At 43.5% G+C, this 144,179-nt stretch overlaps 3 protein-coding genes across 54 annotated transcripts in view; 1 reads left to right on the top strand and 2 right to left on the bottom strand.

Annotated features, from left to right (window-relative positions):
• The window catches only part of LOC110501872 (protein mono-ADP-ribosyltransferase PARP14), a 41,430-nt gene extending 1,959 nt beyond the window's left edge, over nucleotides 1–39,471 (top strand). The window contains exons 2-26 of one of the 2 annotated variants that reach the window (XM_090216224.1): nucleotides 232–428; nucleotides 543–564; nucleotides 784–951; nucleotides 1,450–1,689; nucleotides 2,831–3,073; nucleotides 20,546–22,617; nucleotides 22,835–22,952; nucleotides 23,073–23,177; nucleotides 24,079–24,141; nucleotides 24,232–24,408; nucleotides 24,538–24,722; nucleotides 24,816–24,858; nucleotides 24,986–25,090; nucleotides 25,246–25,308; nucleotides 25,882–26,058; nucleotides 26,279–26,454; nucleotides 26,538–26,646; nucleotides 26,735–26,854; nucleotides 26,969–27,031; nucleotides 32,450–32,626; nucleotides 32,789–32,971; nucleotides 33,286–33,927; nucleotides 34,129–34,292; nucleotides 36,435–36,609; nucleotides 36,802–39,471. In XM_090216224.1, the coding sequence (XP_090072350.1) occupies nucleotides 232–428; nucleotides 543–564; nucleotides 784–951; nucleotides 1,450–1,689; nucleotides 2,831–3,073; nucleotides 20,546–22,617; nucleotides 22,835–22,952; nucleotides 23,073–23,177; nucleotides 24,079–24,141; nucleotides 24,232–24,408; nucleotides 24,538–24,722; nucleotides 24,816–24,858; nucleotides 24,986–25,090; nucleotides 25,246–25,308; nucleotides 25,882–26,058; nucleotides 26,279–26,454; nucleotides 26,538–26,646; nucleotides 26,735–26,854; nucleotides 26,969–27,031; nucleotides 32,450–32,626; nucleotides 32,789–32,971; nucleotides 33,286–33,927; nucleotides 34,129–34,292; nucleotides 36,435–36,609; nucleotides 36,802–37,097 (6,083 nt within the window). In that variant the 3' untranslated portion in view covers nucleotides 37,098–39,471. Of the gene's footprint in view, nucleotides 1–231; nucleotides 429–542; nucleotides 565–783; nucleotides 952–1,449; nucleotides 1,690–2,830; nucleotides 3,074–20,545; nucleotides 22,618–22,834; nucleotides 22,968–23,072; nucleotides 23,178–24,078; nucleotides 24,142–24,231; nucleotides 24,409–24,537; nucleotides 24,723–24,815; nucleotides 24,859–24,985; nucleotides 25,091–25,245; nucleotides 25,309–25,881; nucleotides 26,059–26,278; nucleotides 26,455–26,537; nucleotides 26,647–26,734; nucleotides 26,855–26,968; nucleotides 27,032–32,449; nucleotides 32,627–32,788; nucleotides 32,972–33,285; nucleotides 33,928–34,128; nucleotides 34,293–36,434; nucleotides 36,610–36,801 lie in introns of both variants that reach the window. The other variant, XM_036959321.2, reaches the window with a different exon arrangement.
• A 99-nt stretch (nucleotides 39,472–39,570) lies between these two features.
• On the bottom strand, nucleotides 39,571–48,295 carry ubxn4 (UBX domain protein 4). Of its 2 annotated transcripts, XM_021579720.3 has the most exons (13): nucleotides 48,042–48,295; nucleotides 47,473–47,575; nucleotides 47,330–47,358; nucleotides 46,982–47,100; nucleotides 46,721–46,886; nucleotides 45,026–45,164; nucleotides 44,899–44,947; nucleotides 42,547–42,708; nucleotides 42,196–42,323; nucleotides 41,490–41,592; nucleotides 41,232–41,363; nucleotides 40,572–40,792; nucleotides 39,571–40,241 (listed from the first exon to the last, which is right to left on the bottom strand). In XM_021579720.3, the coding sequence occupies exons 1-13, from the start codon at nucleotides 48,121–48,123 to the stop codon at nucleotides 40,103–40,105; spliced, it is 1,572 nt and encodes a 523-aa protein (XP_021435395.3). In that variant the 5' UTR covers nucleotides 48,124–48,295; the 3' UTR covers nucleotides 39,571–40,102. The 2 variants fall into 2 exon arrangements, with proteins under 2 accessions (XP_021435395.3, XP_090072351.1); XM_090216225.1 differs by lacking the exon at nucleotides 47,330–47,358 and having other exon boundaries at nucleotides 48,042–48,245.
• Nucleotides 48,296–71,531: 23,236 nt separating this feature from the next.
• Nucleotides 71,532–131,571, bottom strand: LOC110501870 (R3H domain-containing protein 1). Of its 50 annotated transcripts, none has more exons than XR_005038837.2 (27): nucleotides 109,490–109,898; nucleotides 103,365–103,630; nucleotides 102,218–102,424; nucleotides 100,646–100,681; nucleotides 100,063–100,155; nucleotides 98,284–98,428; nucleotides 97,861–97,939; nucleotides 97,548–97,607; nucleotides 96,947–97,087; nucleotides 96,413–96,521; nucleotides 95,865–95,960; nucleotides 95,680–95,762; nucleotides 95,311–95,528; nucleotides 90,619–90,903; nucleotides 87,766–87,932; nucleotides 86,267–86,368; nucleotides 84,845–85,060; nucleotides 84,358–84,481; nucleotides 80,233–80,426; nucleotides 79,857–80,002; nucleotides 78,822–78,931; nucleotides 76,248–76,399; nucleotides 75,846–75,990; nucleotides 75,482–75,579; nucleotides 75,127–75,207; nucleotides 73,042–73,113; nucleotides 71,532–72,865 (listed from the first exon to the last, which is right to left on the bottom strand). XR_005038837.2 is itself a non-coding variant. In XM_090216191.1 (27 exons), exons 2-26 carry the CDS (start codon nucleotides 103,554–103,556, stop codon nucleotides 73,086–73,088), a joined length of 3,324 nt encoding a protein of 1,107 aa, XP_090072317.1. In that variant the 5' UTR covers nucleotides 103,557–103,630; nucleotides 131,021–131,539; the 3' UTR covers nucleotides 71,532–72,865; nucleotides 73,042–73,085. The 50 variants fall into 50 exon arrangements, 41 of the variants coding, with proteins under 41 accessions (XP_090072317.1, XP_036815202.1, XP_036815213.1 ...); XM_090216191.1 differs by lacking the exon at nucleotides 109,490–109,898 and adding an exon at nucleotides 131,021–131,539 and having other exon boundaries at nucleotides 73,042–73,117; nucleotides 75,114–75,207; XM_036959307.2 differs by lacking the exon at nucleotides 109,490–109,898 and adding an exon at nucleotides 131,021–131,539 and having other exon boundaries at nucleotides 75,114–75,207.
• Between the last annotated feature and the right edge of the window lie 12,608 nt (nucleotides 131,572–144,179).

The raw sequence follows: 144,179 nt of genomic DNA, 5'->3' as shown, positions 1-144,179 counted from the left end.
ACGAACTATCCCACTGGGCACACACTGGTTGAATCCATGTTGTTTCCACGTCATTTCAGTGGTGTTACGTTGAACCAACGTGAAATAGACGTTGAATTGACATATGTACCCAGTGGGTATAGAGCTCCAAATACCAAATTAATTTAGTTCAGTAATGTAACCTGTGTCTTAGGAGCCACATAAGTCTTTGTAAGATAAGTATGTAATGATGGTCTGTCAATTCCTCCTCAGCTCTGCAGAAAGTGTTGGATAGAAAATGCCATAAAATTGATTTCAAAATCCCTTTTGGGGTGGTTGAGCTTCGAGTGAAACTGAAGGAAGATGGCTGTGAAACAGAAGTGAAGAAAGTTAAACCACCAGTCTTCCCTCGCCCTACAAAAGACAAACTGACTTCTCTAGGAAAGTCTTCACCTAAAGTTGAAGAGAAGGTAATTCTTTATGTGTTGCTTATATTGTATCAAGTTAGAGTTGGCAATATACAGCATTACAGCATTTAGACCTACTAATGTGTTTTCTCTCTGTCTTTGTCTGTGATGTATCAGCCAGTATCAGAGAGTCTAGCGGGTAAGACTCATATTCATAAATATACTTAAAGTTGCACTATGCAGAATTCGCTCCGCAATTTCCTGGTTGCTAAAACTCTAATCGTTTTTCTAATTTCAGTTTATGTGACAAAATAAACTAGCATAAAATCTAAAGGTTAAATATTGACACTTTAATAAGATATTAAATCAATAGGGAAATCACAGTAATGTTCATTCTGTGTGTCTGTTTATTATTCAGATTCAGTGACGGAAAATGACATAAAATTACTACTTGTCAGAACAACCAAGGAATGTGAAAAGGAGGTCCTTAACTTGTATTTTGAGCAGTTTGCCTCAGAGGAAGGAGAGGTCAGCATTACAAGACATGGAAAGAATAGATGGGTCCTTAAACTGTCCTGTCAGTCAGGTAAGGAGTGTTTTCCCATAGACTCATCTAATTCAAATGTTCTTTCTTCAAATGGATATTATATTGTGGATTTACTGTATGTGGGAGTTGTTAACCACTTGTATTGCTTTCAGTGGACAGTTCAACTTTGTACCTGTCAGGATAAGCACTAATTAGATCAACTATGACACTTGTGTATCATTCAGAGGTTACGTTCCTTTGACTGTAAAATACCATTAGTCATCTCAGCTGGGAATAGGGCTCATAAGGAAATGATTCCTTCTCGGTCACTAGAACACAATGGCTGCTATTTGAAACAAGTATATGTTGATTTTTTTCCCGTGAGTCTTTGTATCTCAGATAATTTACCTTGTTACATGTGATGACATTGACATTGTGACACATTGTGACGTGTCATCTACTTATATCATCAAGTGAACATTTACATGAGTGAATTTCTTGATTCTGCTTGATCATTCATGCCCACCAATAAATACTGTTCCTACTACCTTCTGTCAGATGCAGAGAAAGTCCTTGCCAAGAAGGAGCATCAGTATGGCATTTCTGTGGAGGTGTACAATGAGACAGCTGTTGAAGGGAAACTGGACAAAAGACGCTTCATCCTGACTGGGTTCAACGAGACCTGCAAGTGCGACATTGTCTCTCTATACATCGGCAGCTGCAGCCAAGGGGCTGAACATGTCTGGGAGACCCTTGACGATGGAGAAAGAGTAGTGGTCACCTTCAAACAGGACATTGGTAGGTCCACAGATACATCATAAATATGTATACACCATATCACTATTACATCATATCACTATTACACCATATCACTATTACACCATATCACTATTACACCATATCACTATTACACCATATCACTATTACACCACTATTACACCATATCACTATTACACCATATCACTATTACACCACTATTACACCACTATTACACCATATCACTATTACACCATATCACTATTACACCGTATCACTATTACACCATATCACTATTACACCATATCACTATTACATCATATCACTATTACACCATATCACTATTACACCATATCACTATTACACCATATCACTATTACACCATATCACTATTACACCATATCACTATTACACCATATCACTATTACACCACTATTACACCATATCACTATTACACCATATCACTATTACACCGTATCACTATTACACCATATCACTATTACACCATATCACTATTACATCATATCACTATTACACCATATCACTATTACACCATATCACTATTACACCATATCACTATTACACCATATCACTATTACACCACTATTACACCATATCACTATTACACCATATCACTATTACACCACTATTACACCATATCACTATTACATTATATCACTATTACACCATATCACTATTACACCATATCACTATTACACCACTATTACACCACTATTACACCATATCACTATTACACCATATCACTATTACACCACTATTACACCATATCACTATTACACCATATCACTATTACACTATATCACTATTACACCACTATTACACCATATCACTATTACATCATATCACTATTACATCATATCACTATTACACCATATCACTATTACACCATATCACTATTACACCATATCACTATTACACCATATCACTATTACATCATATCACTATTACACCACTATTACACCATATCACTATTACACCATATCACTATTACACCACTATTACACCATATCACTATTACATTATATCACTATTACATCATATCACTATTACACCATATCACTATTACATCATATCACTATTACACCATTCAATTAAGTTGCATGACCAAACAGCGAAATACAACACTAATCTAACTATCAATCTAACTATCCATGTTCCGCAGACATCAAGTCCTTCCTCAGGAAATGCTTGTCAAAGAAGTTCCAGGGCATGGAGATTGGGGTGTGCCGTTTAGAGCTGACAGACTCTGTCCTTGTCCAGGGGGACATGAACCAATTCAAAGGAGAGGTGGAGGAGGCCCTGAATCTCTACTTCTCCAGCAGGAGGAGCAAAGGAGGGGCTATCAGGTCCCAGATTTGGGTTACACATGGCAAGAGCATGGTCATCACCTTTGAAGACTGTCATGGTAGGGCCCTTTTCAATGACATTATGCTCTAGAAATGATGTTGTGTGTAGGCCTACAGTTGCATCAATAGTTGTACATGCACATTGTATATTGTGCATTTCAAAGCGTAATGCATGACCTCCATGTGCTATCCTGGTATTTCCAAACAGTTACAATTGATGATCTTGGAAATACAATATAGTGTTCAAGACCTCCTCCGGTCTCATTTTCACCTAATGTAAACACCTGATTTACTTAAAGGGCTCCTTTTTTTTCTCAATTTCCGCCTGACTGACGTGCCCAGAGTAAACTGCCTGTTGCTTAGGCCCAGAAGCTAAGATATGCATACAATTGGTACCATTGGAAATAAAATACTTTGACGTTTGTAGAAATGTTCAAATAATATAGGAGACTATAACACAATAGATATGGTAGGAGAAAATCCAAAGAAAAACCAACCAGAATTTTTTTTTGTTGAGAGCCCATGCTCTTACAATGGAAAGTATAGGGGCATACTGAATTCTAGCTCCCAGGATGCAATTCCTATGGCATCCACAGGGTGTCAGCCATCTATGTTCAAGGTTTCAGGCTTGTAACTTCCAAAACAAATAAGGAATATGAGTTTTAGTAGAGGGAAATTTGTGTTTGGGCCCGCGATGAAGACAAGAAGCACCTGCTGTTGTTGAAACAAAGTTTAGCGGTATATTTTCGGATTCCTTTCTCTGCACGTTGAACAAGTGGATTACTCAGATCGATGACGCCAACTAAACAGACCTTTTAGGATATAAAGAAGGATTTTATCTAACAAAATGACACCACATGTTATAGCTGGGACCCTTTGGATGACAAATAGGAGGAAGATTTTCAAAAAGTAAGTGAATATTTAAATCGCTATTTGTGAATTAATGAAACCTGTGCCGGTGGAAAAATATTTTGATGTGGGGCGCCGTCCTCAAACAATCGCATGGCATGATTTTGCTGTAATGACTACTGTAAATTGCGCCGTGCAGTTAGATTAACAAGAATTTAAGCTTTCAACCGATATAAGACACGTGTATGCACCTAAATGTTTAATATCCATAATTTTTATGATTATTTATTTGAATTGCTTGCCCTCCAGTTTCACCGGAAGTTGTCCCGCTAGGTGGTCACAGTATGACATGAAATGGCACAAGTGAGGGAGGAGGACTTTCTTCTGTTCTTCTATTGCTCCTATTTTATTTATTTTATTTAACCAGGAAGGGCTCATTGAGATTAAAATCTCTTTTTCAAGAGCGTCCTGGCCAAGATAGGCAGCACCAAGTCATTACAAAAAATTACAGACAGACAACATGAAAAACTACAAGTAATCTAGTAAAAATCATTGAATTCACAAGAGTAACAAAATAAAATAAAAAAACAGCTACTACTACTATTGTTCCTCAAGCGAGGAGGGAGACTGATGACATGACATCTGACCATCAGACCTACTCCTTGAAGATGGAAGTTGTCTTAAAAAAACACAATTTTGCTCAAAACAAATAGAATACCAGTCAAACGTTTGAACACACCTACTCTTTCCAGGGTTTTTCTTTATTTTTACTATTTTCTACAATGTAGAATAATAGTGAAGACGTCAGAGCTATGAAATAACACATACAGTTGATGTCGGAAGTTTACATACACCTTAGCCAAATACATTTAAACTCAGTTATTCACAATTCCTGATATTTAATGCAAGTAAAAATTCCCTGTCTTAGGTCAGTTAGGATCACCACTTTATTTTAGAATGTGAAATGTTAGAGTAATAGTACATACATTAATTTCAGCTTTTATTTCTTTCATCACATTCCCAGTGGGTCAGAAGTTTACATACTCAATTATTATTTGGTAGCATTGCCTTTAAATTGTTTAACTTGGGTCAAACGTTTTGGTTTGCCTTCCACAAGCTTCCCACAATAAGTTGGGTGAATTTTGTCCCATTTCTCCTGACAGAGCTGGTGTAACTGAGTCAGGTTTTGTAGGCCTCCTTGCTCGCACACGCTTTTACAGTTATGCCCACACATTTTCTATATGATTGAGGTCAGGGCTTTGTGATGGCCACTGCCAACACCTTGACTTTGTTGTCCTTAAGCCATTTTGCCACAACTTTGAAAGTATGCTTGGGGTCATTGTCCATTTGGAAGACCCATTTGCGACCAAGCTTTAATTTCCTGACTGATGTCTTGAGATGTTGCTTCAATATATCCACATCATTTCTCTACCTCATGATGCCATCTATTATGTGAAATGCACCAGCCCCCACAACATGATGCTGCCACCCACGTGCTTCATGGTTGGGATGGTGTTCTTCAGCTTGCAAGCCTCCCCCTTTTTCCTCCTAACATAATGATGGTCATTATGGCCAAACAGTTCTATTTTTGTTTAATCAGACCAGAGGACATTTCTCCAAAAAGTACGATATTTGTCCCCCCCCCCCCCATCCATGTGCAGTTGCAAACCATAGTCTGTTTTTTTTATGGCGGTTTTGGAGCAGTGGCTTCTTCCTTGCTGAGCGGCCTTTCAAGTTATGTCGATATATGACTCATTTTACTGTGGATATAGATACTTTTGTACCCGTTTCCTCCAGCATCTTCACAAGGTCCTTTGCTGTTGTTCTGGGATTGATTTACACTTTTCGCACCAAAGTACGTTCATCTCTAGGATACAGAACGTGTCTCCTTCCTGAGCAGTATGACGTGGTCCCATGGTGTTGATACTTGCGTACTATTGTTTGTACAGATGAACGTGGTACCGTCAGGCGTTTGGAAATTGCTCCCAGGGATGAACCAGACTTGTGGAGGTGTACAATTTTTTTTCTGAGGTCTTGGCTGATTTCTTTTGAATTTCCCATGATGTCAAGCTCTGGCATTGAGTTTGAAGGTAGGCCTTGAAATACATCCACAGGTACACCTCAAATTGACTCAAATGATGTCAATTAGCCTATCAGAAGTTTCTAAAGCCATGACATCATTTTCTGGAATTTTCCAAGCTGTTAAAAGGCACAGTCAACTTAGTGTATGTAAACTTCTGACCCACTGGAATTTTGATACAGTGAATTACAAGTGAAATAATCTGTCTGTAAACAATTGTTGGAGTTTTCATGACTCCAACCTAAGTGAATGTAAGCTTCCGACTTCAACTGTATGAAATCATGTAGTAACCAAAAAAGTGTTAAACAAATCAAAACATATTTTATAGTTGAGATTCTTCAAAGTAGCCACCCTTTGCCTTGATGACAGCTTTGCACTATCTTGGCATTCTCTCAACCAGCTTCATGAGGTAGTCACCTGGAATGCATTTCAATTAAGAGATGTGCCTTGTTAATTTGTGAAATTTCTTTCACTCTTAATGTGTTTGAGTCGTGTTGTGACAAGGTAAGGGTGGTATACAGAAGATAGCCCTATTTGGTAAAAGATAAAGTCCATATTATGGCATGTACAGCTCAAATAAGCAAAGACAAATGACAGTAATAACTAAGTAATTCACAGAAATGCATAAACAAACAGTAAATATGGTTACATGAAATGATAGAATGTGCCCTAGTGGGCTGAACCGGCAGGCATGGCAGCTTGTTAGACAAAGGGGCAATGGGGTAGTCGACTAAGAAGTCACTACAGAGTTAATAATTATAAAAATTTAAATGCTAATCCTTACACATGAACGCTCACTCAGTCAGGAACAATTGCACTCAATATATATATTTACGCTCAGTGTGTCGTCTTGATCGCTGGTGAAAAGTCTTTCTTTTGTAGGATTGTCCGTCTCTCTCCCTCTGTCTCTCGGTTGTGGTTAGAGGGGATTGTTCAGAGTGACATTCATTATAGATGGATGTTTCGGCGGTTGTCGTTCTTCGCGTTCAATGATGCCGAATTCCTGGCTGCAGACTAGTAATTAGTATCAAAGACTTGTTCTCATTCTGTCGGTATCGATAGTCTAAGAGTTTAACCACGTGGTATGGTTGAAAGATTCAGCAATGGTCTGCAATCTTTAGTCCCCCTCCTAATGGAGAAAAACATGGTCTACTGATAATTTCTCAAAGTGGGGTTTTATTCAGAATGGCAGAAGAGGGCTGTCTCAGGATGTCTGGCCCTAACTGGGCTCAGGGGCGATCTTCTGATTTAGTTCAAATCAAAAGGGAATTGTATTTTTCTTCATTAAACAGTCCACAATCATATTACACCATTATACAAACAGTATCATCCTCACTCATTCATCTTATACAACCATTAGATGTAAACCTCATATCTGATTATATAAACAGCGGTATAGTAATGTGGCCACACCGTCTTCACCGATCATCTTATACAACAATTAGATGTAAACCTCATATCTGAGGCTATTATATAAACAGCGGTATGGTAATGTGGCCACACCGTCTTCACCGATCTTTTACACTTTCTCTGGAACATGAAATTTGTTTGTACCTCAAGTTCTGTGAGGTGGAAGGATTTCCTTTGTCTCCATGAAAAACGACTCCCTATAACTGTGTCCATGAGGCAGCGTCTTCCTTAGGAATTTACGACCTCACCCTGCCCACAGCAGTCTGGTTGTAGAAGCAGAGAGCGGGGGATGGTGCTCGCTGTACTCAAAGTGTGCAACATCATGACATACCCCCCTGGTGGTTTGGATCTTGTTTGTCCTGCAAGTTACAAATCAACATAAAATCATGAACACGTGATGTCCTGTTTGTAGATCATCGTTGCAGTCACCTCTGGTGGTTGAACTTGGTAGGCTTCTCTGAAAGCGGAGCAGTCCACCACAAGGATGGCAGTGGATGTCCGGTCGGTGATCGCCGTTGCGGTCCCTTCTAGTGATGTACCTTGGTAGGTTACCTGGAAGCTGCAAAGTACCCCCGGGAGGGCCAGGGGATGTCCTGGTTGGCGATCGCCGTTGCGGTCCCCCCCCCCTCTGGTGGTTTACCTTGGTAGGCTCTCTGATGAAGGGGCAAGGATGGGCCGTGGGTGTCTGGATTTGGGGTCACCGTTCCGGACCCGTAGTCTGGTCGTTGTCCAGACTGGAAGATCTGGGCAGTAATTTAGGCAGATGTTAACAACGCACGCACACACACTCATGAAATACAGTGCCTTGCGAAAGTATTCGGCCCCCTTGAACTTTGCGACCTTTTGCCACATTTCAGGCTTCAAACATAAAGATATAAAACTGTATTTTTTTGTGAAGAATCAACAACAAGTGGGACACAATCATGAAGTGGAACGACATTTATTGGATATTTCAAACTTTTTTAATAAATCAAAAACTGAAAAATTGGGCGTGCAAAATTATTCAGCCCCCTTAAGTTAATACTTTGTAGTGCCACTTTTTGCTGCGATTACAGCTGTAAGTCGCTTGGGGTATGTCTCTATCAGTTTTGCACATCGAGAGACTGAAATTTATTCCCATTCCTCCTTGCAAAACAGCTCGAGCTCAGTGAGGTTGGATGGAGAGCATTTGTGAACAGCAGTTTTCAGTTCTTTCCACAGATTCTCGATTGGATTCAGGTCTGGACTTTGACTTGGCCATTCTAACACCTGGATATGTTTATTTTTTAACCATTCCATTGTAGATTTTGCTTTATGTTTTGGATCATTGTCTTGTTGGAAGACAAATCTCCGTCCCAGTCTCAGGTCTTTTGCAGACTCCATCAGGTTTTCTTCCAGAATGGTCCTGTATTTGGCTCCATCCATCTTCCCATCAATTTTAACCATCTTCCATGTCCCTGCTGAAGAAAAGCAGGCCCAAACCATGATGCTGCCACCACCATGTTTGACAGTGGGGATGGTGTGTTGCTTTTACGCCAAACATAACGTTTTGCATTGTTGCCAAAAAGTTCAATTTTGGTTTCATCTGACCAGAGCACCTTCTTCCACATGTTTGGTGTGTCTCCCAGGTGGCTCGTGGCAAACTTTAAACAACACTTTTTATGGATATCTTTAAGAAATGGCTTTCTTCTTGCCACTCTTCCATAAAGGCCAGATTTGTGCAATATACGACTGATTGTTGTCCTATGGACAGAGTCTCCCACCTCAGCTGTATATCTCTGCAGTTCATCCAGAGTGATCATGGGCCTCTTGGCTGCATCTCTGATCATTCTTCTCCTTGTATGAGCTGAAAGTTTAGAGGGACGGCCAGGTCTTGGTAGATTTGCAGTGGTCTGATACTCCTTCCATTTCAATATTATCGCTTGCACAGTGCTCCTTGGGATGTTTAAAGCTTGGGAAATCTTTTTGAATCCAAATCCGGTTTTAAACTTCTTCACAACAGTATCTTGGACCTGCCTGGTGTGTTCCTTGTTCTTCATGATGCTTTCTGCGCTTTTAACGGACCTCTGAGACTATCACAGTGCAGGTGCATTTATACGGAGACTTGATTACACACAGGTGGATTGTATTTATCATCATTAGTCATTTAGGTCAACATTGGATCATTCAGAGATCCTCACTGAACTTCTGGAGAGAGTTTGCTGCGCTGAAAGTAAAGGGGCTGAATAATTTTGCACGCCCAATTTTTCAGTTTTTGATTTGTTAAAAAAGTTTGAAATATCCAATAAATGTCGTTCCACTTCATGATTGTGTCCCACTTGTTGTTGATTATTCACAAAAAAATACAGTTTTATATCTTTATGTTTGAAGCCTGAAATGTGGCAAAAGCTCGCAAAGTTCAAGGGGGCCGAATACTTTCGCAAGGCACTGTATAGATAATTACATTCATTCTCCAATGAGCGGCGTTGTGGCACTAAGTGATGGTTGTATGGGGACTTTGTTTATGGCTCTATCACTTCCTAAGTGTCAAAAGAACTGAACCGAAAAGGAATGAAAGCATAAACAAAAGATTTACCAAATATGGTTCTCACACAAAAAAATGATCTAATTGGACTGTATTCTATATACGTCCAATGTTCTGGCAAAATGACTATCATGGCATTGTCTCTATCGCCATATCTAGGGTTTTCCTACTTGGTGTGTTGCTTAGGAACTATCCTAAGTTGATAACTATATCATAAGTTTACAGCTGTAAGGCACTAGTTTTGGCAGTCTACATGGATGACCTATGGACTTCTGGGATGAAAAGACCTAGCAGTAAATGTTCAACTTTACTAAGGCTGGTATTTTGCTTGGACCCTTAAGTGATCCTAGCATAAATTCTAATTGGATGTTCCGTTGTCCATGTGTGTTTATGCTTACACAAGCGTGCATGTCAAGGGAAGAAAACCAAGTATCCTGGCAGATTACAACTTGTTCAGAATGAGTCTGACGTAGTCAGGTAATTTTCAAGTCAATGCCTGGAGGTCAGTCAGAATTGGTGTCGAGGGAGTCTGTAGTAGTTTTTACTTCAAGTCACTGTGTCTTCCACTATTGTAGTGGTGATGGGTATGAAGTCTATTTCATAGCTATGTTATCCACGGAGGAGCTAACCTCATGACGGAAGTACTCTTTAAGTAGTGTGCCAGTCGTACGTGGTGTGATCGTGGTTAATGATTCTAATAATTTTCCTCCTGAATGAAGGATTCTATTTATTAGTGACGTGTGTTAACCATTGAAATAGTGCACTGAAGATTCCCTTCCACGTGTTGCACTCTGAGTGACTCCTATGTCGCTATTGTCAAGGGTAATTTGATTGGTTAGGTCTCTAACCTTCTTACTGATTGTAGCTAGACTGACTGTCGATGGTATTGGTACTGGTGCTCGAAGGGACCAGTTATCCTACCGATTTATTCTGAAATATTATACTACCGGAACACATGATTAGAGCATTTTACTAGTTGTATTGTAGTTGAACCTACACATGGCAAGGAATGATTATTGTTGCCATTTGTTTTGGAGGTGGACAAGTCCACTGGACTTCCTTTACGATCAGTGTGATACACCTCAGTACTATCTTAGATGTGTTCTAAGATAATCCCCGTCTAGGGGCCTGTCTGTCCTCACTGTTCTCATTGGGGAGTTTACTTACAACTAGATTTAATTTATGCTCTGGCGGCCTCGTACGGTGTTGTCCGTAGTCTCTACCCCCCCACCGGCCTCGATGAGGCTCGTCATGGGTCTGGGCTACTATGCCCCCCCTTTGTGTCTCGGGACCCCTCCACCAGCGGGTGGTGTTGGTGTCTGAGGCGCAAACGAAAAGGTCGGACCCTATGTACGAGTTGTCAGCGACCGCGTTGTTATGAGAATGGCTGTAACCATTCAAACAATTCTCCTGGTGTTTGTGCTTCAAAACGCTTAGTGGCTGTAGAGGCATGTCAGTCACTATCGCGTCCGCGTGTGGCAACCTCTTCAGAACCTGCGAACTGAGACAAGGATATCGGTCTGTGATATCGCAAAGTGTTTCACTAGTGGGAGTCATCAGGTCAGTTGCTGGACTGACGCCATTAGTGACATTGTAAGGGGTGACAGTCCCCAACAAAGCGGAAGGTGTGTCATCGGAAGCAGAGTATACTCTGCGCATCAATGTTTTTCTTGCTGAGACAGCCACAGTGCTTGCGGAAGTGTCCGAAGGGCAAGAGGAGTTAATCTCAACTACCGTATTGCACGACTGCAAGGAGGAGGGAAGTTGCTTATTCACAGAGACAGATGGCTCGAAATCATGAAAAGAATGGTCAATCAAGTTGGCTGATGGAATGTGTCGAGATATCGTAATATCTCCTTGGATAGAATTCTGCCCCAAGAGGTTTTTAAACATCTTTTTCCCAAGGGGTGCTTTCGACAGGTACCCCTCGTGAATGACTGCTTTGCAGCTAGCGTTAGGGGAAGCCAGTGTGGTCAGTGGAGGAGGCACGGTGGCCTGTGACCATACCTGGTTGGTTTTCCAATCCATCAATGGAAGTAACCGATCCATCAAGTCTGCTCCAAGTAGCAGGGTTACAGTTTCGAGGCTGGTAACATACACAGGGTGGACGAGCGATACGTCATTGAAGTGTAGTTTCAGCATGACTCTCAATGTAAGAGACGAGGTAGTCTGAGTGACCCCTCGAAGTGTAGTGTCGCATCGTTCCACTTTTAACCAACGTTTAGTTGGCTTCAAAGCCTTTTTGAGATCATCAAACAATGTTTGAGAGATGAGTGATATTGTCACACCCAAATCAATTAGCGCATGACAAGTTTCCAGGTATGGCCGTTTAGATTCGTGGTTAGTGGACATATTCCCCACAAAGTGGAGTGGTCGTTCGCAACGACGTGATGTGCCATTTCTGTTCAAGGTGGAAGCAGATTGACTTTTCCGATTTTGAGTGGGCTTGGCTTTAACGAAACGTTTTACCTTTTTCTTCGCAACCTTTGTATCAGAGTCTATAGATAAAGCCCGGGGGCTTGTTTCTTGATCAAGCGGGCTCTGGATAGGGTCGGGAGAAATTTGAACTTTAACGTCCTTGCTATGGGTGTTAATTCCTGCGGACCTGGTGTCCGGTAGTTCCCCGTCTAGTTCTTGTGACTTATCTTTTACCCTTTTCTCAAATCGTTCTCTCTTTAGTTCTTCCCGTAGTGGAACTTCTGGAGAACATTGGTCTACGTTTTGATCGTCCTTCAACCCTTTGTTACCCTTGTGCTCTGACACTTTTTGGGGGTTGGGTGCAGGAACGTAGCGAACAGGTCGATTGTGGCGGTAGTCATGCTGATGGCGACGTAATTTACAGTTATTTCGACCGCGGAGGTTATTGTAATCATGGTTTTGTGGTGGAAACTGTTGTTGTGCGTCATCTCTTAACGCTCCAATACCTGATAATGCACCCTCTAACTGGAGGGAGTGCTCCTGGTCAAACTTCAAAACCGAGTGGTCAGGGCTCTTAGCGTTGTGAACTTTTGATGCCTCAAAAGTTGTGCTTGCAAGCTCTCTGAGTTGTAAGATAGGCAAGCCAACGTGGGCGGCAGGGCCCAAGTAGGTAATGAAGGTAGGATACATGTTCAACAGGAACATTTGTTTAAAAAGTAACAGGTCTTCCATGCTTGTTTCAGTGAGTAGGTCAAAGTAAGCTGAACGGAGCCTATGATAGTAAGCTTGTGGGTTTTCGTTCCGAGCTTGTTTGACGGTGTTAGCCAGTGAGCTATCGTGTTTGCAAGTCGCAGAACCACTGAATTCTAATTTCAAAGCTGTGGCAAGTTTAGCGTTGTCATTTAGCACGTGTTGCTGTTGTAGGCAAATGAACATTGTCACGTGTCTATTCGATGTTCGCTTCAACAGGTAAACCCTGTCAGAAACCGTAGCGTTCGGGTAGCCGTCCAACGCGTCCTCTATGTCAGCTAGGAATGTCTCAGTATCGTTTGGCTGACCTGGAACGGGGTCAAAGGTGGGGAAATTGATGAGTTTGTCAAGTTATTCCGCTCCAAGCGGGCGGAGAGGGTTGGCTTCATCCTGTGGAGAGATTGGGGCCGAAAGGCCAAGAGGAGAAGCCAAACCTTGTTGTTGGCCAAGAGGTGCAATATTACTCAGTGCAGAATAGCCAATAGGAGGAGACTGAGGAACACATGAAGGAGGCAAGGTCTGAAACCTATCGTCTTTACTCCTGTGAGTACAGGGCTCCGGTTGCTTGGATTGGTAGTCACGCTGTAGAGCATGACCATTCTGGACTTCCTCCAGATGGTACCTAAGGGTGGTATTCTGCTGCATTGCAGTGTCCACTTGAGCGCTTAGAGTACTGATTTTGGACACGTGAGTGTCACACTTGCTCCTTTCGGCCTCAAACTTATCTGTCATGGTTTGCAGATAGAGGTCTTGAGCACGGAGCGAGAGATTCAGTGATGATTTCCTCCGCTTGCTTAGAAATCAATATTTCCATCTTCATCACCTGAGTTCCCTCATCATTCATTTGGTCAGCGACTTCAATGAGTTCTGCTGATTTGTCATCCAACTTTGTCATTGTGTTCATTAACTGATCGTCTTTGGTCGCAGCTTTTTGAGTAGAACCGTGTTACTTTGAGTAACGTTCAACAAAACTGCATGCATGTTATCAAGCTGAGCGCTCCTGTTTGTAGATAACTCTTCAGATTTATCTAGTTTGGCGTGAACGTCATCGTATTTAGTTTTGGCTAAATTGAGTTGTTCCTGTAGCATATGATTTTGTTCCTGTAGAAGATGATTTTGTTGAGTTGCTTGTGCTTGTTCATCGTCATACGTTTTTGCAATTACATTTAATTGTTCAGTTTTCAAGCGCAGTTCCATAGCTAGCAGAATTTTTCCCTTTTCTGCATTTGTCATTGGTTTCTCGGTTCTCTCCCTCTGTCCCTTTATGTCCCCCATTACCTGCTCGTGCTTCAGCTGTGCACTGCGGTATTGGACAGATGACAATCTTGGGTGGCAAGACATCAGGGCTAGACTGGATAGAACCTTTACGAGGCCTGCGCCCGATGGTTGATTTTGGAAAGCGTTGTTGTCTGCTTTTCCACTAATGGCATAATTAGGGTTGGTATCGCTGCTGAGGTCAGAGATCAATCCATTTGTGGGTGGAGGTTCACTAATTAGCGGGCGAGTGGGGACTACCCCCTCTGATAGCGAGAGGGGACTACCCCCTCTGATAGCGAGAGGGGACTACCCCCTCTGATAGCGAGTGGGGACTACCCCCTCTGATAGCTTGCACATTAGTAGAACATTTTGAAAGGAAAAATGTTTTTCCTAATTTTCCAAAGTTTTGGTTATGGAATATATTGGGAGCTGCAAAGACGATTTTTTTTATTTTTCTTTTTTTTCTTTTTCTGTTTCAAATATTTTTATTAAACACACACAAGAATGGTGTATAGGTATACAAGACAGGTATACAATTCTTATCTAAACATAAAAGAGCATATAGGAACAACAAGACCCAGAGTTCTGGGTGCAGAACAAATAATACAAAACACGACATACAAAACAAGGACACGTAGAAAGAAAGAGGGAAGATGTCCCCCCTATCCCCCCCCCCCCCCTTATTCCCCCCCCCCCCCCTCCCAACTGCTCGGGTGGCAGGGCCATCACATGCTGCCCAAAGGTAGATTAAAATATTACAATTGAGAGTGCGTTAATAAGTACAAATTCACAGCGCCGACTCATCCAAGTAGGAGAGGAAAGGCTGCCAGATTTGATCAAATGTTGATAATTTATTGTTCAGAATATATCTAATTATTTCTAAGTGTACAGTGTTTGCCAATTCACTGAGCCATAATTTGGTAGAGGGCGCTTCCCTCCTCTTCCAAAACAACAATATTCGTTTTTTTGCTGAGATGAGACCGTACGAGATTAGTTGTTTTTGGGGGTTGGTTAATCCGTTTACTCCCAGGATTATCAGAAGCGGGTCTGGATCTATTGAAGTCTCCAAAACTTCAGAGAGGATCCCAAAAATTCCACTCCAATAACCATGCAAGCTAGAGCATAGGGCAAAGCAGTGGAGTAGTGTACCCTCCGTAGCCTGACATTTATCACATGTAGGGGATGTGTCAGGAAATATCCTATGCAGTTTAGTTTTGGAATAGTGTAATCTGTGTAATACCTTGAATTGTATGAGACGATGTCTGGAATTAATGGAGCATGTGTAGATATACTCCAAGCTCTCTTCCCAGTCTGCCACCGAGATGTCAGTCCCTAGTTCTTTCTCCCATTTTGCCTTGATGGCATCAGTGGAAGGTGTGCTAACAGATTGAAAAGCATCATATAGACGCGATATCAGTTTATCGGAGGTGGGGCATATTTTTATGCATCCGTCAAACATGGAAGGTTTAGCATTCCCAAATGTTGGGAGGTGTTTTCTAACGTAGTCTCTAATTTGTGCAAAGACGATTTAAAACTATTTATAGACGTTAATGAACCATCAGTACTGGACAGTACTGTGGAAGTTGGACGTGAATGAATTTGCAAAAGCAAATTGAATTAACCAATGATAATGATTAATCCTACCTGGATAGGATATCTGGGAATTAAACTTTAAATTAACCTGGGAAGTTGGTTCATCTAGGTTACTATTTCAAAGTTTAAAGTGTCTCATTTTACTGGAAGAACCTAGAAAGGTATGTTCGACAATTTAAATAAATAAATTGAATGAGACAATAATACCCAAGCAATTGAGATTGCTGGATTATTTCAGCGTGATCCACGTTTAGAATTCCAAAACTTAAAAAAAAAGAGATGTACTTCACCACCAGTGATGCTGAATGCTGAAATCAAACGTAAATACAAAGAGCGGGACTTCCGTCGCGCAAGGCGGAGGAATTTAAGCTGAACACAGGAAGTGAAAAATGTTCCCTCTGTTAGCCTAGCCTCTCTTGCCAGCTAACCCTACGTTGTTCAGAAATATCACGTTCTAAGCACAAAATAGGGTCCCTTTCACCATGGAAAGGGTGGGTTTACTAGTGACGTCTCACATTAAACCTTTCGGCATACTTTGCTAGCGTTATGTTGACCAGAGCGGCACGGTACATAATACGATATGCCTGTAGTCAGTCCACACTGTCCACACTGTGCGGTAGGCAGCTAAATACTCCGGCTCGGTCACCGAACGAATATCTTCTAATTTCTAACCTTTCTGGCTCTAGAAGTTAATATTGACCGACAGAAATAGTACCATTTGGCCTAATGGACTAAAATCTGGAATTTATCACTCAGTGCTCTGACGCTAAAAACCACTACCGGAGGCTCTGTATCCTCTTCGAATGGGAACACGCACACAACCGATTTGAATGAAAACAAAGCAGTCTGTTTCTACAATTCTGTTTGCACAATTGATATATAGAATTCCACAGCAAAGTCTAATTCTATCTTAGATTACTCGCACGACCCAAACGTACATCCTAATTTGAAAGTCCTCACATGGGGCACCATAAATGTTGTGTCTTTACTATCATTAAATTGAAGACATAGTTTTATCAAAGATTCCCTGTAATTAGTATAACGCGATCAAAGTAATTAATCGTGTAACTGTAATTAACTAGGAAATAGGGGCACCAAGGAAAGTATTCAGATTACAAAGTTATAATTTCCTAATATAACCTTTCAGATATTTTCATATCTGATCAATAGTCTTCTGATTAATTATTTATTTATTTTACCTCACGTTAGTCTCATTCCAAACGTCGTAAATTGTTGGTTATCTGCACGAATCCAGTCTTCACTATGAGTCATGCATACGTCTATTGTCTTAAATAATTTATTTATTACTAACTAAGTAATTCACAGAAATGCATAAACAAACAGTAAATATGGCTACATGAAATTATAGAATGTGCCCTAGTGGGCTGAACCGGCAGGCATGGCAGCTTGTTAGACAAAGGGGCAATGGGGTAGTCGACTAAGAAGTCACTACAGAGTTAATAATTCTAACAATTGAAATGCTAATCCTTACACATGAACGCACACTCAGTCGGGAACAATTGCAATCAATATATATATTTACGCTCAGTGTGTCGTCTTGATAGCTGGTGAAAAATCTTTATTTTGTATGATTGTCCGTCTCTCTCCCTCTCTCTCTCGGTTGTGGTTAGAGGGGATTGTTCAGAGTGACATTCATTATAGATGGATGTTTCGGCGGTTGTCGTTCTTCGCGTTCAATGATGCCGAATTCCTGGCTGCAGACTAGTAATTAGTATCAAAGACTTGTTCTCATTCTGTCGGTATCGATAGTCTAAGAGTTTAACCACGTGGTATGGTTGAAAGATTCAGCAATGGTCTGCAATCTTTAGTCCCCCTCCTAATGTAGAAAAACATGGCCTACTGATAATTTCTCAAAGTGGGGTTTTATTCAGAATGGCAGAAGTGGGCTCAGGGGCGATCTTCTGATTTAGTTCAAATCAAAAGGGAATTGTATTTTTCTTCATTAAACAGTCCACAATCATATTACACCATTATTCAAACAGGATCATCCTCACTCATTCATCTTATACAACAATTAGATGTATAATTAGATGACCCTTGCCGCCGACCCTGACCTGGGAACCCTAATAAATAGGCCCACAGGACTGAGGGACACCTCTGAACATAACAAATTCCTCTGGACTGTGGTGCAGCTCAGGACTGAAGGGTAGCTCAGGACTGAGGGGTAGCTCAGGACTGAGAGGTAGCTCAGGACTGAGGGGTAGCTCAGGACTGAGGGGTAGCTCAGGACTGAGGGGTAGCTCAGGACTGAGAGGTAGCTCAGGACTGAGAGGTAGCTCAGGACTGAGAAGTAGCTCAGGACTGAGAGATAGCTCAGACTGGTTGACGACTCTGGCAGCTTCTGGCTGACTGACGGCTCTGGCAGCTCCTGGCTGACTGACGGCTCTGGCAGCTCCTGGCTGGCTGACGGCTCTGGCAGCTCCTGGCTGGCTGACGGCTCTGGCAGCTCCTGGCTGGCTGACGGCTCTGGCGGCTCCTGGCTGGCTGACGGATCTGGCGGCTCCTGGCTGACTGGCGGCTCCTGGCTGGCTGGCGGCTCCTGGCTGACTGGCGGCTCCATGCTGACTGGCGGCTCTAGCGGCTCCATGCTGACTGGCGGCTCTGGCGGCTCAGGACAGACTGGCGGTTCTGGCGGCTCAGGACAGATGGGAGACTCTAGCAGCTCTGGACAGGCGGGAGACTCTAGCAGCTCTGGACAGGCGGGAGACTCTAGCAGCTCTGGACAGGCGGGAGACTCTAGCAGCTCTGGACAGGCGGGAGACTCTAGCAGCTCTGAACAGGCGGGAGACTAGCAGCTCTGGACAGGCGAGAGACTCTAGCAGCTCTGGACAGGCGGGAGACTCTAGCAGCTCTGGACAGGCAGGAGACTCTAGCAGCTCTGGACAGGTGGGAGACTCTAGCAGCTCTGGACAGGCGGGAGACTCTAGCAGCGCTGGACAGACGGGAGACTCTAGCAGCGCTGGACAGACGGGAGACTCTAGCAGCTCTGGAGAGACGGGAGAATCTGGCGGCGCTGGAGAGGAGGAAGGTTCTAGCAGCGCTGGACAGGCGGGAGCAGATGTAGACAAAGGATGAAGAGACAGCCTGGTGCGGGGGGCTGCCACCAGAGGGCTGGTGCGTGGAGATGGCACTGGATGGACCGGACCGTGAAGGCATACTGGAGATCTTGAGAGCAGGGCTGGCACCATCCGCCTTGGCTGGATCTTCACCCTAGCCCGGCAGATGTGGGGAGCCGGGATGTAGCGCACCGGGCTAAGCACTCGTACTGGGGACACCGTGCGTTCCACCAACATAACACGGTACCTGACCAGTACAACGCCCGCCACGGTTAGCACGGCTAGAAGCACTGTAGCGCTGAGCTGGCACAGGACGTGCAGGGCTAGGAAGGTGCACAGGAGGCCTGGTGCGTGAGGCTGGCACAGTCTTCACCAGACGACTAGCACGCACCTCAGGACGAATGCCGTGCATACTGCGCCAAACCAACAGCTCTCTCTCCTCACTCTCCTCCAATTTCATCAACATCTCCTCGAATGTCTCATAATCTCCCCTCCGTTCACTCTCCTCCAATCCAATTTCCTCCTTAGCTTCTTACGGAAAACAGGGGGAGTTGGCTCAGGTCTGACTCCTGACTCTGCCACACTCTCCCTGTGCCCCCTCCCCCCCCCAATACATTTTTGGGGCTGCCTCTCGGGCTTCCAGCCGCGCTGCCGCGCCAGCTCCTCGTAATGCCGCCTCTCTGCTTTTGCTGCCTCCAGCTCTGCTTTGGGGCGGCGATATTCCCCTGGCTCTGCCCAGGGTCCTTTTCCGTCCAACTCGTCCTCCCATGTCCATTCCTCCTTCTTGCGCTGCTCCTGCTGCCACTGCCTGTTACCACGCCGTTTGGTCCTTGTTTGGTGGGTGGTTCTGTAAAGGTTTTCCTCCTCCTCTTCTGAGGATGTGCAGCGTGGTAAGTGTCCATATCGTTTAATAAAACATAAACTGAACACTCAATGAATACAAAACAATAAACGTGAACAAAGCCGAAACAGTACCGTGTGGCGAACAAACACAGACACGGAAACAATCACCCACCGCACAACAGTGAAACCCAGGCTACCTAAGTATGATTCTCAATCAGAGACAACTAACGACACCTGCCTCTGAGAACCATACTAGGCCGAACACAGAAAACCAACCTAGAAACACAAAACATAGAATGCCCACCCAACTCACGTCCTGACCAACTAAAACAAACAAATAACACAAGGACTAGGGTCAGAACGTGACAGTCTGGTTGTAGAAGCAGAGAGCGGGGGATGGTGCTCGCTGTACTCAAAGAGGGTAACATCATGACACTATTTTGAAGAGTATAAAATATTTGTTTAACACTTTTTTGGTTACTACATCATTCCATATGTGTTATTTCATAGTTTTGATATCTTGACTATAATTCTACAATGTAGAAAATAGTACAAATATTTTAAAAACCTTGAATAAGTAGGTTAGTCCAAACTTTTGACTGACACTGTATATTTTTTTTGCTTTAGTGTGTGTACTTTACTGTATTACTGTATTTCTACTTGGGATATCACTTTTCAACAGGAGAAATATATGATGTCTTTAAGTCAATTCAGTAGTAATTCATTCTGTCCCCTGTTCTTCTTGTTCCAGTTGCCCATCAGGTGGCAGAACACAAGCATCATTTTGGTGGGGTCGACCTCATAGCTCAGCTGTTCTACTCCAGCCTGCAGAAGGCTTTGACGGGACAAACAGCCCTCCTCCCAGACATCCCCACTGAAGTGACCCTTCCACTCAGTGTGGAACTCCTTGACTTCATTAACCGTGACGAGACCCGCAAGCAGGAAATTACAACTGTACTCCTTAGGGTCCATGCTAGAGTTTCCTTCAACATGAGTACAGAACCCCCTCAGATGGAACTGAACATGACCATGGAGAATGAGTCTTTGGGCATGCTCAGATTGTTCCCTACATGGGAGAGGAAAGCCCGGAGAGAGGCTCTGGCCTTGCTAAATAAATATAAAGAGGTTCAGCTGCCCATAGAGGTGGAGGTCTGGGAAAGGATTGAGAGCGGTTGCCTTGGCCTCAAATCCCCTGGCGCTAGCATCTCTTACAGGAGCACCAGTGCTGAGATAGTGGTGGTGTGTGTGCAGAATGAAGCGAAGACCCTAGTGGAAAAGATTGAGCAAATGGTGAAAAATGCTAGTGATGAGTTTGAGAGGGAGAGGAACACGGTATTAAGAAAAATCCCACTGGACTCTAAGGAAAAGCTTGATTTCATTTGTGATCTCGTCTCTGGTAAACTAGTGGACGTAGGGTTTTCTAAAGATGAAGAAAGCTTTATCATCTGCCTAAAGGGTTTGGAGAACCAGGTGAGCACAGCAGAAGGTGCCGTGAAAGAGGCCCTGGGGAAAGTTGAAGCCAAACTCCTTGAGATATCAATGCCTCTGGTGGAGTTCCTAAAGTCTGTGGACCTGAAGAAGATTGAGAAGAACCACTTTGCCCAGAACAACATATCGTCTGTGTTCCTCCTTGGTAATGATTCCATCCAGATCCTGGCAGATAGAACTGACATCCAGAGAGCTGAAGACAAACTACACGAGGTCATCAAAGAGGAAGTCATCAAACTCACACCAGACCAAACCCACGTGACAAAGGGCGAACAATGGCTGCAATTCTTTGCCGGACTCGACGGGGAGCTCAAATCCACTAAGAACAACCACAATGTCATCATCTCAGTTTCACAGGAGAAGATCGGTGTCTGTGGATTCTCCAATGTTGTAGCAGATGTGTCAGGGAAGTTAAGGGGATACCTGGATAACAAGAAGCCAGAAACAGTGGACGTCCCTCTCAAATCAGTGCAGGAAGTACAGTATGTGGCCTCTTGTATGAAACTCTCAGAGGTCCCTGAAATTAAGGCCCTTGGCGTGACTATACTGCCATGCAAAACACAAGGATCCCCTTGCCTGAAGATCACTGCAGCGAGGGATAAAATCAAAGAGGCCTTAGATGCAGTGAAACAGCAGGTCAGTACAATAACGACAGAGAAATATACATACTCCGAAGCCGGCAAGTCCAAAGTCCTGGAGAAGAACCAAGTTGCTCTGCAGGCTAAGGCCAAGGATTTAGGGTGTAAGCTCTACCTATCACCATTGATTACCCACTGCCAGAAATACAGCTACGACATAGAAGGGTGCGTCACTTTAACCGTGGGTCAGGGTAACATCTCCCAACATGCTGCAGATGCTCTGGTCTGCCCTCTGAGCAGCAGCCTGGCCTTCGATACTCAGATCGCCAAGCAATTCCTTCAGATGGGTGGGCCTGAGATCAGGAAGTGGTGTGACAAGTTCCTGAAGGAAAGGCAAACTCTACAGGCGGGAGATGTGGTCTTGTCCAACCCAGGAACCCTTGGAACTAAACACCTCATCTATGCAGGCATTCCTGTATTGGGGAAGGCTTCCACACCTCTCAACATTGTCTATCTGCAGTCTGCTGTCAGGGACAGTTTATTGGGAGCAGAAAAAATGAAGTGTGTCTCCATAGGCATGCCAGTGATGGGGTATGGCACCTTTGGTTTTTCTGTCAAAGAAAGCTGTGTAGCAGTTATCAAGGGAATCCTAGATTTCATCAACGCTGATCAGAAACCCCCCCAACTGAGGAGCATATTTGTGATCGACTCTGATGCCAAGCTAGTGGGGGAGTTCCAATCAGCTATTGAAGAAAAGGTAATTCTGCTTCTCCACACAACATTCCATGTTGATCTAGTTGGACAGGTTTTTTTGTTTATAATGCCACCCGGCTCTACCTTAGATTTAACATAACAAGTCAAACCACGGTACATTATTGTGTGTGATTGAAGAGGAAATGTACAGTGGCATTTGTAAATGTGGTCAAGTATTCCTGTTGAAAGTGAAACCTCTTTTGTCCTGCTTAATTTAACAGGGTTATCGTCGTCAACAAAAAAACAGCAAACCAGCAAAAGGCACAACTCCAACTTCTCCCCCTGCAGCCAACGCCTCACATAACACACCTCCACCACCACCCCTAGCGGCTAAACCAGGTTCAGACATCAAAGGTTATTTCCTTCAACCATACATTTTTGTGTTAACATAAAGATAAATACTGCAGGAAACCTATAGCATGCCGTGTCCTCACTCAGACTTCTCTCCTCTATTAACAGTGATTATAGGTGGCGTGTCAGTGATCCTGAAGAAGGGCGACATCACCAAAGAGACAGTGGATGTCATAGTGAATTCCAACAACCAAAATCTGGATCTGAACTCTGGTAAGTGTCAGTTTCAATGTTTAAATTATCTAAATTTAGACTTTTAGGTTTTAGTTCAGGTTAGTCACAAGTCTTTAGAGGGTTGCTGAACTTACTGATTTAGCCTCGGTTTCAATCTTCCTCATTAGGAAACGCACCTGAGAAAGAGATTTGGGTCTTGGAGCCTTGCTTTGATGTGGGTGTCTCTTGTATGTGTTCGCACATGGGAAGAGTTTCTACATTCACCCTGACAAAAACAGTACACAGTTACAATCAATCACCCTTCTAGATAACGTAAAACCAGGTCTTGTGTCTGGAAGTAGCCTAGGTTAGCTAGCAAACTTCTTTTGCCAATTAACTTCAGCCAGCCGGTGCACGACTTTGGCAAAGTTGGTTTGACTTTGGATAGCCTATCTGTGGGGCTAGTCAATATATTACACAATATAAATGGGAGTATACTTTCATGTTACACACACCTTTTTAGTTTTTTCATTAAATTATTTCAATATTTGTATATTAATTAATTAATTAATGTCATTGCAATTTGGACCTATTGAAATGTACAAATATTGTCCAATGTACAGTTGAAGTCGGAAGTTTACATACACTTAGCTTGGAGTCATTAAAACTAGTTTTGCAACCACCACAAATTTATTGTTACTTAACAAACTATAGTTTTGGCAAGTCGGTTAGGACATCTACTGTGTGCATGACACAAGTAAAAATGTCCAACTATTGTTTACAGACAGATTATTTCACTTGTAATTCACTGTATCACAATTGCATTGGGTCAGAAGTTTACGTACACTAAGTTGACTGAAAAAATACTGAATAAATGTTTCCACAAAGGCCATTTTCAACCAGAAAAGTTGTTTTTTTGATTGTCGCTCTTTAACATATCTCATACTCATTGACTTGACAGGGGTTTCTGGAGCCATCCTGCAAGCGGCTGGGACATCTGTAGCAGATGAATGCAAAATAATTGGTGGAGTATTATTTTATTAAGTCTTTATTTGTCCAGAAATGAAAGTGCATTGAGGTTTGTAGAATTTACGTTGTGTCCCAATTTCCCCAGGTATGCTGAAGGCCGATGGTGTTGTGCTCACTTGTGGTGGGAACCTAAACTGTAAAAACATAGCTCAGATGGTTGGGCCCAAGAATTCTGCAGGTATCATCACCTCCATAGAGAAGGTCCTTCAGCTGTGTGAGAGCCAGAATGCAGCCACAGTGTCCATCCCTACTATTGGCACAGGTGATTCAACTGAACTGTAGTGTAAAACTAAAAGATCCATTCCTGTGTCACTTGTATTGATTAATCATTATATTTATTGGTTTCAAATGATCTATTTATCACTTTGGAATCTGATGTCTTATGCTTTAGGGAAAGGTGGCATTGAACCCAAAGATTGCATCAAGGCCATTCTAAAAGGACTGGAGAGCCACACGTCACAGATGACCTCATCCAGCATCAAAATCATTTTCATAGTGGCCTTTGAGCAGAAGATCTTTGACTCCTTGAGAAATTACTTTAACAAAAGGAACCTGCCCCCACACAAAATCAAGCAGGTAGATTTAGTGTGACTAAGGCTCAGTTGGACATGTTCTGTGGTTTTGTTTGGTTGATGCGTGTAATAACTTAAGGTTATGGGTTTTATCTAGGCTGCAGCCACACCTTCTCAGTCCAGTCTTCCCCCAAATCACGGTTGGATTTTGATACATCTTTGTTTACATTTTACATGAATTTGCGCTGTTCTATTTCAACATTTGCGTTGGTTGTCATCATCACAATAATGATTGTCGCTGAAATGTTTACCTTTTCCGACCCCTAGTTAAGATCCATGGTGTCAGAATTGAATTGAGGAAAGGCAACATTACTCAAGAAACTGTCAGAGGCATTGTGAATAGCACCAACGCTGATATCAGCTTCACAGGAGGTCTGTATATGGAAAAAACAAACATAAAATGGTACATTGTTAGCACACTACAGAAAATACAGTAGTAGCTATTCTGTGAATATAACTTTCTCCATACAGTCTTTTTTCAAATTGATTTTAAGGATATGACCTCATTTTAAACACGTTATTTCCAGGAGTTAGTGCGGCGATCATCAAAGCAGCTGGGAGCGCAGTTGAACAGGAGTGCAAAACCATTTGTGAGTGTCTCCGATCTCCCATAGCAATTCACCTGTGGTGGCTCACAGCCATTCAGTCTGACTCTCACTCTCTCTCACTCAATTCAATTCAATTTAAGGGCTTTATTGGCATGGGAAACATGTGTTAACATTGCCAAAGGAAGTGAGGTAGATAATATATAAAGTGAAATAAACAATAAAAATTAACAGTAAACATTACACATACAGAAGTTTCAAAACAATAAAGACATTACAAATGTCATATTATATATATATACAGTGTTTTAACAATGTACAAATGGTTAAAGGACACAAGATAAAATAAATAAGCATAAATATGGGTTGTATTTACAATGGTGTGTGTTCTTCACTGGTTACCCTTTTCTTGTAGCAACAGGTCATAAATCTTGCTGCTGTGATGGCACACTGTGGAATTTCACCCAGTAGATATGGGAGTTTATCAAAATTGGATTTGTTTTCAAATTCTTTGTGGATCTGTGTAATCTGAGCACTCTCTGTGCACTCTCTCTCTCTCTCTTGCTCGCTCTCTCTCTCGCCTGCTCGCTCTCTGTGTGTGACATCTGCTTTATCCAGGCCCTCTGAGGGCTGATGCAGCAGGGGTGACCAGTGGCGGGGCCCTTCAGTGTGACTTCATCATCCACATACTGGGGCCCCACTCTGTGGCTGAAGCTACACAACGAGTCACCAAGGTCCTGGAGTGCTGTGAGGACAAACAGATCACCACTGTGTCCTTCCCTGCTCTTGGCACTGGTGGGCAATGGTTTATTAGTCATTCAGCGTTGTTACAGGTTCTTAAAAGAAACTGTTGTTATTAAAAACTCTGAATTACCCCATCAAATCATTTTTTTAGGCTACCACCATGCTGCTATTTTTAATTGTCACATTCAAAATCTAGTCATCCATTGGTTCTTGTTGTCCTATTTTTTCAGCTCCACCTAATGCAGGTCATTTTGTATGATTCCCATTGTAGGTGGTGGTGGCCTTAGCGGCACAGACTCTATTGGTGCCACCCTCCAGGGCATCCAGGATCATCTATCACTGTGCTCCTCCTCTACCATCATTAAACTGATCTGCATCGTCATCTATGAGGACAAGATCCTGCAGGAGTTTCAGCTGGGGCTCAACCAGTGGAAGACAGACCAGACGGTACAGCATGTTGAGGAAATACAAATCTGATGTACTAACCTTTCCTGACCAACTAAATGCAAACATTGTGATTCCAAAACCAGGTTGAAGACAACAGTGACTATGATCTTGAGGATGATCTTTATGGTGATAAAGATGACAGTGATATATGGAACACCAACTCTGAGGAAAATGACACCAGTGTTCAGACAGGTTCGTACAATTCCAGTCTGTTGCTAAATGTTGTTCTACTGCTAAATGCCTGCTACTTACACCTTTCTATGTGAATCCCTTCATCCAGGACACACAATTGAAGCAATAATTGGGCCAGTGAAGGTCAAGGTAGTGTGCGGTGACATCACTAAGGAGAAAACGGACGCCATCGTCAGCAGTACAAACACGAGCCTCGATCTGAACTGTGGTAAGATCCCCCTCCCCCAATTTCAACTTTCGAATCAGCCAAACATACCTGATATTATTGCATCATACAGGTCTTCAGCTGAGGATTATACTCATGTCCTATCTCACTCTGCAGGTGTATCAGGAGCCATTCTAAAAGCGGCTGGACAGACAGTCGTGGACGAGTGCAAAGCCTTAGGTATGAGTCTTGATGTACATTAAGGATGGAACGGATTTATCGATATGCATCGGTCCCCAGTTCAATTGTTTGAGATATGAGTGCATCAGTCTGTGGAAGCCCAAACCAATCCAAATTCAGCCTGTAACGCAACAAAATGTGGAAAAAGTCAAGAGGCGTGAATACTTTGAAGGCACTGTACATTTTCAACCTCATACAGAGATAAACCAGGTGACGTCACTTCCTGTTGAGTGAGGGAGTGCTCTGTTTGTTGTTTTGAAAGTCTCTGAAAAAGTGTTATATTGAAAACGTTTAGTTACTAGCTAGCCACCTTTTGAGTTTGGATATCGCAACGCGGTTGGCATCACTTGCTGGGATTGCTAATATCTGTCCAGGGATCCTGCCGACCAAGGCTGGGTCTGGGGAGCTGTTTGACCTAGCAGCTAGGTGGAGCGTGTCCACAGGCTTGGAAAACCCAGCACAGGCCCAGATGACAGGTCCAGGCCGATAGTGGTCAAGTTCCTGAGGTTCAAGGTCAAGGTAGCTGTTCTGGAAACAAACACTAGTAACAGGATCATCCAAATGTATTGATCACATTTTCTACTAATACTGTAGAACTTTGTTCTAAAGCTGTATCCGTACCCATTGGATGAAGTGATTACATTATAGTGGCTATATCCAGAAAAGCCCAAGCTCCAAAAGCTGGGCCTAAAATAATGTAAAAGAGATCATACAAAATATTTTGCTTTGACTCCTATGTGGATGAGGTTAAACATATTTGTTGGTCTGATGTGATTAATAAGGTGCATCCAAACGCGGCACTTGATGAATTAATAAAATTGCTTCTTCCAATTATTCATAAACATGCACCAGTTAAGAAACTGACTGCTAGAACTGTTAAGGCTCCATGGATTGATGACTAATTGAAAAACTGCATGGTTGAAAGAGATGGGGCAAAGGAGTGGCTAATAAGTCTGGCTGCACTTCTGACTTTGTGTGACTAAACTCAACAAGAAGAAGAAGAAACTGTATTATGAAGCCAAGATCAATGATATAAAGTATGATTGAAAAAACTTTGGAGTACATTAAATGACAATCTGGGCAGAAAGACATTCAACTCCATCTTTCATCGACTCAGATGGCTTATACATCACAAAACCATTTAATGTTGCCGATTATTTTAATGATCACTTCATTGGCAAAGTGGGCAAACGTAGGCAAGAAAAAATGCCAACAACGAACAGTGAGCCTTCGTATTCAGGCATAAAAAAAACTAATAATGAAAGAAAAGCATTGTACATTTTAATTTTCTAAAGTTAGTGTGGGAGAGGTGGAAAAATTGTTATCAATCAATAATGACAAACCTCCTGGCAATTGACAACTTCAAATCAAATGTTATTGATCACATAGACATTTTTAGCGGATGTTATTGCAGGTGTAGTGAAATGCTTGTGTTTCTAGCTCCAACAGTGCAGTAGTATCTAACAATTCACACATCTAAAAGTAAAAGAATGGATTTCAAATGTATATAAATATTAGGACGAGCAATGTTGGAATGGCATTGACTACAATAAAGTAGAATAGAATATAGTATATACATATGATATGAGTAAAGCAGTATATAAAAATTATTTAAGTGACGAGTGTTCCATTATTAAACTGGCCAGTGATTCCATGTCTATGTATATAGGGCAGCAGCCTCTAAGGTGCAGGGTTGAGTAGCCTGGTGGTAGCTGGCTAGTGATGGCCATTTAACAGTCTGATGGCCTTGAGATAGAAACTGTTTTTCAGTTTCTCGGTCCCAGCTTTGATGAGCCTGTTCATCCAATGGGTACGGATACAGCTTTAGAACAAAGTTCTACAGTATTAGTAGAAAATGTGATCAATACATTTGGTTGATCCTGTTACCTCACCTTCTGGATGATAGTGGGGTGAACAGGTCGTGGCTCGGGTGGTTGATGTCCTTGATGATCTTTTTGGTCTTCATGTGACATCGGGTGCTGTAGGTGTCCTGGAGGGCAGGAAGTGTGCCCCCGGTGATGCGTTGTGCAGACCACACCACCCTCTGGAGAGCCCTGTGGTTGCGGGTGGTGTAGTTGCCATACCAGGCAGTGATACAGCCCGACAGGATGCTCTCAATTGTGCATCTGTAAAAGTTTGTGAGGGCCTTAGGGGCCAAGCCAAATTTCTTCAGCCTCCGGAGGTTGAAGAGGCGCTGTTGCTCCTTCTTCACCACACTGTCTGTTTGAGTGAACCATTTCAGATTGTCAGTGATGTGTACGCCAAGGAACTTGAAGCTTTCCACCTTCTCCACTGTGGTCCCATCGATGTGGATAGGTCCGGGCTCCTTTTGCTGTTTCCTGAACTCCACGATCAGCTCCTTTGTTTTGGGAGAGGTTATTTTCCTGGCATCACTCCACCGGGGCCCTCACCTCCTCCCTGTAGGCTTTTTCATCATTGTTGGTAATCAGGCCTACTACAGTTGTGTCATGATTGAGTTGGAGGTGTGCATGGCCATGCAGTCATGGGTGAACAGGGAGTACAGGAGGGAGCTGAGCATGCACCCTTGTGGGGCCCCAGTGTTGAGGATCATCGAAGTGGAGGTGTTGTTTCCTACCTTCACCACCTGGGTGCAGCCCGTCAGGAAGTACAGGACCCAGTTGCACAGGGCAGGGTCGAGACCCAGGGTCTCAAGCTTAATGATAAGCTTTGAGGGTACTATGGTGTTGAAGGCTGCTATAGTCAATGAACAGCATTCTTACGTACAGTTTAAGTCAGAAGTTTACATACACCTTAGCCAAATGCATTTAAACTCAGTTTTTCACAATTCCTGACATTTAATCCTAGTGGAATTTCCCTGTTTTAGGTCAGTTAGGATCACCACTTCATTTTAAGAATGTGAAATGTAAGAATAATAGTAGAGAGATTTATTTCAGCTTTTATTTCTTTCATCACATTCCCAGGGGGTCAGAAGTTTACATATACTCAATTAGTATTTGGTAGCATTGCCTTTAAATTGTTTAACTTGGGTCAAACATTTTGGTTTGCCTTCCACAAGCTTCCCACAGTAAGTTGGGTGAATTTTGTCCCATTTCTCCTGACAGAGCTGGTGTAACTGAGTCAGGTTTGTAGGCCTCCTTGCTCGCACACGCTTTTTCAGTTCTGCCCACACATTTTCTATCGGATTGAGGTCAGAGCTTTGTAATGGCCCCTGCCAACACCTTGACTTTGTTGTCCTTAAGCCATTTTGCCACAACTTTGGAAATATGCTTGGGGTCATTGTCCATTTGGAAGACCCATTTGCGACCAATCTTTAACTTCCGGACTGTTTTGAGACGTTGCTTCAATATATCCACATGTAAAGCCTTCCTCTTTTTCCTCCAAACATAACAATGGTCATTATGGCCAAACAGTTATATTTTTGTTTCATCAGACCAGAGGACATTTCTCCAAAAAGTATGATCTTTGTCCCCATGTGCAGTTGCAAACCGTAGTCTGTTTTTATGGCGGTGTTGGAGCAGTGGCTTCTTCCTTGCTGAGCGGCCTTTCAGGTTATGTCGATATAGGACTTGTTTTACTGTGGATATAGATACTTTTGTACCTGTTTCCTCCATCTTCACAAGGTCCTTTGCTGTTGTTCTGGGATTGATTTGCACACGACAGACCATAATGACAAAGCAAAAACAGGTTTTTAGAAATGTTTGCTCGTTTATTAAAAATTTAAAACGGAAATATAACATTTACGTAAGTATTCAGACCCTTTACTTTGTTGAATCACCATTGTCAGCGATTACAGCCTCGAGTCTTCTTGGGTATGACACTACAAGCTTGGCACACCTGCATTTGGGGAGTTTCTCCCATTCTTCTCTGCAGATCCTCTCAAGTTCTGTCAGGTTGGATGGGGAGCGTTGTTGCACAACTATTTTCAGGTCTCTTCAGAGATGTTCGATCGGGTTCAAGCCCGGGCTCTGGCTGGTCCCCCAAGGACATTCAGAGACTTGTCCCGAAGTCACTCCTGCGTTGTCCTGTTGGAAGGTTGAACCTTCGCCCAGAGTTTTCATCAGAGCAGAGAATATTGTTTCTTATGGTCTGAGTTTTTTTAAGGTGCCTTTTGACAAACTCCAAGCGGGCTGTCAAGTGCCTTTTACTGAAGAGTGGCTTCCATCTGGCCACTCTACCATAAAGGCCTGATTGGTGGAGTACTGTAGAGATGGTTGTCCTTCTGGAAGGTTCTCCCATCTCCATAGAGGCTACAGAAATGGTTTGGTACCCTTCCCCAGATCTGTGCCTCGACACAATCCTGCCTCGTAGCTCTACAGACATTTCCTTCGACCTCATGGCTTGGTTTTTGCTCTGACATGCACTGTCAACTGTGGGACCTTTTATATAGATAGGTGTGTGCCTTTCCAAATCACCTCCAATCAATTGCATTTACCACAGGTGTACTCCAATCAAGTTGTAGAAACATCTTAAGGATGATCGATGGAAACAAGATGCACCTGAGCTCAATGTCGAGTCTCATAGCAAAGGGTCTGAATACTGATGTAAATAAGGTATATCTGTTTTTTGTTTGCAATAAATTTGCAAACATTTCCAAAAATACTTTTCACTGTGTCATTATTGGTTTATTGTATGTAGATTTGCTGAGGATTTGTATTGTATTTAATCCATTTTAGAATAGGACTAACATAAATGTTAAATAAAAAGTCAAGAGATCTGAATACTTTCCGAAGGCACTGTATAAAAGATAGGAATATGTATAAAGCCATTATTGCATGGCACTCCCATCTCATATTGCTCAAATGAACAGCAAACCTGCTTTTAAAAAACAACAACAGATAAAGCAACACCTCACGGCACAACGCCTCTCCCCTCTTTAACCTAGATATTTGTGTGTATGTATTGATACGTAGGCTACGAGTGCCGTTTTCAAATGTATGTAGTTCTGTCCTTGAGCTGTTCTTGTCTATTAATGTTCGGTATTATTTCATGTTTTGTGTTGGACCCCAGGAAGAGTAGCTGCTGCTTTCGCAACAGCTCATGGGGATCCTAATAAAATACCAAATATTCTAATCTGATAGTGGGGTGGGACATGTTCACTTAGTCTGACCAATGGCTCAGCTTAGTTGCCTATATACATCATTGACAGACACTAACAGAGGGCCACTCAGAGATGTCAGCTCAGAGAGGCCCAGTTCCTGAGCTCCCATCAGCAGCAGATTTGAATTTAAAATGGAAAATGAATGTGTTCATGCAACAATAACGTGAGTTAAATTGAAACCAACGCACGTCAATTCGTTCCCCTAATCAAACAAATCTATTCCTGTATTGTATCGGAGCTAACAGATACGTATCGAATCGTAAACATCCCTAATATACATTCATTCTAACACAGTAAAAAACAACTTGCTAATCCTTTTTTTCCCGTTCTGATCCCAGGGACCCAACCCAGTGATGGTGTTGTCATGACCAAGCCTGGGAATCTCAAGACCAAGCACATCATCCACATGGTGGGACAGACCAAGGAGAAGGAGATCACCAGCTCCATGCTGAAAGTGTTAAAGATGTGTGAAGACGAGAAAATACAATCGGTCTCTTTCCCAGCGCTCGGAACAGGTAGGCATGATAACAATCTAGTATTATTGTTGAAAACCTTACAGTGACGTGTATTATTTGCTGTCCATGTACTGTATGAAGATATGACAAATAAATACACTGGACACTAAAGACACAAGTGTCTGTTCTAACAGATGTGGTATTGTTTGTGCCCTTGTACAGGTGCTGGTAACTTGGGAGCAGTGCAGGTCGGGAATGCAATGATAGCCGCAATAGCTGATTTACTGATAAGCGTCAGAACTCCGTCAGTTACAACGATTCACATTGTTATCTTCCAAAACAAGATGATAAAGGACTTTGAGGAGGTCATGAAAAAGTTCAAGAAGGTGATCCCCAAGGCTGCAGGTAGGTGACAGGGTTTTAAGACCAGAGTTGAAGCTGCAACCTTTAACTTAAAGTCCCACAGTAAAGTAAACACACTTAAGGGCACAAAAATATGTGCCTTTTGTTAAGTCAATCCGGTGGATAAATAAGGTTCTAAGGAGGTGGGAGTGGGACTTTAATCATCAATATACCTTTAAGAATTTGGCTGTATACAGAATTAGATCATGTTCTTTTTCTGCTTCATTAATACAAAACCAAAGGATACAATGTTGTTATTTTTGAAAGTCTTGTAAAGTTCCTCACAGCACTCTTTGTTTTTTAATTCATTCCCATAGCCAAAACGTCATCAAAAACTGCCAAAACAACCAGACCAACCCAGCCCATCCCTACCAAACCAGCCCTGTTTTTGGCCAGTGCCACAGCAGCCGTGGTCTTCCCCAGTATGGAGGCTGTGGTGTATGGGCCCTCCCCTGCCAGCCTGACCAAGGTGAAGAAACTCCTGGACGAGCTGATCTCTGAGGAGTGCATTAGCCAGGACCTTCTCTCCAGCCACCTGCCCTTGCTCCTGGAGGCCCAGAAGGAGGCCATCGTGGCCCTGAGCCAGAAGAACCAGGTCCATGTGCTGGTGGCGTCCCCAGACAAGATGACCATCTCTGGGAAGAAAGACGACGTTCTCTCCGCCGTCCTCCATATTAAGGACTATCTGCAGGGGGCAAGGGACAGGGAGAGCCGGGAGGGAGAGGAGAAGAGGCTGAGGGAGACAGTGCGCTGGGAGGCGGGGGAGGGAGAGACCTGGGGAGAGCTGGACTGTAGTCTAAGCTATGATCTGGAGCTGGCCTTCCACAAGAAAGAGAAGCTTTTTAAATATAACCACCAGGGGGAGACATTCACTGTGGACCTGAAGGACATGCAGCAGACTGACAGCAAAGGGACCATCACCAGGGTCAAAAGGAGCCTTGTGGCGGACTCTGAAACAGGTAATGCCTCGGTTTTAATGTTTAGGAAAATGTTTTATATGAAAGTATAGTTTTTAGTTCATACAAATGTATAGTTTTATACAGTGTCCAATACAGAATATTAAGAGAATATTCCTGTCAAATTTCGGGGGTTAACGCTCATGGTCGTGTTTTTACATTGATGATCTGTTCAATTATTCCCACTGTGCGTCTGTTTTTCAGCCGTCATTCAGTTCCCACAGAGCTGGACTAGAATGGAGGGCAAGGATCTGGAGATCGTCACACTGGCTCCCCATTCAGGAGAGTACCAGAGAATTGAGAAGGAGTTCATTGCAACCAGCAAGGACCCAAATACTAATACGCAGCCAACCATTCAAATTATCCAGGTAAATCAAATCAAATTTTATTGGTCACATACACATGGTTAGCAGATTTTAATGCGAGTGTAGCGAAATGCTTGTGCTTCTAGTTCCGACCATGCAGTAATATCTAACAAGTAATCTAACAATTTCACATCAACTACCTTATATACACAAATCTAAAGGGATGAATGAGAATATGTACATATAAGTATATGGATGAGCGATGGCCGAGCGGTATAGGCAAGGTGCAATAGACGGTATAAAATACAGTATGTACATGTGATATGAGTAATGTAAGATATGTAAACATTATAAAAGTGGTATTATTTAGAGTGCCATTGTATAAAGTGACTAGTGACCCATTTCTTAAAGTAGCCAGTGTTTGGGTCTCAATGTAGGCAGCAGCCTCTGAGTTAATGATTGAGATCGAAGCTGTTTTTCAGTCTCTCCGTCCCAGCTTTGATGCACCTGTACTGACCTCGCCTTCTGGATGGTAACAGTGTGAACAGGCAGTGGCTCGGGTGGTTGATGTCCATGATTATCTTTTTGGCCTTCCTGTGACATCAGGTGCTGTATGTGTCATGGATGGCAGGTAGTTTGCCCCCGGTGATGCGTTGTGCAGACCGCACAAACCTCTGGAGAGCCTTGTGGTTGTGGGCGGAGCAGTTGCCATACCAGGCGGTGATACAGCCCGACAGGATGCTCTCGATTGTGCATCTGTAAAAGTTTGTGAGTGCTTTTGGTGACAAGCCAAATTTCTTCAGCCTCCGGAGGTTGAAGAGGCGCTGTTATGCCTTCTTCACCTGTGTGGGTGGACCATTTCAGTTTGTCCGTGATGTGTACGCCGAGGAACTTAAAACTTTCCACCTTCTCCACTACTGTCCCATCGATGTGGATAGGGGGATGCTCCCTCTGCTGTTTCCTGAAGTCCACGATCATCTCCTTTGTTTAGTTGACATTGAGTGTGAGGTTATGTTCCTGACACCACACTCCGGGGGCCCTCACCTCCTCCCTGTAGGCCATCTCATCATTGTTGGTAATCAAGCCTACCACTGTAGTGTCCTCTGCAAACATGATGATTGAGTTGGAGGCGTGCATGGCCATGCAGTCATGGGTGAACAGGGAGTACAGGAGAGGGCTGAGAACACACCCTTGTGGGGCCCCAGTGTTGAGGATCAGCTGGGTGGAGATGTTGTTTCCTACCCTCACCACCTGGGGGCGGCCCGTCAGGAAGTCCAGGGCCCAGTTGCGCAAGGCGAGGTCGAGACCCAGGGTCTCGAGCTTAATGATGAGTTTGGAGGGTACTATGGTGTTGAATGCTGAGCTGTTATCGATAAACAGCATTCTTATATAGGTATTCCTCTTGTCCAGATGGGATAGGGCAGTGTGTTCGTGATTGCGTCATCTGTGGACCTATTGGGGCGTAAGCAAATTGGAGTGGATCTAGGGTGTCAGGTAGGGTGGAGGTGATATGATCCTTGACTAGTCTCTCAAAGCACTTCATGATGACGGAGGTGAGTGCTACTGGGCGATAGTCATTTCACTCAGTTACCTTGGCTGTCTTGGGAACTGGAACAATGGTGGCCCTCTTGAAGCATGTGGGCACAGCAGACTGGGATAAGGATAGATTGAATATGTCCGTAAACACACCAGCCAGCTGGTCTGCGCATGCTCTGAGGACGCAGCTAGGGATGCCGTCTGGGCCGGCAGCCTTGCGAGGGTTAACACATTTAAATGCTCTACTCACGTTGGCTGCGGTGAAGGAGAGCCCACAGGTTCTGGTAGCGGGCCATGTCGGTGACACTGTAATGTCCTCAAAGCGAGCCAAGTTGTTTAGTTTGTCTGGGAGCAAGACATCGTGGTCCGCGACGGGGCTGATTTTCTTTTTGTAGTCCGTGATTGACTGTAGACCCTGCCACATACCTCTCGTGTCTGAGCTGTTGAATTGCGACTCTACTTTGTCTCTATACTGACGCTTAGCTTGTTTGATTGCCTTGCGGAGGGAATAGCTACACTGTTTGTATTCGGTCATGTTTCCGGTCGCCTTGCCCTGATTAAAAGCAGTGGTTTGCGCTTTCAGTGAGGTGTTACTGCTGTGATATATAGATTACATATATAACCAGAAGAAAAAATGTGGTTTTCTCTATTATCACTGACCACTGACAGATCCAGAGGATTCAGAGCAAAGACCAGTGGCAGCGGTACGCAGTGAAAAAACAGGCGATGGATAAGAAGTATCCCAAAAACAAGAACGAGCTGCACCTTTACCACGGAACAACCAAAGATATCTGTCAGAAAATCAACACCTGTGGTTTCAACAGGAGCTTCTGTGGGAGAAACGGTACGGAACAATCTATATCCTCGTTACTGCTCTCTTCAGGTAGATACTGACAGTGCTCTTAGGAGGAGCTTAATCAAAGATTTAAGTTCTTATCACAGCAAAAACAGTCTTGTGGTTTGACTAGATTCCTGAAGATGAAGCCCTCCATTTTCATTCAGTGTTTAATTAACCTTGAGTCTGTTTTCCTTTTAGCTACTGCATACGGCGACGGGACTTACTTTGCCAAAGAGATGTGGTACTCGTGCCACGATGCATACTCCAAACCAGATGCCAATGGGCTGAAGTACATGTACCGTGCCAGGGCGCTGGTGGGTTCACCCTGCCTGGGGGTGCATGGCATGAAGGAGCCGAACCCCCTGAACCCCGCTGACCTCCGCCAGGGGCTACATGACTGTGCCGTCAATGATCTGCAGAATCCATTTATCTATGTGGTGTTCTGTGATGCAGGTGCCTATCCAGACTACCTCATCAGCTTCAAGACCATCTGAGAGATGGGAATATTATTTTAAGGGCTGCACTGAAACAATAAAAAAATTGTCAAGTACTTAGGAGGCAAGTAGACCTAATGCCTTAAATCTCTTTAATCAGGTCGATGCTGTGACATGTTTAGTTTATTAGAATGTTTAGTTTATTAGAATCCCCATTAGCTACTGCACATGCAGCAGCTACTCTACCTGGGATCCACATAACACATACAAATACATGACAAAGTACAGATAAGAACATAAGTTATAGTTGAAGTCGCTAGTTTACATACACCTTAGCCAAATACATTTAAACTCAGTTTTTCACAATTCCTGACATTTAATCCTAGTAAAAATTCTGTGTTTTAGGACAGTTAGGATCACCCCTTTATTTTAAGAATTTGAAATGTCAGAATAATAGCAGATAATTATTTATTTCATCACATTCCCAGGGGGTCAGAAGTTTACATACACTCAATTAGTATTCGGTAGCATAGCCTTTAAATTGCTTAACTTGGGTCAAACGTTTTGGGTAACCTTCCACAAGCTTCCCACAATAAGTTGGGTGAATTTTGGCCCATTCCTCCTAACAGAGCTGGTGTAACTGAGTCAGGTTTGTAGGCCTCCTTGCTTTCTATGGGGTTGAGGTCAAGGCTTTGTGATGGCCACTCCAATACCTTGACTTTGTTGTTCTAAAGCCATTTTGCGCAACTTCGGAAGTATGCTTGGTGTCATTGTCCATTTGGATGACCCATTTGCGACCAAACTTTAACTTCCAGACTGATGTCTTGAGATGTTGCTTCAATATATCTACATGATTTTCATTCGTCATGATGTCATCTATTTTGTGAAGTGCACCAGTCCATTCTGCAGCAAAGCACCCCCACAAGATAATGCTGCCACACCCGTGCTTCACGGGTTGGGATGGTTTTCTTCGGCTTGCAAGCCTCCCCCTTTTTCCTCCAAACATAGCGATGGTCATTATGGCCAAACAGTTCTATTTTTATTTCATTAAACCAGAGGACATTTCTCCAAAAAGTACAATCTTTGTCCCCATGTGCAGTTGCAAACCGTAGTCTGGCTTTTATGGCGGTTTTGAAGCAGTGGCTTCTTCCTTGCTGAGCAGCCTTTCAGGTAATGTCGATATAGGACTCGTTTTACTGTGGATATAGATACTTTTGTACCTGTTTCCTCCAGCATCTTCACAACGTCCTTTGCTGTTGTTCTGGGATTGATTTGAACATTTCGCCCCGAAGTACTTTCATCTCTAGGAGACAGAACTTGAGCAGTATGACGGCTGCGTGGTCCCATGGTGTTGATACAGATGAACGTGGTACCTTCAGGTGTTTCGAAATTGTTCCCAAGGATGAACCAGACCTGTGGAGGTCTAAAAAACAAAAAAAAAACAATTTGGAGGTCTTTGCGGATTTCTGATTTTCCCGTGATGTCAAGCAAAGAGGCACTGAGTTTGAAGGTAGGCCTTGAAATACATCCACAGGTACACCTCCAATTGACTCAAATTATGTCAATTAGCCTATGAGAAGCTTCTTAAGCCATGACTGAATTTTCCAAGCTGTTTAAAGGCACAGTCAATTTAGTGTATGTAAACTTCTGACCCACTGGAATTGTGAAATAATCTGTAAACAATTGTTGGGACAATTGTGTCATGAAAAAAGTAGATGTCCTAACCGTCTTGCCAAAACTATAGTTTAACAAGAAATGTGGAGTGGTTGAAAAATGAGTTTTAAAGACTCCAACTGTATATATAGAAAAGACACAGTTATACACAGTTGTATACAGCCTCAATGGCTATGTGTAGTTTGTTTTTGAAATTATCATGACAATGTTAGCTGGGTCGTTCCACCAATTCAGTGCCTTTTGAGAAGTGTAACTTCACCTAATTTTAACATGATCATAAGAGCACATGCATGTTCAAGAAGAGTTGTTTTCCCCATTTCAAGGGGTTAAATGAAATACTGTAGTAATCTTGAATCAGCCATGAAAATAGAAGCTTGTTGTCGTGTGCAACGGAGGGGCAATTGAATGCAAGCTTACATCTTGTATAACATTTCTAGCCAGTCTATGGGGAACAGGGTTGATGTGTATCGCTCGACCTACTCAGTTTTCTACCACAAAACACTAGCAAATGAACAGTAGAACCAGCTCACCTGCTTTTACACTGATTTGACTGTTTGTTTCTTTTCTAAAGAAATAGTTTGACCATATTAAAACGAGAGTTCACCTAACAGGGTGACCTTAAAATTAGGGACAGATGTAAATTAATCAGTATCCTGTGCTATATATATATATATTTATTATAAAGCACTGCTGCGAAAGCAAGAATCTCAAATCAATTGTATTTTGCACATCTGAACCAATAAAGATCTGATTGAGTCACTGATGTTATTCACGGCTCATTAGATGACATTGCAAACAAACCAACAAAAAGTATTATGGTAAGGCTTGATTTAACAAAATTATAGAGCCAGCCAAATGATTGTTTATTGGAAAACATTTTTATTCCCATAGTTAAATGAGAGCAGTACAGTGGTTTCCCATGTTCAACTAGTAGTAGAAACACATTCTACTGCCGAGGGAGGTAGTCTATACCAAGGGGTCACAGCCTTGATTAAATACTGCTACACACACAGGCCTCATATCATACAGCATTAAACACCATTTTATCTGGCTATTGAATGTTAAATTAAACACGAAAGTTCTCATTTAGACAAGGCCATCAATCAACACCTGTCTCAGCCCTTCATCACATAGTAGACATGTCAGGATACTGACGGTCCCCCCCCCCCCCCCCCCGGGCTGGTTGTATTCTGTAAGAGGCTGAATGAATCAAGTAACAATTTCAACACAAAGGGGGTCTTCTCTGTTCAAGCCCAACGGTCGGGAGGTAAACTTGATTACATCTATCCATGCAGAGGAGGAGCAGAGTACAGGCTTAGACAAGATAAACATAAAACAAACAGCCCTAATATTAGCAGGAGGGAGGGAAGGGGGGACACAGTGTTATTGCACTACATCTGCTGGGTAGAGTTGCCGTTCCAAGTGTTATTTTCATCCTCACTGTCCTGGTGATTCCGTAGCCTGTGGATTTTACCGTCTCGTTTGAAGTCTACTGGTTGCTTCTCCAGTGTGCGTTTGCGAAGGGTTTCTCTGAAAAAAGTTAAAAATGGATGTCAAACAAACCAATTAGGCTTTAGAACACCCAATCTTACACAACCACACTATTCAATCAAACCCCTAGATCCATTCTCAGAATTATTTGCCCTCTGGCTACAACAACAATGCATGTTTCTGTTATGAAACCTGATAATGATTAACCCCGACGAACGTAACCATTCAATTTCAATGTAATTGTACATTGTAACAAATCGGGCAAAGTCTTGTCAACTGAACTCCTAACCATAATGTACCATCACAACAATCTCAGCTACTCCTAAACATAGGAGTGTATATCGAAGAGCCTGCTGGATGGGGCCTTACCTCTTCGGTTCAGCAGATGAGGAGGAGGAACCAGAGCCTGAGGTAGTGTTGGGCTGCTGGGCTGGGCCTCTGGGGCCTGCTGCTCCAGGGGTGGCGGGGCTGGTGAAGAGGAAGCCACTCAGGAACCTCCACACAGCCAGCAAGGGGTAGAGGATGGTACCCAACACAGCCCAGATACCCCCTCCAGACTGCACCACCGTGTTATTGGGCCGTCCTGTTTGCTGGAAGCGGTTAGGAAGGATATAAAACACATTATACTCAGTGTTGTCATTTTACCAGGGAAAACAAGCAAAAAGTCCCTAAAAAAACAAACATGGGAAGCAAGACCAATGCAGTTCAGCTTCCGTCCCTCTCCTCGCCCCTACCTGGGCTTGGACCAGGGACCCACTGCACACATCGACAATCGACACCCATGAAGCATCGTTACCCATCGCACCACAAAAGCCGCGGCCCTTGCAGAGCAAGGGGAACAACTACTTCAGGTCTCAGAGGAAGTGACGTCACCTGATTGAAACGCTAACTAGCTAGCCATTTCATATCGGTTAAACACGCATGTACAAGGACTAAATCTAAACGTGCAGTGATATGACACGGTCTTGTTGTGAATTCACAAATGACAAAGTGGAAAATGGGAGTTGTATTTGGTTTCCAGTCACTCACAGGCAGCAGGACTATGGAGGCACCGGGAGCCAGCTCCAACTCCAGTAGAGTCTTACCCAGGTCGTCAGCCGTAAACTCCCTGCGAGGGAACATAGTCGCCAGGGAGAAGTTGCCATAGCGATTTCCCACTTCCTGAAAGGAGAAATATCAACTCTTTAGTGACAGTCGGCATTATGATATTTAATATCATATTCCACCAGAGAGAATGAACATGTTGTTAATGTTCACTTGTCTAACTTGAGTTGGAAAAAGTCTTACATTGACAGCAAACTGCCGAGCCTCATTCAGTCTGGCCTCTGAGGAGAACTGCCTGGTGAAGAAAGAACCATCTGGGAGACGGAACTGTATTCTTGCTATGGCGCTGGAGGAAAATAATGTTTTTTTTTATGTTATTCTATGATTACATTAGTGGTGACATCAAATCAAATCAAATGTTTTATTTGTCACATACACATGGTTAGCAGATGTAAATGCGAGTGTAGCGAAATGCTTGTGCTTCTAGTTCCAACAATGCAGTAATAACAAGTAATCTAACTAACAATTCCAAAACTACTGTCTTGTACACAGTGTAAGGGGATAAAGAATATGTACATAAGGATATATGAATGAGTGATGGTACAGAGCAGCATAGGCAAGATACAGTAGATGGTATCGAGTACAGTATGTACAAATGAGATGAGTATGTAAACAAAGTGGCATAGTATAAAGTGGCTAGTGATACATGTATTACATAAGGATACCGTCGATGATATAGAGTACAGTATATACGTATGCATATGAGATGAATAATGTAGGGTAAGTAACATTTATATAAGGTAGCATTGTTTAAAGTGGCTAGTGATATATTTACATCATTTCCCATCAATTCCCATTATTAAAGTGAACTTAATAACTTCATGGGTGTAAAAAAAAAACTGTTTAAAGTGAACCTACATTTTCTCCTGTGACTAAAGTAGCTCCATACCTCCTCTCCCTGTGTACGATCTCCTTCTTGGCTTCCGCCTCTGCTTGTCTGGCCTGCAGTGCTGCCAGCCGGGCTGCCTCCACCTCCTCCTGGTTATTGGCATAGCGGGCAGCTCTGTCAGCACGGTCCTGTGGGACAAACTTGCATCAGCCAGCCTCTATACTCATTCCACACCACCACAACAACAAACATTGTCTATTTCATCACCAAACCCTGTAGTGTTCACTCAGGCCACTAGAGGGAGTTATGAGTAAAAGTTTAATCAGAGAAGCCCAACAAGGGATTATTATTTTAGTTCAAAGTCTTTTGGGTTTTGAACCTGAGGGGTGAGAGTTTGATGCATTTGTTTACCAGGGCGATCTGTGCTTTGACACGCTCCCTGGCAGCCTTCTCCTCTGCCTTCTCTCTGCTCCTCTCATCCATAATGCGCTTGGTCTTCTCATCCTCGTTCTTCCTCTTGAAGTCCAGCATCTCCTTCCCCATCTTCCTTCTCTCCATCTCCTTTATTTCACCCTGACCATCACACAGAAATAGATACAGGCGCACACAAGTATGAATAGGCCATCCATACTATGTATACACATTTAGATTAGCCATAATGTGCATTATATAGTAATAAAAGAGCCGTATGGGCCACCGGCGAGGTGTCAGTATGGGCGGTGTCAGTATGGGAGGTGTCAGTATGGGAGGTGTCAGAAGGGGACACCGTTGAAGTGTCGTCAGTAGGGGAGGTGTCGTCAGTAGGGGAGGTGTCAGTAGGGGACAGTAGGGGAGGTGTCAGTAGCGGAGGGGTCAGCAGGGGACACCAGTGGAGGGGTCAGCAGGGGAGGTGTCAGTAGGGGACACCAGCGAGGTGTCAGTAGGGGAGGTGTCAGTAGGGGACACCAGCGAGGTGTCAGTAGGGGAGGTGTCAGTAGGGGACACCAGCGAGGTGTCAGTAGGGGAGGTGTCAGTAGGGGACACCAGTAAGGTGTCAGTAGGGGAGGTGTCAGTAGGGGACATCAGTAAGGTGTCAGTAGGGGAGGTGTCAGTAGGGGACATCAGTAAGGTGTCAGTAGGGGAAGTGTCAGTAGGGGACACCAGCGAGGTGTCAGTAGGGGAGGTGTCAGTAGGGGACATCAGTAAGGTGTCAGTAGGGGAAGTGTCAGTAGGGGACACCAGCGAGGTGTCAGTAGGGGAGGTGTCAGTAGGGGACATCAGTAAGGTGTCAGTAGGGGAAGTGTCAGTAGGGGACACCAGCGAGGTGTCAGTAGGGGAGGTGTCAGTAGGGGACATCAGTAAGGTGTCAGTAGGGGAGGTGTCAGTAGGGGACATCAGTAAGGTGTCAGTAGGGGAGGTGTCAGTAGGGGACATCAGTAAGGTGTCAGTAGGGGAAGTGTCAGTAGGGGACACCAGCGAGGTGTCAGTAGGGGAGGTGTCAGTAGGGGACATCAGTAAGGTGTCAGTAGGGGAGGTGTCAGTAGGGGACATCAGTAAGGTGTCAGTAGGGGAGGTGTCAGTAGGGGACATCAGTAAGGTGTCAGTAGGGGAGGTGTCAGTAGGGGACATCAGTAAGGTGTCAGTAGGGGAAGTGTCAGTAGGGGACACCAGCGAGGTGTCAGTAGGGGAGGTGTCAGTAGGGGACATCAGTAAGGTGTCAGTAGGGGAAGTGTCAGTAGGGGACACCAGCGAGGTGTCAGTAGGGGACATCAGTAAGGTGTCAGTAGGGGAGGTGTCAGTAGGGGACATCAGTAAGGTGTCAGTAGGGGAGGTGTCAGTAGGGGACATCAGTAAGGTGTCAGTAGGGGAGGTGTCAGTAGGGGACATCAGTAAGGTGTCAGTAGGGGAAGTGTCAGTAGGGGACACCAGCGAGGTGTCAGTAGGGGAAGTGTCAGTAGGGGACATCAGTAAGGTGTCAGTAGGGGAAGTGTCAGTAGGGGACACCAGCGAGGTGTCAGTAGGGGAAGTGTCAGTAGGGGACATCAGTAAGGTGTCAGTAGGGGAAGTGTCAGTAGGGGACATCAGTAAGGTGTCAGTAGGGGAAGTGTCAGTAGGGGACATCAGTAAGGTGTCAGTAGGGGAAGTGTCAGTAGGGGACATCAGTAAGGTGTCAGTAGGGGAAGTGTCAGTAGGGGACACCAGCGAGGTGTCAGTAGGGGAAGTGTCAGTAGGGGACATCAGTAAGGTGTCAGTAGGGGAGGTGTCAGTAGGGGACATCAGTAAGGTGTCAGTAGGGGAGGTGTCAGTAGGGGACATCAGTAAGGTGTCAGTAGGGGAAGTGTCAGTAGGGGACACCAGCGAGGTGTCAGTAGGGGAAGTGTCAGTAGGGGACATCAGTAAGGTGTCAGTAGGGGAAGTGTCAGTAGGGGACACCAGCGAGGTGTCAGTAGGGGAAGTGTCAGTAGGGGACATCAGTAAGGTGTCAGTAGGGGAAGTGTCAGTAGGGGACATCAGTAAGGTGTCAGTAGGGGAAGTGTCAGTAGGGGACATCAGTAAGGTGTCAGTAGGGGAAGTGTCAGTAGGGGACATCAGTAAGGTGTCAGTAGGGGAAGTGTCAGTAGGGGACACCAGCGAGGTGTCAGTAGGGGAAGTGTCAGTAGGGGACATCAGTAAGGTGTCAGTAGGGGAAGTGTCAGTAGGGGACATCAGTAAGGTGTCAGTAGGGGAAGTGTCAGTAGGGGACATCAGTAAGGTGTCAGTAGGGGAAGTGTCAGTATTCTTTACCTCCTCTTTCTTTTTCTGATCCCGTCTCTCCTCCAGTTTCTTTGTTAACCTACAGAAGGGAAAGTTTCAGAAGATAAAGCCTATTTCAACCCTCCATCCCTGTTCCTCCGTTGTGTGTCGTTCCTACCTCTCCACCTTAGAATCAAGGCCCCTGTCAGGCTGAGAGCTGGTTGATGCGTCGTCAGACGATGCGCTCCCGTCTTCCCCGGGGGTGACGACCACTGAGGCTGATGCTCCGCCTTCCTCTGCTGGCCTGGACAGGGATTCTGAGCAGAACCACAAGCGGATTACAGAAATCATTATCAGTGCGTGTTTCTCAATATGCATACTGCCGTGCTCCATGCTCCGCGTGCATTCCTCGACAACGTTCTCGAGTATGGTTATTGTGAGGACGAGTGTGGAGAAAAAAAATATATATATATATATATTTTTTTACATGGTTGTTTCATATTTCTGTGCACACTTTCACTTGTTCATATCAACAGGACACTATATACAAAGGTATGGGGACACCCCTTCAAATGAGTGGATTCAGCCACACCCCATGCTGACAGGTGTATAAAATCGAGCACACAGCCATGCCATCTCCATAGACAAACATTGGCAGTAGAATGGTCTCATTGAAGAGCTCAGTGACTTTCAACATGGCACGGTCATAGGAGGCCACTTTCCAACAAGTCAGTTCATCAAATTTCTGCCCTGCTAGAGCTGCCCCGGTCACCTCTAAGTGGTGTTATTATGAAGTAGAAACGTCTAGGAGCAACAACAGCTCAACCGCGAAGTGGTAGGCCACACAAGCTCACAGAACAGGACCGCCGAGTACTGAAGCACGTAGCATGTAAAAATCATCTGTCCTCAGTTGCAACACTCACTACCAAGTTCCAACTGCCTCTGGAAGCAACGTCAGCACAAGTTTTCCTCAGGAGCTTCATGAAATGGGTTTCCATGGCCAAGCAGCTGAACACAAGCCTAAGATCATCATGTGCAAGGCCAAGCCTCAGCTGGAGTGGTGTAAAACTCACCGCCATTGGACTCTGGAGCAGTGAAAATGCACTCTCTGGATTGATGAATCACGTTTCCTCATCTGGCAGTCCGACAGAAGAATCTGGGTTTGGCGGATGCCAGGAGAATACTACCTGCCCCAATGCATAGTGCCAACTGTAAAGTTTGGTGGAGGAGGAATAATGGTCTGGGGCTGTTTTTCATGGTTCAGGCCACGCCCCTTAGTTCCAGTGAAGGGGAATCTTAATGCTACAGCATACAATTACATTCCAGACAATTCTGTGCTTCCAACATTTTGGCAAGAGTTTGGGGAAGGCCTTTTCCTGTTTCAGCATGACAATGTCCCCTGCACAAAGCGAGGTCCATACAGCAATGGTTTGTCGAGATCGGTGTGGAAGAACTTGACTGGCCTGCACAGAGGCCTGACCTCAACCCCATCAAAAACCTTCGGTATGAATTGTTACGCCGACTGCGAGGCAGTCTTAATCGCCCAACATCAGTGCCCGACCTCACGAATACTTGTGGCTGAATGGAAGCTAGTCCCTGCAGCAATGTTCCATCATATAGTGGAAGAGTGGAGGCTGTTAAGAGCAGCAAAGGGGGGGCCCAACTCCATATTAATGCCTATGATTTTGGAATGAAATGTTCGACGAGCAGCTGTCCTCATAATTTTAGTCATGTAGCATATCTAGTAACACACACCGAACGACATTTCTGTATAGCGCAACTGCTCGTATTTTGTTGCATTGTTATGCAGCAAAACTCCTGTGGTGAACCATCATTAATCAGCATCGTCCAGTGGTCTGACACACAAACATACCTTTAGATGTGGCTGGCGCTGCAGGTGGTGCGTGGCTGGGCTGGAGCTCCAGTGGGGGTGAGGGGGGCTGTGCTGGGGCTGGCTCTGAGGCTACTACAACTGGTGGGCAAGCCTCCACGGGAGTCCCTGCTTCCGCTCCCTCGCTTGCTATCTGCTGGGCGTGCATCTGTAAGGCACAAGAGATGCATGTTCAGTGCGACACCCTCAGCGCTATTGAAAACAAGTTACTGTTATCGTTTCTCTTTTCTATTTAAGTCTTACCTGTTTGACTTTGTCGATTCTTTTCATGAGTTCCTCTGCAGAGACACTCCCGGCAACAACTTCCAGGGGGATTCCATTCTCTCCAATAAAGAAACTGGACGGGATGCACACCACCGGGTCTTCAAGGGGAAGTTAAGGGCAAACCAAAGTGTACAACATAATAATAACAATAATAAAAGGGATTGGACTTGATTACATAGTCTAGAATATGTCTGAAAGAATATGGTTGGTGAATAATCACAGGTATTAGAAGAGATGGAACATCTTCTACACAAAATTATGACTGAGGGATCAGAAACAACAGTCCAAATATAGGGGTAATAAAAACCCTTTGGAGGAGAAGGATACAGATTTGAGAGAACTGAGAGCATGTCTCGCTGGAAGAAAAAAACATAACATTTATGTTGGTATTACTAACGTCATTTGAAAAATAAGGTAAGGAAGCAGTGTGTATCATATCCACACAAGTGTAGGATTGCATTATAGGCTACCTCTTGGCATCCACCTTGATTGCGACACAGCAGTTATGGGAGACCTCGGCCACTCTGTCGTCCTCCCAACTGGACATCATTTGTGCTGACACCTCATCGTCGCCTGGTAGAAGACAAGAATGTCAGAAGTGTGAATAATTCGCTTCACACGCACAGCCCACAAGACAAGTATGTTGGTGGTGACAGTCGCTGGTTCTACTGAAATTAGGCTAGGAACGAACGGTGAATAATGACAAACGCTATGTTTCTGTTGTATGTAACGTAAAAAATAAAAAAAAATCTAGCCAGACATGTTGGTTGTCATTAGCGGCTAGAACTAACCAGTTAGCTAACAATTAACTAAACTAGCTAAATCGTATTATTTAACGTTAGCTGATATTTGACAGCTGTCATTTATTTCTGTTACGACCCGTTGGCTAACGTTTCGTCATGTTGTTGTTATTCATAGCTAGTTTACTGACAATGACAGAGCTCGTTTGGTCTCAGTGTTCTAGCTACATTAGCGAATCATTCAACTGGTTTGCTAGCAAATCTGCGCTGGCTAGCTACCGTAATCTACAAAACAATACCTGTTATTACGACCACGAAGATGGAGCTCTGTTCTTTGGCTGAGATGATGGCTGCTGGAATAGAGCCTCCAAACCAAAGCATTTTAATAAAATGTGTTGGCTTTTTCTGTTTTGTAATGCTGTCCAGTCGTTTCTATTCTGAAAGTATTAGAAACTGTGCTAGAACGTTCAATCTCATCGCTGAACTAAATTAGCATGATGGGTGTAGTAGTCCGTAGGCATTAACGCTTCCTTATGGGACTTGTAGTCCACACAATTGTCAACCGATTAACAGCAGATAGCGCTGTGGTACTGATTAAATATTTGTTGCCGATAACTAGAAAGAGTTGTGAATGTGATTAACGAGGCCCTTTGAAAAAACAACGGGTGTGGTAACTAAGAAAGCATAATACATATATGTTATGAGAATTAGAACATTGCATTTGATTAACGTGCTAATACATCAGCCTCCACTACATTACTTTGTAATGTCAAATTAAAATATAATCTGTAGCCTCAAGGGTTGAAATACTATTTGTATTCTAGCCCTTTATGGAAGTAGTTTTATTTCACAAGGCAAATAGCCACGTCTATCTTAGCATGTCAAACATCCCAGTGCTTTTTATATAGATTATTTCCCCTCACTCTAATAGTACTCTTAACTAGAGCCCCGATAGCGATACAATGCAGTCGGAAAGTATTTAGAACCCGCAACTATTTCCATTTATTTACTTTACAGCCCTATTCTAAAATCCTCATCAATCTACACACGATACACCCCTTCATGACAACACGAAAACAGTTTTTGTAGAGCGGCCAGACGGAAGCCACTCCTCAGTAAAAGGCACGACAGCCGGCTTGGAGTGACTCAGACCATGAGAAACAAGATTCTCTGGTCTGATGAAACCAAGATTGAACTCTTTGGCCTGAATGCCAAACGTCACGTCTGGAAGAAACCTGGCACCATCCCTAGGGTGAAGCATGGTGCTGGCAGCATTATGCTCTGGGAATGTTTTTCAGCGGCAGGAAATGGGAGACTAGTCATGATCGACGGAAAGATGAAAGAGAGCAAAGAGAGATCCTTGATGAAAACCTGTTCCAGAGTGCTCAGGACCTCAGACTGGGGGCGAAGGTTCACCTTCCAACAGGACAATGACCCTAAGCACACAGCCAAGACAACACAGGAGTGGCTTCGGGACAAGTCTCTGCATGTCCTTGAGTGGCCCAGGCCAAGCCTGGACTTGAACCCGATCGAACATCTCTGTAGAGACTTGAAAATAGCTCTGCAGTAAGGAATGGGAGAAAATCCCCAAATACAGGTGTGCTAAATTTGTAGCGTCATAGCCTAGAAGATTCAAGGCTGTAATCGCTGCCTAAGGTGCTTCAACAAAGTTTTGAGTAAAGAGTCTGAATATGTAAATGTGATATTGCAGTTGAAGTCAGAAGTTTACATACTTAGATTGGAGTCATTAAAACTCCTTTTTTCAACCACTCCACAAATTCCTTGTTAAACTATAGATTTGGCAAGTCAGTTAGGACACTACTTTGTGCATGACACAAGTAATTGTTCTAACAATTGTTTAGACAGATTTCACTTAATCACAATTGGTCAGAAGTTTACATACTTTTTTTTATACATTTTTATTTCACCTTTATTTAACCAGGTTGGCCAGTTGAGAACAAGTTCTCATTTACAACTGCGACCGGGCCAAGATAAAGCAAAGCAGTGCAACAAAAAACAACACAGAGTTACCCATAGGATAAACAAAAGTACAGTCAATAACACATTAGAAAAATATATATACCGTGTGTGCAAATGGAGTAAGGAGGTGAAGCAATTACAAATTAGCAAATTTGATAGATGTACAGATGATGTGCAAGTAGAAATACTGGTCTGCAAAAAAGTAAATAAAAACAATATGGGGATGAGGTAGGTAGTTGGGTGGGCTGTGGACAGCTGCAGCGATCAATAAGCTGCTCAGATAGCTGATAAGTCTCCAACTTCAGCGATTTTTGCAATTTGTCCAGTCACTGGCAGCAGGCAACTGGAAGGAAAGGCGGCCAAAGTGGGTGTTGGCTTTGGGGATGACCAGTGAGATATACCTGCTGGAGCGCGTGTTACGGGTGGGTGTTGTTATGGTGGCCAGTGAGCTGAGATAAGGTGGAGCGTTACCTAGCAAAGACTTATAGATGACCTGGAGCCAGTGGGCCTGGCGATGAATATGTAGCAAGGGCCAGCCGACGAGAGCAAAAATGTCGCAGTGGTGGGGCTTTGGTGACAAAACGGATGGCACTGATAGACTGCTTCCAGTTTGCGGAGTAGAGTGTTGGAGGCTATTTTGTAAATTACATCGCCGAAGTCGAGGATCGGTAGTATAGTCAGTTTTACAAGGGTGTTTTAGAGGTCGACTGATTAATCGGAATGGCCGTTTAATTAGGGCCGATTTCAATTTTTCATAACAATTGGAAAATCGTTCAATTTAATTAATCTTAATTTATTTCATCTTTATTTAACTAGGCAAGTCAGTTAAGAACACCTTATTTTCAATGACGGCCTAGGAACGGTGGGTTAATTGCCTCGTTCAGGGGCAGAACGACAGATTTTCACCTTGTCAGCTCAGGGGATCCAATCTTGCAAACGTACAGTTAACTAGTCCAATGCAATAACAACCGTTGCACTCCACAAGGAGACTGACTACCTGTTATGCGAATGCAGAAAGCCAAGGTAAGTTGCTAACTAGCATTAAATTTACTTTATAAAAAACAATCAATCATAATCACTAGTTAACTACACATGGTTGATGATATTACTAGATATTATCTAGCGTGTCCTGTGTTGCGTATAATCTGACTGAGCATACAAGTATCTGACTGAGCGGTGTTAGGCCGAAGCAGGCGCGTAAACATTCGTTCAAACAGCACTTTCGTGCACTTTGCCAGCAGTTCTTAGTTGTACGTCAAGCATTGCGCTGTTTTTGACTTCAAGCCTATCAACTCCCGAGATGAGGCTGGTGTAACCGAAGTGAAATGGCTGGCTAGTTAGCGCACGCTAATAGCGTTTCAAACGTCACTTGCTCTGAGCCTTGGGGTGGTTGTTTCCCTTGCTCTGCATGGGTAACGCTGCTTCGAGGGTGGCTTTTGTCGTTGTGTTCCTGGTTCGAGCCCAGGGAAGAGCGAGGAGAGGGACGGAAGCTATACTGTTACACTGGCAATACCAAGGTGCCTATAAGAACATCCAATAGTCAAAGGTTAATGAAATACAAATGGTATAGAGGGAAATAGTCCTATAATTCCTCTAATAACTACAACCTAAAACTTCTTACCTGGGAATATTGAAGACTCATGTTAAAAGGAACCACCAGCTTTCATATGTTCTCATGTTCTGAGCAAGGAACTTAAACGTTAGCTTTCTTACATGGCACATATGGCACTTTTACTTTCTTCTCCAACACTTTGTTTCATTATTTATTTGAGGCTAAATTGATTTTATTTATGCATTATATTAAGTTAAAATAATTGTTGTCATTGTCATTATTACAAATACATTTTTTTTATTATAAAAAAATAAAATAAATAAATAAATAATAATAATAATAATAATAATAATAATAATAATAAAATAATAATTCGGCCGATTATTCGGTATAGGCTTTTTTGGTCCTCCAATAATCGGTATCGGCATTGAAAAATCATAATCGGTCGACCTCTAGTATGTTTGGGAGCGTGAGTGAAGGAGGCTTTGTTGCAAAATAGGAAGCCAATTCTAGATTTAATTTTGGATTGGAGATGCTTAATATGAATCTGGAAGGAGAGTTTACAGTCTTGCCAGACACCTAGCTATTTGAAGTTGTCCACATATTCTATGTCAGAACCGTCCAGAGTAGTATGGTCGGGCTGGGTGGGTGCGGGAAGCGATCGGTTGAAGAGCATGCATTTAGTTTTACTAGCATTTAAGAGCAGTTGGAGGCCACGGAAGGAGTGTTGTATGGCATTGAAGCTCGTATGGAGGTTTGTTAACACAGTGTCCAAAGAAGGGACAGATGTATACAGAATGGTGTCGTCTGCGTAGATGTGAATCAAGGAATCACCTGCAGCAAGAGGACATCATTGATATATACAGAGAAAAGAGTCATCCCAATAATTGAACCCTGTGGTACCCCCATAGAGACTGCCAGAGGTCCGGACAACAGGCCCTCCAATTTGACACACTGAACTCTGAGAAGTAGTTGATGAACCCGGCGAGGCAGTCATTTGAGAAACCAAGGCTGATGAATCTGCCGATAAGAATACGGTGATTGACAGAGTCAAAAGCCTTGGCCAGGTAGATGAAGACGGCTGCACAGTACTGTCTTTTATTGATGGCGGTTATGATATTGTTTAGGACCTTGAGCATGGCTGAGGTGCACCCGTGACCAGCTCAGAAACCAGATTGCACAGCGGAGAAGGTATGTGGGATTCGAAATGGTCAGTGATCTGTTTGTTAACTTGGCTTTCAAAGACTTTAGAAAGGCAGGGCATGATGGATATAGGTCTGTAACAGTTTGGGTCGAGAGTGTATCCCTCTTTGAAGGGGGGGATGACCGCGGCAACTTTCCAATCTTTAGGAATCTTGGACGATAAGAAAGAGAGGTTGAACAGACAAGTAATAGGGGTTGCAACAATCATGGCGAATAATTTTAGAAAGCGAGGGCCAGATTGTCTAGCCCAGACTGTTTTGCAGCTCTTTCAGAACATCTGCTATCTGAATTTGGGTGAAGGAGAAGCTGGGAGGCTTGGGCAAGTAGCTGTGGGGGGTGTGGAGCTGTTGGCCGGGGTTGGGGTAGCCAGGAGGAAAGCATGGCCAGCCATAGAGAAATGCTTATTGAAATTCTTGATCATCGTGGATTTATTGGTGGTGACAGTGTTCCCTAGCCTCAGTGCAGTGGGCAGCTGGGAGGAGGTGCTCTTATTCTCCATGGACTTTACAGTATCCCAGAACGTTTTGGAATTAGAGCTACAGGAAGCAAATTTCTGTTTGAGAAAGCTAGCCTTTGCTTTCCTAACTGACTGTGTGTATTGGTTCCTGACTTCCCTGAAAAGTTGCATATCGCAGCGACTATTCGATACTAGTGCAGTCCGCCACAGGTTGTTTTTGTGCTGGTCAAGGGCAGTCAGATCTGGAGTGAACCAAGGGCTATATATGTTCTTAGTTCTACATTTTTTGAAAGGGGCATGCTTATTTAAGATGGTGAGGAAATTACTTTTTAAGAACAACCAGGCATCTTCAACTGACGGGATGAGGTCAATATCGTTCCAGGAAACCCGGGCCAGGTCGATTAGAAAGGCCTGCTCGCAGAAGTGTTTTAGGGAGCTTTTGACAGTGATGAGGGGTGGTCGTTTGACCGCGGACCCATAACGGATGCAGGCAATGAGGCAGTGATCGCTGAGATCCTAATTGAAAACAGCATAAATGTATTTGGGGGTCAAGTTGGTCAGGATAATATCTATGAGGGTACCAATGTTTATGGATTTAGGGTGGTACCTGGTGGGTTCCTTGATGATTTGTGTGAGATTGAGGGCATCTAGCTTAGATTGTAGGACGGCCGGGGTGTTAAGCATATCCCAGTTTAGGTCACCACACTAAGTTGACTGTGCCTTTAAACAACTTGGAAAATTCCAGAAAATGATGTCATGGCTTTAGAAGCTTCTGATAGGTGAATTGACATAATTTGAGTCAATTGGAGGTGTACCTGTGCCTTCAACCTCAGTGCCTCTTTGCTTGACATGGGAAAATCAAAAGAAATCAGCCAAGACCTCAAATACAATAATTGTAGACCTCCACAAGTCTGGTTCATCCTTGGGAGCAATTTCCAAACGCCTGAAGGTACCATGTTCATCTGTACAAACAACAGTACGCAAGTATCAACACCATGGGACCACACAGCCATCATGCTGCTCAGGAAGGAGACTCGTTCTGTCTCCTAGAAATGAATGTACTTTGGTGTGCAAATCAATCCCAGAACAAAAGCAAAAGGACCTTGTGAAGATGCTGGAGGACACGGGTACAAAAGTGTCTATATCCACAGTAAAACAAGTCCTATATCGACATAACCTGAAAGGCCGCTCAGCAAGGAAGAAGCCACTGCTCCAAAACCGCCATAAAAAATACAGACTACAGTTTGCAACTGCACATGGGGACAAGGACCATACTTTTGGGAGAAATGTCCTCTGGTCTGATGAAACAAAAATAGAACTGTTTGGCCATAATGACCATCGTTATGTTTGGAGGAAAAAGGGGGAGGCTTGCATGCCGAAGAACACCATCCCAACCGTGAAGCACGGGGGTAGCAGCATCATGTTGTGGGGATGCTTTGCTGCAGTAGGGACTGGTGCACTTCACAAAATAGATGGCCTCATGAGGGAGGAAAATTATGTGGATATATTGAAGCAACATCTCAAGACATCCGTCAGGAAGTTAAACCTTGGTTGCAAATGGGTCTTCCAAACGGACAATGACCCCAAGCATACTTCCAAATTTGTGCCAAAATGGCTTAAGGACAGCAACGTCAAGATATTGGAGTGCCATCACAAAGCCCTGACCTCAATCCTATAGAAAATGTGTGGGCAGAACTGAAAAGGTGTGTGTGAGCAAGGAGGCCTACAAACCTGACTCAGTTACACCAGCTCTGTCAGGAGAAATGGGCCAAAATTCACCCAAATTATTGTGGGAAGCTTGTGGAAGGCTACCCGAAATGTTTGACCCAAGTTAAACAATTTAAAGGCAATGCTACCAAATACTAATTGAGTGTATGTAAACTTCTGACCCACTGGGAATGGGATGAAAGAAATAAAAGCTGAAATATATAATTCTCTACTATTATTCTGACATTTCACATTCTTAAAATAAAGTGGTGATCCTAATTGACCTAAGACAGGGAATTTTTACTAGGATTAAATGTCAGGAATTGTGAAAAACTGAGTTAAATGTATTTGGCTAAGGCAGTGGTTCTTAACCTGGGTTCGATCGAACCCCAGGGGTTCGGTGAATCAGTCTCAGGGGTTCGGCAGAGGTCAAGACACACATCCGACTCATATGATTCGTGATGACACGCCCTGCTTGGCCATTATTGGCTGCAGGTGATCACGCTACATCGCTTGGCCTATCTGTGCTGCAGTGAATTTGGTGTGCTCAGTAGTTGACTTGTGACTGTCGTGATGGAACGTCTTGTGATTTTTTTCTTAATATTCTAATCCCTTCATACTTACTATGTCGAGCAAAAAAAGAAAGTGGTCGGACGAATATGTACAATATGGATTCACATGTATAACGGAACGTGATGGGAGTCAGCGTCCTAACTGCATGATTTGCAATGTCAAGTTGAGCAATTCTAGTCTAGCACCGGCAAAACTAAGAGAACACTTCCTTAAGCTGCATGGAGATGGAAAATACAAGAACACAACGCTCGCTGAATTCAAGGTGAAGAGAGCCAGATTAGATGAAAAGGCTACTCTGCCTGTTCTCGGCTTTGTACCCATCAACAAACCGATCCTCACAGCATCGTACGAAGTTGCTTACCTGATCGCAAAGCAGGGCAAACCACACACCATTGGTGAAACACTCATAAAACCATCTGTGTTGAAGATGGCGAATATCATGCTGGGAGAAGAGGCTGAAGTTAAGTTCTACCAAATTCCTCTTTCAAATGACACCATCAGCGACAGAATAGAGGGCATGAGCAAAGGCTTCAAGCCCGGCAAAATTCAGCCTTCAACTCGACGAGACCACAGACGTTTCCAATCTAAGCCAGCTTGCTGTATTCGTGCGCTATGTGAAAGACGACGTGATAAAGGAAGATGTTTTATTTTGTAAGCCTCTTACAACAACGACTAAGGCAGCCGATGTGAAGAAACTTGTGGATGACTTCTTCAAAGACAACAATCTTTCGTGGGATATGGTTTCTGCAGTTTGTTCGGACGGAGCTCCAGTCATGCTGGGAAGAAAGTCTGGTTTTGGTGCGTTAGTGAAAGCTGATGCACCACACATCATTGTTACGCATTGTATTCTGCACAGGCATGCGTTGGCAACAAAAACCTTGCCTCCAAAACTGGCAGAAGTATTAAAAATTGTAGTGGAATGCGTGAACTATGTGCGAACTAGTGCTCTGAGGCACCGCATCTTCAGAGAGCTGTGTAAAGAAATGGGCTCTGAATTCGAGGTACTTCTGTACCATTCTAATGTCCGGTGGTTATCCCGGGGACAGTTGCTGAATCGTGTTTTTCGGGTGCGTGTGGAATTAGCCCTGTTTTTGCAAGAACACCAACATTGTCATGCAGATTGCTTCAACAATTCTGAGTTCATTCTCATTTTAGCGTACATGGCTGATATCTTCGCAGCTCTCAATCATCTCAATCAAAAGATGCAGGGTGGTGGAGTCAACATCATCGAAGCGGAGGAAAACCTGAAGGCTTTTCAAAAAAAGCTACCGTTATGGAAACGACGAACAGAGAACGATAACTTCGCAAACTTTCCCCTGCTGGACGACTGTGTAAGTAAGATCGAAGATGTATCTGGAATTGGAGACATTTCTGTACCCGCGGAACTGAAGCAAGCAATTGCCACGCACTTAGATGAGCTTGCAAAGTCTCTCGACGGATACTTCCCTACAAGAGAGTCATAACCAGCATGGGTGAGACAGCCGTTCACGTTTAGTGTTGAGACAACAGATGTCAATGATGAATACCTCGATGAAATCATTGAAATTCAGCAGAGCCAGGTTCAACAGCAACTCTTCAGAACAACAACGCTTTCAACGTTTTGGTGTCAACAAATGGTAACGTACCCTGTTATTGCTAAGAAAGCCCTGGAGATTTTCATACCGTTTGTTACAACATATCTTTGCGAGCAATCCTTTTCGAGGATGCTGGACATAAAAATGAAGAAAAGGAACAGACTTTGTTGCGAAAATGACATGAGAGTGGCACTTGCCAAGGTGAAGCCGCGCATTTCTGAACTGGTCTCTGAAAGGCAACAGCAGTTCGGGTGGCGCTCGGTGGTCGTCGTCGCCGGCCTACTAGCTGCCACTGATTCTTTCCTCCCCCTCCTTATGTGTTTATTGAGTACACCTGTTTTGAGTTGGGTATAATTAGTGAGGCTTTATTAGTCAGCCGGCCCGCCTGGTTCTTTGTGCGGGATTGATTATTGTGACCTTCTGTTTTGTATGTAGAGGAACGCGTTTGTTCCTGGTCGTATATTTTGGTTGTGAGCACCCTGTGTTGCGTTTTTGGGCATTAAAGAGCACAGCATCGCACTCTCTGTTTCCTGCGTCTGACTCCACACCCACGACACCCGGAGCGTTACAAGAAGTCACACTGATTTGCAGTAAATATTTATTATTATGTTTTTGTTTTTGTGTGAAAATCATGTTTTGATGATTTTGTTCTTTGAACACAGTGATGTTGATGCACGGTTCATTTTGTGCACCAGTAAAATATATACCTATGTTTTGAATTTGAAAAAAATCATATTTTATTTTTCCAATTAAGAAGGGTTCGGTGAATGCGCATATGAAACTGGTGGGGTTCAGTACCTCCAACAAGGTTAAGAACCACTGGGCTAAGGTGTATGTAATCTTCCTACTTAAAAAAATAATAAAATAAAATACGTTTTTGCTTTGTCATTATGGGGTATTGTGTGTAGATTGTTATTATGTGTGTTTTGTTCTATATTTTTTAATCCCAGCCCCCGTCCCCGCAGGAGGCTGTTTTGCCTTTTGGTAGGCTGTCATTGTAAATAAGAATTTGTTCTTAACTGACTTGCCTAGTTAAGGTAAGGTAAACATTTTTTTTAATTGATAAGAGGATTTAATTTTTGGATTAAGGATATAATTATTCTCAAATTAATAATTAGAATACAGGAGATCTATCACCTTATGGTGAGGATAACCAAATCTTTAGGCAAGGGCAATTTAAGTGTAGGAAAAGATTATACAGCGTCTGTTCCACCAGTAAATACAGGTAGTTGTGTTAATCCCCCTGCACAGTTGCCGCAGATGTTCTCCTAGTTTCTGGGGGGAAAAAATGCGTTCAGCATCCTCAACCGGTGTCTCTCATTGAGCCGATAGAAACTTTTAACCGGTTCTCCCCACTAAGAAACTAGTCACAGTCAGAGCCCAAGCCTTCTCTGGTCTTCTCTTCCACCCATTACGGGGTCTTAGCCGTCAAAGCCTCCCACCATTAGCTCTGACAAATTGGAAACCCTAGTAATTCGCGACTCCATTACCCGGGTTATTAGATTTAAAATGAATTATCCAGCGGTCATACATTGTTTACAAGGAGACAGAGCTACTGACATAAAGGCTAATCTGAAGATGGTGCTGGCTGAGACTAAAATTGGCGAGTGTAGATGGTATAGCACCAACGATGTTAGGATGAAACAGTCAGAGGTCACCAAGCGCAACATACCTTCAGTGTGTAATTTAGCTAGAAAGATGTGTTGGCATCGAATAATTGTCTCTGGCCCACTCGCTGTTAGGGGGAGTGATAGCTCTACAGCAGTCTCACAACTCAATTGCTGGATGAAAACTGTTTTCTGGCCCTCCCAAAAGATAGAATTTGAAGATAACTGACCCTCTTTCTGGGACTCCACACACAAAGGACCAAGCCTGGCCTGCTGAGGAGTGGCGGACTCCATCCAAGCTGGAGGCGTGCTGTCATTTTATCTATCAACATAGAACCCTGTCTAGCTCCACAATGAGATAGGGTGCAGGCCAGGCAGCAGGCTGTGAAGCCAGCCTGCCAGCTTAATGGAGGCTGCCACTAGCAGTCAGTGTGGTCAGCTCAGCTATCCCCATTGAGACGTGTCCGTGCCTCAATCTAGGACAGGCAAAACTAAACATGGCGGTGTTTGTGTTAGCAATCTCACTGGAATAAAGACCTCCTCCATTCCTGTCATTATTGACAGAGATTGGGAAAATATCTCACATCTCAAAATAGGACAAGTTAATGTTAGATCCCTCACTTCCAGGCAGTTATGGTCAATGAACAAATCACTGATCATAAACTTGATGAGATTGGCCTGACAAACGTGTTAAATGAGGCCTCTCCTCGTGGTTACTCTAGTGACCTTGCCCCCCAGCGCATCCTGGAAAGGCAGAGGTGTTGCTAACATTTACGACAGAAATGTTGTATTTACCCCCTCAAAATTGTGTTTTCATCTTTTGAGCTTCTAGTCATGAAATCTATGCAGCCTACTCAATCACTTTTTATAGCTACTGTTTGCAGGCCTGCTGGGCTGTATACAGCGTTACTCAGCTAGTTCCCAGAATTTCTATCGAACCTTGTAGTCATGACAGATAATAAATGTTTTTGGTGACTTCAATACTCACATGGAAAAATCCACAGACCCACTCCAAAAGGCTTTCGGAGCCATCCACCACTCAGTGGGGTTTGTCCAACAGGTCTCCGGACCTACGCATTGCCACAGTCAAATATTGTGGATATAAATATTTTTCCTCATAATCCTGGACTATCGGACCACCATTTTATTAAGTTTCCAATCGCAACAAATAATCTGCTCAGACTCCAACCAAGGGTTATCAAAAGCCGCTCTATAAATTCTAGGACAACACAAAGATTCCTAGATGCCTTCCAGACTTCCTCCACCTACCCAAGGACGTTAGAGTACAAAAATCAGTTAGCCACCTAAATGTTTGTCTGAGTGATACTTACCTTTTATGTTGAAATTGTAATGTTTAAAATGTTGAAATGAACAGAGTGAAAACTGCTACCGATCTTGACGGAGATGACTGGGTTTGCGGCCAAGCTAGGCTAGGCCATAGAATAACATAAGACAAAATGGAGCTGGCGAATATTCTGGTTTGGACTTTATAGCTGATTTATAGCTCCTCTGAGGTAATATTGTGGTTTATTTTCTACTCCGTTTACATGGCATAGGTTCTGACATCTTCCCGCTCAATTGTTATATATTACAGAGTTGTACTTTGTTTTGAAAAACTATACTCTAACTGTTCTACCGCTAGCCTGTCAAACCTATAGTGTTGCTATTAGCTTAGTGGCTACCGTTAGCTGGCTCAGTATTGAGATGGCTGTACTGGTTTATGGTTCATTTAGCTATTTAAAGGTTAAGACAGGTTCTCTTATATATGTGTATACATTTGTATAGAAACATAGTACATGAGGTTATGATACATACTGAGAAGGTACATTGTTTAAATCAAGTCAATGTATTTACTAGTATGACTATTTAAAATAGAGGATATTATGTTACTTACAGTACTTCCTAGTCTTTTACAGCATCTGACTGAATTATTCATGTTTTGTAGATCGAAATTCACCCAGGCTCGAACGTTACAATCCCAAAGAACGTCTGGAGGGTGGCCATGCAACCAGGCAAGAAGTTCCACTGTGATGGCAAGAGCGCTGATGGGTGCTTCAGATGTTGGACATGTTGCAGAAAAGCAACCTGAGAGGTATGTACAGATGACCGTAGAATTAGAATCGAAAAAAAGATAATCACATTGGGTAATTTTTTGGGGGTCTCCATCTCAGAATGCACATACTGTATGAGGATAGCTAGGGTTGCAAAGGGTCAGGAACTTTCCGATAAATTTACAGCATTTTTCCAGATATTTTCCATGGGAAGTTAAGCCCTGGAATTTGGGGAATTTTGCTTAAATTCATCAAAATAGTTAGCTTATAACAGTGAACCTTTTTTTGTGGGATACACAAGGCAATTATAGGTATTGTGGCATATTTTGATTAAACAATCCCCAGTTCAATGGAATTGCAACCCTCTGCATTCACAGTGCATTCTTCCATCACATGTACAGCTGATCTCTCAAGATCTTGCACACTAATGAGATCCTATTGTTCCCACACTACTAGACTGTCTGAGCCAAGGACTACATTCTTTCTGGTAAGTTTTGATTACAATACTGGGTGGGGTGCATATATTTCATATGACATACATTATTTTTTGTTAACTAGTAAATAGTAGCCTACAGCAAAGTGTGTTTAAATCATTTCTAACTTAACAATTTCTGCTAGTTAGTTTTTGCTACCATGTGGGTTTTAGCTTGCTTGAGCGTGCTAACTGAGGAGTGTTAATTCACCTGTTTCCATTCATGTTTTATTTTAAAACATTTTTTCTTAAAAAGGAGTTGTTTAATCTAACTGCTTAACTATGTATCTGTACATGGAATTGTATTTGTTTTTTTTTACTAATTTTTTCCTAATCTTTACAGGAAAATACCACGAGCACTATCTGATGAGTGGATACATTTCACTGCAGCTAATGTAGAAGGACAAGGTGTATACATTTGTAAATACTGTGCTAAATCATATGTGAAGAATGCAACAAAGATGCAGAATCATCTGGCCAAGTGCATAAAGTTCCCTCAGCGCTCACGACAAAAGTCCCTCTACTTCTATTCGAGGTGAAAATTATGAATCAGAGACCTTATCGATAGCAACAGCTCATGGTCCTCCTGGAATCAGAAGTTTTTTTGACTCAATGGAGGAATGTAGTCAGAGAAATGCTGATGAATGTCTTGCTCGAACTGTATATGCAACTGGTTCTCCTCTGCTCACAGGCAATGTGTATTGGAAGAGATTTCCAAATGTTCTTTGCCTAGCATACACCCCTCCAGGCATGCTTTATCTACTCATTTGCTGATTGCAGAGTTAAACAGGGTTCAAGTGAAGGTCAAGCAAATCATAGACAAAGCAGACTGTATTGCAATCATCTCTGATGGGTGGGATCGAATGTTCGTGGGCAAGGAATAATTAACCACATCTCCACCCCTCAACCAGTATTCTACAAGAGCACAGACACAAGGGACAGACACACCGGTCTCTACATTGCAGATTAGCTGAATCAGCCATCAATGACCATGGACCACAGAAAGTATTTGCACTGGTGACAGACAATTCTGCGAACATGAAAGCTGCTTGTTCTAAAGAGTCCTACCCTCACATCACACCCATTGTCTGTGCTGCTCATGCATTGAATCTGCTCCTCAGGGACATAGCACTGAAAACAATGGATACACTCTACAAGAAAATGGTTAGGTGGGTGAAGCGTTATCACGTTATAGCAGCAATCTACCTCACCAAGCAAAGTGAGAAGAATAAGAGCACCACATTGAAGCTGCCCAGCAACACCCGTTGGGGTGGTGTTGTCATCATGTTTGACAGTCTCCTGGAGGGGAACGAGTCTCTCCAAGAAATGGCCATATCACAGTCTGCCGATATGGCCAGCCCCATCAAGAGGAACCTCCTGGATTATGTATTTTGAGAGTGGTAAGCAGCCTGAAACTCCTGAAACCTATAGCAGTAGCCATTGCACGGATTGAGGGAGACAATGCCATCCTGTCTGATGTTCAAACTGCTTGCAGATGTAAGAGAAGAAATCCGTACTGCCCTGCCCACTTTATTGTTGCCCCAAGCAGAGGAAACTACAGTTCTGAAATACATCAAAAAGCGTGAAGACTTCTGCCTGAAGCTCATACATGTTGGACCCCAAGTATGCTGGCAAGAGCATCCTGTCTGGTGCAGAGGTGAACAAGGCCTATGGTGCCATCACTACAGTGTCTTGCCACCTTGGCCTGGATGAGGGCAAGGTTCTTGGCAGTCTGGCGAAGTACACTTCCAAGCAAGGGCTTTGGGATGGAGATGCAATACGGCAGTCGTGCCAACATATCTCATCAACCACCTGGTGGAAGGGACTTTGTGGATCTGAGACTCTTTCCCCTGTTGCCTCCACCATCCTCCAAATCCTACTAACATCAGCTGCCTCAGAGCTCAACTGGTCCTTGTTTGGGAACACACACACACACCAAAGCATGCAACAGGCTGACCAATACATGGGTTGAAAAAATGGTGGCCATCCGGGCAAATTTGAGGCTTTTTGAGCCTGACAACAAACCAAGGTTGGAAAGTGACAGTGAAGATGAGGCCTCAGAGTCTGATGTTCAAGAGGTGGACATTGAGGAGATCCAGGGAGAAGACATGGAAGACAACCACAGCTTTAGTTTCTAGACAATCATGTATGTTGAAAACATTTTTGGGATATGCGATGGATCATTGGGGATCATTCAATATTCCCTTTCTTTTGTTGTTCCGAGAAATCATAACTATATGGTTTTTAAAAATGTATATTGGAAGGATTTAATCATTTGCAATTATGTCAAATGTTAGTCTCCATATGATGTGGTAAATATATCCAATGCAAAAAACCTTACACTTAAATGGTATTAACATTAATTTGCACATATTCCCGTTAATCCCCATATATCCCTGTTAATTCCCACGGAAAGTTTCCACCTCTGAATATTCCCCAAAATGTGCAACTCTAAGGATAACAGGTGTTGTATCAGAGGCTACTTGCTGTCCATTCTACCCATTCTAATTCTATGGGACAATGGCTATGGTACAGTGGCGATTTTAACATGTACATTTTTATTTAACCTTTACTTAACTAGGCAAGTCAGGTAAGAACAAATGTTTATTTACAATGACGGCCTACCCCAGCCAAACCCGGACGACGCTGGGCCAAATTGTGCACCGCCCTATGGGACTCCCAAACACGGCCGGTTGTGATACAGCCTGGAATCGAACCAGGGTCTGTAGTGACACCTCTTGCACTGAGATGCAGTGCCTTAGACCAGCAAAGCCACTACACAACACTAAAAAATACATTAATTGTACTATAACGGTAACAAACGGTGCCCACAAACTGTTAGGGCCTGCATAAAGCTGTCCCAACATCTTACCACTGCTACACCTGGCTCTCAACGGAGCCTAGTCTGGCAGCGAAACAGTTCATTCAGCCTCATTTACTGCCTTTAAAATAATACATAGCTGATATGGCTGACTTGCTTAAATAAATGTGGTTTCTAATGAAAATTGAGATGTACAAAATATGGCATGGGATACGACAAGTGGATGAGAGGCAATCAGTAATTTCAATTAAGACAATGAGCGAGCTAGGACGGACATAGTCAATATTACTATTTGATTAGCACTTTGAAAAGTACAGCGACAGAATTCAGAACACGGGCCATTCTTAGTGTTCTCCCTGTACACCAAGTCAGAACCATATAATAAATAAAGGGGGAATACAGGCAGACAACAAAAGCTCTTACAATATTCAATGATTACATTTCTCAAAAAACTGGTTACAGGCTACATGTGCACCACCAAGTCAGAACAGTAGGCGAAACTAAGAGGGGTAAATAGACCACATTATTTAGGTTGCTTTTGGTTAACTTACCCTAACGATGTAACTATAAAACGCTTATTGGATTTTCTCTGTCCGGGTACTACTACTTTTACTTAACTTCACTTAATAAAAGTACTTTTACTACTTTTATTAAAAAGCACAGTCTGACTATTCTATCCATTTGGCGCATATGAGAATCTCGCCAGAGAAACGCTTGGACCTTTAATTAGGGCAATTTTGGGGGGGAATTGTGTCATTATTATGTGCCTGATTTTACGACTACAGACAATTGTAAATTGTGTTATTTACGGGGTTTCTTCGTCATTTCAATAGCATTGGGTCTATGGTATTGATTAAAATCTGCGTTTCTGATTGTAATTCAACTATTGGTATGTTTTGCTTGGACAGATACGGCCGCTAGTGTTTGCTTAAGATATAAACTGAATGTTTTAACTTCTTATGGTATAGGGGACGCTTGCGTCCCACTTGGCCAAAAACCAGGGAAAATGCAGAGCGGCAAATTCAAAGAAAATTATATAAAAATCTAACTTTCATTAAATCACACATGTAACATACTAAATTAAAGCTACACTCGTTGTGAATCCAGCCAACATGTCAGATATCTAAAAGGCTTTTCGGCAAAAGCATAAGAAGCTATTATCTGATGATGGCACAACAGTAAACAAAGAGCGTAGCATATTTCAACCCTGCAGGCGCTACACAAAACGCAGAAATAAAATATAAAACATGCCTTACCTTTGATGAGCTTCTTTTGTTGGCACTCCAATATGTCCCATAAACATCACTTGGTCCTTTTGTTCGATGAATTCCGTCCATATATATCCAAATGTCCATTTATTTGGCACATTTGGTCCAGAAAAAAACAGCTTCGTCACTACAAAATATCTCAAAAGTTGCCTGTAAACTTTGCCAAAACATTTCAAACTACTTTTGTAATATAACTTTAGCTATTTTTAAACATTAATAATTGATCAAATTTAAGACGGGTCTATCTGTGTTCAATACAGGAAGACAACAAACCAAGCTACTTTTCAAGTCTTGCGCAACTCTCAACAGTGTTACGCAGTTCCTAGATGGCCGTACTTCTTCATTGCACAAAGGAATAACCTCAACCAAATTCCAAAGACTGGTGACATCCAGTGGAAGCGGTAGGAACTGAAAACAAATTCCTAAGGAATATCGTTTGCCAACGAGAATTCACTGAACAGACAGAGACCTAAAAAAACAAATATTCTGAACGGTTAGTCCTCGGGGTTTTGCCTGCTACATAAGTTCTGTTATACTCACAGACATGATTCAAACAGTTTCAGAAACTTGTGTTTTCTATCCAAATCTACTAATAATATGCATATCTTATATTCTTGGCATGAGTAGCAGGAAGTTGAAATTGGGCACGCTATACCTTAAGTTAACAGCTTGCTTAATTAAAATTGAAAGACTAATTTATTCAACACAAATAGTGAGGTTTTGGATTGAAGTTTACACACCTTGAATGATGTGTAGGAGTGTATGGAGTGATGTGTGAAGGAGTGTATTGTTTGTTCTGTTCTGTTCTGTTCCCGATGGGTTATAGGTCTAACTTCCTGATCCTGTGGCTCTGCGATGAAGCTGACAGTGTGATGGGATGTATAAGCCAATTTGAAAGAATAGTTTCAATAGAATGTGTTGTTATTCTCTTTGATATATGTTTAGACATTTGTATTAAGAATAATTGTTAACAGTAATAATTTATCATATAGTTAATGAACTGAACTAAACTGTTGTTCAGATCTGTCCTCTCGAGGTTATCATGAAGAGTGACATCAGATGGTATCTTAATGCATGGAAGAGATAATTGGACCGAACAGTGTGTGTACCTCAAACCCCTCTCTAACTGGCTGAAGAAGAGCGACAAAGGTGATCAATATGGCCCTGTCCACACCACTTCTACCGAGAGAAATGAGTCGGAGCCAGCAACCAGCGTACAGCATCCGATCTAAGCTATCAACTGCTTTTCTCTCATGTCTTTTCTCAGGAATGTGATAGGATTCCACGCGGAGTGAGCTTGGAGAGAAATCTGTTCTAAACTTCTCTTATGTTGCTGGTATACTGATTGACGAATAGACAAGACATTGTGGTAAAGGTGATGGCGGCTCAGGTGAGACATTGAAATTGGGACATTATCATGGGCCATCCACTTTGAACTGCAAAGCTATCTGAAGAAGACGACAGGGATGCTAGAAGCATCAGTGCCTGGGGGTTGATTGTAGAGGTCTACACACTACATAGAATTATAGTAATTTAAATTAAGAATGCATTGAGATACTGATCAGTATTATAATCGTGATAACAAAAGTTAATAGTAGAATTACGGGATAATTATACTGGATGTTAAAAATAACAACATCTGCCAATGTTGATGTGTGTTAAATTGAGGGATTTTGACTTTGAGTAATAGGACCAATTTGAATAACTGAGCAATGTCATTCTAAATTTTGGTTGGATAATTAATTGGGTTTTTAATTATGATTTGGAAACAGAATGATTTTTAAAACTGAAGGATTTATTTGAGTTTAGTATGTTAATAACTATATGAGTGAAGCAATTCATGTATTAGGGATTGATTGTTTTGTTGTTATGAACTAAAGATGTTGACACTATTCTCAGCATGCCATTGTGAATGAAGAGGGTGAACTCTGACCCCGGAGAGTGAAACTGATCCTAATCTATTTGATCTACAGGCATTGCCTTATGAATAGGGGAATCATGATGCTTGACTTGGGTCATGTTCATTAGGCACCAATGGAATACATTTTACTTTAGCCAGGAGTCACTACCTGGATTTGTCCAACAAGATATGCTAATTTTAGTTTCTGGGATGGAAATAGTTATTTCCACCATGCTGATCCATTGGAGTGTGATAGATAACTAAAATAATTTTTATTAAACTCCATTGTTGCATGCACTGCATTATGCATTACATATGTGCTTTTCCCTGTCTAGGAAGATATAGCTTTGAATCTCAAACTCTATGCATCTTTTGTATTTCTTCATGGGTTCGTGCAGGTGACTGTATCATAACCTCCCCAGGAAAATTGCTAGAGGGCTTAGAATATGTGTTGGTGGTTGAAATGGGAGACAGTGCTAAGTTCCTTGGAAGGAGGCTGAGGCAGTGCTATAGCAGCCGGTTACGTGCAGGAACCCATGCAATTAATTATTGCTTTTATGCTTCTTGGTTCATGTAGAATGTATGCATTTTCTACATGTGAATGAATGTTCTTAAATGTATTAATTATTTTTTTTTTAAATTGAGAGGATTCTGAAAAGGGGGATTATGGTGGAAAATTGTAGTTTTATTGCATCAAATGGTTGTTTTATTCAACAGAATAGAGTATAGTTCTTAGGATGGGCCTCTGGGAGATAACACTGACAGGAGATTTACGAAGTCTTTTGGGTGATAAAACCTAAAAAGAGACCGCATTCCAGAGTATGAGTTAAGGTTTCTGTTCTATATGGTACCAGGGAGAGATGACCCCAGCGCCAGGCCCTGGTCTGTACACAAAGATGACTTGTTACAGCAGATACCGTCTGCTATGAATTATAGGTATCTTTCATACAAATCTTAACCTTGTGACCCATTCTATATATCGGTTGTTCATCATGTACTGTATGTTGAAAGGGGTGTATCTTGGCTATAAAAGACCTTTGTACTTTTGTCTAAGAGCTCTCAACAAATCTGAGGGTGATTCGTCAACCAGCCATCGCTATTGCAAAGCTCTCACTAATAAAGATTTAGTTTAAGTATAACTCTGACGTGTGTGATAAGTTTACTATCAAATGAGGAGAGACAAAGAAATTAACCCCCACAACCCTTGCCCCCAGTCTGAGGTCTTGTGCACTCTGAAGCAGGTTTTTAATCAAGGATCTGTCTGTACTTTGCTCCGTTCATCTTTCCCTCGATCCTGACTAGTCGCCCAGTCTCTCTGAAAAACATCCCCACAGCTGGATGCCACATCCACGCTTCACTGTAGGAATGGTGTCAGGTTTCCTCAAGACGTGACGCTTGGCATTCAGGCCAAAATGTTCAATCTTGGTTTCATCAGACCAGAGAATCTTGTTTCTCATGGTCTGAGAGTCTTTAGGTGCCTTTTGGCAAACTCCAAAAGAGGCAACAACGAGACCAAAGATTACCCTAAAGGAGCTGCAAAGCTTCACAGCAGAGATTGGAGTATCTGTCCATAGGACCATTTTAAGCCGTACACTCCACAGAGCTGGGCTTTACGGAAGAAAAACAAACCATTGGCCAGAAAATAAACCATTGCTTAAAGAAAAAAATAAGCAAACACGTTTCGTGTTCGGAAAAAGGAGATTCCCCAAACATATGGAAGAAGGTACTCTGGTCAGGATTAGCAATTTTTGTATTATTTTATCCCCCAATTTCGTGGTATCCAATTGTTAGTAGCTACTATCTTGTCTCATCGCTACAACTCCCGTACGGGCTCGGGAGAGACGAAGGTCGAAAGCAATGTATCCTCCGATACACAACCCAACCAAGCCGCACTTACTTTTTAACACAGCGCGCATCCAACCCGGAAGCCAGCCGCACCAATGTGTCGGAGGAAACACCGTGCACCCGGCGACCTGGTTAGCATGCACTGCGCCCGGCCCGCCACAGGAGTCGCTAGTGCGCGATGAGTCGCTAGTGCACGATGAGACAAGGATATCCCTACCGGCCAAACCCTCCCTATCCCGGACGACGCTAGGCCAATGGACCTCCCGGTCGCGGCCGGTTGCGACAGAGCCTGGGCTCGAACCCAGAGTCTATGGTGGCACAGCTAGCTAACAGTGGTTGTAGAGGGTGCAACAGGTCAGCACCTCAGGAGAGGTGAGTTGTCAGTTGGCTTTTCATAGCTGATCATTCAGAGTACCTCGGCCGCTCCTGCTGCCTCTAGAGAGTTGAAAACAGCAGGTCTGGGACAGGTAGGACGTCTGGTGAACAGGTCAGGGTTCCATAGCCACACGCAGAAGTTGAAACTGGAGCAGCAGCACGACCAGGTGGACTGGGGACAGCAAGGTAGTCATCAGGCCAAGTAGTCCTGAAGCATAGTCCTAGGGCTCAGATCCTCTGAGAGAATTAGAGAGAGCATACTTAAATTCACACAGGACACCGGATAAGACAGGAGAAATACTCCAGATTTAACAGACTGACCCTAGCCCCCGACACACAAACTATTGCAGCATAAATACTGGAGGCTGAGACCTGAGGGGTCGGGAGACACTATGGCCCTGTCCGACGATACCCCCAGACAGGGCCAAACAGCCATTGCTTGTGTTCCTTGGCCCAAGCGTCTTCTTATCGGTGTCCTGTAGGAGTGGTTTCTTTGCAGCAATTTGACCATGAAGGCATGATTCACGCAGTCTCCTCTGAACAGTTGATGTTGAGATATGTCTGTTACTTGGAACTCCATGAAGCATTTATTTGGGCTGCAATTTCTGAGGCTGGTTACGCTAATGGACTTATCCTCTGCAGCAAAAGTAACTCTGGGTCTTCCTTCCTGTGGCGGTCCTCATGAAAGCCAGTTTCATCATAGCGCTTGGTCTTTGCGAGTGCACATGAAGAACCTTTCAAAATTCTTGAAAAGTTCCATATTGACTGACCATGTCTTATAGTAATGGACGGTCCTTACCATTTGCTTTTTTGAGCCGTTCTTGATATAATATGGACTTGGTCTTTTACCAAATAGGGGTGGTATACAGAATATAGCCCTATCTTGTCACAACATAACGGCTTGGCTCAAACGCATTAAGAAATTCCACAAATTAACTTAACAAAGCACACCTGTTAATTGAAATGCATTCCAGGGGACTACCTCATGAAGCTGGTTGAGAGAATGCCAAGAATGTGCAAAACTGTCAAAGCAAAGGGTTGCTACTTTGAAGACTCAAAATATATTTTGATTTATTTAACACTTTTTTGGTGACTACATGTTCCCATGTGTGTTATTTCATAGTTCTGATGTCTTTACTATTAAACTACAATGTAGAAAATAGTACAAAATAAAGAAAACCCTTGAATGGCACGGTGTCCGAACTTCTGACTGGTACTGTATGTAATGAGATATTTCTGTATTTCATTTTCAATAAATTCACAAAAATGTCTAAAAACATTTTCAGTTGTCATTAAAAAACAGTTAATCAATTTTGAATTCAGGCTGCAAACCAAAATGGGGGTATAAAAACATTTAAGGCACATTGCCATAACTAACTTTTCTGTATGGGTCTCCCTTGTGTGGCAACTTTCGTTCAATGATTTATGCACGTCTAGGATTATACTGGGGGTGATAGTGAGTACAACTTAGTTTTTTTCAATTGGTTTAGTACTTACCATCAACCCTCCATGGTCTTCGGTGTCTATAAATTATAGAGCAAGATGAATGAAAAATATTACATTTGCTGCTTTAAACCTGACAATGCATAAATATGCCGAATACCACCCCTGTGTGCTAGACAGGAATCATGGGGGGGAATACAAGAAGAGGGAAAAAAAGTGTAAACGATAATCATAACAAAACAACCTAAGGGTCATTTATTGCTGAGAAAATTTCAATTATAAAAACGCCATTTCACCAACCTTGGCTGCAACACAGAGCTAAGTACTCTAGATGTTGTTTTAATTATCCGTTAATAATCTCAGAATCAGAATGGAGAACCTTAATGCAACAACGAAACAGACTTCACATGACAGATAAGACAGAACGATGAATGGTGTGTTCAAGACAACTGGAAAGTTCCGAGTTCCAGAAAGAGACCCAAGTTTCTGAGTTGGATGACCGTTCAATTTTTTTTTCTTCCCCTCAGTCCAAATGGTTCTTATTTCCCCAGTTGTCTTGAACACAGCAGAAGCCATCCATTCTGAACTGTTTCTGGCAACTATGACAGTGGAAGAGGGAACTGTGAGGCATTGGAAGAGATGAGGTTGGTGGGAGGTTAATGTAGCAGACAAATGACCCTATAAAACCTGGATTGAGATGAACAGCACCAACCAAAGACCAAATGAGATAAGACCAAGTATAAAACCCACATGCCCACCTTCCACCCATAGCAAAACAAACCACTCTCTATGCCTTACACTGACATCTGAGGTAGGACTGACTATACCTAGTGTTTTTAAATCGTCAGTTTAAATATCATGAAAGAGGACACCCAAAGCCGGTTGGATATTCTGGACAGATAGAAAGCCGGAGTACCCATCCATTTCAAAGGACTTCCTGTGATCTGAAAAATCACACATATTTTGGTGTAAACATTTATTGGTTTCAAAATGAAATAAAAATGACTTGCACCGGCATTGAACAGCCTTTCAGAATCCACACATTTGTTTTTTTTTTATCTTTGAGAGAAATTAAAGGAAAAATAGATCATTTTTTATATATTCAGTTGTATAAATGTGCAAACTGTTGTTTCTTCCAGTGACCCAGTAAGTATATCATTTAAAAAGACCTAATGAAAGATTTGACACTGTAGGCCTTGTAGAAGAGGAGGGAGGACAGTGTGGTGGAGAGAGAGAGAGAGAGAGAGAGAGAGAGAGAGAGAGAGAGGGGAGGCCATCCAAGCAGATGATTGCTAAAATATGCCGTTGCGGTGGAGGAGTGTCATTTTAAATGAAGTTAAAAACCAGGGGTTTCAAACAAGCCTTTTTTCCCCGTTGCTCTCATCTGTGCCTGCCTGTGAACAACACACATACAGAACGTTCACTGTGTAATAGAGAACTGATTGAATTATTTAGCTACTATATAAATTATTTACAAGGTGCAGGTCTTTTCATTTAACAATAGACTCTGACAGGGGGTGACTTCATTTTGCGTTTCTTGGAGAATAAAGCAGTAGACTTTGGAGAGAAAGGCACAACTAGAGACCCATTGTGTAGCCGAGGGCAACTTCATCATGTACCGGCCACAATATGGGGCAAGTGGCTGGTGGCAGGCTGGCCGATAGTCAGCTACCCTGGGGATGTGGGGAAGCTTTGGTTGAGTTAAACTGAACCAGGCCAGACACTGCAACTGGGCTGGGTGAGTAATAATGAGAGAGCTGAGCTTTGGGCCTGACTCAAGATTTCAACAACTATAAAACAAATGAACAAATAAAATAAAACAGAAATACAGGCTTTTGATGTGTTCCGGCCTGTTCTCAAAACAGAGAGCAGACAGGTTATTAATATTTGGAACTTCAATAATCGTGTTTTTTTGGATATTCGTTCACGTCAGTTCAGTTACATTTTGTTCTTTTTCATCAAACCGCTAGTAAGAACATTACGAAGTACAACACATTTCCCCCCAACCAAGTCTCTACAAATCAAGTGGAAAAACAACCCTTTACATCAAGCCAACCTAGTGAGTGAAGAGGGAGGGGGAAAGGAGGGGCTGGGGGGAGTGATGGCAACAGGAAGTGACTGGCGGTGCTGGTGAGGGGTCAGGGTTTAAAAGGCGAGCCAGGTGTCCTTAACGCCCTCTACTGGGAACTGGCCTTCTCGGGGAGTGTCTGTGGCCGTAACCTCGGCCATGGCACCTGCTCGTGGTAAGTCTGATGGAGGATCAGGGGCCGTTGTGGTTCATCCTGCACAGCGTACCTGGAGGGGAACGTGACCAGGAGGGATTAGGTGGAGGCTGGGTTGACAGGGGTTTGACCGTGGGGGTTTGGCGTGGTGGTGGTCACCGTTAGCCATCGACTGCCAGACAACGCGGCTGTGATGGTAGTGGTGCTCTCGGAGCCATCAGACCACAGCCCTGACTCTGGAGAGCTCACCTAGCAGAGAGTCCGCCTCGGTCCGGCTGATCCCCTCCGGCAGCTCAGTCATCTCCAGGACCTGCCCACTCACTGCCTCCGAGAGAGGAGAGAGAGAAGTGTCAGACCCAACTTGGAGACAGCCTTTAGCCTATGACCTCATTAGTTAAAGCAGTACAGACTAACCCTATGCTTCCTTTGTCATAAGACTACTAAATAACTACCCGGACTATCTGCATTTAACCTCTTTGCACAAACTCTTGACTCATCACATGCTGATTCTGTCTATTATCTATCCTGTTGTCTAGTCACTTTACCCCTACCTACAGTATACTGCTGTTACTGTCTAGTATCTATCCTGTTGTCTAGTCACTTTACCCCTACCTACAGTATACTGCTGTTACTGTCTATTATCTATCCTGTTGCCTAGTCACTTTACCCCTACCTACAGTATACTGATGTTACTGTCTATTATCTATCCTGTTGCCTAGTCACTTTACCCCTACCTACAGTATACTGCTGTTACTGTCTATTATCTATCCTGTTGCCTAGTCACTTTACCCCTACCTACAGTATACTGCTGTTACTGTCTATTATCTATCCTGTTGTCTAGTCACTTTACCCCTACCTACAGTATACTGCTGTTACTGTCTATTATCTATCCTGTTGCCTAGTCACTTTACCCCTACCTACAGTATACTGCTGTTACTGTCTATTATCTATCCTGTTGCCTAGTCACTTTACCCCTACCTACAGTATACTGCTGTTACTGTCTATTATCTATCCTGTTGCCTAGTCACTTTACCCCTACCTACAGTATACTGCTGTTACTGTCTATTATCTATCCTGTTGCCTAGTCACTTTACCCCTACCTACAGTATACTGCTGTTACTGTCTATTATATATCCTTTACCCCTACCTACAGTATACTGCTGTTACTGTCTATTATCTATCCTGTTGTCTAGTCACTTTACCCCTACCTACAGTATACTGCTGTTACTGTCTATTATCTATCCTTTACCCCTACCTACAGTATACTGCTGTTACCGTCTATTATCTATCCTGTTGCCTAGTCACTTTACCCCTACCTACAGTATACTGCTGTTACTGTCTATTATATATCCTGTTGCCTAGTCACTTTACCCCTACCTACAGTATACTGCTGTTACTGTCTATTATCTATCCTGTTGCCTAGTCACTTTACCCCTACCTACAGTATACTGCTGTTACTGTCTATTATATATCCTGTTGCCTAGTCACTTTACCCCTACCTACAGTATACTGCTGTTACTGTCTATTATCTATCCTTTACCCCTACCTACAGTATACTGCTGTTACTGTCTATTATCTATCCTTTACCCCTACCTACAGTATACTGCTGTTACTGTCTATTATCTATCCTTTACCCCTACCTACAGTATACTGCTGCTACTGTCTAGTATCTATCCTGTTGTCTAGTCACTTTACCCCTACCTACAGTATACTGCTGTTACTGTCTATTATCTATCCTTTACCCCTACCTACAGTATACTGCTGCTACTGTCTAGTATCTATCCTGTTGTCTAGTCACTTTACCCCTACCTACAGTATACTGCTGTTACTGTCTATTATCTATCCTGTTGCCTAGTCACTTTACCCCTACCTACAGTATACTGCTGTTACTGTCTATTATCTATCCTGTTGCCTAGTCACTTTACCCCTACCTACAGTATACTGCTGTTACTGTCTATTATCTATCCTTTACCCCTACCTATATGTACATATCCATCTCAAATACCTCGTACCCCTGCACAGACTTGGTACCAGTACCCCATAGCCAAGTTATCGTTAGTCATTGTGGATTTATTCATTGTGTTATAATTGTTTCTACATTTTTCATTTCTGAATTATTAGGAAGGGTCCATAAGTAAGTGTTTCACTGTTGTTTACGAAGCATGTGGATATATATATATATATATATATATTTCTTTAGATCAAATACCAATATCATGGATAAATGTTGTATTTAAAGATATATCTAAGAGTAAGATATTTATTGATTCGAGGTCCACATCTCTGTCCTCTTAACAGACGGAGGTGTTCTCTACCATTACCTGGTTGACCTACACTGAGATCTGTAGACAGAGCTTTCCTCGGCTGCTTCCTCCCTCTGCCTCCTCCACCGCTGTGCCGTATCCCCATAGGTACCTGGGAGCAGAAAGGAGGACGAGAGAACATTCAGTTGACCAGCTTGTAGTCTGCTGTTGCACTTTGTGGACTCTAGCTCAAGGTATCCCAAATGCTTGATATTGATTACATTGGAAGAGAAAATGAGGAACAAAAGTAGAAGCGGGGACCATTGTTTGACTTTGATCTTTTGTTTTATTTGCACGGTACTAAAGAGAAGATGTCGCTAAGCATTTCTAAAATGGTACATAGATATCCACACAGATATTTCCTCCTCTGGCTTGTGTAGACTCACCTGATGGTTGGGGGCCATGGGGGGAAAGTGGAGGAGAGGAGGACGGCTCTGGGGGTTGTACTGGAGGGGTTGCCCTAGCAACGGGTACCGAGCATCTCCTGGGAAACACAAATGACGACACACTAAATTGGGCTACATTTCTTTAGGGTTACCATTTGCCATAAAGCTGGAGCAGCTGAGTAGCCTCAGGGACCCTCAGCATTCCACATATTTGTTTGAATGTAGTATTAGCACACCTAATTCAACTAATCAGCAAGCCATTGGAATATCATATTCCTCTTTAATTGGAATAGATTAAGCATGTGAAATGGCTGGTTAAAGTTCCCCCAGGACTGGGTAAAGGAACACTGGGTGTCTCCCTCACCTTGCCCTGGCACGAAGGGTCTGGAGAACTGTGGCATCATGGGTACGGGGGTGAGGCCAGGACGGATGCTCTTCACATTGGTCAGGTGGGAGGGGGTTGGCGACTGGGCAGGGGAGGTAGAGGGACTGCCCAGCTGGGGACTGCTCTGTATGGACAGATGGAGGACAGGGGAGGGTTATTGGGTGAACACACCCGACACCAGGAAAACCACTGGTTCAAAATCAAAATCAAAATAAAAGTATTCAAGGCTACTCTCTTACAACATTACAGACCACAACATCAAACCCCATTACTATATTTACACCAAGAGTGTGATACTGAAGAAATACTTGCAAAATGTTTTTCTTCAAATCTGCATGTTCTCTTTAGGCTGTATGGGGGAGCGGAGCAAGGGACTCTCACCTGTGAGGTGTCTATGACTGAGAGCTCTGTGGACTTCTGTCCTCTGGTGTGATCCAGACTGTAGTACTTGCTGTGTTTCCACTGCGAGGGCGTGTGAGGCCTCGGCTGCTGGCCAGGGGACAACATCAGCTGCATCATCACCATTCCACCACCTGGAGGAGGGGCACAGAGGCAACAAGGACAGACACTACAATATTACATCAAATTCAATGAGAGTTTATATGCATCTCTTCAGGGGCAATGAAAGATGTGTAAAGATTTAGTCTTACATTTCAGATACTAGAACCTGTTCCACTTAAGAATCACAGTACGTTTATTGTGTGTGTGTGTGTGTGTGTGTGTGTGTGTGTGTGTGTGTGTGTGTGTGACATTTGCCTTTTAGAAATATATGAATCACGTTTAATAGGATAAGTATGTCATTTTGACTGTTTTGTATTTCATTAGTGTATTATGTATGAAAACTAAATCATATTCACTGACTTGCCGTTAAAATCCTTTGTCATCTAATTACATGTGATGTTAACCTCCACTTCTTTGATATGTAATTAGAAATGTAACTCTATGTTTGAACAATGTTTGTTGACATGCATTTTATTCCTAGTTGGGACCTTCTTTCCAAGACAGCTCAGATCATTAATACTTTTAATTGCATCATCTCAAATGTTTTGCCGTCAAACATCCAATTAAATGAGTTTGCCCAACAAAGGGTTTGAGAACTTTCTGGACCTGCACCTTATTAAAAGAAGACTTCTGACTGCCCTTAGCCTGTCTAATTATTTCTGCTGAGGAAGACTTCTGACTGCCCTTAGCCTGTCTAATTATTTCTGCTGAGGAAGACTTCTGACTGCCCTTAATTATTTCTGCTGAGGAAGACTTCTGACTGCCCTTAGCCGGTCTAATTATTTCTGCTGAGGAAGACTTCTGACTGCCCTTAGCCTGTCTGTAATTATTTCTGCTGGGGGATAAAAGTAACGAGCATCTATCTATAACACTCATCCTGACAGCCACATAATTCCCACCCCATCTCAAGGATGAAAACCTCCATTTATATTTTGTTTTCCATCTATTTTATTGTGACAATAAAAAGGGAGGTCTACAAACAAAAGAGAACCTGGACTCTATAGTACTACCAACCTTGGATTTAATCCATCACTAGCACTGTCTTGGTGTAATACGCAGCAGTCTATTTGTATTTCTTTGTGAATAAAAAGGGGGTCACACAGAAAGGAAGTTGACCCATAGTAATAACCAAAACACATTTCCACATTGAAAAAAAAAATGTGTACATTTGCCACAAGAGGTTTAAAATGAAGGGAATGTATTTTTTACGTGGTAATCCTGGCATGAAATAAAAACATTTCAACCATCTCAGTTCTGAAGAGAGAGAGCGAGAGAGAGAGAGAAATCTAATTTCAGGATTTGAAATAAGATTACCCTTTCCTCTAATTAGTTATTTAAGGAGAAAATAAAAGATGACAGAGCGCAAGACAGAGCGAGCGCGACAAAGAACTTCTGTGAGTGTAATGTTTACTGTTCATTTTTTGTTTCACTTTTGCTTATTATCTACTTCACTTGTTAACATATGATTCCCATGCCAATACAGCCCTTAAATTGAAATGCAATTGTAAATTGAGAGACCGACTGAGACACGGGGAGACCGACGGTGGCTATACTGATCAAAGGAGCTTCGCCACAGAGGAAAATCACATTAACTAAGGCCTCCTAAAACGTTTCAAATTAGAATTAGATTGCCCATAAAGGGACTTTTTTTAATAAGATGACCATAACTGGGAACAAAGCAGCAGAGGAATTACTTCTTAATTACCAGTCCATATCTGTTCAATAATTACATCGTTAAGACTTGGAGTGTAATTTCAATTAGCACCTTGAAGCCTCAAAGCTAACTGAATAGGAGGAGGAGGAGATGGGGGGGGGGGGGGGGGGGGGGGAGATCGGGAGATGAGAATGCTGCCTTTCTGCGCCCCCTCCCCAAGAAGACCCGTTAGAATCGATTCAATCCATTTTGATTTGCCGGAGAATTCGGTTGCAAGTCATTTCTCCTGATGACGCCTTTGTTTAGTTGGGCTCTAATTAAAATGTTCTTAGGGCTCTTCCACGCCATTGTTCAGAACAGAGGGGATTGGGCTGTCTACATTGTGACGGTTGGATTGGAGAGCGTGTTAAAGAACTAAAAGAGGTAGGAGAAAGGTTTTTTTATTTTTTGAAAAAAAAAGGTGGTACAGCGAAGCTAACGTCTGTGGGTTTTGTTCCAGAGACAACCCATACAGCAGCTCGTTTCAAGAACTCACTCATTAGGAGCAACATTTTATATTTCACACTTATACAGTTGAAAAGAGAAAATATGCTCTTTCAGGGATCCAACATAAAGGGATAAAGCAGTCTTGTAGCCAGCTACTGATAACCAGCTGGTTGCCAGACTACTTTATTTATAAATTGTGATTTTTACTTCCTAGTTGAGACCTGGTTATAATGCATAATGTGGCTTAGACTGGCTCTCTGCTGTATACCTGAACACTGCAGTGTGTTGGTCTGTGTGTGTGTTTCTGCGTGTACCTGAGCACTGATGTGTCTGATGGAGTGGCTGCTGGGAGCTGCAGGGGGAGGACGGCCGAGGGAACAGCATCTGCTCTGATCCGGAAGGAGGCAGGAACTCTACAGAGGAGCTGCAGTGAGAGAAACACCACACACACTAAAGCCGAGTAGCAGAGAGGCACAGATTCATTCATGTAATCAGAATTCGGCACATCGGCTTTAAAATGGGCTAAATTACTGAAGTGGAACACTGTGTACACAGGAGATCAATAACCCTGTATTGCATTAGAACAACCATAAATATCCTCAATCTGAAACCGGTGAAGGCTGGGAATCGGCTAGGAATCTCTACAGGCTCATTTTCTAACAAATCAAAACAAATCAAGGGAAAACAGCATAAATCACTGCGTCTCCGTTACGGAATTGCGGTGTGCCACTGGGGTTTCCTTCTTTCCAGGCTCCTCTTTCACTCTCCTCCATTTTGATTTTATAACAATATAAGCAAAACGAAGGCAGGCAGGGTTACGTGTCAGCCCAAAGCAGAGGCAGGCAGCTGCCGCAGCAGACATTCAGCTCTCCGTGCCACTCGGCACCCTGAAGAATAATGTGCGTCTGCACAGCGGACCAGAGGGCTGGCATGAAGGATGGCGTAGAGAGCAGCTCGCCACACTGGACCAGCGCTGTTATATTAAGACTCAGTAGATATCTGGCCTTATAAATCATCTTGAACATGGCCTATTAAAGAAGAGGACCCAGGAGGGGGGGGTTTTACACAGCTCAGTGTGAAGCATCACAGAGAAGAGCTAGTTATCTGTTCAACCTTAAAAAAACTGCTTACTGTAAAACTGGGAATGATACAGTATTAATGTTCTGTAGTAATGTTATTGGTCTATAATCGGAGTATGTCCACATTAAAACTGTGCGATGTCCTACCACATGGTGTTCTGTTCAACTGGGAATGCATTTATATGTACTCAACAATGTATTGGTATTATAAATGGGTCTTACACTAAGTATAGGTATTTTTTATGTTAAAACTGTGTGGTGATGTCCTACCTCTGTTGATTGGGTGTGATGACACTGTAGTAAACCTGGACACCAGAGCCAGGCATGGGCCTCTGGTTGGACTGGTTGTGGATGACGATAGGCTGCTGATACGTTTGCTGTGGTACAACCTGGGAGCCTTGGGGCTGCATGGATACCTGCCAAGACAGACCCATAGTTCAGATGGATGACATGGGATGCCAAAAAATATTCACGGTTACACAAGACTTTATGGAAAAAGAGAATGGTTCTTAATGACTAAGCTACTTGGCTAAACAAAGGTTTAAATAAATATGCTTTACATTTCTTAATGTTCATCATTGTTAATAGTGTTTTTACATTATAAAGTGACATTGAGTTATTAGATGTTGAAATGCTGAGTACCCACCTGATAAGATGACATAGAGGGATACTGGACCATCATGCCTTGCATCTGATGTCCCATATTGCTATGCTGGCCACTGACCGGGTTCTGCTGGCCACTGACCGGGTTCTGCTGGCCACTGACTGGGTTTTGACTCTGTGGCACTACTATCATACTCTGATAGCTCTGTGGATGATTGAGCATCACAGTTTGGTAACCTGGAGAAATAGAGAGGGAGGGAGGGGGAGCGAGAGATGGGGGAGAGAGAGAGATGAAGTTGATTTAATCAAAAAGTGGATTCAAATGTCTTGTTTCTTAGAATTCAGCACTTGTATGGAAATTAAAAACGTTCAGAATTCCACAGGGAAAACTAAAAAAGGTATAGAAACCGTAAATTACATTTATTTATGACATTTATTTATTAATAAATGTATTTCCATGACAGAATTCAAAAGCAATTTTGGACTGACCAATGTAGATATTTTCAAATACATTCAACTTAAAAGTTCCATATCAAGAAATTTCAATTTATGTTATTTTGGATATCAGAGTAATCTTGAGGTAATCCTAGTTGAGTCAGAAAAGGATGTTCATTTGATGGGTAAGATATACAAACCCTTGCAGAGAGCCTATCCAACGGGCAATCTATCCATCGGGCAATCTATCCAACGGGCAATCTATCCAACGGGCAATCTATCCAACGGGCAATCTATCCAACGGGCAATCTATCCAACGGGCAATCTATCCAACGGGCAATCTATCCAACGGGCAATCTATCCAACGGGCAATCTATCCAACGGGCAATCTATCCAACGGGCAATCTCAGTTGGATAGATTAACCAGTGGAACTAAGACTTAAAAATAACTGATATTGGCACACGATGAAGGGAATGTTGGAACATAACTAACGCAATTACAGTTAGTGAAAATGTACACAATCCAGCATAAACTAATGTATAGAATTTATTACACAAGAGACAAAATTCACAAATTTCGACAGCACAACGGCAGAGTCAAGTGTTAGGTGTAAAATTAACAATGACTCTATAGCCTTCTTCTGGGAAGCCTATAAAGTCCAAAAGTTATGGGCGGAGCTAGAAAGTTGGCAGAAGTATTATAAAGTAAATTTACTATTAATCAATCTGTCTGCATATTTCAAGACATGACATGTGTGAGGGTGCAGCGTGATACCCGATGGATTGGACGATCCTTTCTCGTCAATCATCTTGACAAAAACATACTTAACTGGAAATCAACCAATCCTCCATCGTTAACACAATGGAAGTCAAATGCTTTATTATGTAAAATGTTGAAAGTGCATGGGCGGCGAAGAGAAACAAAATGGTGGAGTTTGAGGCCATGTGGTAGAGAATGATACATCCCCCTAGAGACGGGGGTGTGAACAGGTGGGTCTGGGCAGGGGTGGTGTGAACAGGTGTGTGTGGGCAGGGGTGGTGTTGTGCAGGTGTGAACAGGTGGGTGTGGGCAGGGGTGGTGTTGTGGATGTTTGTGTCTGCATGTTGTTTGTATGCTTTGTAAGAATATTATAATATTATTTTTTTTCAACAAAAACTAAACACTTTGCCACAGAACAGGCTGTGTGCTTATTCCATTGGAAGCAATCAATGATTCAGGGTAGTCAACATTAAAATGGCTCAGTAAATAAACAACCTTTCAGCGCCAAAGTCGATTCAATAGGATTTCTCCTCCACTGGTAAGATTATGGGAGACGAGATTAAAAAACATTTAAAAAAACTTTTCATAGAAGGTGTTAGGAAAATTAAATTTAAAAAGCTTTTTCTTTCGCTGGGTAAAATACATCAGCATCAAGGTTACCAGAGAGTGCTTATAGTGGAGAATGTTATTGAAAGCCCCTCTTAAGCAGGCGCCCTGAGTAGAAGGGGGGTGGTGGAGGGGAGAAAACAGCAGGAGGTAAAAACGAGAAGGGAGGGAGTTAAGGGAGGAGAGGGCTGTCTGGGCAATTTTCAATTTCTCCTGGCTTTTGGCCAGAGCGACAGCAATCAATTTAGCCCAGATGAGAAGAGAAGTGGGACACAAGGAATGGATGCTCCCGGTGAGAGGAGAGGCAGGCAACAAGAGAGGCTGGTTGCTATTTTTAGTACCATTCTCTCACCTCCACTTACAAACCGAGCATGAAGCGAATATAATATTAAACACTCTGTGCTTCAGCTGACTGGGCAGAGGATGGAAGAGAGAAAAGAGAGGAGAGGAAGGAGAATACAAGGGAGATGCTTTGCTTCATCATACCACACAGACACTGGACCTCAGGACTCAAAAAGCTTGAATTGCTGCTGGCAGACTGTCTTGCCTGCCTGGTTAAAAGGAGCCACTGACTGTCAGGCAGCTTTAGGAGATAAGATGAAACAGGCACGCCACCCTTCTCCTTATTACACCAGATATACTGGGGCTTCTGCTGCCTTTCTCACATTCAAAAGCTTCATCTATTTTTACAAGAATAAGGGAATAGGACTAGGCTTTCTCAGCCGCCTGGGGAAAGGAGGAGTTCAGTGTGTAATGGTGTCCTTCAATTCAGATCTACCACATTTCTCATCCTCCTTTTCATAAAAAAAAAAAAACTGTTTCCTTAGGCTTTATTTGACCATATCTGGAGAAGTACAGTACATTTCTACAGAAAACATATAAAAGTTTGACATTTGATAGCAGAGAATTCTGCTGATATGTTATGACTACGATAATTGCGCACATTATGAATCTATAATTAAATCTATCTTCAGAATGATATGAATTGCAGTTGAGACTTTTGCACAAGACATTGATAGCTAACAATAATCAGAATAATACCTCATTCAAAATGTCGTCAGAATATGTGAATGTTTTGTAGAATTGTGCAAGTGGAGCACAAAAAAAGTTGACGTCTGATGTTGAAGTAAAAAGCTAAATGAAGACTCTCTTTTGGCAGGAACATCAAGCATAAAAACAAAAAAATACCCCAGACCTTCACAAATATTCATGGAGAGATAAATGAAATGTCTCAGTCAAGTCAGATAGTTGGTTGGTTGGTTGGTTGATGGATGGTTGATGGTCAATCCTCAAGTACACCCAGTAGACAGAAGGCTTTAAAATGGCTGACTTTTACAGCAGTTTGATTGAGTGCTTAGCTGTGGAGGGATGTTGGCTAACAGTTCTGTCTGAAGAGGTGAAAGTGAGGTGCTGGAAAAGAGACCGGTTCACTGTGAGAATTATAGGCCTCTCAGACAGCGCCCCGGCCCCGTATCCAGGACCTTTGGTTCTTCTGTCGACGGTCAACTTCCACCCGTATCCAGGATAGGCCCTTTGGTTCTTACCCACACCTGGAGGGCTGATATCCAGGTAAGAAACCCCTCTAAAACACCTGACTTAGAATGTAACAATGTTTATACGCCTGTGGGTCCTGACATTTTGCTGCTGGAACTCTAGATCAAATCCCCATCCTGTTCTCCACTGCCAATCTGCATGACTGATGCATGTACAAAGGCTGCCAGGTAATTAAAACAAAATTCCCCATTCCCTTTAAGAGATCCGATTGACTTTTGTATTTCAAATGGTGCAGCGGAGCATCTGTTTCTCTAGACAGGCCAATGAATGATGCTTCAGCGATACGCAGTGGAGACGAGGGAGACAATGCTAACGGTGCATTTGATTGGAAATGGTTATTGTGTGGGCTAAAAGGCCAAGGGCAACACAATGGCCAAGCCTGCAGAGAAAAAGCGTTCCAACACAGGAGTCAGCTTTTCGCAATGCTCCTCTGCCCCAGGGGCACCGTCTACTTTCCCTGCCACAGTTTATTGAGATGAGCCTATTGTGTACCTGCCATAAGAGCAGATAACCAGAGACAACAAAGTGCTTAGCTCAATAGAAAATAAAGTGTGTGAAGAGAGCGGTAACAACCATGCCCACCCCGCAGTAAGATTGAACATGTAAAAAAACATATCACACAGGGAGAAAGACATGGATTTAACCCCCCATGTAAATAAATGTCTAGCACACCACTCCACTGATCATATTCCAGATATTACGCCAGAGAGAGAAAAAAAAAACACACCTGATGTGACACCTGTTTTTAATAGAGGAACTAGGCAGCTGAGATGAATGGTTGAGTTACTGGTTCAGCCTGTGTTAGATATTTACCTGTCTGTTGTGTGGGCGGGGGCATTGGCTGGCTCTGCAGGGCACTATACTGCACTGTGCCCACAGGCCTGTACCCCTGGTTAGACAGGGGGTACTGGCCTGGCCCACAGTAACACGCTGGCATCTGTAGGCAGAGATGAAGCAGTCCAAAATGAGATACCATTAACACCACTACTGATTAGCAGCTCTCGGAGGTCTCTGAACCTAGACTACAGTCCCTCAGCTGCAGTGGCTTAGTTAACAAGTCCAATATAAATGTTATTTTAAGTAGAGAGAAAGTATCTATGAACAAATGTACTGTACGTGTATCACTCAGATACTGATGATGAAACATTTCAATCATGTAGACGAAGGAATAAAGAGACCGGCCAAGCATTGATCAAGACAGTCAGATGGAAATAACGTATGATAGTACTAATAAAACAGAGTTACATTGTATAACCTAATAGGAATAAACCAGGTAAGGGTCAGATGTACAGGAACCTACCTGCTGCATGTAACCTTGTTGCTGCATGAGTGGCTGGTTGACAGGCGGAGGGGCGGGGGTGTTGTAGGCCTGGGGGGCAGGGACAGGCTGGCCTGGGGGGGGCACCATGAAGCCCTGCTGCTGCGGGGGGGCCTGGAGCACCATGGAGGAGGGGCCCTCCCCAGAGGCCTGCCGGGACAGACTCATGTGGCTGAACTGGGCTCCCAGGTTCTCTTGCTGTGGGATGGAACACACAGAAACGTGTTACATGCATAGATGATATATTTATTATTAACAGTTCGGTCGTGGCTCTAGTTGAACTACTACAGGACCTTGTATGAAATAAATAATACATAGCACTTTTATATGGCACTTTTCTGAAACCCCAAAGACTTATACTGCTGGCTCCTAGTGTAGTCACTGAACTTTGAACTACTGTACTAGCCTACAGCAATACAACTGGATACAGCCACCCATGCAAAGAACAAACCTGAAGGCCCTAAAACATTAAGCAAGTCAGGATGACTCCAGTTTAAGTGTGGTGTGGTTTACTAGGCAGCAGATGGTTGAGTGGTTAGGAACTTTAAGCATTGCTATTTATAGAATATCATATTCAGATTAGACGGTAAAAATGTAATGTAATTAGTCATTAAGGGATGTTTATTCGTAGAGGGACGTCAGGAAAGAGGTCAGTAGAACACATGATTTGCGTCAATGTGGGGTAGCAAACGAACATGAAAGTTAAACTGATTCAATTCCTCATTAATTGGCATATTAATGAAGTCTAATTAGCATGCTGACCAAACGCCTCTCCGTATGTCGGTCCACGTGAGATTTTGTCCATCACCACCAGATGCAAAAAATGATCAAACCAACGAACTATATTAATTTACGGACAGGTGGAAACACACATGAAACATTCACGGATATTTAACTGTCTTGCGGATGCTAGCTAAATTGTCCTGGAAAATAAAACATAGGATTATTATTTTACCTGAAATGCTTTTTCAGGTCCTTTTTTGTTGCTGGAACTTTGACCCCTTTCGATTCACAAAAAATTGTGTGTTCTCTACTCCGACAATTAATCCACAGATAAGAGAGGAAACCTGGCTGTTTTTTTTTTTAGTTTGTTTTCTTTGGTTAATCTCTCATCGTTTTCTGTGGACTTTACATGACAGTTGGCAACCAACTAAAGTGCATTACCGCTACCAACTGGACTGGAGTGTGGATCTCAAATCATATTTCAATAACCCACGTGGATTCAGGAACTTTTCTCAATTCCATCCCTGTGTGTATTCTTTCAGTAGCATAAGTTCACTACTCATTTACAAAAGTTTTATCCACAGCTGTTTGTTTTACCCTAGCCCGAAGAGGGAAGATGGCATAGAATGACAAAAAGACTGGGGGGGGGGAAGAAGAGCGAAGAGAAGAAGAGTAAAGTACCACAGTGTATAGTTGGTCAGGGGAGACGGAGAGGAGCTGAGATGGGTAAGAGACAGACGAGTAGTGGACAGGCTGAGCAGAGGGCTGGAGGGGCCGCACCGGCTGAGGAAGGGACAGAACAGACAGAGGTGAGGAAAAACAGTAGAGGAGAAGAAGAGGTAGATGAGAGAAGCAGAGGTAGATGAGAGAGGTAGATGAGAGAAGCAGAGGTAGATGAGAGAGGTAGATGAGAGAAGTAGAGAAGAGGTAGAGGGCATTGGTTTTAGTCAGACATTAGGCAGAGATTGCAAACGTCACAAGCGGAGAAAGTATCATCTCAAACAATAGAGGAACAGTATATTAGTTAACGGAGTGAATCAGCGCCAGATCAGGGGGGAATCCAACTACACATGGGGGAATCCAACTACACATGGGGGAATCCAACTACACATGGGGGAATCCAACTACACATGGGGGAATCCAACTACACATGGGGGAATCCAACTACACATGGGGGAATCCAACTACACATGGGGGAATCCAACTACACATGGGGGAATCCAACTACACATGGGGGAATCCAACTACACATGGGGGAATCCAACTACACATGGGGGAATCCAACTACACATGGGGGAATCCAACTACACATGGGGGAATCCAACTACACATGGGAGAATCCAACAGTAATGAAGTTAATTAACCTCAGTCAATAGATGACCATGGATATCCTCCATCCTCTACCATGGCCGACTGGTGAAAATCTATTGATATGAAAGCAATGGGACAGCTCTTTGTTCAAAAATAAATATCCTTTCATCAGCCCCCGCACCCCCGGTTTGGAATGATGTCTTTATTAGGAAGGGACGTTGCTTCTTCACAATGGGGGGGGGGGGGCATCCTTGCCCGACCCCTGGGTAGTGCACCCACACTATCAGAGGTGAAGTTAAATTCCTGCCCTTCCATTTTCACTAATGAATGTCAAGCCTTCCGGCTGTTTTTTAAATATGATTTTAAAAGGGGCTCTCCATGACAGGTTGTGTTGAGGATCTTGCTATTAGAGATCGCCATTCCTACCACTCGGGGCCTGTATAAAACGCTAATGATTACCGTTTGGGCTGTGTGCCGCACCAGTGGTCACAGGGTTTAGCTGACACTCTGAACTCAATTCATTTCCTCTGACAGGGGTGACAACTAAGGAGAAAGGTTGCAAATTTTCCTCAACGAATAACACCGTACGCATGACAACCACCCCCATGAGCTGTCATGGTAATGTTTTGAATTGGGGGCCATGTCAATCTTCAGGGTGGCTTAGGATGTCTGTGTAATAACTGAGCATGTGCATCAGTTCACTTCCTACTTTCCCCTGCCCTCTCAGACTGTACTAGCACTGTGTTTGTAATGTGAATGTGGTGTATAGTAGATGTTATGACTAAGCCTGTGACATATACATTTACTCCTAGGGGGTTCTATTTAATTTAAATTTAAATTCAATGGCCTGCTGAAGGGTGTTAGCGAACCTGTGCGAGGACGTGGTTGTGATTGGTGGGCTGGTGCTGGCCAGGCAAGTGCGGAGGAGTGGGCATGGGCTGCTGGGTCCTGCCCTGCTGATTATGATGCTGAGGAGCCATGCCGTGGTTGGGGTTGTACACCACAGCACTTCCATCCGGGTTCACAAACGGCTGTCCTGCAGCGAGAGAGAAGGGCAGGGCTGAAAACACACTGGAAATCCACCAAAACTAGCATCTCTATAAAACACAATCATTATTTTCAGCATTATCGTCAACACTATCGAGCAACACTTTCCATCTCTATAAATCACATCAATAATAATAATGAATATTTTCAACATCACTATCGACACTGGCCCCATTATCAACATTAAATAGATCACTTCAACGCTTTCATACAGGTTTGCCAAATTGCTAGGTATCCAGAAATGTAATGGCTATCATTATCCTTACAGCAGCTGAAGACAGCAGAGTATCCAGAGGGCTTCATTTACATAGCCTATTTATGAATTCACACAGCCAAGTGAGTAAATATTTATAATAAATGTTGCCCTTTGCATGAGCAGGAAAAATATACTAAGAATGTTGTGTGGAGGAGGCACTTTATGTGGAGAATATGACACATCATTTTATCCAAGTGCTTATTTCAAAATCTCTGGTGAAAAAATGCCTTGTGCTCCAGTGAATTTCCCTGAGCCGCTACTTGATGAAAGCATCAAATGCATTTCTCTGTGGTTCACCGAAATAGGCTGGCTCTGAAAGCCGAATATCGGTTTAAGAAGGTATTTTCTTCGTGCAGAAAAGAGGTTAGTGCCACGGAGCAATCCAGAGACACCCGGTTCCAGTGTGTGACTTCATCACATCACAACAGGCTGGGTTTTTCCTTTACATTTGTATTCTACACACGTCTACTGAAGCACCGGTTGGTTATAGACATTATCACAGGGACAAGGGTTCACACAGACACGTTACACATACAATGGAAATGTATTTGTCCCCTTTCTGATTTGTTCCATTTTGATATTAGATGATATTTATATTAGATAAAAGGGAACCTGAGTTTACAAATAACATTTTTAAAAATTTAATTAACAAAGTTATGCATCACCCAATTCCCCTGTGTGAAAAATGAATTGCCCCCTTACACTCAATAACTGGTTGTGCCACTTAGCTGCAATGACTGCAACCAAATGCTTCCTGTAGTTGTTGATCAATCTCTCACGTTGCTGTGGAGAAATTTTGGCCCACTCTTCCATGCAGAACTGGTTTAACTAAGCAACATTTTGGGGTTTTCAAGCATGAACTGCTTGTTTTAAGTCCTGCCACAACATCTCAATTGGGATTAGGTCTGGACTTTGACAAGACCATTTCAAAACTTCAAATTTGTTGACCATTTTCATGTCGACTTGATTGTGTGTTTTGGATCGTCTTGCTGCATGACTCAGCTGAGCTTCAGCTCACAGACAGATGGCCTGACATTCTCCTTTAGAATTCTCTGATACAGAGCAGAATTCATGGTTCCTTCTATTAAGGCAAGTTGTCCGGGTCCTGAGGCAGCAAAGCATCCCCAAACCACCACGCTTCAGCGTTGGTATGAGGTTATTACTGTGGAATACAGTGTTTTGTTTTCGGCAGACATAAAATGGGATCCATCTCGTTCCGGAAGCACCTGGATGATCATCAAGACTCTTGGAAGAACGTTCTATAGACAGATGAGTCAAAAGTATACCTTTTTGGACGACCTAGTGAAAACCAAACAATGCATTCCACAGTAAGAACCTCATACCAACGGTCAAGCATAGTGGTGGTAGTGTGATGGTTTGGGGATGCTTCACTGCCTCAGGACCTGGACGACTTGTTGAGGGTGGGTTCGCTCTATTTTTTCCCCACGTTCAAATGCCCAAATGACCGTCCGATGACCCTGAAAATAACTCCTCTTGAGTTAACTATCAGGTGGCAAAATTAATTATCTGGGTTCTACACAAGAATTCCCCATTTTCCAACTCCTTAGGAAAAGGTCAATAAGCAATTGCACAGCCCTGGCTGGCTCTCGAAAAACATATTAGTGCCAGCGCCATATACCCGGGCTTATCAGCCAGTCCCATGCATATTTAAGAAGCAACATTCTCTCGGATGGCCATTGAACCAGCGGAGTGAAGAGGAATACATTATACATCAAAGCTTCGACTCGCCCACTATCCATTATCTCTATATCCAATAACACTGTACAGTGTGGCTTCATTATCCCGTGTCTCAGCAACACTTTGGGGAATTTGTTTTGACCAAAGTCAGGGTATATTGATCTTGCGAGACAGCCATCGTTTTTCAAAGTGCTTCCGTTCCCTCCTCATTCGTGGGAGGCAGAGACACAGATTCTCATTTGCATGCAAGCCGCGTCATTAGACAGTGACTCCTGTGTCAATTCTGAATAATTTGAGGGAAAGCGATGCGCAATCTGTCGGTTGGGTTTACTTTTTAAAGGGCAGTTAAAGCAACTTGTAATTATCACCTCCCCCAAAAGACTCAGCAGCATCACAACTCAAATACATCAGAAATAATGAGTGAAGGACGCCTGGTGTTCTGTGTTCTACTGTGGTGTTCCAACACTTTGCTGCTTGCAAGAAGACAACACACAACCATCAGAAGCTATAGTTCCCTCTCTCCCTCTCCCTCAACACCACAAGAAGAAAGCAGTGGGGGAATAAGCAGCAAGTTGTGTGAGTCATGTTAGTTTGAAAGAGAAGTTATCAGTTTGTGAAAGAAACCCAATGACAGGATACAAAACACAAGACACATTTTGCATCCCCCATAGCAAGCCCCTGTACTTTAACTAAACCTGGTAGGTAGGGTTCGGTTACCAACCTGTGTGTGGGTTGACCAGGACACTCCCTGGCGGTATCCCTGTGGCTTCCAGAGGAAGCAAATAGTAGCTAGTGTTAGCTGTGTTCGCTGGCGGTGCCGCGCTCCTGCCTCCCGCCTCATAGACCACAGTACTACTAGCACAGACAGCTGGGTAGGCCGCTGGGCAGGGAAGCGCAGAGTGGTTGTGGGGGTAGCCAGCCTTGGTTAGAGCCGGGACAGGGTGGGTTGGCTGGGAGCGAGAGAGCGAACCCGTGGAGGACCCTACACTACCCGAAGACTCAGAACCTAGGAAAGGAAGGAGTGAGAAGGAAAGCCTTAACCTACAGACACCATGCTCAGAGTGGTTATGTGGGGATGGATGGGGAGAGTCATAAGATGCTCTCCAATGGTCACAGGAGCAAGGCAGTAAGGCCATATTACTGATGGCATCTACTGGAGGAGACGCGGCTTGAATTCATTGGGTATTTATAGTAGTCTGCCTCACACATCATTTGTTGAGGCCATAAATACCTTGATATTTCTACTTAGGTCAACAAATTATTTTGTATTAAAAAGGTATGCACTATTTCGAAAGGTCATGTTTGATTCTCCAAACCTACATAGCCAATTATCTATTCTAATTACCTGTGGGAGTGATGCTGTCATAAAATAGAAAGAGGATAATTATTGCAACAGCTCTAACTGGCCAGTTAATTAATTCCTTGATTAATGTCTTCATTTAGCTATTCACATTGTTTAGCTATTCACTTGACTGTCCAAGCACCAACACCACCACGGTGAGCAGAACACTAAGAAATGAATAGATTCTAGAACAGATAGATTATTAGATCATTATGACATTAAATAGAATAAAACATAATTGACTAAAGACGTTCTACTACAATTCTAAAAACACCAACCCACTGATAGAATATTACCATAACACGTGTGGTTTAAAGGAATGACAGGAAAATGTAGTACTGCTTAAGTCCTGCATTGTTGAAACAGTTAGCTACATCACACCTATCAAACTGAAGATGTTTAAGATGAGGCTCTGAATGTAATAACCAATGAATTCACACTCGCGATACCAAATTATTTCTAATACCATGAGAGACGAGGAGTGGCTGATATAATTGGAGGGGAAAGCATGCTGAAAAGGAAAGCATTAGAAAGCACACCATGTAAAAAAAATAGACACCGTCTTGGGAACGTGTGTGAGTGGTATGTTAATAAGTGCGAGCAAGGCGTGACAATGCACTAAGAAAAACATGCAATCAATCTCAGGTCGCCAAATAGCAAAGAAAAGTGCTCCGTCAATGTCTGATCTAATAAAATTAAACTAATAAATAAACACCCCGTTAATGCAGGCAGACGGGAGGAGACTAAGAACGGATGGCTTGGTTCTCCTCGTCTGTCGGCATTGGTTTGAGAATACAACCACATAGTGAGGCACCCATTTCACCTGGCAGAGTAGTCATAGGGACTGTGACTTGTCAATCATGGTTTGCCAGTGCTGTGATCATTGTCTCATGTCAGATATCAGTGCAGACGGGCATTGCGCTTACTAGCAAACACGCATCGGATGGTTAAAAGTAAGTTTGGCTACAATATGCTGTACTAACATTCAAAACTGTTACTAAGGTGGAATGGCTATTACCAAGGTGACATTGTTCACTGAACCCCCTTTCATCCTCAAAAGAGAGGCAATCTTACCAACAAACCTGTAACTAATATACTTTCCCCCCCGAAGAAGTCTGCACTACCTAATTCTACATCTAGTTAAGGTATTTTGTGGTGGTAGGATCAGTATTTATGAAACTCGAAAATGTGCACGAAAATTTCCTAGCTCATTTCTGCATGCTGGCGGAACCAGTCTCAAATCAATCCATATGAAATGAAAGGCAAGGATGCTAACACCACCAGTTCACACACTCAATGCTGAATACTCCCTCTAGCTAGCGCAGTGAAGTTCTAGCTAATGCACAAATTAGTTGTCATGACATCTGTTCTGCTGTGATTAGTGTGATTAGAGTTGTACAGCACAACTGACTGCTCTCTGCAATGTCATCACGTTGGCCAAATGTTACAAACTAGCGAGGCACAGTGCCAGCTGTCGATTTCTGAGAACAGTCCCATAATTTTAGCGCCGTATAACTTCATCAGCAAGCTGGCAAACTAGCTACGGTATGGCCATCCAAACAAGCTTGCACGAGGCTGCTGGCTGGAGCAAGTTGGCTAAACTGATTGAGCATGGTTTGCCGTAGTAGCCAGTGCTTCATTGCTACCGAGAGCCAAGTGATTTTCTGAATTAGGAACTAGCGTTAGGCGGTAAAATCCATACATTTTGAGATGAGTTCCACGCCCTACAAGACAGATCAGCTGAGGGACAAGCGTGACGTAGGAGTGAGACCATCTGACGTGAGACAATGGTGCTGTGATAAGATAATGTAAAATAATGACTTAAGAATTTTCCTACACTGTATGGTTTTGCTAGCTAGACTGACAGTTTGTGGAATGATTGCACAAATTAACTGCAAATATGCCAACATTCCAATCCACTGCCATAGACTGGCTGAGATCAGTTGATAGGGCTTAGAGAAGTTGCAAATTCAACAAGTACAGATATTGTATCATTAAAAAAAGCACTCTGTGGAACGCCGCTTCCCAAGAAAATCAACATTTTGACATTTATGGTCCGTTGACATAATTTAGAGGATATTTATACAGAACATTTTAAAACCTTCATAAACTATTTATAAGGACAATATTTTTCTTTGACAATACTACACACAATTTCTAATATATCACATCTTACGTTTAATTCCCTGCATAAGTCAAATTAGCATTATGCCTCTACTGCCATTCATAAGGGTAACCTAGTGGTTAGAGCGTTGGACTAGTAACCGGAAGGTTGCAAGTTCAAATCCCCGAGCTGACAAGGTACAAATCTGTCGTTCTGCCCCTGAACAGGCAGTTAATCCACTGTTCCTAGGCCGTCATTGAAAATAAGAATTTGTTCTTAACTGACTTGCCTGGTTAAATAAAGGTTTAAAAAAAAAAAAAAAATTCAAATGAATGGCAATTGTTTGTAATTCTCCCTGATCATTATGGCTGGCATTTTTACCTCATTCTGGAACTTTGAGGGTTTATGACATAGCCCCTCCAGTAATTTAATAGGATGTCCATGGATTACCATAGATATCCTATTAGGGGTACGCTCGTAAATTGCCTCGACTGTGTCAGAGTGCTCACTGGGCCATTCGTAAATTTGGAGTGCAATGCTCTCGGAGCATTCACAGTGCACACCGGATGCTCTGGCTGAGAAGTAGGGATGTATGGAGCATTCTGACCTCACAACGGCAGCCCAAGCTGGCTAAAGTTGGCTAGCTTGCTACCTTCTTCCAGACAAACGAGAGAACACATCACTGAGACCATTTTACTTGCCCTAGCAGTGCTGGTTACTGTTTTCATGTTATCTAGCGTGTTAGTGCTGCTAGCAACAATTTAATATATTTTTTTTGCCTACCTTTACTGACAAAATATATTAAATTGTTGCTAGCAGCACTAACACGCTAGATAACATGAAAACAGTAACCAGCACTGCTAGGGCAAGTAAAATGGTCTCAGTGATGTGTTCTCTCGTTTGACCTGTCCCATTCAACGAGTGTTGTGCGTTTGAAAATGAATGAGTTTTGGCCTCCCGGGTGGCGCAGTGGTTAAGGGCACTGTACTGCAGCGCCAGCTGTGCCATCAGAGACTCTGGGTTCGCGCCCAGGCTCTGTCGTAACCGGCCGCGACCGGGAGGTCCGTGGGGCGACGCACAATTGGCCTAGCGTCGTCCGGGTTAGGGAGGGCTTGGCCGGTAGGGATATCCTTGTCTCATCGCGCACCAGCAACTCCTGTGGCGGGCCGGGCGCAGTGCGCGCTAACCAAGGTTGCCAGGTGCACGGTGTTTCCTCCGACACATTGGTGTGGCTGGCTTCCGGGTTGGCTGTGTTAAGAAGCAGTGCGGCTTGGTTGGGTTGTGTATCGGAGGACGCATGACTTCGTCTCTCCCGAGCCCGTACGGGAGTTGTAGCTATGAGACAAGATAGCTACTAAAACAATTGGATACCACGAAATTGGGGAGAAAAAAAAGGGGTAAAATTAGAAAAAAAGGTGAATGAGTTTTTCTGCGCTCTGAAATAGGAGTAGATAGCTAAAATTACACTTAGGAACGCACTAACTAAATCGCTAATTCTATGGTTGTGACCATATAAATAGACTGAATAGAACAGGCTTGGAAGGCCTAAACTCATTGATACACTCGCAATGTCTGCCTGGTATTGTGATGCAATAATTGCCATGGTATTTTAGAATGTTCTATCAACTCAGCTGGATTGCCATGGTAATGTAGAATGTTCATTCATTAAGTTGACTAAACAAATCACAGATTTAAGCGTATACTTTCTGATTTTACTTTCTGGCATGGGTACACTCAAAATGGCTGCCAGTCCACCCATTATGACACCCTTTGTATTCAATCTATTTTTATGGCTGTGACAGGTGCTGCACTGCAGATTGCCCAAATATATGGGTGGAGACTTGAACTGTAGATGGTGGTTGATGGTTAGCTTGGTTAAACCAGACTAAACTCTGCACTCACCATGGAATGTGGCATTCAGTCTGGTTTAACCAGGCTAGTTGATGGTGGAAGTGGAGGTTATTTACCAGTCTTAGAGAGGCGACCCATGCTCTTGCTGCTGCCTGAGCTATCTCCCCTGATGAGGACAGAGATGCCGCTGAAGCTGCTTGCTTTGGTCATGGCTGGCCTCAGGTTACGGTTTGAGCTGTCCGAGTCAGTGCTGCTCCACGGCCGGGGTTCAGAGTTCTTGGGCTCGTTCTCAGAGCTGCTCTGGCAACTGTTGGCCGAGCGGACATCTTTTAACCTGAGGAAGGATCCACTTTAAACCATTATGGGATTATACATATATTAGCTATTATAAGAAACAGGAACACTCTAGGCTATTAAGGACCTTCATAGCAGAGAGTACAAGATGGGGAAAGTGTTATGGCTATGTTATGTTGAGAGATAATGACCTAAAGATTTGCCGTCTTTGCTGTGTGCTGTTACAGGCATCATCCTCCTGTATTCTTTTTTCAAGAGGAAAGCCATCTGGACCCTGTAATAAAATAAGTTACGTTATCTACATGTTTATATTGAATCAAACTCTCACAATCTGCATTTAAAAGCTATTAAATTAATATTAAAGGAGGGTTCTTACTTCTTGAGCAAATATCCTGTCTCTGGCCCTCTGGTACTCCTCCTCTCGTTCCTCTATAGACTTACTCCTCCTGTCTTCCTTCAGTCTCATCCGCATCTAGACACATCAGCATCCAGCTTAGCACTAACATCTAGACACATCAGCATCCAGCTTAGCACTAACATCTAGACACATCAGCATCCAGCTTAGCACTAACATCTAGACACATCAGCATCCAGCTTAGCACTAGACCCATAAACACCCTGCTTAGCACTAACATCACTCTCATTTAGCACTATGGTTTGTTAACACCAACAAAGGGCTTAGGGAATTTACTCTAGGAAACACTGAACTAAACACCAATACCATTTGGCCATTGACTACTGCTTTGTGCAGAGGAAAATACATTTTTCAGTGGGTTTGTGTCTTTTCAGAACTTTCCTGGCTTTGGCTTTCATGGTGAAGATCTAATTCTTTATTTTCAAATTGTAACTTTTATCTTGGAAGTTAATTGATCATAATGCGGCCTAGTATAGATCTGGAGCGGCTCACATTAAACAACTCATTACCATATTGTCATCTTGGTCTGAGCCGGAGTTGTCCCTTTTGAGAATGTACCGCTTTTGGAAGTCGTCAGTTTTGTCATCTTTGATGTGTTCTGAAAACTTCTGATCAGGTCTACACAAAAAAAGAGACACAGAGACAGAGACAGACAGAGAGACAGACAGAGACAGAGACAGAGATATATATATACACATACACATATATGAGAGAGAGTAGCAGTAGAGAGAGAGATGGAGAAAAGGGGAGAGAGAGCAGAGAAAATAACAATGAAAACGGGAGTTGAAACCTGACATGTTTACACCATCTCCCTTCCGCCTCTAACAACATTACTCTCCTCCTCCCTACCTTCCTCACTGCAATATTGAAAACGCAGATAATTAAGTTTCCCCCCAAAAACTAATTTCAAGGGTCGCAAAGAAAAATCTGTTTTCCCTCGGCAGAGTATACGGAGACAGTCATTTCTGCAGCCTAAGCAGTTTGAATTAGAGTAAGGCTGAGCAATTGAATTATTGGCTGTGGCAGAAAGGGAGATTACTCACATTCTCGTATTGCTAGTTTTGTTGATGATTACAGATTTCCCGGTTTGGTCGACGTTGTGGTCTAGGCCGAAGTAGGCTGCAACGCGGTGCAGCAGCATTCTGTGGTAGGAGGTCATCGGAGGGAACTTTCTCTTCTGGCTTCTGGGGTAGGAGAGGTTGTAGGAAGGGGAGGGAGAGAGGACCAAAGAGGTTGTAGGAAGGGGGAGGGAGAGAGGACCAAAAGAGGTTGTAGGAAGGGGGAGGGAGAGAGGACCAAAGAGGTTGTAGGAAGGGGGAGGGAGAGAGGACCAAAGAGGTTGTAGGAGGGAGCGGAGAGTGAGAAAGAATGGGAGGAGAGGACAGTGGATCAAATCAATAATTCAAAAGAGAGATTACAGGACAATTAGGAAGAGTCGTTCTGGGCAAAACGGTCCAACATAGCCCAGAGTGACATCTCATTAGCAGAACGTGACATCACACGAAATTATGCATGGGCTTAATAAATGACCAGAAACAGATTATTCTGTTGAAATCAAACCCCCCCCCCCCCCAAGAAATCAAGACATGAGACTCAACTCACTCAAATGCACCAACAAAAAAATGACTCAGCTGAACTACTCACTCGTTATTACTGATGAAGTCAAGAATATCCTGTTCCAACTTCAGAAGCATCATTCTGTCCCTGTGAATATAGTGGATTGAACATGGAGAGAATAAGTTTGGTGTCCGTTCAGTAATTTCAGCACTCATCTCATTACCTCAGGGTATGACAGAAACTGCAATTAGTAATCGACTAATGAAGAAGCCAAATGTTCGAAATGTAACAACCTTTAAGAGAAAGAGTGTTTGCTTAAATCACCAGTGAAAGAACAACAGCTCAGCTTGGCTTGTGGATGCAGACAAAAGGTTTCTAAATGGCTGGCATGTCTACACACCTGGGGTTGTTTTTCAGCGTATTTACTAAGAACTCATGGACATCGATCCCGGTAGAGTCGGTGTAGTCTTGACTGGAATCTGGAGGGAGGAGAAAAAGGCATTGATTACTAACTTTTCTATTGCGTCTCCTCATTTCACAGAAACTTTGCAAAAGTGAATCAAGTACTTAATGAGAAACAAACATTTTGGGGGGGGGGTGGTGTAGGCTAAGCCTGCAGGACATAGACCATCAATTGCATTTTCACTTTTACAGAAGCATTGAAGGCTTATTGAGTCCGTGAGACCTTTGAAGAAACTTCACAACCTCTGGTTACTGACCATAGTAGGTGCATAGTGCCTACCCACACACGATGTGTCCCAAATGGAAACCTATTCTGTATATAGTGCACTTGTTTTGACCAGGGGAGGCAGAGGATGTCTACCTCTGGACAGCATCTTCCTGGGCATCCTTTCAGTCTTCTCCAGCAGCTTCTCCACTCCTTTATCTTGGTCCACTTCATTCTTGATGGGCGATGACGCCTCCTCCTCTTTGTCAAACGACTGGGTGAGCTGGATCTCAATTTTCTCCTTCAAAATAAAGACGAAGACTGTTGTAGTCACATTTTATGAAACAGAAAATGGGATCAGGTGTTCTCTTTTCTCAGTAGCTTGCTATCCATCAGGACAATGAAAACCCCCACCTTCCCAAGTTTACAGATTCTGTAGCTGGTTGGAAAAACCATGGGTATTATGGGTTGTCAGTTTAATGCTATGGTCTCGAGCATTCATACCCTACACAGTATCTAGAACCCGAGCAGGTGTTTCCCCCCCTCCTCATTCACACCCTACAGAGTATCTAGAACCCGAGCAGGTGTTTCCCCCCCCCTCCTCATTCACACCCTACAGAGTATCTAGAACCCGAGCAGATGTTTCCCCCCCCCTCCTCATTCACACTCTACAGAGTATCTAGAACCCGAGCAGGTGTTTCCCCCCCCCTCCTCATTCACACCCTACAGAGTATCTAGAACCCGAGCAGGTGTTTCTCCCCCCCCCTCCTCATTCACACCCTACAGAGTATCTAGAACCCGAGCAGATGTTTCCCCACTCCTCATTCACACCCTACAGAGTATCTAGAACCCGAGCAGGTATTTCCCTCCATCTCATTGATTAAGAATCTGGTGAAAGTGACTTCCCTTTCGTTTTTCAAGGTCAATACTAAAGTAGAACAAGCCTACAACATCAAACGCAGGGAAAGGAGTGGATTTTTTTTCTTTAATGGGTGAGGAAAGGGAAGCTGCAATAATATTATTAATAATAATAAAAAATTGACTATTTTGAGGAACCGTATACTGGCTACGGCGTCTAAAAATGGACAACGCGGTACTACTACCGCTTTATCGTTTTTCAAGCGAAGGTCTTTTAAGGGAGTATGCGTGCCCACTCGTTCGGTTAGCTTAGCCGACGGCAGCTAGCCGCCATCCGAACTGAAGCATACTGACGCCTTTAGTGTGACAAGCTACCGAGTATCTGACTGAAGGAGTCATAGTTTGACACCCTACCGTAGATATTCTAACTGCCGTTTGTTTAATTCACTCACACAGTTGAGTTTCCATGATGATCCAGAATGAATATTTTTCTACAGTAAACCATCTGAACAAAAATACACTATTTACTTCTTTGGGATGAGTGTAATGAAAGCCGGCCTAACACTTAATAAAAGGTGTTATACAGAAGCCTGGCTCCATCCAATTTAACCTCATTCCGTTAGATTGAAATGATTTATTTTAATAGGCTAATCCTAGTGTCACTTTTTGTTTCAATTTCAGATTTCGTGTTAAACAAAACAAAAAAAACTTTGAATCTAGACCTCAGCTGAGACTAAACTAAAATATGAGTCATGAGGTAGTGGCTTGAATCTAGGTAGGTACTTCAATAGTCAACTTTTTTTTGTTGCTTGACAGAATTTTTGTTACTAAAATAAATGATTCTCATGTTTGTTGGAACACTACTGTTCTGGAGGCTCAAGATGACTAAAAAGGGGGAGTGGTTAGTGGAGAGTGGCAACCAACCAGAGGAATTTCTTATGAACCTCTTGATATTTCTCTATTAGAAGATATGCACTTGAAGGGTATACATATGCAATGAAATGATGGTTAAACACCAGATGATGGTTCAGGGGGAGGAGGAGGGCTTGAGAATTGTCATGGGAGGGTGGTGGTTACCTGATATTCTCGAGGCAGATCAGTGGCAATAGGAGGAGGAGAGGACTCTTCGCAAACAGCCAGGCTTCGAACTAACTTTAACTTTGAGTTAGACTGGGGATTGGAGAGTGGTGAGGGTTAAGAACAGAGTCAGGATGGGACAAAGAGATTGTTGCAGGTAGGAGTTTAAAAACAAACCACACGCGTCAAGGTACCCAGAACTCCCGTGCAAAGCACAGCACACACTGGCATAGCAACCCACTTACAGGTAGATTTTTCCAAGCTCGAGAAGACGCCATGCACACTGTCCCCTAGGTTAACCATAAACTGGTCGGATCACTCGTCCTGTTTCTGATGCATTCAAATTGAAATTTTGTACTTGAATAACTGAAAACTACACACACACAAAAAAAAACAAGCAACAAAAAATATAATTCACTCACAAAAAATACGTTCCTTTCAAAATAACAAAACACTTAAAAAAAAATTAAAAAACTGACATTTCAAAAATGCAGGCAGTGTGTAAATGAAAAGGGAAACCATTCATTGTCAACTACTGGATGATGAGGTTCATCAAGCAAACACTTAGACATGCCTCCTGTACCTTAGGCCTTTTTCCTGTCTGTTCCGATGTCTGCTGCTGCACAGTAGGCAATGAGACAAAATGGACCATAAGACAAGGGTCTCATTGTCTGTAAGTCCTGGGATGATTCCCCTTCACAACAAACTGACTGAGGAGGACTAAGTGAAATGACAGACTAAAGAATACGGGAATCTGCTACTAAAACCATCCCTACACAAAGGGTTATTAAAAATATTAAAAAATTATAATATTTTCTTTTGCCTAAATGTCCAACCGATTCTACCTTGTTTATTAATGGTTAATGCACAATAACATGTATATTTGTTAACCCTAATGCGTCAGGCTACATTACACCCAAGGCTAAATAAGTGACTGCAGTAGAAGATTTGGAAAGAGAGCCTTGGCCTCCATTCTACTGTGAATTCTAGATTCTGGGGGGGATGGCCGCAGGGAACGGCATCATAACCGCTCTCTCCTGCACGCGTCTAAAACAGCACCATGTGTTCAGTGAGGCGTCTCGATCTGCAAAGTGGAGGAGACAGATGGCGACAAAGACATTCGTTCCACCTCCCCTCCCCATCCTCCTAGGGGTGACACAGGAGACATTTGTGGATAAGCTGGGATTTGAGCTAAGAGATGATCAGCTTTTCCTATCTTGCCTAGCTCTCCTCTGCAGACTGACTGCAGGGCTTCTGGCCTTTCCATTTCCTTACAGCCCTTCTCTCTCTGACTGCCTTTAGACCTGGACTCTCTGACTGCCTTTAGTAATGCTCAAGGGGGGCTAGCCAGGCTAAGAGATGACTGAAATGGCACCCCATTCCCTATAAAGTGCACTACTTTTGACCAGAGTCCAAAGTGGTGCCATTTCAGATGCAGCTCTCCTCTGACGGCTGCACCGTGACGCCGCTCTCTGTAATACCTTATAAACCACCTTTACAGATGCAGCCAGGCTGACGGTAAACTAGCGCTGCCGACAGATATGAAAAGGAAAACGAGCCGACATAAGCAGGGTCAAGGCCCTTCAGAAAGGGAGAAAGCATGAGGGAAATGTCACAGCATCAAGGGAGACTAGCCTAGCTGTTCACAAGCTACATATCAGAGGGAGGGGGGGGGGGGGGGGGGGGGGGGTGTAATAACCTGCCTGCCATACAGAAACCTCCACAACCTTAACCTTGAAGCGTATAATAACTGAGTAGTGATTTTGAGGTATACCGCTTCTGCAGATTCTCATAACTCAATTATCTGACAATTGATTGGTTGTGCTTTGCCAGAGACTCCCCCGGGCCCCTGAGCCTGTGCTGTATTGGAAAGCAATTATTTCTCCCTGCTCTGCCCACCGATACACCAAACCCCCGCCTGTCTCAGTAGCCCCCCGTTTCTAGCTGAATATACCTTCAGTGGTGTGTAGTCCCCTGGTACATAACACAACCCCTTCAACTGACACGACAAACTTTCATATAGAAATTGTGTGGGTAGAAGGTTGATTAGGGGGTGGGGGTTACGGGTTGAAAGCAGTGGGAAAAGGCTGACTGGTGGGGATGGTGTGGGATGCAGGGAAGAGATACAAACACTGCTCTGTAATGAGAGGTTTACCTGAGTTTCCTTCTTCTCTTGACAGCAGCTCTCATCTGACCTCTGTGGTTGGAGCTGGGTCTGAGGTTGGGCCTGTGGCTGGGTCTCTGCCTGCTCCCTGCAATCTGTCTTGGTCGGGCTTGGCTCTTCTCCCCCCGCTGGTGTCGGTGTGGCACTGGCGTTGTGGCTCTCCTCAGTCTCCAGACCTCTCATAGTGGCACTAGTCTCCTTTACAGTGACAGTATCAGACGACATTCTCATTAGAGAAAGCTACTGGAGCTTTGTCTACAAGAGCTCAAGACCTAGAGAGCAGAGAGATGGACAACACACGACACGGTTCCTTTGGTCAGCCTCAGCCTGCCCTCCCCCGAGGCTACCGTTTCAGCAGCAGATATTTGTACTGAACAGATCAACGACGTTTCATCAATAACAAAAATCTCCCAATTGTGTAATAAAGCATCACTGTAAACCTTTAATCTCTCCCCCTCCCTACATCCCACCCTTGTTCTAAACGGATGAAAACTGAGTGAGCAGCAACTGGCCCTTCCACCAGGCTCTGCCGTTATCACGTCAGTGGGCGAGATGGGCTCTGCCGTTATCACGTCAGTGGGCGAGATGGGCTCTGCCGTTATCACGTCAGTGGGCGAGATGGGCTCTGCCGTTATCACGCCAGTGGGCGAGATGGGCTCTGCCGTTATCACGTCAGTGGGCGAGATGGGCTCTAAACCTGTGTGTGTGCGTGTGTGTGAGACAGTCCTTTCCTTACACCCAGGGACTGCCTGACGGGGGTGTGTGTGTGTGTGTGGTTCCACGGCAGACGTCAGCATGGCCAGATGGTGCAGCAAGCCGTAAGTGTTCTGTCTGCCAGGTTGCTTGCCTCAGAGAGGAGAGACGGTGGTGACACCCCCATACGTGACGCTGCAGCTAGCAGCACCTAGGCCTCCAGGGACTCATCTCCTCCTTATCGTGACAACGGGAGAAGTAATCTCCCAGTGTCATCTCCAATCTGGCAATCTGTCAACACACTGCCATCCTATTCTTTCTGACTGGTCAGCGCTGCCTCTGCAGTCTGCCAACTCTAGTCTGGACAGAGACATTAGCTGTGACAATCTATGACAGCATAAGCTGTAATGTCGTGACGTGAGCGACGGTGTGTGTGTGTGTGTACCGGCTGCGGTGCTGGGTGCTGGGCCTGCCGTGGGGTGGTGGCGCCGGAGAGAAGGTTGAAGCCCTCTGAGGCAGGGTCACTCGAGGTGCTACTGCTGCCGTGGGTGTCTGGATGGTGCTGGACCAGCTGGTGGCTGAGGCTCTGGCTTGTGTTGAGCTGGGTCGTACTGGAAGCCCTGAGGAAGAGGCCCATGTCCCCGTCACCAGCACTGGGTCCGGCAAGCAACGGCACTGGCCTCGCACAAGGCTCTCATGCCCCTCCGTGACCTGGAGAGAGGGAGAGAGACAATGGTTTGTTAGTATGTGTGTTCACTTAAATCCATAATGACCAATGTAAACTTCTCAACAACACTTTTATAGAACAGAGTCAGAGGTCAGCTAGGTCAAGTGGATTTCCAGCTCGCTCCACCTCACCTCTCGGCCCTACGAAGCCCTGGGTAAACGGGCACTGTGTCACCTCAGACGATGCCATGGGTACCAAGAAACATGGTAGCTAGTTCAGAACATTAGCTGTCTGATCAGTGCTACACTGGCCAGGAAAACTCAGACAAGTTGCATATGCCAAATTCCTATAATCGAAACCAATTTGTTAGCGCTTCCAGAATTGAGTTGTGTAAAAACACACACCAGTCCAGACAGTCGCTAAAACAAGCCATGCCTTTGCTGGAGGCCTGAGATCATCGGGACGTGTTGAGAATGGCAGGGCACAGCTAAGCAAACACTTGCCGGGTTCCTGACTCTGACAATGTAGCTCGTTTATCAGGCTAATGGAGGTGGCGCGGGGCTGAAGCAGGAACTGCTTGCATTATTTATGGTTCCGACAACCTCGCCTGATTGGGATTCATGAGATCTGGAGCCCGGGGCTGGTGGGGGCCGTCAGTGGAGAGGACAGGTGTGTGTATATGTGTGGGTGGCTCCTATCCTTGCACTTAAAAACACACAAAGCGACGTCTGTCGGTTTGCCGCAACCTCCTGTCCGTCAACAGGGCGTGTGGTATCTGTTAGAGTCCCTCTGCTTGGACCCTTTCCCAAGGCCTCCGGCCATCTGGTCTGCCTGCCTTGTGCTATGTGAGAGTGAGCCTGCCAAAAGCCCTCCACATCCCACACACTATGTGGATCACAGAGACCAGCCGTCAGCAAGGGACTGAACAAGACGCTAAGCATATTTTTCCGCCTCTTCTCTAAATGCACCCACTCAAGGACAATGATGCTTTTAATGCGACCAGAGAAGAGCCATTTTTTTTTTCTTTTCGTTTTCCGCGGCACAGCCGGCACCAGGCGTGCTAGGACGCCCACGCATGGCCGGCTACAGATGGAGGTTCTCCAGGGGGGAGAGAAGGAGAGCAGGGCAGGGTGGTGGCATTGGTAGAGTAGAGGAGAGCAGGGCTGGGTGGTAGCATTGGTAGAGGGGAGCAGGGCTGGGTGGTGGCATTGGTAGAGGAGAGGGGAGCAGGGCTGGGTGGTGGCATTGGTAGAGTAGAGGAGAGCAGGGCAGGGTGATGGCATTGGTAGAGTAGAGGAGAGCAGGGCTGGGTGGTGGCATTGGTAGAGTAGAGGAGAGCAGGGCTGGGTGGTGGCATTGGTAGAGTAGAGGAGAGCAGGGCTGGGTGGTGGCATTGGTAGAAGAGAGGGGAGCAGGGTTGGGTGGTGGCATTGGTAGAGGAGAGGGGAGCAGGGCAGGGTGGTGGTGGTAGTGGGAGGACCAGTGCAGCCTGACTCAGGCCCCATGAGGATCAACCTCCACAGGGTTGTGGTGCGATGAGCATCTTACAGCAGCAGGAGGCCACCCCGGACACATGACTCTTCAGGGGCTTCTGGTTTCAGCTAGAGCACCGATTGGACGTTCAGACTAATATTCCATGCCTGTACATATGCTCCTTTGTGTTTTCTGATGACATCATGAGTGCATCATTTCTACGACAGATGCTCGTTCTTTTCACAACGTCACTTGGTTCACACAAATGCATTTGTGGAGGACAGAGGGAAGACTTTACAGAGGCAAAAGAAAATGGCATTTTTATTTTCCTTTGAGATAGAAAAACAGAAGAAGCCTCTCCCTTCTTCCTCGTCCTCTTCCTCTTCCTCCATCACACTTATTCAATTAAAAAAAGGGCAGAGCGTCTTTCTTTTTGGCTGGAGCCTGATCAGCTGCAGGCAGCGCTGAACAGAGCAGGCGAGGAGGATCTCGAGTCCACATTTACCACTAATTGGCCAGTGTGTTTTAGCTGAGCGGCTAGCCAGATAAGAGATGGCAGTCTCCTCTCCTCACAGTTGACTTGGGAAATTGTTGAGGTATTTACAACTGTGGCCGAGCGAAACAGAATAAAACCACGGGTGGATGTGCCACGTTTGTGAGTGACCCTGGTGAATGTAACGGACTGTGTGTGTACACGCGTCTCTCGCGTTCATCTAAAAATCGGCAAATGGATCCAGGGAAATACACATGAAATAGATACACATGACATCTGTGTTGGTGTCAACGAGTGACAGCTTAGCGTGAAGGTCCTAATTTTGTCAGGCTGGATAAACTGTTGGCTGCTTTCTCTTCCTGTCGTGTTGTGTGCAAAACGAGAGGCAGGGCTGCTTCCCAAATGGTACCCTATGTACTCTGGTCAAAAGTAGTGCACTATATAGGGAATAGGCTGCCATTTGGGACAGAGACAGGTGTCTAGTACACATGAATAGTGAGGGAGTATGGCACTAACCTGCAGAAGAGAGGAGAGCGAGGACAACCAGCTACTGTGTCTACAACTTGACATTGTAATAAACCAGAGTCAAATAGACTGATCTGTCCGTGACAGTTCAATCATGTTTTAACTAACCATGAACATATGTCATTTTCCTGAAAATAAACTGGGTAAACAGTATTTCCTGCAAATGCAATTACAGTATGTGAATCACAAAAAAACGAATGTATTTTTACCCGTGGGGAAAGCATTTACTCTGGAGGATGACTTATAATTGTAACAAAACAAAAAACAGTGACTTGTTGCATTGTCCAGAATAACAAAAAAAGTGCATTTCATTCTGCAAGATTAGAATCCTTTGAACTGAGGGAGAAGACAACTAATTAAATTCCTTCCTATTTGTTATTTATCACACATACACGTGTCACTTAGCAGACACTTCAATCCAAAGCGACTTACAGTATTGAGTGCATAAATGTTGAGTGTTTATTCACTGGTCCCCCGTGGGAATTGAACTCACAACCCTGGCATTGCAAGCGCCATTCTCTACCAACTGAGTCACACGGGACCAAACACACAAATTATAATTAAAAGACCAGGGGGGGGAACCCCGGAGGGAAACTCTGTAAGTGCCCATTTCTGCCATGGCCCCTTCCATCACCATCTGAAATATTCCCTGGCTTCAGTTTGGAAGTGTGCCAATACCACTCGTGGTTCCATTCACACACTAAGTTTCTGCTGCATTCAACACACTGAAGTCCACCTCCAGCCCCCAGGGTGCTTTCTTTAATGACGATCTGAATTAGGGGTGGGAGGTTCAACTCCCAGACCCCGCTGCCCATTTCTATCTGCTTAAACACAAAGCCGTGAAAATATATAACCGGCCGCGGTTATATTAAATGCAGGAATATATTAGTCTGTCAGTAGATCGAGCTACACTAATGACTTCAATAGCAACCATCATATCCACATAACAGATCATCCCATTCAGCGGAATGACTCGCACAGCAGAGTGAGAGATTCACTAACGCAGAAGGGCCAGCTGACCTCAGGGCTGCTGCCAGGGACGAGGCTGCGGCTGCTGCCAGGGACGAGGCTGCGGCTGCTGCCAGGGACGAGGCTGCGGCTGCTGCCAGAGACGGGGCTGCGGCTGCTGCCAGAGACGAGGCTGCGGCTGCTGCCAGAGACGAGGCTGCGGCTGCTGCCAGAGACGAGGCTGCGGCTGCTGCCAGAGACGAGGCTGCGGCTGCTGCCAGAGACGAGGCTGCGGCTGCTGCCAGAGACGAGGCTGCGGCTGCTGCCAGAGACGAGGCTGCGGCTGCTGCCAGAGACGAGGCTGCGGCTGCTGCCAGAGACGAGGCTGCGGCTGCTGCCAGAGACGAGGCTGCGGCTGCTGCCAGAGACGAGGCTGCGGCTGCTGCCAGAGACGAGGCTGCGGCTGCTGCCAGAGATGAGGCTGCGGCTGCTGCCAGAGACGAGGCTACCTCTAGCTTCCTTTCAATTACCAACGGTGGAGAAAAAGGAGAAAGAATGAATGAAACCTACAAGGGAAAGGGGGGGGGGATAAAAATCAAAAGGCATGGTGCAGTTTTTTTTTCCTTTGCTGGACGGCAGCAGCCGCCAGTCAGCACACAAAGGAGCGCTAGGTCCTGCTAATGAGGACTTCCTGAGGAGGTTAGAGAACAACGCGCTAGGCTCCACTCCCATCACAGCTAAATCCATATAGCAATTACACCACTTAATTGCCTTTTTGAGACATATATTCCCTTTCCGCTTAATGTTAATGCAATTACGCCGGGGTTCCTGGGTAATGTTAAATGCTATCTCTGGAGTGCATCTCTGGAGCATTGTGGCATGCAGTAGCACTGGGTCCCTTTATGTCATTCATTTTAAACCCCTCTTAAGAGCGAGGCTAGAGGAGACTGAGCTGAATCATTAACCAGACTCTGCGAAAATGGCCCTTGTCGCCTCTCCCTCTCTCTCCCCCACCCATCCCTCTCCACTCCAGCCATCTGGGATTGTGATGGGAGCCAACGCTCACCGGCGGCAAGAGACATTTCAGATAGGCATCAAATTACAATGATTAATTTGGCCCCCTTTCATTAGGTGTACAATTAATAAATAGACATCAAAGAATATGAGACCAGGATTGTGGGGGATTTGATGAGGACGGCTGATGGCCAATAGATGCAAAGTAGCCGTTAGGTCTGTGGTGCCAGCAGCAGTCCGACAGACTCCATTCCCATCGTAACCTTGTACCACTTTACCAGGACTTTGTTTGCCCCATTTAACAGAAATGAGATGCACAGTATTAAGGGCAACTAAATATAAGCGGCCCGCTCTACCAATTACAATACGGTTCACGAGGACTTCGAATTTTCTTTGTGTGTTTTTTTTTTTTTTTTTGGCTAATGGTCCCCCAAGGTATCATACGGGGGAAATGGACCAGTGAAGTATTAGCAAATAACACCAAGATAGTAATGCTACAGTACGATCAGGGATAATAAGCAATTCATCAGCCAGAGGACGACGGAACAAAAACGTACCTGGAAACAGAAACAAGCCTGAAAACGCTGACAAAAGGCACCAGAGGATAAACAGCAAATTACAACATTTCTGAAAAGCTTTTGAGCAGATTGGGCAATTACTAGGTGAATAAGAAGAAGAAGCTTACTCCTACCATACAGAGTAATAATATTCAGAGTTGAAAAGATCGGCAGAATCCGCACCCCATTAGACAACAACCTTTCCAGTGAAAAAAAAAAAAAGCTGCCGTGTCACAAATTGACAATGCCAGTGAACGACGGTGTACAATTTGAATAGACATTGAAGGAGAGAGATGAAACCTGTCTTACTGTTGTATGCATTTCCCTCCTGGTCCAAGCGTGGCACAGCGAGTAAGGATTCAGCACGAGGGACTGAGCAGCTTGGTCCGAGCACCGTGGTGCTATTCAGGACACGATTGAGTAGGGGGCCAAAAGATTGAGATTGAGTAGGGGACCAAGCACACCACTTTCTTCCCCCTGCCTCCCTCCCACTCACCTAGGGAAATAAGCCCGTTGGCAAAGAAACAACATCGCAGCAGCACAAATAACATTTTCAACTGAAAAAGTTAAAAATGTTACTACGGCCAAAGACAACCTTGGTGCCGAAAATGACAAAGATCCAGGCTGCCAATCGTATCCCTCCTTTGTAAACACTAAGCTTGTGAACTTCTAGAAAAGCTGCAGCATATCTCCGGGAAACTTCGCTCTCAAAACGTGAATCGCTGAACACTACAGCAACGTTCAAACAGTCTCACGTTTATTTCTCCTTGAATAAGACAAGAGAAACAGAGGGAAAACCCACTTACACAGAGAGTGCTCGTTCATTGGACATTGTTCTGGTAGGAACTTACACCCCTTGAGCGGAGTGTGCAGACAACATAACACTCACTCACCTGCCACATTGTAGCCTCCATTATTTCCATTGGTCAGGGGTTTAGTTTCCATAGTACCAGAGGCTGCATTGGCTGTGAATGTTGCCGGTCGGAGAAAGGTCCCCGAGACAGCCCCCTCTCTTTCTTCCCTCTCTTCCCTGCTCTCTCTCACACACACACTCACTCAGTCGCTCTCTGCAGAGCTAGCTCACTCTGTCTGCCTGTGTCTGCCTTGCTCTCTGCTCTGCAGCGCTCTCTGTCTGCGCCAGGCTGTCTAAGTGCCAGAACCCATGGTTGGATTGTGGCTCTCGCTCCGAGGCCTCGGAGACAGCGCCAAATCAACGGCTGGGCTGTGTGACGTCAGAGCCAGGCTCAGCCACTCAGGTGGCTTGGCTGGGCTCGCGGCACGTCACTGGCTATATTGCACTCTTCATTAGCTATACAGCCGGATGCCGCAACGTCAAGTGGAGCCGTGGGAGGTTTTACGTACCTCATCCATCCCTCCCATCAATAACCAACACTCTCCCCCCAAAATCGCACCCCACCCCGAGTGAGTGGGAGTTTGTGTAAGGGTGAGTGTGGGAAAGGTGGGGATATGTTGGGCCACAGGAGCTGAATACTGTGGAAGTAGAGAGAGGTAAAGAAAGCCAAGATAATTCTGCCTTATAGGTGTATTTGATTGATCGACTGTAGTAGTCAAACAATTTAGCAAGAGCAACTGAACATCTCATTTGAAAGGTTTTTGGCCCGTCTCTTCCTTTCTCCAAGTCTCTTAGTGGGAGAAAAAAAATAATAATCCAGAGATTGTTACTGCAAGACAAACACAAAAAGAGTTGATTATTCATCAAAGACTGCTTGGCCTAATCAACTCTATAGGAACAAGATACAGATGCTCAGTGATCTGAATAGGTAAACAAGAAAAGGTCTGTGCACTGCTTATGCACACCATTCCTCATAGAATATTTCATGGTGTGAAAACCAACAATGTCATAATCTTACTACTGTACTCCACAAACAGGCTTCTTAGAGTGAGAAAAACACAACCCAACAATAGCTTCTCCTTCCTAAACAGCTCATTAAAATCTGGGTGGTACTAAAATAAAACAGCATTTCTCTCAGGGATAGGGAACATGAAACAGAAAGCTAAATCCTTTCTCCCTCTGCCATTGATCTTTGTGGGGTCCTCACAAGCCCCTCGAGCAAACGCACAAACACCTAAAAAAAAATAATAATAATAATAATAATAACATCCGACAATTACAGCAGACATGTGCGGCACCCTGCCTCTGCTGTAAACAAATGTGATTCTCACACCTTGAGAATTCTACAGTTTTAAACATGGAATTAATGAGTCCTTCCTCCAACCTCCCTCAATAATCTATAAACAGATCCCTGACAAGAAACCATCAGGAGTCAGTGTGTTCATTACATTTGTTTACATTATTTTGCAACAACATGGGGAGTTGAGCACAAAGAGATGGTGTTTGGCAATAACACGGGCTTTGAATGCCTCAGTAATAACCAGATGATTGGAGGGAGAGAGGGAAGGAGAAAGAGACGGAAAGACGGGAAGAGACAGAAAAAAAATATATAACCAGGCGTTTGTTTTTGCAAGCCTTTCCCCTGAAACCGTATTGTTGAATTAGCCCTGGCATGCTCGAGTCTTAGATTAAAACCTATCCCTGGGCTTCCCTGGTGATATTAATATTTGATGATAGCTCCTTAAACGACTTAAATTGCAAGATCACAAACCTTCCCTATGCTGCAGGAAATAAAAAGTATTTGGCTATGGCTTAAAACGATCATTGTGAAAGTTAAGAGGCAGCTCTTACTGTATATCATTATACTTTACTCCATAATGCCTGAAACCTGTATGGACAAACCTAAATTCTGAGAGAAATAATGACAATGTCTCACTCATTGGAATTGGTCGTAGAGCATCACACCATTGAGGTGCAAAGTCACACCGTCACCTCTGCATGTGTATGTGGAGGTGTGACAGAGGTGATGGGAGGTGGAGCTGAGTGATAGGTCTGGTGGGGAGAAATAACACACACACACACACCATGTTGTGTTGGTGAAGTAAACAACTAGGCAGAAAGGTGCTGGTGCCCCCCTTTTCAGCATTCCACACCTGACTAGATCTGTCATCAAAATACCTCTGGAAGATTAAACCCACCCGGTGCACTACTACACACCCCTGGCGAATAAGGCTTTTGGTGTTGCCGTCGTAACTGGGGAATATTCACTCATACTAATTAATTTTATGCATTGCAAAGCAAGCTGGGGAGGAAATGGATTCAGATTAGCACTGACTTAGTTCAAACTCCCAAGCGTGATAGTGGAGACGCGGCATTTACAAGGAGCACCCAAACCACGCGTCACTAACGCTAGTAGTGCAACACATCCTGCTTTCAATTTAACAGGAGGAACATACGTGCATGTGAGCCAAATACGGCCTTCACTTGGGATGTGTCTGACAACGTTACTAGAAGTCAAATCTTTGCTTTCAACGTTCTTGTTTCCTCAATTCCTCTCAAACCTCCTTGTGGGAGGGAAACCAGGATTGAGAAAGCAAGGATTTGATGCCGGGCGGCTAGTAACCGTTTTCAGACAGCCCTGGAGAGAGAAATCAACAATGCATCATGCCGATGGTGACAGTAAGTGGAGGAGAAGACAAATGCCATAATCCCAACCCGCCATCTAATTGCCCTGGACTGCGTCAGTCCCCAAAGAAAATGATCCCCCTCTCGGTTATTAAATTAGAACTAACATATGTCACGGTAACTCTCTGTTGGAAAATTATAACCCTATAAACTGAACACGAATCATAAAAAAGTAGTGTCACTGCACTGCTAATTCCAGACATTCCTGAGGCTCGAAGAGTCGATCGCAACATTCCACTGTACCTCAAAATAATGAACAACGGACACTACACCCCCTCAAACAGTGGTTCATCAACATTCTACAATCACAAGGAACTAACTGGCTGGGAAAATGTGAGTTGGTTTTGACACTGGGTCGCTGATAATGGCCAATCACGACGCTTCCTGCAACCGACCTGTCAAAGCTATTCCCCAAGATCAGCTGGGTGTTTTTGACCCAGTGGAAAACAAAATAATATTATCAGATGTCAGGCACAATTCAATGATTGGCCCTCGAACAACAACTTGAAGCATCAAACACGCCAAAGGGTTATTGAGTCACGATCCTTCTTTGGACGGCCGTTCCAAGGCAAAATAGCTTGCATTGCTCTGCAGTGATTTACAAAGCTAAAAAGAGCATGCCTTTCTCCAGTCAGACAAGAGTCAGATGCCAACAGCAGGGTTTTAAACAACTGGTGGGTCTAATCCTGAACGCTGATGGGTTAAAACTGCATTAAATCTATTAGATCTGCTAGATTACATTTCGTCCCACAGAGATGCTGGCCATTATTCTGTATACCATAACAGTGAAAATTCCAATCAGAAACAGAGGAAGGATCCCATTGCAGAGACTGGATTAAAATCTAAATCACACAGGGGGGGGGGGGGTCTTCAACATCAAGCCATATTAAAAAGTATGAGTTCTGGAAATGGGTAGGTTCTTCTAAGCAATAAATACACTAAGTGCCTTGGCAGGGCCAAATGCGCTGGCTCAGCTTGGGAAAGAGAGAGAAATGGAGAGGCAGATCTAACCATGTTGTCACACCCACTATTCCCTCGATCTCCTTTCAGAGATTTTGAGATTGAGCCATTAACAGATGGTATAATTCTCAATACAAAGCTGTGAAATCAAAACAGTTTATCATTTGACTCCATCCAAAAACATTTAATGAGGACTGAGACTACCAGCAAACTATATTCCTGCATGCCTTCTGTAATTTTATAGGCAGTTTTCAGATTTATTCTGCCCACGCAATCAAATTAAATTATTTTTGTCATATGATCCGTAAACAGGTGTAGACTAAGAGTGAAATGCTTACAGGCCCTTCCCAACAACGCAGAGGGAAAGAATTAGAAAATAATATGGAATAAATACACAAATCAGTAATGATAACTTGGCTATATACACGGGGTACTAGTACCGAGTTGATGTGCAAGGGTACGAGGTAATTGAGGTAGACATGTACATATAGGTAGGGATAAAGTGACTAGTCAACAGGATAGATTATAAATAGTAGCAGCAGCATGTGTGAGGAGTCAAAAGAGTTTGTGCAAAAGGGGTCAATGCAGATGGTTAACTACCCGGACTAACTATTTGGCAGTCTTATAGTTTGGGGGTAGAAACTGTTCAGGGTCCTGTTAGTTCCAGGCTTGGTGAATCGGCACAGCTTGCAGTGTAGTAACAGAGTGAACAGTCTTCAACTTTTGGCCTTCCTCCGACTGGTATAGAGGTCCTGGATGGCAGGGAGCTCGCTCCGCCCCTGGGCCCTACCCTCTGTAAGCAGTTGCCATACCAAGCGGTGATACACCCAGTCGAGATGATCTCAATGGTGCAGCTGTAGAACTTTGAAGATTTGAGTGCCCATGCCAAATCATTGTCGTGCTTTCTTCAAGACTGTGTTGGGGTGTATGGACCAGGGTTGGGGGAGTTCCAAATTTTCATAGTCATACAGTTCTCTTGTTCCAGGATTTATGGTATTACCGGCTTAGTACACAAGGTGGCGCAAAAAAACCCTAAAAGGACTATTGTGCATCTGTTACCAGAATGTCAACCAAATTTGCACATGTAATAGCACATGTCCATGGAGGCTGCTATGTAAATATGCTAATGAGCTCAAACGAAAATAAACAAATGAACAAAGTTGACGCATACTTGTCTGTGTCAACGGTCTGTGTACACGGTCTGTCTGGAGTCAAAGGCAACGGGCCTGCCTGCTCTGCTCAGAATGAAAACGCAGAGGAGAAAAAAAAGAGGCAAGGAAATCAAAAGATTGTGGCAGCTGCACAAATAACTCAACCAAAGGGCTTTGACTTCTCAAACACGGCAGAAAGTTTACACAATATGATGCCCTGTCACCTTATTCAGTAAGTTACTTAGATAACTAGCAAGTTAAACTTAGGGGTTGCATTAATGCAGAATTGTTTTTCAGGAAAATATATATCTTGCTGCGTTTTCTAAATGCAGAGCTAAAAAGCTTCTTATTGTAATTTCTGCATCAGACTAATGTTGTGCTTCAGATGCACTTCACTAGGATGAGAATTCACAAATTGGTATTTATCAGCAGACAAAGCTCTGACTGGTGTAGCTTTTCTCCTGTTATTTTTCTCTTGGTGTGGTAAGCCTATTTTCTCCTGTAAAATTCAAGATGAACTCTTTCTATAATAAACTGATGGCCATGCATCGTTTAAAAAAAAAAAAAAAAAAATGCTGTGCCTTTTCATTGTAAGCTTGTTTACGTGTGTGGCTAACAGCCAAATAGCGTTGCAATTTTCTTTGAAGGAAAACCATAGTTGCGTGTCCTTGATCACTCTATTGAGGCAAAATAAATATATATATATACACATACAGTGCCTTGCGAAAGTATTCGGCCACCTTGAACTTTGCGACCTTTTGCCACATTTCAGGCTTCAAACATAAAGATATAAAACTGTATTTTTTTGTGAAGAATCAACAAGTGGGACACAACCATGAAGTGGAACGACATTTATTGGATATTTCAAACTTTTTTAACAAATCAAAAACTGAAAAATTGGGCGTGCAAAATTATTCAGCCCCCTTAAGTTAATACTTTGTAGCGCCACCTTTTGCTGCGATTACAGCTGTAAGTCGCTTGGGGTATGTCTCTATCAGTTTTGCACATCGAGAGACTGACATTTTTTCCCATCCCTCCTTGCAAAACAGCTCGAGCTCAGTGAGGTTGGAGAGAGAGCATTTGTGAACAGCAGTTTTCAGTTCTTTCCACAGATTCTCGATTGGATTCAGGTCTGGACTTTGACTTGGCCATTCTAACACCTGGATATGTTTATTCCATTAACCATTCCATTGTAGATTTTGCTTTATGTTTTGGATCATTGTCTTGTTGGAAGACAAATCTCCATCCCAGTCTCATGTCTTTTGCAGACTGCATCAGGTTTTCCTCCAGAATGGTCCTGTATTTGGCTCCATCCATCTTCCCATCAATTTTAACCATCTTCCCTGTCCCTGCTGAAGAAAAGCAGGCCCAAACCATGATGCTGCCACCACCATGTTTGACAGTGGGGATGATGTGTTCAGCTGTGTTGCTTTTACGCCAAACATAACGTTTTGCATTGTTGCCAAAAAGTTCAATTTTGGTTTCATCTGACCAGAGCACCTTCTTCCACATGTTTGGTGTGTCTCCCAGGTGGCTTGTGGCAAACTTTAAACAACACTTTTTATGGATATCTTTAAGAAATGGCTTTCTTCTTGCCACTCTTCCATAAAGGCCAGATTTGTGCAATATACGACTGATTGTTGTCCTATGGACAGAGTCTCCCACCTCAGCTGTAGATCTCTGCAGTTCATCCAGAGTGATCATGGGCCTCTTGGCTGCATCTCTGATCAGTCTTCTCCTTGTATGAGCTGAAAGTTTAGAGGGACGGCCAGGTCTTGGTAGATTTGCAGTGGTCTGATACTCCTTCCATTTCAATATTATCGCTTGCACAGTGCTCCTTGGGATGTTTAAAGCTTGGGAAATCTTTTTGTATCCAAATCCGGTTTTAAACTTCTTCACAACAGTATCTCGGACCTGCCTGGTGTGTTCCTTGTTCTTCATGATGCTCTCTGCGCTTTTAACGGACCTCTGAGACTATCACAGTGCAGGTGCATTCATACGGAGACTTGATTACACACAGGTGGATTGTATTTATCATCATTAGTCATTTAGGTCAACATTGGATCATTCAGAGATCCTCACTGAACTTCTGGAGAGAGTTTGCTGCACTGAAAGTAAAGGGGCTGAATAATTTTGCACGCCCACTTTTTCAGTTTTTGATTTGTTAAAAAAGTTTGAAATATCCAATAAATGTCGTTCCACTTCATGATTGTGTCCCACTTGTTGTTGATTCTTCACAAAAAAATACAGTTTTATATCTTTATGTTTGAAGCCTGAAATGTGGCAAAAGGTCGCAAAGTTCAAGGGGGCCGAATACTTTCGCAAGGCACTGTATATATAAAAAACACGACCCCTGTCAATACACAGCTGGACTCACCTGCTCACGCTTTTGCCCGTTGTGCCATTTACAAACAAACACTCGACTGGCTCAGCTTCATCATGCAAAATAATGTGACAGGTTAAATGAAGAACATTATCAATTTTATCTCCTAACATACTGCACAAGTTAACTGCAGGCATTTACTTAGAAAGTAGCTACAAATTGGGAAAAAAATTTGGACGACCATCCAGTTGCCATTTCCAAACACCCCAGTATACGGTTTACCAACCAAACCTAGTGTGGACCATTCTAATTCCTTAGTGATGTGGACAACGAGGAACTTGATGCTCTCAACCCGCTCCACTACAGCCCCGTCGATGTGGATTGGGGCCCTCCGTTTCCTGTTGTCCACGATCAGCTCCTTTGTCTTGCAGACATTGAGGAAAAGGTTGTTGTCCTGGCACCACACTGCCAGGTCACTGACCTCCTGCCTATAGGCGGTCTCATCGTCATCAGTGATAAGGCCAACCGCTGTCGTATCGTCAGTGAACTTAAGTGTTGGGAGTTGTGGCAGCCATGCAGTCGTGGGTGAACAGGGAGTACAAGAGGGGACTAAGCACGCACCCCTGAGGGGCCCTCAAGTTGAGGGTCAGCGTGGCGGATGTGTTGTTGCTTAACCTCACCACCAGGGGACAGTCCATTAGGGAGTCCAGCATTCATTTGTAGAGGGAGCTGTTTAGTCCCAGGGTCCTTAGCTTAGTGATGAGCTTGGACGACACTATGGTGTTGAACACTGCGCTATAATAAATGAACAGCATTCTCACATAGGTGCTTCTCTTGTCCAGGTGGGAAAGGGCAGAGTGGAGTGCAATAGAGATTGCGTCATCTGTGGATCTGTTGGGGCGGTATGCGAATTGGAGTGGGTCCATGGTGTCTGGGATGGGATGAAGTTGATGTGAGCCATGACCAGCCTTTCAAAAAAAAAAAAAAAGCAAAATGGCTACAGATGTGAGTGCCATGGGGCAATAGTCATTTCGACAGGTTACCTTGGCGTTCTTGGGCACAGGGTCTACGGTGGTATGCTTGAAACATGAAGGTATTACAAACTGGGTAAGGGAGAGGTTGAAAATATCAGTGTAAGACACTTGCCATGGTCAGAGCTAGTGATGTGAAAATTTCTTAATTTTTTAAAACTACCGTTTTTTTATCGGTTTACTGTTAAAACGATAACAAAATGTTATAAAATTCCACATCAAATCCTTTTGCATGCTATGGCCGCTAGGGGGCAATGAAGATCTACCTCAGTCCTACAGCAGGCGGCACCTGAAATCCGCTTGAGGCAGGTGACATTATGTCCAGAAGACAACCGCTAATTCACGTTGACTCATGTTTCTTTCAATTGTTATGTGCATTAGCAACTCACAACAAAAATGTACCTAGACAAATGATCACAGTTATCCCTACATTCTCTTTTCCCTTTGTTGTGGATCACTCAATTTCGATGCAACCGCACCCCACACACACACGCTGCGCACCCAAGCTCACCGCTCCCTACACACACACACACACACACACACCTCCCATTAGGCCTAAAGACATGATTGCCTATAAAACATAACTATATCACAAAAACTTTATAACGAATTCAAAATGGACTGGTTGATTAAAGTAGGGAAATGTGTTCCTATTACAAGCTGCAGTTATGGAATAATAAAGAAGTCGTCTTTTTTTCTAACTGCTACAGTGTGCCATTTAAAATTAGGTTACATTAGGTTTTATTTTGTGGAGACAAAAATATCAGGTTAGGGATTTTTTCTTAATGTTAATGATTCAATTTCTTTTAAATGTTAACATTCACACCCCTAGTCAGCGCACGGTCTGAGTACAAGTCCTGGTTATCCATCTGACCATGTGAATGTTAACCTATTTAAAAAGGTCTCGCTCTCCATAGCTGACGTGTGTGAGATCAGTCATCCAGAGAGCTGGTGCTCTTATGCATGGTTCAGTTTTGTTTGCCTCAAACCTCTCTCAGATGTGGAGGTTTAGGTGTTCATGAAAAGGAGGCCAGGAACTGCAGAAGGGGACAGACAGGGTGCCCTAATCTTCCTATAAAAAGAAGCCTTGACCACAGAATCTGAAGGGACAACTTATCGACTAAAAACACAGGCAGGCTTTTCAGCGCCACGGTTGTCAGGCAAACACTCTGGATTTCTGAGTATCAATTCACATTTGGCAAATACGGTTTCCCAGAAAAAAAATCAAAAAAAAAAAAAGTGAGATCCTGAATAAGTGGCAGTCAGTCCCAATTCACACTCAACAGCCACTACATTCTCCAAACCCCCACAAAACAACCACATTCTGTAACCCCCCCCCACACACACACACACACACAAGGCTGTAACAAAGGATATCAAAGTGGCACCGTCACTCATGTCATTCCAGCACTATAGCTGGGAAAAGAGAAAAATCTGTCAAATAATTATAGCTTGTCCTACGATTTCACTCTGCTGTTGTCTTTTTTTGTTCTTTCACATGCAAAAACAAAGTCCCCGGCATTCAGCTTGGAAACACCTGGCACAGGGCTTGTGAGACAACACTTCCAAAGCGCTCGACCAATTCATTTGCATAATAAAAAAAGCGTAATGGCAGCGATTACTAATTAAGACTCGAATTGCAATTTGCTCTCAGGAAAGAGGGAGGAAAAATGAGAGAGAGAGAGAGGTGACAAATGCATTTATTTACATTTTTCCCCAAGGACATACTGATTCATGCACATTCTAGGAAGGCAAAAAAAAGTCCTAATGAGGTCCCTTGGGGTGTAGGGAGAGCCTTCTCTTTCTCTCCCCCTCGTTCTCTCCTTTCCCTCTGTGTTGGGGAACGTGTTCCATCCTCATTAGAGCAGAGGCAGGAAACGGGGCTGCACAGACTCTGGGTTCGGCATATGTCACTGAGATGGAAGGACAAGTGGGGGGGGGGGGGGGGGGGGGGGGGGTTTGACGTTAGCTAGCGCTAGTCGGCTGTACCTGCACCAAAACTCAGATATTTATCCCCCTATAGCTAGTTCTCAATCTTTTTTTTAAAAACGCTTTAAAATGGTGAGCCAACATGTTTTACCTCAAACTCATTCTCTCGTGGCTTTATCATGTCCCCCTGCAGCAGACATACGGTGCACAATACATTTGTTATATCAAATCGCAATATCGAACCACAATACATACACTGAACAATATAAAACGCAACAATTTCAAAGATTTTACAGTTCCTTATAAGGAAATCAATCAATTGAATTAAAATGTCTTAGGCCCTAATCTATGGATTTCACAACTGGGAAACTGTTGGACAGAGAACTAAAAAAAAAAAAAATAGGATAAGAAACAAGTCAGTATCTAGTGTGACCACCATTTGCTTCTTGCATCTCGACACATCTCCTTCGCATAGAGTTGATAAGGCTGTTGATTGTGGCATGTGGTCCCAATCCATGGAACACCTAGGAACCTGGAACCCGTAGTCCTACACTGTCGATGCAGATCAACCCAAACATGCTCAAATGGGTGACATGGCTGGTGAATATGCAAGCCATGAAAGAACTGGGACATTTTTAGCTTCCAGGAATTGTGTACAGATCCTTGAGACATGGGGCCATTGCTAGCGGATGAACGGCATGACAACTGGCCTCAGGATCTCATCACAGTATCTCTGTGCATTCAAATTGCCATCAATAACATGCAATTGTGTTCATTGTTCATAGCTTATTCTATAACCTCACTGCCACCATGGAGCACTTGGTTCGCAACAATGACATCAGCAAACTGCTTGCCGATACGATGCCATACATGCCATTTGCCATCTGCACGGTACAGTTGAAACAGTGAAGAGCACACTTCTCCAGCGTGCCAATGGTCATCGAAGGTGAGCATTTGCCCACTGATGTCGGTTACGACGCCGAACTGCCATCAGGTCAAGACCCTGTTGAGGACGACGAGCACGCAGATGAGCTTCCCTGAGACGGTTTCTGACAGCAGAAAGTATTTTTCCGTGCAAACCCACAGTTTAAATCAGCTGTCTGGGTGGCTGGTCTCAGCCGATCCCGCAGGTGAAGAAGCCGGATGTGGAGGTCCTGGGCTGGCTTGGTTACACGTAGTCAGTAGTTGTGAGGCCGGTTGGAAGTACTGCCAAATTCTTTAAAAACGACACTGGAGGCAGCTTATGATAGAGAAATTAACATTAAATTCTGGCAACAGCTCTGGTGGACATTCCTGCAGTCAGCATGTCTATTGCAATCTCCCTCAAAGCTTGATACATCTGTGGCATTGTGTTGTATGACAAAACTGGACATTTTAGAGTGGCCTTTCATTGTCCCCCACACAAGATACACCTGTGTAATGATCATGCCGTTTAATCAGCTTCTTGATATGTCACACCTGTCAGGTGGAAGGATTATCTTGGCAGAGAAACGCTCACTAACAGGGATGTCAACAAATGTGTGCACAAAATGAGAGAAATATGTTTTTTTGTGTATATGGAACATATACATATCTTATATTTCAGCTAATGAAACATTGCACTTACAATTTACACGTTGAGTTCATATTTTGTTCAGTATAGAGTCGCAACACAATATCGTATTTGCACCTAAGTATCGTGATAATGTCGTTTTATGAGGTCTATGGCAATTTTCAGCCCAATCAACAACGGCAACAGCAAAGTTGTAGATTGCATTAAAACAATGAAAATTGTGTTTGCAGAACATATATTTGTGGTGGTTTCCGATGGCAAACCACCGTGAACCTCAAATGACGACCCCCAGTACACTATATCTATTGATCTGAAGATCACTGTTCCCCCCCCCCCGGGCTTTTTATAGGACACCGTGTTTCTTAGCAACCGATAACATTACATCGTTGGTGTTTTTTCTTCCCCCAAGCCGGAGAAACAAAATGAATATGCGACTCCAGACAGTTTCCCCAGCCCAGACTTCATAAACAAACACGGCATAGTAATGCTGGAAGTGACAGGTCACTGCTCGCATTTATTGATTCCCAGAGCGGCAGGCAGGCGTACGATGCAGCACACACCCAGACTGGCATCTTCCCACACACGCCCCACCATGTGGAGCAGAGTATCATCAGCCTCCTCTTCAGTTGTTTAAGGCGAGAGTCTCCGTGCAACCCCCCCCCCCCCCCCCCAAGTGATTGACCTTTTCTATTGCACAGGTATATGCAGAGCAGCTTAGTATCCACTACAGGGAAAGGGCAACAGTGTTTGTAGAGCGATATTAAACCCCTATAGAGACCAGAGAGACAGCGTTTCCCTCGCTCTCCCTCTATCGGCAATCTGCAATTCTCTACGAGAAAAATTGCTAGGGGAGAAGAAACTAATTAGAAGCACATGGGAAAGATCGGTAGCAATTAGAGGGGAGCTTGTCAGCTGTGAACCCCTACCTGCAACAGTGTCTCTGCGCTGCACAGGAGCACAGATGACAGGGTGAGCGTTCTGCACAATTGCCGCTCTGTCTGCCCCCCCACCCCGCTCTCCCCCTCTCTATTGGTGTGAAAAATATGCAGGAATAGGGGCTGCCGCAGAAAATATCTGTGGGGGGCCTGGGAGAGAGCAGGGTTTCGCCAGGCATATATTCTAATTAGGTCAACCCTCATCCTAATGGTCGACCTCTACCTTGATTTGACAGAGCCTGGTGCTGGTGGACCCCCCACCTGGATGGCAGACTGCAGGGAGGGAGGGAGGGAACATTGGAGGGAAAGGTATCATTGAAGCCCAGGCGAAGGACAGACCAGACGGCAACCCTGAACACTCAGTTCTTTTATGTTATCGGTTGTACTCGCTTTCAGGGAACTGAACGTAATAGAAATACCTAACACTGTCCAAGAGATGCACTCATTCTGTAAGGAATTATATAAACCCCCAGCCAGCCATCCATCCTAGGTTATTCCTTAATATTGTGTAAATTTAATTGGCTCCGTGACCCTTTTCTGATGATGGATGACTCAGGATTCAGAGCGCATTCATACAACGTAAAAGACTGATGGGGGTGAGGGTGTAATGGTTTTAAAGCCAGCACTTGGGCCACTGTATAGGCGAATAGATTAAACTGCTGTCTGCCTGCCTCAAAAGGAAAAACTCCAACAAATCTTGTGTCAGGTATTTCACATTGGGACAACAAAGTTCTGATGGAAGCCACATGAAAAGGGTGAAGGTAAAACAGGGATATGTGGCTGTAACTTTTAAACAAGGTGTTGAGGAATCAGGATTCTGCCGTTCACAATTCCACAGCAAAAATAGAGGAAGAGAGAGGAGCAAGCGAGAGTGATAGAGTAGAGATCAACAACAAAAAATTGTCAGCAATGGGCCTCCCGAGTGGCAGTGGTCTAAGGCTCTGTCACTAGAGATCCTGGTTCGAGTCCAGGCTCTGTCGGAGCCAGCAGTGACTGGGCTACCCATGGTGCAGCGCAGTTGATGAAACCAATGTTGCATTCTCAAGCATTGGCTAAGATTTTCCTCTATTCAAAATTGGCCATGTAATACTGACAAAGTCAAAAAAAAATATTATTAGAAGAGCCTAATTGACAAGTAACTCCTATGCGGTCAAGATTTCCTCTGAACACTTCTGATTTTTACCTTAGAAATAGACAAACATCATAGTTATCTACCTTACCCACCTTAGCCAATTGATCCCTGGTTCATTGAAATAGGGAATTATTTTACAAAGACATCAAAAGTATTTAGTTGTAATTGTAATGTTGCAGAGTGGCCAACTATCCTCCAGGAGAGATACTGGGTGTGCAGTTTTTTTTACTTGAGCTTTTGGACAAAAAAGTTAATGTCAAGCCCTGCCTGTGGAGGGGAGATCGCATGGAGCCTGAAAGATTCTCATGTTTCAGACCATTTTCAGAGCACATTTCTTTAACAGATTTTATTTGCCCCATTCATATTTGTTATGGAATTAATACATTTTTGTTCTCTTTTCTTGTGGCACACACGTCATTCATTGCATGTTTTCCGTCAATCAGATTTATTCCAAAACAGACTTAAAATGTGAATGTTGAAAGGCGATTTATCTAAAAAGATATCCCTCAGCTCTCTGCAATGCATCAGTTCCCCTAGGATCGAACAACTAGGAAGAGAAGCAATGCCAAACAAATTTACATTTATATTTCAGTCATTTAGCAGAAGCTCTTATCCAGAGCAACTTACAATTAGCAGATTCATCTTAAGATAGCTAGGCGGGACAACCACATATCACAGGCATAGAAAGTAACAATGTAGCCATCAGTAGAGTCAGAGCTAGAAGAGGGGGATTGGGTGGGGGTCAAGTGCCCGTGCTGGTTAAGTGGGGGGGGGGGGGGGGGGGTTCAGATGTTTTTGGAAGATGGGCAGGGACTCTGCTGTCCTAGCTTTAAGGGGGAAGTTGGTTCCACCATTTCTCTGCCCTGGCACACCAGAGCTTGGACTGGGCTGAGCAGGAGCATGCCAACATTTTAGAGCCGTACCATTTCCATAAACCATATCAATAACGCGAAGGGACACAAATTAATAAACTACTTACTCCCTTTGGATGATTAATGAATGACCACAAATGACCAAATATGAATCCATTAGCCAGTCAGTCACACAATGATGATAGGCTAGAGCTCAAAGGTTAGAAAGCCCCCTATTCATCAGTCCCTCTTCCCTGTCCTACAGTCTTCACAAAGGAGTGGTCATATTTCTAGAACCTGGACCCCTGTCACCATTCTCATCACAATGAATTCTAATTGACCAGCAGCACTCTTGTGACTGACAGACAGCATCAAATGGACCCAAAGGGCAGGCACCAAGCACATAACTATTGACTAGCAGCATACCGCATGTGTCTCAGAATTATATATATTTTTATTTTAAATCCATTCATCCCCACAACCTTTATTTAACTAGGCAAGTCAGTTAAGAACACATTCTTATTTTCAATGACGGCCTAGGAAAGGTAGGTTAACTGCCTTGTTCAGGGGCAGAACGACAGATTTTTACCTTGTCAGCGCAGGGATTCAATCTTGCAAACTTACGGTTAACTAGTCCAACGCTCTAACCACCTGCTTCTCATTGCACTCCACGAGGAGCCTGCCTGTTACGCGAATGCAGTAAGCCAAGGTAAGTTGCTAGCTAGCATTAAACTTATCTTATAAAAAACAATCAATCACTAGTTAAAATAGTAATATCAAACATGTGTAGTTATCTAGCGTGTCCTGTGTTGCATATAATCGATGCGGTGCGTATTCGCGAAAAAGGACCGTCCTTGCTCCAATGTGTACCTAACCATAAACATCCATGACTTTCTTAAAATCAATACACAAGTATATATTTTTTAAACCTGTATATTTAGCTAAAATAAATCCAGGTTAGCAGGCAATATTAACCAGGCAAAATTGTGTCACTTCTCTTGCATTCATTGCACGCAGAGTCAGGGTATATGCAACAGTTTGGGCCGCCTGGCTTGTTGTAAACTAATTTGCCAGAATTTTACATAATTATGACATAACATTGAAGGTTGTGCAATGTAACAGGAATATTTAGACTGATGGATGCCACCCATTAGAAAAAAATAAGGAACGGTTTCATATTTCACTGAAATAATAAACATCGAGATGATAGTGTCTGGATTCGACCATATTAATGACCTATGGCTCGTATTTCTGTGTGTTATGTTATAATTAAGTCTATTATTTGATAGAGTCTGACTGAGCGAAGGGTAGGCAGCACCAGGCTCGTACGCATTCATTCAAACAGCACTTTCGTGCGTTTTGCCAGCAGCTCTTTGCTGTGCTTCAAGCATTGAGCTGTTTATGACTTTAAGCTCATCAACTCCCGAGATTAGGCTGGTGTAACCGATGCGAAATAGCTAGCTAGTTAGTTGGTGGGGTGCGCGCTAATAGCGTTTCAAACGTCACTCGCTCTGAGACTTGGAGTAGTTATTCCCCTTGCTCTGCATGGGTTAGGCTGCTTCGAGGGTGGCTGTTGTTGATGTGTTCCTGGTTCGAGCCCAGGTAGGGACGAGGAGAGGGACGGAAGCTATACTGTTACACTGGCAATACTAAAGTGCCTATAAGAACATCAAATAGTCAAAGGTATATGAAATACAAAATGGTATAGAGAGAAATGTTCCTATAATAACTACAACCTAAAACTTCTTACATGGGAATATTGAAGACTCATGTTAAAAGGAGCCACCAGCTTTCATATGTTCTCATGTTCTGAGCAAGGAACTTAAACGTTAGCTTTCTTACATGGCACATATTACACTTTTACTTTCTTCTCCAACACTTTGTTTTTGCATTATTTAAACCAAATTGAACATGTTTCATTATTTATTTGAGGCTAAATTGATTTTATTGATGCATTATATTAAGTTAAATTAAGTGTTCATTCAGTATTGTTGTAATTGTCATTATTACAAATAAATGTTTAAAAGAAGAAAAATCGGCTGATTTAAATCGGTATCGGCTTTTTTTGTCCTCCAATAATCGTTATCGGCATAGCTGGGTTTCTGTACAGCACTGAGATATCAGCTGATGTACGAAGGGCTATATAAATAAATTTGATTTGATTAATACTGCCTGGTACCATTGCTGGTATGGGCCTCGATAAGCATATTTGTCCAACGGTATCTTATCAGAGAGGAATAGGTGAAGCATGAATATGTTAGCTAGCTAGCTACATGAAATATGAAAACATGTAGCTAGATTAGTCATTCACAATGTGGTCAATAAAAATGCAGGCTGTATTAAAAAAAAATTGAAATCAGGATACAGTATGGTAAACATTAGGGCCGGGGCGATAACAGTGTCGCAATACTCGCTAGTACCATGGCAAGGAAACAAAACGGATTTAACTTCTATACGAAAACAGCTCTAATGTCAGAAGAAAAAAAAACATTTTCATCCAGAGTCACATGTATTTATTTTACAAGCTATAACAAAGTATTTTACATACAGCAGGTTTTTAAAAGGACCTAAGAGTTGTCTGCTTCGTGATTTCATTTTTGCCATGGAAAAAAAATATGGTATGTATACTGGTATTGTCACAGCCCTACTAAACATTGTGTGTGTGTGTGTGTGTGTATTTTAAGTGGGGCAACGATACATTATTGCTGTGTTTGCAAACTCGAGCCGTGCAAAGCCCAGCAGTTACTCAGGTGAGAGCTTCCTGGGCCTAATGAAGACTGACATTTGTTTCTGTTTCTCCTTCCCCGGGAGCCCATATATATGGCACTATTCCCTATGGCACTCTATTCCCTATGTAGTGCACTACTTTTGACCAGGCACCATAGGGGTCTTGTCAAATCTAATGCACTTAATAGGGAGCCATTTGGGAAGCGAGCAACCCATGCATCACATCAGCTCCATTAATATCTTCCAGAGAGATACAGGCCGGAAGGGGGGGGGGGGGGGGGAGGAAAGAGACCATTGCCAAACAATACTGAGGCTGAGATTAGCTGTAATGCGATTAGACAGTCTGACAAACCTGGACTTGAGAACATTACAGTCGGGGACGTAGCCTATCTGGAGAGAGAAACGAAAGATGAGACCAAGGCATGATACTAGACGGGTGTTTCTTTATTCAGCGTTTTTTTTTTTACCCTGACAGATAATCGTGTCTCTCTAGGAGCTAAGGCAAGGCAAAGTCTGGACCTCATGGCACACAGCAGTGGCTGCTCAGTGCTGGGAAGTCACTTCAGTTGCAACCAGAGGACCGACCGACCGATAGCACTTGTTTGAACGCCTTGTCTCAGCGGAGTATCTTGCAAATTGGCTTAAATGTCCTTAAGTAAATGGGTGTCCTGATGCATTAGTGTATGTCCTAACCCTCAGACACAGGCAGAACCAGTTCAGGGCAATTCAACAGTATAACAGTGACAGTCAGATTGTTCACTTTCAAATGTATGTAAAACAAAAACCAATGATTGCAAAGTTAAACAAGCCACATAACTATTCACAAGGACTACTTTTAACAATTTCCACAGACATTATTACAAAACACATTTACTTCAAGAACAGTGCAGATTAGGGTGTGAACATTTAAACATAGAAATAAATCCCTAAACATGAACGATCCCAAACCAAAAAGATAACTGCACTGTGAAGAAAAACTATCGCAAATCTACCACTAACAGACCAATGACTATTACCAAAAATATTGTGTTATGATAGTCCATATCATCCAGCCCTATCAAACTTTACAATCAAATAAACAGCTACTGAATCTATTAGCCTTATAGAGCACATATTGCAAACAATTCATTTGAACTGTGTATCCTTGAAAATCGCTAATCAATAGCCCTAACCAAAAACAGCCCATGTTTTTTTCTGCAAACCGGCACGTCATATTCTCTTTATTGTGACACACAAAGTGAGAGGGTTTATGGTAGGGGAAACAGTGTTGCAATAGTCTGTGACAAGCGAACCTGGGAGCTTTGTGTTCACATTGCCCTAAAAAGGCAACCGGACCGTGGAATTCAAGCGAACCAAACTCAGACCCTCTCGTTTGGTTCGGGGGCTCTTTTGAGGGGTCTGAAATCCTTTGGCGTTCACAAACCACAAAACGTTTTGCCAACCACACTGAGTTCACATACCTAATGCAACAATGCTGTAACGTTACGAAGAGATATGCATTTTTCTAATTATCTACCACAGATAAGCACTCCGCACATCATCGTCATTGACAGGTCGAAAAATGTCCCGAGTGAGAGCAGCAAAGTCCTGTATGACAATACTTTAATGAGTCAAATGAGAAGGTGATTAAATGCTAACTTTGCGAGGTGTAATAGAGCCTAGTGGCAACAGTGCAATAAGGGACAGGGTGAGAGTCACAGCGCAGTTGATATACTGCAATTGTCAATGGTAGAGGATGTCGGCGTCAATAGCATATCTAAAACCAGAAGACTACAAGATGCCATGTCCAAAAAAAAAAAAACACGACAGCCCCGATGAAGCAATTGTACAATGATTGCTTGGCAAGTGCAAAGCCCGAGCTCTCAAACACCATACGTAGCTTGAACAGATTGTTGGACGTCTAGGAACACGTTTGTCACAAATCACTGCAATGAGCCACCACGTCGATGAGAAGTGGGACATGAAGTACATACTGAGAACATGGAGGCACACAACAGAACATAAAACAGCACTAATACCATCGTTGCTGAGTGGGGGATAGCAGTAAGGTAAGTGCGGTTACCACAGTCAAAGTCAAAATTGGCTGTGTATTCATTAATGTAAGGTTAAGGCATAAGGTTAGCATTGTGGTTAAGGTTAGGATTAAAGACAAGGTTTGATTTAAATCACATAAGAGAAATTGTAGAAATAGACAGGCTTAATGACATTGTTGCTGTGGTACCTAGTGGGACCAGTATGTAGGTGCCAGGACTGGGGCAGATTGAACTGCATTGCCCCCTAGCGGTCATATACAGAACCACATTGAATTCATGTCTTTTTTTTTTTAAAGTTTAAACGATAAAAGGCTGTTTAAATGTTGATAAATGTAAATTTGTCACATCCCTAGGGCAGATGGAAAGTTTGGTAAAATAATTACGTTTTGTGCTTTTGGTGCCGTAATTCGGTTACCAAACTTTGCATAGGCACAGTTCAAGTAAATGTGTTTTTGTCATTCACTCTGTTACAGTGGAATTGCCCTTCAGCAGTTTGACAGTCAGTGTAGCTACCCTGACAAACCCCACATGTAGCTATTATGAACCACTCAAAGGCAGACAGGTGTCTTAACATTGAGGTGCCGCTGGGCAACCCTAAAGAAAACTAGCCAATAATGTGGTTTTGAAATGTGCAGTAGTTGCAGGGCTGGGAGGAGAGGAAGATCTTCCCCCAGGTGATGAACTATTTATTGCTTTGGAGGATGTACTGTTATCTATCTTGTGGGATATCAGTCAGTGAGGCACAATAGAGAAACCATTTTCTTGGCCATTACACCTCATCTCTTCCTTCACCATGTGAATTTCCACCACAATCTTTTAATAAAAGATGAAAACTGGGTATAAGGTAGACCACATACAATACTGTGTGTAGACCTGTGACACAGGAAATAACCTGTCTTGCTGTCAATCTATGAGCAACGTCTGTTCATGGTAGCCTTATAAGGCATCCAAAATAAATCAAAAAAGACAAATACCATAGATTTGGCCTAAATATAGCACATGACGTGCAAACCATTGAGCAGATAGTCTAACTAATGTTAATATGTGGACATTGGAAATGTAGTGTATCCTGTTCCAAGAGGGGAAATCCTACAATTGCAAAAGTACTTAAATTACTCAGCGATGAATCATACATTTGGTAAACAATCCTATAAAATCACAAGTTTGCAGGCATATGTCCATGCAAATATCAAACTAGGAAGAGGTCAATGATTATCGATGCCTGTGATTATGAACTCCTCTCCTGCCAAGGTATGATTAGGTCATATTTATTTTCCCATTGTAGAATTACCAAGTACCCTACATTGGTGAATCACCTACAATGAAATAGTGATACAAAAAAATATATATGCTTGATTGTTTTGAAACGGGTGTTTAGTGCTAGGCTGGTACAAAACTCCGAATGCCCACCAGTAGCTATTTACGGGATACGTTTCAGCATGCGAGTCAGCCAGAAGTAGGCCTAAATATCTCCATTCTATTTCCAAAGTTGGAGGAACACCACAGACGATAAACGTCATTGTCAACTTACTGTAGTGACAACGATGTAACTAACTACTGCACATGGATATTGTAGCCAGATAGGTTTAGTTCGGCTAGCACTGCAAGCTCTCCAAACATGAAAGTTACATTTCATCGCATTACAAAATCCAACCTCACCGGTAACTTACGTAGTTAAGGTTACTTTCAAACAGCAATAACTTGTTCCATATGAACTGACGTCAGTTACCGGTTATCAACTCGACCAGGTCACATAACTACCTCGACTGTCTTACTAATAGAGCGTAACGTTATATTATTACACGTAACTCGCTAACTAAAACTCGCTAACTAACTTGTAGCTCGGACTTTGTGCATTGACACTAGCTACGAACGAAGCTAATTGGTGGCTAGCAAGTAATGGCAGGCCTCGCATGGTAACGTTAGCATATACTCGCTAACAAGACACTTCTGTAAAAAAAAAAGACCCAACCAGCCGACTCAGTTACAAATGTTAGTAACCAGTTTTTGGTAGATTTTATTTTTAAAGGACGACTAGCTAGTTTGCTAGTTCTGTCAGCACGACACGTCAGGAAGAGTCCCTTGTTTTTATGCGACTGGTTAGCTAGCAAGCTAGCTACTTTCAGTTAGGCCAAAGCTTCGTCAACACATTGCCTTCCTCGCCATTGGACGCCGTTTAGTTAGCAAGCTTACTTAGCTGCGCAAATTATGTTCATAACAAAATAACATGTTACATTTATAAACCATTAAAATTGTCCTTACCGGCTGCGATAACTTTTGAGTTATTGTTCAGCGGTGTGTATATTTTTCTATTTCCAGTCAGAATCGGCAACATGAGAGCTTGGCGAGGGGGAGGCAGCGCGTCTGCAACGGTCTGACAGATCAGTGGAAGGCAGAGTGGAGCCAATGAGTGACATCGGCGGGTGCGTCCGTACATTCACCATCTACTTCTATTTCAGAGCACTGTCGTGTCTGCCAAAGCATTGACCTAATTGATGAATTTACGACGCGCAACACCCGTCGAATAAAATATGACCGGTGTCAGTAAACGTTGGCAAAAACAAAAAACGTAATTAAAATTGCTACCAGCAGTTTGGTTAATCACAAACGCTCAAGAAAACAGTCTAACTAGCTTTGCTAGGGCGAGTAAAATGGTCAGAGTGAGGTGTTCTCTCATTAATGTCTGTAAATAGTTAGCCAACTTTAACCAGTTATCTTGACTGCTGATGTGAGGTCGGAAGGCTCATATCAACCCAACTCCTCGGCCAGAGCTTTCAGCGTGCGCTCTAAACGCTTTGATAGCAAAACGCTCTGAATTTAGGAACATAATCTGACAAAGCTTTGACTTTACTAACGACCGAGAACTCACTCTGACATACTTGAGGCAATTCACAAACGCACCCCGAGTCCTGTCCAATCACTTACCTACTAGTACTAGCTGTGAGAAGTCAATTATTGTACACTTTTTTTGTTGTTGAAAAAGTTGCTCTCTGACTGAGACCGGGGCGAACCCCTCTTTAAACTTCTACAGAGTACCACAGTATGAGTCGTAATACCCATAAAACTGAGGGGTCAAACAGGGAAATGGTTCCTATCTATCGTTTTTCCACCATTCATTTTTCCCAAGGTATTTTAGAAACAAGTCAAATAAGAGCAGGGTTTCGTGTAGGCGTACCCTGGCGTCACGTTTTGATAGCCGTGTAAATCTCTCTAGGACAAGGTGACTTTTATCAATATATTCGCTTGTATTTACTCCCCAAAAATGAAATGCTAATGTAGCTATCATAAAGAACAACAAATGCCATGTTGATCTGGATGAGACTGCCGAATCGAGGCACAAGTAAGAATTTATTTTTATTTATTTAACCTTTATTTAACTAGGCAAGTCAGTTAAGCACAAATTCTTATTTACAATGACAGACTGGCAAAAGGCCTCCTGCGGGGACTGGCCTGGGATTTTTTTTTAAACTATATAAATATAAGACAAAACACACCACAACAAGAGAGACAACACAACACTATATAAAGAGAAACCTAAGACAACAACATAGCAAGGCAGCAACACATGACAACACAGCATGGTAGTAACACAACAACAACGTGGTAGCAACAGAACATGGTAGCAGCACAAAACATGGTACAAACATTATTGGGCACAGACAACAGCACATAGGGCAAGAAGGTAGAGACAACAATACATCACACAAAGCAGCCACAACTGTCAGTAAGAGTGTCCATGATTGAGTCTGAATGAAGAGATTGAGAAAAAACTGTCCAGTTTGAGTGTTTGTTGCAGCTTGTTCCAGTCTCTAGCTGCAGCGAACTGAGAAGAGGAGCAACCCAGGGATGTGTGTGGTTTGGGGACCTTTAACAGAATATGACTGGCAGAATGGGTGTTGTATGTGGAGGATGAGGGCTGCAGTAGATGTCTCAGATAAAGGGGGGGTGAGGCCTAAGAGAGTTGTATAAATAAGCATCAACCAGTGGGTCTTTAGATGGGTATACAGAGATGACCAGTTTACAGAGGAGTATAGAGTGCAGTGTTGTGTCCTATAAGGAGCATTGGTGGCGAATCTGATGGCTGAATGGTAAAGAATCTCTTAGCTGCTCGAAAGCACCCTTACCTGCCGATCTATAAATTATGTCTCCGTAATCTAGCATGGGTCGGATGGTCATCTGAATCAGGGTTAGTTTGGCAGCTGGAGTGAAAGAGGGGCGATTACGATAGAGGAAACCAAGTCTAGATTTAACTTTTGCAGCTTTGATATGTGCTGACAGAACGATAGTGCATCATCTAGCCATACTCAGCAAACTAGATACAGTCTATCACAGTGCGATCCGTTTTGTTACCAAATCACCTTATACCACCCACCACTGCGACCTGTATGCTCTAGTCAGCTGGCCCTCGCTACATATTCGTCGACAGACCGACTGGCTCCAGGTCATCTATAAGTCTATGCTAGATAAAGCTCCGCCTTATCTCAGTTCACTGGTCACGATAACAACACCCACCCGTAGCACACGTTCCAGCAGGTATATCTCACTGATCATCCCCAAAGCCAACACCTCATTTGGCCGCCTTTCCTTCCAGTTCTCTGCTGCCAGTGACTGGAACGCATTGCAAAAATCGCTGAAGTTGGAGACTTTTATTTCCCTCACCAACTTTAAACATCAACTATCCGAGCAGCTAACCGGTCACTGTAGCTGTACATAGTCCATCTGTAAAAAGCCCACCCAATCTATCTACCTCATCCCCATACTGTTTTTATTTTATTTACTTCTCTGCTCTTTTGCACACCAGTATCTCTACTTGCACATCATTGTCTGCTCATTTATCACTCCAGTGTTAATTTGCTCAATTGTAACTACTCACTCCTATGGCCTATTTATTGCCTACCTCCTCATGCCTTTTGCACACACTGTATATAGACTGTTTTTTCTACTCTGTCATTGATTTGTTTATTGTGTTATTAGCTTGTTTATTGTTTACTCCATGTGTAACTCTGTGTTGTCTGTTCACACTGCTATGCTTTATCTTGGCCAGGTCACAGTTGCAAATGAGAACTTGTTCTCAACTAGCCTACCTGGTTAAATAAAGGTGAAATAAAAAATACTCCCAAGTACTTGTATGGGGTGACTACCTCAAGCTCTAAACCTTCAGAAGTAGTAATAACACCTGTGGGGGGAGGGGCATTCTTCTTACCAAACCACATGACCTTTGTTTTGGAGAAAGCTTGTTGGACACTAAGAAAGCTTTGTTGTAGAGCATTTAACACAAAATCCGGGGAGGGACCAGCTGAGTATAAGACTGTACCATCTGCATATAAATGGATGAAAGAGCTTCCTACTGCATGAGCTATGTTGTTGATGTAAATTGAGAAGAGCGTGGGGCCTAGGATCGTGCCTTGGGGTACTCCCTTGGTGACAGGCAGTGGCTGAGACAGCAGATTTTCAAACTTTATACAGAAAGGTAGTTAGCAAACCAGGCAAGAGACACCAATACTCCTTAGCCAGCCCACAAGAATGGAAGGGTCTACCACATCAAAAGCTTTGGCCGTCAATAAAAATAGCAGCACAATATTGTATTAGTATCAGGTGCTTAGTATCAGGGGCAATGGTGACATCATTGAGGACCTTTAAGGTTGCAGTGACACATCCATAACCTGAGTGGAAACCAGATTGCATATCAGAGAGAATACTATAGACATCAAGAAAGCCAGTCAGTGTATTGACAAGTTTTTCCAACATTTTTGATAAACAGGACAAAATAGAAATATGACTATAACAGTTAGGATCAGCTTGATCTCCCCTTTAAATAAAGGACGAACCGTGGTTGCCTTCAAAGCAATGGAAACCTCCCCAGATAGGAGAGATGGGTTAAAAAGGTTGGAGATAGGCTTGGCGATGATAGCGGCAGCAACCTTAAAGAAGAAAGAGTCTAAACCATCTGACCCAAATGTTTTTTGGGGGTCAAGTTTAAGGAGCTCCTTTAGCACCTCGGTCTCAGTGACTGCCTGCAGGGAGAAACTTTGTAGTGGGGCAGGGGAAAAAGAGGGAGAAGCATCAGGGATAGTCGCATTAGAAAGGGTAGGAGATGAGGAAATGTTGGACGGGCAAGGAGGGATGGCTGAGTCAATTTGGAATCCTGACTTAATAAAGTGGTGATTAAAGAGCTCAGTCATTTGCTTCTTGTCAGTAACAACCACATCAACATTAAGGCACATGGGCAGCTGTGAGGAGGAGGGTTTATTCTCCAGGTCTTTAACCGTTTTCCAGAACTTCTTGGGGTTAGACCCAGAGAGAGAACTGCTCCTTAAAGTAACTAACTTTGGCCTTCCGTGTAGCCTGAGTGCACTTATTTCTCATTTGCCTGAACGATACCCAGTCAGCATGAGTATGCGTGTGCCGAGCCTTTCGCCAAATGCAATTATTGTGGTGGAGTAACTCTGCAAGATCACGGTGGAACCAGGGGCTGAACCTGTGTTTCATTCTCATTTTCTTTTGGGGGGTGTGTTTGTTAACAATACCACAGAACATTTTTTTAAAAGAAGGTCCAAGCATCTTGGACAGAGGGAATCAAGCTGATTCTATACCATTTTACAGAGGCCAGTTCATGAAGGAAGGCTTGCTCATTAAAGTTTTTTAGCAAGCATCTATGACAAATCAGGACAGGTCGTTTCACTGAGCTGCCAATACGAACACAGGCTGTAAAACAGTGATCACAAAGGTCATTACAGAAAACACCAGACTTGGTGGAGACAACCGAGCACTGAAGGTGATCCTTGGTAAAGATTGCCACTCCCCCACCTTTGGAAGATCTGTCTTGCCGAAAAAGGTAAGTTCAGAGTCAATCGCCTCAACAGTGCATGAGTGCTCGAGGTGAGTCGAAAACTCGGTAGAGATGTGTGAGTGTGGTGGGGGTACCTGTACCAGTCAGGGGGCGACAGACCAGGGCAGACTGTGAACAGATCGCCAGGTGGAATCCAAGTAGCAGGCAATGGGAGAAGGTGTCACACCCACATGGGAGAGGCTTTTATTTCTGGAGGAAGACTCCTAGAAAATTCCAGTGAATGGTTTTGAACAGCAGCAGGGGGCTTCAGAGGATGCTTTAAAGACTCCTGCCACTTGTTTGGCTCAAAGGCCTCGACACCTTTTACTTCACACCTTAGTGCTAATTGAATTTGAATCTGGTCTGTCCTTGCATGCCTGGGAGCCTAGACTCAGCATTCAGTCCCCATAAAATAAATCATTGTAATGTACTTTATTTTTATTTTTTATTCTTGGCTTTCAAAAACAGCGTCAGACCCAACACTACTCACTCAGTTCCAGGTTGGATGATGTCCTCAGGTCTCTGCTGTTTGTTTGCTAGAGCACCCTCCGTATAGCTTTGGAAGCAGTAATCTCTCCGGTTAATTTTGGTCAAAATTGGGTTGTTGGTTTGGAGTTTTGATCTAGAGCGAAGGCCATGCTGTGTACCTGCCGAAAAATCCAAGAGTATCTAACTCCAAATCTATCCTTTTGTAAAAAAACATGTTGAAAAATGTGAGAGCTCACATGCGACTGTGTCTCTCTCTCTCTGAGGGGGGTGTGTCCCCACAAGGACAATAATCTCAGGATTAACTATCTAATGTTAGCTAAATGTAGTAATGAGTAAATTGGCTACATTTCATTAAATTGACAATTATGTGAACTGTCTTTAGCAGTTTCCATACAGCATGGGTGCCTCCATCCAGCAAAACTACATTTCCACTACACTTCCTGAGTTACACACTGGTTTTCGGAGCATGCTAGATAGGTAATTAGCACAGGCCTCTTATATTCCTTCTGTTTTCAGTAAACAAGCGCTGTAACATTGAGATATGGCCGTGTGGGAACACTAACCCTATCAAGGTGTGTATCAATTTAACCATTTTGTTTTTTTTAAATGATTTCTCGCTAATATGAAAGATAAGGTCCTTATGTTTCCAAAAATGTAACGCAAGTGATGCATGTAATGTTCAGATCGAGCGTCGGGAATCATAACAAAACTCCCCCTTACAGAAGACACCTTCGTCAATTGACTCTTATGTGTACTGTAACGGAACTGATCGTCATGAACAAGGGCTAATGTTTTGCATACACATAATGAACTGACATGATGTCAGCTGGTTCTTTTGTGGCAGGGCTGAAATGCAGTAGAAATGTTTTGGGGGGATTCAGTTCATTTGTATGGCAAAGAGGGACTTTACAATTAATAGCAATTCATCTGATCACTCTTCATAACATTCTGGAGTATATGCAAATTGCCATCATACAAACTGAAACAGCAGACTTAGTGAAAATTAATATTTGTGTCATTCTCAAAACTTTTGGCCACGACTGTACATATTACTAGGGAAAAAGTGACTTGGCAACAGGATAGATAATAAACATTAGCAGCAACATACAGTGGGGAGAACAAGCATTTGATACACTGCCTATTTTGCAGGTTTTCCTACTTACAAAGCATGTAGAGGTCTGTCATTTTTATCATAGGTACATTTCAACTGTGAGAGACGGAATCTAACACAACAATCCAGAAAATCACATTGTATGATTTTTAAGTGATTAATTTGCATTTTATTGCATGTATTTGATCACCTAACAACCAGTAAGAATTCCGGCTCTCACAGACCTGTTAGTTTTTCTTTAAGAAGCCCTCCTATTCTCCACTCATTACCTGTATTAACTGCACCTGTTTGAACTCGTTACCTGTATAAAAGACACCTGTCTACACACTCAATCAAACAGACTCCAACCTCTCCACAATGGCCAAGACCAGAGAGCTGTGTAAGGACATCAGGGCTAAAATTGTAGACCTGCACAAGGCTGGGATGAGCTACAGGACAATAGGCAAGCAGCTTGGTGAAAAGGCAACAACTGTTGGTGCAATTGTTAGAAAATGGAAGAAGTTCATGATGACGGTCAATCACCCCCGGTCTGGGGCTCCATGCAAGATCTCGCCTCGTGGGGCATCACTGATCATGAGGAAGGTGAGGGATCAGCCCAGAACTTCACGGAAGGACCTGGTCAATGACCTGAAGAGAGCTGGGACCACAGTCTCAAAGAAAACCATTAGTAACACACAACGCCATCATGGATTAAAATCCTGCAGCGCACGCAAGGTCCCCCTGCTCAAGCCAGCGCATGTCCAGGCCCGTGTGAAGTTTGCCAATGACCATCTGGATGATCCAGAGGAGGAATGGGAGAAGGTCATGTGGTCTGATGAGACAAAAATAGAGCTTTTTGGTCTAAACTCCACTCGCCGTGTTTGGAGAAAGAAGAAGGATGAGTACAACCCCAAGAACACCATCCCAACCGTGAAGCATGGAGGTGGAAACATAATTCTTTGGGGATGCTTTTCTGTAAAGGGGACAGGACGACTGCACCGTATTGAGGGGAGGATGGATGGGGCCATGTATCGCGAGATCTTGGCCAACAACCTCCTTCCCTCAGTAAGAGCATTGAAGATGGGTCGTGGCTGGGTCTTCCAGCATGACAACGACCCGAAACAAACAGCCAGGGCAACTAAGGAGTGACTCCGTAAGAAGCATCTCAAGGTCCTGGAGTGGCCTAGCCAGTCTCCAGACCTGAACCTAATAGAAAATCTTTGGAGGGAGCTGAAAGTCCGTATTGCCCAGCGACAGCCCCGAAACCTGAAGGATCTGGAGAAGGTCTGTATCTAGGAGTGGGCCAAAATCCCTGCTGCAGTTTGCAATAAAATATAATGCAAATGAATTACTTAAAAATCATATAATGTGATTTTCTGGATTTTTATTTTAAATTCCGTCAGTGTATCAAATACTTGTTCTCCCCATTGTATATGCATAGCACTTTAACCTTATCTACATGTACATACTACCTCAATCAGCCTGACTAACCAGTGTCTGTGTGTAGCCTCGCTACTTTTATAGCCATTGCCCAGCGACAGCCCCGAAACCTGAAGGATCTGGAGAAGGTCTGTATGGAGGAGTGGGCCGAAATCCATGCTGCAGTGTGTGCAAACCTGGTCAAGAACTACAGGAAACGTATGATCTCCGTAATTGCAAACAAAGGTTTCTGTACCAAATATTAAGTTCTGCTCTTCTGATGTATCAAATACTTATGTAATGCAATAAAATACAAATTAATTACTTAAAAATCATACAATGTGATTTTCTGGATATTTGTACCTATTATAAAAATTACAGACCTCTACATGCTTTGTAAGTAGGAAAACCTGCAAAATTGGAAGTGTATCAAATACTTGTTCTCCCCACTGTATGTGATGAGTCAAAGGTTTGTGCAAAAATGGTCAATGCAGATAGTCCGGTTAACTATTTAACTGACTATTTAGCAGTCTTATGCCTTGGGGGTAAAATATGTTCAGGGTCCTGTTGGTTCCAGAGTTGGTGCATCGGTACTGTTTGTCATGTGGTAGCAGAGAAGTCTATGACTTGGGTGGCTGGAGTCTTTGACCATTTTTAGGGCCTTCCTCTGACACCACCTGGTATAGAGGTCCTGGATGGCAGGGAGCTGGGCACCACTGATATGCTGAGACATATGCACTATAATCTGTAGTGCCTTGTGGTCGGACGCTGTCACGTTCTGACCATCGTTCGTATGTGTTTTCCTTGTTTTAGTGTTGGTCAGGACGTGAGCTGGGTGGGCATTCTATGTTGTGTGTCTGGTTTGTCTATTTCTATGTTTGGCCTGTTATGGTTCACAAACAGAGGCAGGTGTTAGTCATTGTCTCTGATTGGGAACCATATTTAGGTAGCCTGTTTTGTGTTGGGTTTTGTGGGTGATTGTTCCTGTCTCTGTTTGCACCAGATAGGACTGTTTAGGTTTTCGCACATTTATTGTTTTGTTATTTCATGTATAGTTCCTTTATTAAAGAACATGAAGAACCACCACGCTGCATTTTGGTCCGCCTCTCCTTCACCACAGGAAAACCCTTACAGACGCCAAGCAATTGCCATTCCAAGCGGTCATGCATCCAGTCAAGATGCTCTCAAAAGGTGCAGGTGAAGAACTTATTGATGATCTGAGGGCCCATGCCAACTCTTTTAAGCCTCCTGAGGGGAAGAGGCATTGTCGTGGCCTCTTCACGACTGTGTAGGTGTGTGTGGACCATGATAGATCCTTAGTGATGTGGACACCGACGAACTTGAAACTCTCGACCCGCTCCACTGCGGCCAATTGATGTGGATGGGGGCGTACTCGGCCCTCCATTTCCTGTAGTCCATGATCAGCTACTCTTCTTGCTCACATTGAGGGAGAGGTTGTTGTCCTGGCAACACTGCCCGGTCACTGACCTCCTCCCTATAGGGTGTCTCATCGTCATCATCCGTGATCAGGCCTACCACTGTTGTGTTGCCAGGAACCTTGTACCCCAGGGAAGAGTAGTTGCAGCTTTCACAACAGCTCATGGGGATCCTAATAAAATACCAACTTAATGATGGAGTCGTACATGGCCACACAGTCATGGGTGAACAGGAGGAACAGGAGGGGAATAAACGCGCACCCTTGAGGGGCACCCGCGTGGCGGATGTTGTTGCCTACACTCACCACCTGGGGGCGGCCCGTCAGGAAGTCCAGTATCCAGTTGCAGAGGGAGGTTTTCAGTTCCAGGGTCCTTAGCTTATTGATGAGCTTGGAGGGCACTTTAGTGTTGAGAGCTCCTTGAAATCTGCAGCTCTAGCCTTTAGTTCAGTGCAGATGTTGCCTGTAATCCATGGCTTCTGGTTTGGGTATGTACATACGGTTGCTGTGGGGAAGACGTCGTCGATGCACTTATTAATGATGCATTTGTATGCGTTTGTGTGTGTGGACGACAGGTGATCTAGATTTATTTTTCTCTCCGGTAGTTGCACAGGTGACATGCATGCAGAAATAATATGGATTTCCGTTTCCCTGCAATAAAATCACCAGCCGCTTGGAATGCCGTCTCTGGATGAGCGTTCTCTTGTTTGCTTATGGGCCCATACAGCTCTTTGAGTGCGGTTTGAGTGCTGGCATCAGTTTGTGGTGGTAAATAGACAGCTACGAAAAATATAGGTAAATAGTATGGTCCAGAGCTATTCCCAAGTCGAATGTAGATGGCTCTGATTGGGGAATCGATGTTAGCGTTGTCGAGCAGTAAACAGGAAACTATGAAAAACAGATTTTAAATGCTACCCCCCCCCCCCCCCCCCCCATCCACAAATCAAAATTTAATATGGATGCCAATGTTTTGTTCTGGCTTCGTGTGCACACGTTTGCACTACTTCCCATCTGGGTAAGCACGGTTGCCTACTGCAAGGCTGATTAGCTAGGACAAACAGGTGTGAAACATAGTTGTGCACACATACAAACAACACAACATGGAATCCATGTTTGGTTTTGATTTGGAGGGGGGCTCAGTGTTATACAGCTAGATGGAGAATACGATATCCGTCTAGAAGCTGGGCTAACTCAGACAGTGCCCTGTCTTACAGCCAATCTATTTGAGGGTGGGATAATATGATATTATTATTTTGGATAATATTATATTAATACTTTGACTCCAATTATCGATTTGTAACACTAGGTAGCGTTAACTAGCGCTAGTCGGCTGTACCTGTAAAACACATAAAGAGTGAGAACACTTTTATTTCCAAGACTGAGGGAGAGGTTGTTGTCCTGGCAACACTAATGTTCTCATGCTCTCTCCTTTCTCTCTGCAGCGGGCAAATAGTGAGCAATATGTTTGGAACATCAAATTGCAAAAAAAATCGCAGTATCAAATAATACGTATCAAATCGTGAGCAACGCAATACATATCGTATCGGCACCTACATTTCGGAATAAAAATTGTATCATGAGGCCCCTGGCAATTCCCAGCCCTACAATCTATTCTCTCTGACTTTACCCTCTGAGCCATTTAAATTGTCCACAGTTTTTTGGGGGATACAGTCTGGATATTAGTGATCTTCAAATGTACAGTATATTCATGATAAACAAGAGCAAATGCAAAAATTACCCAGCTTTATTTAGAGCACTACTCATTTCCCTTGGCCGTGAACATTTTCAACCTAAAACGTTCCTCTTCAGACAATGGCAAAAACTCTTAAAACCATATAAATAGAGGGAGAGGGTTGGCCCTACCAGAACCTTTATTTCTATGCTTCAAACCTCAACACCCCCCCCCCCCCCCACACACAAAGCAATACAACTTTAAAACACCTTGTTATGTGCTGAGTATGCTATTATTCAATCTAACAGTTTTCCACATTTCTCTCTCTTGCTCTCATTCTCTCTCCACACGTCTTTCTCTGCCTGCATAACATCTCTCTTTCTGTCGCTTTCGGATTCATTTATGTGGGGGGGAATTGCTTGTAAACCTCAATGGCGTCCATGCAGCAGAGAGAATAGCCAGGTTGGGGTAAAGACAACCGTCTCCCTGTGGCCCCAGACTGATTGATACTTTAGAGAAGCGAAGTAACTGACGTGCATACTCCTGTGAAGAGACGGGTGATCTGATGCCCTGTTATCTTTACATAACGTCTGAGTGGGAGGACAGGCAGCGTCATTCAAGACGAGGGCCAGTGCCGAAGCCCTGCATAAGAAGCTGAGAGAGGAAAGCTCTGTTTGGAGCTGTTCGACGTGTAGGCAGGCGCCCTCAAACTGGAATCTGGTTCACCGAGGGGAGAACTAACAAATGAAATTATGCAAAACACTCCAATAAATTCATCAGGCAAACCCGGAAATGGAAATGGACACTACGGCTTTGAATAAACAAAGTGGGTTTTGATTTGCAGTCAAAAAAGGATATTAAAGAGTAGTTATGCATTTTGAATCACTGCTGTATGGTTCTTGAAGAGCTTTCCTGTCTGTAATATAGCCTGAGCAAACAATCCTATATTTAGGAAATTGATTTAGACTGAGAAAATGTTATGAATTAAGATAATGAATGAAATAAACAGTGAGACACAGCCTAGACCTATAAAGATAAAACTGTTTACATTAATATCAGTGAATGACAATTCATATTTTCCCTTTGAATTGGAATGACAGGATCAGAATTACAATTAAGGTATTGTTGCCTCAATTCAAGATAGCTGAAGATTGCATTCTACATCAGCCATTCAGTGAGAAATCCCTTTTGTGGCCAGAACAATACAGTAATCAACAGAACATTACATATTTGGTCTTATCTCCCTGGCCCATGCTGATGGCTTGACAGCTGCAGACCAATAGACTGACACCCCAGGTGCATGCGGTGGTTATTTCCTCCTGACAGCGCAGATCCACCTATGTGTCCCAAATGGCACCCTATTCCTTATATAGTGCACTACTTTTGACTAGATGCCTATGGGCCCTGGTGAAAAGTAGTGAACTACATAGGGAATAGGGTGCCATTTGGAACAGTATTCCACATAGAGGCAGCAAGCAGTGTCCCTCAGATCCCACAACAAAACCAGACAGAGCGGATTTCAAATGCTGCATCTCCTTCTAATATGGCTTCTCCCTGGAGGGGTCACAGTTTTTTACTGCAGACAGAGTGTTACCTTCCTCACACCACTCTCCGCCCTGGTTATTTATCTGTAAATTGATCGCAAGCCCCCGGTTCCCTGGGATGTGTCTGATGCTGACTCCCTGGTTGAAATTGGTAGTATAGGCTTTAGCCTTGCTCTTACTTAACCAACCTTTAGCCTGGTATAATGGAGCAATCTGCTCCCCTCTGTATATCCACCGCCAACCCCCAGATGGGCTCTTGCCGTAGTATTTATTGCTGTTGTACCTATGGCGTATCAGCTCCCTGAGACTACACTTTACTGGCCAGTTGACCCGCCTCATACATCCTGTATTGTGAGGGGTTTTATTTTATTTTTCTTCAGGGCAGATAGACCTCAACGTAAATATTTGTTTTTCCGAATTCAGGAAAATAAGGTGTTTCATTGAAGTCTTGAGATTGCATTTATGCTGCGGTTGATGATCCATTTAGTCTGAATGGTGCCTGTACATTTGTGTGGGTTTGCCGAGGTTTTGTTGCTCACGCTAATCGGCATCACTCCCGCACATTTTAATCATCGTCATTGGAACTAGTTGTATGCCTGGTTGTAATTTAGAACACACAGTGGCATTGATGGTAAACCGTGTTAAAAGGATTTGCTAGAAAATACATCAGATGACGACGCCAAGCCATGTCGGTCCTTGGGCAAAGTCAAACCTGAACAATGCGTTAAGAGAAAAATAAATAATTTCAATAATATTTTTTTTCAAGACCCCCCCCTTGGGCCATTGCATCAGGGCTAAGAAGAGTTTGAGGAAGAAGAGTTAGGTGGCTTGTTTTGGGGTGAGTGAGTGGGAGTGAGGAAGTTGAGCAGTGGTGTGCGTACACAGTATACGTTTTATGTCTTCAAGCCCCACTCTGACTCACCCCAGTGGGCGAGGGCCAGGA

This window comes from Oncorhynchus mykiss, chromosome 22, assembly GCF_057628025.1.
Source record: "Oncorhynchus mykiss isolate SJ-2025 chromosome 22, ASM5762802v1, whole genome shotgun sequence".
NCBI classification, from domain to species: Eukaryota; Metazoa; Chordata; class Actinopteri; order Salmoniformes; family Salmonidae; genus Oncorhynchus; species Oncorhynchus mykiss.
Note: the sequence above shows the minus strand (reverse complement) of the source record. Positions and strands in the feature narration are given on the sequence as shown.

What these genes read in the sequence shown, in the direction of transcription:
- ubxn4 (XM_021579720.3), bottom strand. Translation starts at nt 48,123, where the DNA reads ATGCTTTGGTTTGGAGGCTCTATTCCAGCAGCCATCATCTCAGCCAAA. An exon ending in TCAAAGCACAGATCGCCCTG is followed by an intron (nt 42,324 to 42,546) that starts GTAAACAAATGC and finishes TTTGTCCCACAG; the next exon opens with GACCGTGCTGACAGAGCTGC. An exon ending in CCTCCATAGTCCTGCTGCCT is followed by an intron (nt 40,793 to 41,231) that starts GTGAGTGACTGG and finishes AACCGCTTCCAG; the next exon opens with CAAACAGGACGGCCCAATAA.
- LOC110501870 (XM_036959307.2), bottom strand. Translation starts at nt 103,556, where the DNA reads ATGGGCCTCTTCCTCAGGGCTTCCAGTACGACCCAGCTCAACACAAGC. An exon ending in AAAACTAGCAATACGAGAAT is followed by an intron (nt 96,522 to 96,946) that starts GTGAGTAATCTC and finishes TTTTTTGTGTAG; the next exon opens with ACCTGATCAGAAGTTTTCAG. An exon ending in AACAAGGTTACATGCAGCAG is followed by an intron (nt 84,482 to 84,844) that starts GTAGGTTCCTGT and finishes CTCTGCCTACAG; the next exon opens with ATGCCAGCGTGTTACTGTGG.